General features: G+C 39.4%; 8 protein-coding genes across 17 annotated transcripts in view; 5 read left to right on the top strand and 3 right to left on the bottom strand.

Moving 5' to 3' along the window:
• Nucleotides 1-17,833, top strand: part of zdhhc5a (zDHHC palmitoyltransferase 5a) — a 25,117-nt gene extending 7,284 nt beyond the window's left edge. The window contains exons 2-12 of the mRNA XM_074685766.1: nucleotides 1-1,565; nucleotides 6,228-6,349; nucleotides 8,197-8,354; nucleotides 9,629-9,801; nucleotides 10,014-10,116; nucleotides 10,346-10,437; nucleotides 10,785-10,911; nucleotides 11,668-11,776; nucleotides 11,877-11,986; nucleotides 14,069-15,195; nucleotides 16,441-17,833. The exon at nucleotides 1-1,565 is cut by the window's left edge and continues 236 nt beyond it. Of these exons, the coding sequence (XP_074541867.1) occupies nucleotides 1,402-1,565; nucleotides 6,228-6,349; nucleotides 8,197-8,354; nucleotides 9,629-9,801; nucleotides 10,014-10,116; nucleotides 10,346-10,437; nucleotides 10,785-10,911; nucleotides 11,668-11,776; nucleotides 11,877-11,986; nucleotides 14,069-15,195; nucleotides 16,441-16,669 (2,514 nt within the window). The 5' untranslated portion in view covers nucleotides 1-1,401 and the 3' untranslated portion in view covers nucleotides 16,670-17,833. The remainder of the gene's footprint in view (nucleotides 1,566-6,227; nucleotides 6,350-8,196; nucleotides 8,355-9,628; nucleotides 9,802-10,013; nucleotides 10,117-10,345; nucleotides 10,438-10,784; nucleotides 10,912-11,667; nucleotides 11,777-11,876; nucleotides 11,987-14,068; nucleotides 15,196-16,440) is intronic.
• A 5,421-nt stretch (nucleotides 17,834-23,254) lies between these two features.
• tmx2b (thioredoxin-related transmembrane protein 2b) lies at nucleotides 23,255-28,311 on the bottom strand. Its single transcript, XM_074664081.1, has 8 exons — nucleotides 28,026-28,311; nucleotides 26,675-26,735; nucleotides 25,815-25,928; nucleotides 25,605-25,681; nucleotides 25,410-25,516; nucleotides 25,259-25,324; nucleotides 24,949-25,078; nucleotides 23,255-24,571 (listed from the first exon to the last, which is right to left on the bottom strand). Exons 1-8 carry the CDS (start codon nucleotides 28,212-28,214, stop codon nucleotides 24,392-24,394), a joined length of 924 nt encoding a protein of 307 aa, XP_074520182.1. The 5' UTR covers nucleotides 28,215-28,311; the 3' UTR covers nucleotides 23,255-24,391.
• Nucleotides 28,312-30,380: 2,069 nt separating this feature from the next.
• Nucleotides 30,381-40,823, top strand: LOC141785622 (neuronal acetylcholine receptor subunit beta-2-like). 3 transcript variants are annotated; one of them, XR_012597545.1, is made up of 9 exons: nucleotides 30,381-30,900; nucleotides 30,984-31,129; nucleotides 32,943-32,987; nucleotides 33,069-33,190; nucleotides 33,504-34,030; nucleotides 36,882-37,351; nucleotides 39,830-39,975; nucleotides 40,240-40,356; nucleotides 40,470-40,823. XR_012597545.1 is itself a non-coding variant. In XM_074664069.1 (8 exons), exons 1-8 carry the CDS (start codon nucleotides 30,855-30,857, stop codon nucleotides 40,253-40,255), a joined length of 1,506 nt encoding a protein of 501 aa, XP_074520170.1. In that variant the 5' UTR covers nucleotides 30,381-30,854; the 3' UTR covers nucleotides 40,256-40,823. The 3 variants fall into 3 exon arrangements, 2 of the variants coding, with proteins under 2 accessions (XP_074520170.1, XP_074520158.1); XM_074664069.1 differs by having other exon boundaries at nucleotides 33,081-33,190; nucleotides 40,240-40,823; XM_074664057.1 differs by having other exon boundaries at nucleotides 40,240-40,823.
• A 3,598-nt stretch (nucleotides 40,824-44,421) lies between these two features.
• Nucleotides 44,422-82,128, bottom strand: dnah6 (dynein, axonemal, heavy chain 6). The gene is made up of 82 exons (XM_074664093.1): nucleotides 82,061-82,128; nucleotides 81,599-81,681; nucleotides 80,674-80,750; nucleotides 80,268-80,447; nucleotides 79,606-79,947; nucleotides 79,349-79,483; nucleotides 79,132-79,228; nucleotides 78,976-79,039; nucleotides 78,557-78,743; nucleotides 78,332-78,433; nucleotides 77,564-77,671; nucleotides 77,355-77,441; nucleotides 77,140-77,260; nucleotides 76,044-76,201; nucleotides 75,759-75,911; nucleotides 75,336-75,587; nucleotides 75,053-75,181; nucleotides 74,794-74,907; nucleotides 74,535-74,678; nucleotides 74,175-74,330; nucleotides 73,521-73,571; nucleotides 72,482-72,574; nucleotides 72,269-72,388; nucleotides 71,868-72,048; nucleotides 71,684-71,780; nucleotides 71,220-71,448; nucleotides 70,855-71,019; nucleotides 70,542-70,652; nucleotides 70,265-70,390; nucleotides 69,956-70,111; nucleotides 69,689-69,850; nucleotides 69,411-69,548; nucleotides 68,300-68,467; nucleotides 68,065-68,213; nucleotides 66,986-67,093; nucleotides 66,653-66,779; nucleotides 66,130-66,342; nucleotides 65,826-66,047; nucleotides 65,601-65,723; nucleotides 64,926-65,108; nucleotides 64,609-64,752; nucleotides 62,934-63,155; nucleotides 62,616-62,763; nucleotides 62,296-62,453; nucleotides 61,601-61,732; nucleotides 61,200-61,371; nucleotides 60,848-60,994; nucleotides 60,666-60,739; nucleotides 60,398-60,552; nucleotides 59,990-60,221; nucleotides 59,714-59,866; nucleotides 58,563-58,703; nucleotides 58,106-58,348; nucleotides 57,842-58,009; nucleotides 57,430-57,665; nucleotides 56,218-56,362; nucleotides 55,768-55,884; nucleotides 55,283-55,406; nucleotides 54,945-55,141; nucleotides 54,403-54,606; nucleotides 53,771-53,896; nucleotides 53,490-53,654; nucleotides 53,028-53,095; nucleotides 52,698-52,878; nucleotides 52,314-52,493; nucleotides 51,962-52,195; nucleotides 51,670-51,805; nucleotides 51,273-51,439; nucleotides 50,913-51,103; nucleotides 50,655-50,815; nucleotides 50,253-50,341; nucleotides 49,724-49,870; nucleotides 49,415-49,553; nucleotides 48,791-48,910; nucleotides 48,510-48,631; nucleotides 47,754-47,883; nucleotides 47,477-47,604; nucleotides 47,032-47,217; nucleotides 46,828-46,900; nucleotides 46,476-46,627; nucleotides 45,129-45,351; nucleotides 44,422-44,882 (listed from the first exon to the last, which is right to left on the bottom strand). Exons 2-82 carry the CDS (start codon nucleotides 81,660-81,662, stop codon nucleotides 44,779-44,781), a joined length of 12,126 nt encoding a protein of 4,041 aa, XP_074520194.1. The 5' UTR covers nucleotides 81,663-81,681; nucleotides 82,061-82,128; the 3' UTR covers nucleotides 44,422-44,778.
• A 281-nt stretch (nucleotides 82,129-82,409) lies between these two features.
• sclt1 (sodium channel and clathrin linker 1) lies at nucleotides 82,410-121,750 on the bottom strand. Of its 5 annotated transcripts, none has more exons than XM_074695805.1 (22): nucleotides 121,746-121,750; nucleotides 91,631-91,673; nucleotides 90,945-91,012; nucleotides 90,399-90,454; nucleotides 90,212-90,284; nucleotides 90,080-90,135; nucleotides 89,858-89,993; nucleotides 89,289-89,411; nucleotides 89,051-89,116; nucleotides 88,577-88,647; nucleotides 87,631-87,721; nucleotides 87,229-87,320; nucleotides 86,404-86,581; nucleotides 86,132-86,230; nucleotides 85,154-85,225; nucleotides 84,985-85,059; nucleotides 84,744-84,886; nucleotides 84,123-84,315; nucleotides 83,835-84,031; nucleotides 83,210-83,288; nucleotides 82,900-82,995; nucleotides 82,410-82,772 (listed from the first exon to the last, which is right to left on the bottom strand). In XM_074695805.1, the coding sequence occupies exons 2-22, from the start codon at nucleotides 91,662-91,664 to the stop codon at nucleotides 82,713-82,715; spliced, it is 2,058 nt and encodes a 685-aa protein (XP_074551906.1). In that variant the 5' UTR covers nucleotides 91,665-91,673; nucleotides 121,746-121,750; the 3' UTR covers nucleotides 82,410-82,712. The 5 variants fall into 5 exon arrangements, with proteins under 5 accessions (XP_074551906.1, XP_074551930.1, XP_074551921.1 ...); XM_074695829.1 differs by having other exon boundaries at nucleotides 90,399-90,451; XM_074695820.1 differs by lacking the exon at nucleotides 121,746-121,750 and adding an exon at nucleotides 92,007-92,080 and having other exon boundaries at nucleotides 90,399-90,451; nucleotides 91,631-91,700.
• phf11 (PHD finger protein 11) lies at nucleotides 95,008-105,072 on the top strand. The gene is made up of 18 exons (XM_074664184.1): nucleotides 95,008-95,233; nucleotides 98,505-98,609; nucleotides 98,699-98,832; nucleotides 98,958-98,989; nucleotides 99,075-99,154; nucleotides 99,295-99,365; nucleotides 99,461-99,507; nucleotides 101,847-101,917; nucleotides 102,602-102,624; nucleotides 102,703-102,788; nucleotides 102,871-102,956; nucleotides 103,071-103,078; nucleotides 103,192-103,238; nucleotides 103,314-103,360; nucleotides 103,553-103,682; nucleotides 103,775-104,128; nucleotides 104,379-104,450; nucleotides 104,938-105,072. The coding sequence occupies exons 1-18, from the start codon at nucleotides 95,123-95,125 to the stop codon at nucleotides 105,012-105,014; spliced, it is 1,581 nt and encodes a 526-aa protein (XP_074520285.1). The 5' UTR covers nucleotides 95,008-95,122; the 3' UTR covers nucleotides 105,015-105,072.
• On the top strand, nucleotides 107,349-111,714 carry cunh4orf33 (chromosome unknown C4orf33 homolog). Of its 4 annotated transcripts, none has more exons than XM_074698582.1 (7): nucleotides 107,349-107,521; nucleotides 109,410-109,449; nucleotides 109,601-109,802; nucleotides 109,967-110,027; nucleotides 110,119-110,170; nucleotides 110,253-110,452; nucleotides 111,502-111,714. In XM_074698582.1, exons 3-7 carry the CDS (start codon nucleotides 109,622-109,624, stop codon nucleotides 111,596-111,598), a joined length of 591 nt encoding a protein of 196 aa, XP_074554683.1. In that variant the 5' UTR covers nucleotides 107,349-107,521; nucleotides 109,410-109,449; nucleotides 109,601-109,621; the 3' UTR covers nucleotides 111,599-111,714. The 4 variants fall into 4 exon arrangements, with proteins under 4 accessions (XP_074554683.1, XP_074554675.1, XP_074554669.1 ...); XM_074698574.1 differs by having other exon boundaries at nucleotides 109,598-109,802; XM_074698568.1 differs by having other exon boundaries at nucleotides 109,595-109,802.
• Nucleotides 114,642-123,398, top strand: LOC141808993 (carboxypeptidase Z-like). Its single transcript, XM_074695786.1, has 13 exons — nucleotides 114,642-116,044; nucleotides 116,473-116,505; nucleotides 116,646-116,697; nucleotides 116,847-117,169; nucleotides 117,283-117,498; nucleotides 118,050-118,285; nucleotides 119,038-119,199; nucleotides 119,305-119,463; nucleotides 119,573-119,708; nucleotides 119,817-119,956; nucleotides 120,101-120,200; nucleotides 121,450-121,595; nucleotides 122,658-123,398. Exons 1-13 carry the CDS (start codon nucleotides 115,864-115,866, stop codon nucleotides 122,859-122,861), a joined length of 2,088 nt encoding a protein of 695 aa, XP_074551887.1. The 5' UTR covers nucleotides 114,642-115,863; the 3' UTR covers nucleotides 122,862-123,398.
• The last annotated feature ends 17,509 nt before the right edge of the window (nucleotides 123,399-140,907 follow it).

The raw sequence follows: 140,907 nt of genomic DNA, 5'->3' as shown, positions 1-140,907 counted from the left end.
GGAAGCCAAGGGAAGGCCCTGGAGAAAATAGCTGGAAGGCCAAGAATTACATAACAGTCCACTAATACAGTGAAAAAAGAAGAGCAGTGGAGGAGAAGTAAGACGCTCTGTGTTGAGAATACTATCTGATGTATCAGATATGACCGTTCTCTACTCTCGAGGAGCAACACTGGAATCATAGCTCTTTCTCAAGACACCCACTTACATGGATACTAATGGATGGTCTCCTGGGTTTCCCCTCACATGTTTTGGAAAGAGCCCCTCCATCTCCTCTTGCTTTTTGTCAACCAATCACATCCCAGAAGTGGCAGGCAGGTGAGCTGGTCTGAATCAGCCACCGACGGGGTTTAGGGATGCCCCGACACAGGAAAACCAGGCTGCTCCACTGGCCCGCTTACAGACTCCTGTTTCTAATACGAGTCCTGGACTGAAACCGAAAGCAGATCGCATCCCTCCCTGACGGAAAGCAGGGGAGAGGGCTTATCATTTTTTTTATTTACTGGACTTTTTCTCATGTCAACTGTTGGTCTCTCGTGACTTTAGAAACAGATTTTATTCTCCAAAGCAGCTTGCACAACACCCAGATCTGAAAAATAGGAAGCAAAGTCAGATTGTCTCTTTTTTCTGGGAGCTCCGTTTTGAACAGGTCTATCTCTGCCAACACTTGTACCTCAGTGAACTCCCAATAACATGAAATAAATGAATCACTGCGAGCTCAAATCAGGCAAAGGTTCATTAGTCCATCCGCCTGTCTAGTTAGGACTTCATCAGAACTCCATTACTTGAGATTTAAATTATTGTCTGGTGAAAGTGGTCTTGGAACAGCTTTTCTTTGTTGAGAGGTCAACCTCCTTTTCTTTCACTAGGCCTCATCTAATTCACAGAACTTGTTTTTTTTAATCTCCATGAGCATGATTATTTTCATATTTGCTTTTCTTTTCTATTGATCAGACTAGCTGTCTTGGTCTGTATTTGCTCATAATTCTTTCAAAGATTGTCCGGACACCTCTTCTTCTTTACATCAGCGGCTTAATAGTTTATCCCGCCTTCCCACCTGTTTTTCTGGCCGACATAAAAAACAAGGCCTCTACTGCTGAGCGACCTGTAAGCTTCTCTTAATCTTAAAAGCACACCCACAGAAGATCAGGATTGACCTAAGAACCTAAGAAAACAGGCTTCTCCTCCCATCTCAGTGCTGTGATACACAGGAGTGTGTTCCTGGTTCCCACATAAAGAAGGAACCAATCATCAACCACTTCCTTGAATCTTTATTTTTTGCAGCGCCATCAGTTCTGCCCCAGACTCACTCAAAGCACGTTCAGAAACATCAAACTCTGAATGAGGTGCCCTTTGGAATAGCAGTTGCAGAGCAGACACTCACATTGCCACACACAGGAAGTGATGCCAGGTGGCAGCAGTAAGAGTGGAGGACGGGGTCCATCCTCCTCACCCCTCCCTCACGCTGTCGTCCCACCCAACAGACCCCTGCGGCCTTCTCGCTACGTCCCAGTGTCGGCGGCAACTTTCTTCCTTGTTGGCTCCACTACGCTCTTCTTCTGCTTCACGTAAGTTTCTCACACTCCTGTGGGCCTGATTATAAACCAAAATATGTCTGTCTTCTAAGGGTTAGGGTTAGGGTTTAGGGGTTTATCAAACTGCGAAAACTAGGTTTGCTTTATTTGATTGGTGATAAGATGACTGGAGGTTTCAGCTGTAAAACAACAGACTGTTAAAGCTTGCTCATTAAAAACTGAACCAGAAACTCTTAACCTGGTTAGATCACCATGCATACCAAAAAAAGGGGACAAAGTCTGGACCAGGTTATGTTTGAAGAGAAAAGGGAGGAACTGGACTTGGAGGAAGGAATCTGCTTCCAGTGACATCAGCTGTGATTACCTTTGGCACTCTGCCTGTGACCACGGAGCTGATATTCATAACAACCTCACCCTCTCTTGTTGCTCAGCCTGATCGTCTAATTATTCACCATTTGAGCTCAGTCTTAAAGCCCTCATCAGGGTTGTTTTTTTATCAGCAACAGGCAGCTGTTGAATCAAGTGAAAATCAGATACAAGCTCAGCACACCACCAAACAGACATACAGGTCATCACCACAGGTTTTGTTTAAAATGCAAAACTTAATTTGCATCTGGCGTCTATTTTACCCCTGCATTTAAAGAGACTCTAAAACAGAATTCTGGAAACAACACAAACACAAAATAAGACAAGACAACACAGTAAAATACACTGCCCAGATAAAAAAAAAATGTCACCACCAAAGAAAAAGGGTAACACACTCTAATGTTCTGTTGGACTGCCTTTAGCTTTGATTACGGCACGCATGTGCTGTGACATTGTTTCAATAAGCTTCTGCAATGTCAAAAGATTTATTTCCATCCAGTGTAGCGTTAATTTTTCACCAAGATCTTCATTGATAATGGTAGAGTCTGACCTCTGTCAGTCAGCAATCAATGAGGCTAACCAGAAAAAAGGCTTTAATTTGCGAGGGAGCATAAAGATGATGTGGTCTGATGAGTCCAGATTGACCCTGTTCCAGAGTAATGGGCCATTAGGGTAAGAAGAGAAGCAGATGAAGTGATCACCCATCATGCCTAGTGCCTACTGTCCAAGCCTGTGGCAGAGTCCTGCACTACCCGACGGGTACCCGCAAAAACAGCTGATTTGCGGGTGGTTTTTAAACCCTTTTTTTTTCCCCGGGTTCGGATCTGGGTGGAAAAATAACATGCGGGTCGGGTCACGGGTTTTAGTTTGACACATTAAAATTAATATAAAATAATAATAAATACAATAAAATAAAAATGTAAGTTGTGAGCTGGTTGTAGGGCTGTGATCATTTAGACTGTAAAAAAACATGGACCTCGTCCGTAAAGCTGTAACATGGTGGAAGGCTGAGCCACGCTATCCAGCTCTTATAATACATCCATGGTTGTGACAGGATCACGGCTCGTACCTGCTGAGCGTCGCTTAAGTCTGGACAGAAAGTAAGTCTACCCACATAAAGGTCCTTTAAGAAATTAAAAGTTTAAAAGCATTGAACGTAAAAAACAAGTGATTTTACAGTATGTGAGAAGATCACAGAGGGTTGATGATGGAGCTGAAGTCAGGCTTTTATTGGAAGAGTTGCTTCATTCAGGTGCGTTGTTTACTCGCTGGCATTTGAATTATGGCGATACACCGTTCAATTTTCAGACAATATGACCCAAAATGATTGCTTTAAATAAGGTTAAGGGTCGGGCTGCAGGTCGTGTTTCAACGGGTCGGATCAGGTTGCGGTACTAATGGTACCGCAATGGTAAATTGGTCAGGTCTGGGTTCAGCAACAGTCTGTGCTCAAAGAATGAGGTCAGCTGACTACCTGAATATACTGAATGACCAGGTTAGTCCATCAATGGAGTATTTTTCTTTCCTGATGGCATGGACATATTCCAAGATGACAATACCAGGATTCATCAGGCTCAGATTGTGAAAGAGTGGTTCAGGGAGCATGAGACATCATTTTCACACATGGATTGGCCACCACAGAGTCCAGACCTTGAGCCCAGAAATGGCATGTGCTAGAGAAGGCTTTGCTCAGCGGTCAAACTCTACCATCATCAATGAAGATCTTGCAGAAAGAGAGAAAGATAAGACTACATTAGTCATAGCAGACAGTGGCAGGTCCACAGCAGCAGACCTTACAAAGCATTCAGGCATCAATACTTATGATCCAGAGCAACCTACAGAACAAGGGAGCTCAGAGACTCCTAGAAAGATCTCTGGTCAGTGACTTGAATGGGAGACTAAGATTTGATTTTGTTTGGCCCAAACCAGCTTTTACTGTGAGCTTTACCAGAAAGTAAAGTATTAGCCCGCTCCTAAAGTAGAGAGAGTTTCTGCTCTCCCTGACATCCTATTGCAATGTCTGGGTTGGGTTCACACTTGTTGCACAATACAAAGTACGCATTGTCATCCCTGCTACTTACTGGCGAGGAGTTTTCTTGAACACCACCTGCTGGGTTTTCCTATCAGCTCCCCCTGACTTCTGTGTATTAGTCTGTGTAAAGTTTGCTGGAAATGTTTGCTCACACTAGCAGCTCACCCTGAAAATGTTAGGTTTCAGGGGTTGTGTGTGTGTGTTTGTGTGTGTGTGTGTGTAAATAGAGCTTGATGGCTCCTGTCACATTTCTCACTGAGATGAGTTGATCTCTTTTTATCAGAAAATAAGTTAGAAAACTTCTCTGGTTCCAATACTGATACCTGGGCTTTGGTATGGACCGATACTGATCTGACACCAGTGTTAAATAATAACCTGCATGCCCTACTGTGGGATAAGACTGATAATTGTTTTGGAATTACTGAAGTTAATATTATTTAAACTATAAAATATTTGAATGTTTATCAGCAAAACAAAGCTTCAGAATGTACAGAAATTCAATTTAAATGTAAATGTTTATACCCAAGTGCATCAGAGGCAACATTTCAAATCAAGGAGCAAAGAATACTGGTAAAATAAAAAAAAAAGAAAAAGGCATAGAGCTGTTTGCCTGGATCGGCACCATGTATCTCTTCCCACTGATTCTGATCAAGCCTTGAGAGGGACCGATATACTGATAACAAATACCACTGATCAGTATTGGTGCATCCCTCGTTAGAAATACCAGAAGTTAAAAATGTTCAGCTTTCTTTTGTATGAATTTATATGGTTTATTTGAAAAGAACAGAACAAATTACGAAGTACAACTTCTGCCCATTTCAAACAGCTGAAGTAAGTAGCTACAGCCAGTTTCACTTGTTCCTACTTAGGCTTTTAGTATACAGTCATCTTTCTTAAGTAAATTTTATTACAACTTGATATTGAGATGTTTTATTTCCTAGGCCAAGGATAGAAACAGATATTAGGTCATTTGGATGCATTTTGTCTCATAAATGTCCTCAGCTGGATATAAACCAGGCAGGTTGCAGTGCCAGTACACAAAAAAAAGCCTCCAAAAAGATCAGTTAACCAGGTTACAGCAGATATATATCAGAATTCAACCATGCTGTGTCTGTCCTCCGTAGGGTTTATTCCTGTGTCGCCTGTCAAAATCAGGAAGTAAAGTGGATTTAAGTGGAGTTTGGATGCAGAAAATCACAAAAAAAGAAGAACAGAAACAGAAATATGAACCCAGTTTGTCTTTACTTATAAACAGACTGTCACGGCCTTCAGCCTCTGAGAGTGTCTGACAGAATGCTAAGTCAATGGTGTTATAGCCTGTCATCTCTAATCTTGCTGACACCTCGTCACCTTGTGCTGGATGTGTGTCTCAGTGTGTCTTTGTGTAGAAAGGAAAAATTGTTGGTGAGAGCCGGAGCATGTGAAGTGACGTCTGTGGGAAGGGAAACATGTATGAGGTTTAATGTGAGAAAGTCATATTGACAGGTGTGTGTCTGTGTGTGTCTGTGTGTGCACCAAACGGTGTGTGTTTGTGTAATTGTGGGTGCATATGTGAGAAAATGTAATCCGTATGTGTGTGTGTGTGTGTGTGTGTGTGTGTGTGTGTGTGTGTGTGTGTGTGTGTGTGTGTGTGTGTGTGTGTGTGTGTGTTTGTGGTCAGCGTGGTGGGCAGTCAGCTCTGTGCTTCAGATTAGCGAGGAGAAAATAGGCCAACATCTGTCACCCTGACAAAAGCCCATCATCCAGTCTCTCACTGTTTGTTTTCTCCCTGCGTCGATGCAGCGTCACACACACAGCCACACACACGCACACTCCCTTTACACACAACAAAGAAACCAACGTGGAAGCAGTAATATGGTTAATCTTTATTACTTTTTTATCTGGTAATGATATAACCAAATACAATAAAGCCGTAGTCTGGTATCACACAGTGTCAGCCATTGCAGGGATGATTTATTACTAAGACTATTTTTGCCTCTGTTGACAAAAGAAAGACAAAAAGTCATTAATTAGAGCATTAGAGCACATGGCAGAGACAGAGATAGGGATTTAAGATTAAAGAGTACATAGAGCTATGAGCTCATCATAAAGATCATTTTTATCACCGTTTTGATAAATGAGTCTTACACTGATCAGTAGTGGTCAATAGTGAAATTGTTTGTCTAAAACCCAACATAGAACACAACATGACTAATACTTAATCTGAAACCTCTGTTTTAAAGGCACAAAACAGTGACAGGTCCAGGTTGTATTTTACCTGTGGGTGAATTGTTTTTATCTTCCTGTTTCTCTCTCAGTTGTCCGTGGCTCTCTGAGCGATTCTCAGTAGCTGTGCCGATCTACAATGGAGTCATCTTCCTCTTCGTTTTGGCTAACTTCTGTATGGCCACATTTATGGACCCCGGCATCTTCCCGAGAGGTGAGTTACTGACTTTTTTTAAATCTGCCGCATGTGTGGGATGCTGGTCTAGTGTTAACATTGCTTCGGACAAAATGCAAAGTTTCAAGTTGGTTTTGGTTTGGTTTGTTTTTTTGCCTGCGGTATCATCACACAGGGGTGACAGACACAACACGCATCTCCTGTCACTTCTCACTCTGTCTCAGTCTTTCTGTCTCTTTGAGCGTGGATAACATTTGTAAAGCTTGCACCACCTGTCACCACTTCTCCTTTCAGGGAACATCCATTTTCTTTTTATGTGGTTGTGTGACATTTGGCTCAAGATAGCCAGACACCTCCTACATAAAATGTGATCTCATTGTAAGGATCAACATACTGACAAAACATAGCACGCTACAAAACAAAGTGTTTTTGACCATTTTTAACTATTAAACAATTCATCTATTTTGTTAGGGACCTTTTTACACTTTTCAATTTCTTACTTTTGTTTTCTTGATTGCTGCTGTGACTCCTGAATTTCCCCTTGGGATAAATAAAGTATTTTCTATTGTATTCTAAAACAGCATTCATTGTCTGTGCGTGTTTACATCATTGTAGTAGAGCACTGTAGGGTTAAGGCAGCCAATAGGGATGTCCCGATATTACATTTTCACTTCCGACACGATACCGATACTGCAGCATTGAGTATTGGCCGATACCGACATTAATCTAATATGATATCAGCATTAAACATACATACTTTTATTACTTGTTTTGTAGTATGTCTGTCATGCTAGAAAAGGCTTGATTTAGTGATATTATTCAAACAAAGAACAGTAGTCAGCAACAGTAGGTATGAGGAAAAACTGACCCATTTATTATTAACCAGTGGGTAACAGAAACTGCTTATATCAGAGATTTTAGATGCATTCCGATACAATACTATATGTTAGGTCTCTGAGCTCCCTTGTTCTGTAGGTTGCTCTGGATCATAAGTATTGATGCCTGAATGCTTTGTAAGGTCTGCTGCTGTGGATATTTGTTTTTTTGCTGATATTGGACCGATATCCGATATCAATATCGGACTGGGACACCTCTAGCAGCTAACACTCCAAATAGAATAAAATAGAATAGAAAATACTTTAATTATTCTATTTGTTTATGTAAATGGTCCAAGGGGTACTGTGACAGCTGAGACAAATCATAAAACACAAGTATGTTGAGGACGTTCAGTCTTTTTTCAAAATCTTTTGTCAACTGAAGGCTCGCAGTTTTAATATTTAAAACCATACATTACTGCTTGTATGAAAGACTACAGCACTATAAGTTCTGCTGAAACAGAGGTTTGTCAGTTTGTTGGATTTAAATTAAGTGTCTTTGAGTATTTATACTGCTTTGCGTGGGGCGTGAGTCCTGCTTTTTGTCCCATGCCAACCTTCTCAGTGCAGTGACACACTGCTTTTGTCCTTGGAGTCTGGTGGCTGTAAAGAAAGGATTGCTACAGCTGTTTTTTTTTTTGCAATAAAATGTTTCTTTCCCTAGAAAGAGGTCTCCATGGTGATTGTTCTGTAATGTTGTCAGGCAGTTTAAAACAACCAGAGCCTGTCGATTGAAAAACAAGGACTTGTCATGTACTTATAACGTAGGAGTCTGTACGAGCAAATCCAAAACTTTTTTTTACCTATCATAAATGAAGTTTTCTAAACCAACTCAGGTTTACTGGATCTGCTTTGTTAGTCTTGTTTACCATTTCTTACATTAAAAAAGGAATGAAGAATGGAGCCCTGTTTGCTGATGTCTTTGAGCTCAGGGAGCTATTTGAGTTCTGATGCTGAAGACTTAAATGATGAATTTCATTTGTGCTCTGCCCTCTGTGTCTGTCTCTGCAGCCGAGGAGGACGAGGACAAGGAGGACGATTTCCGTGCTCCGCTCTATAAGACGGTGGAGATCAGAGGGATCCAGGTCAGGATGAAGTGGTGTTCAACCTGTCGCTTCTACAGACCGCCGCGGTGCTCCCACTGCTCTGTCTGTGACAACTGTGTGGAGGTGAGCTCTCACTCTTATATTTACAGACAACGATGAAGGGCATTATTTATCTTCTTTCCTTTAGCCCAAGGTGCTGCTGTAAAAGATACTCTGACATAAATCTAACGTCAGTCTAGTGTGAACATGCCAGGTAAAGCTCTGTCAGCCGTATGACTCATGAAATTCAGCTCTCCTGATGGACTTAGCAGAAAGAAAGCAGTGCTGTTTCTGATCTGGTTTTGTATTAGCGTTTGTGCGGACAATGTACACCCTGTCTTCATCCTTTAAATGAACACTCCGCTAAGATGAAACCAGCAGCAGCACTTTAGAGTCATTATACCTCTGCAGGATATCTCTGTAATATGCACAAAGTGACTCTGGAAGGCTTCTGTTCCCGAGACAGCAGTTGCACTCAGTGAGAGCTGTGGGTTAATGTTAATTGATCAGTGGAAATGAATCCTGCTAAATATAGCTGGTACCAGTCCAATTAAAACTCTCTCCTGCTTGTTTGTTGTAATTCTCGTTAAAGTGAGCATTTCAATTGAAGTTCATGTTGAAAAAGGTGAACAGGACTTCTGCAGCAGTATTTCTGTTGACAATCCTGTCTTCATTTGCCTCTCCTTCTCAGTGGCACACCTTTAACATTAATGAGACAAATGTCGCAGCCTTTTACATTTATTACATCCTGTGTATTAGAGAGCCTGTGATGTGGAACCAAGTTTGTCTAACTCAGCTGTTTTTGGCCAGTGGACACCACTCTTGAACATAAATTCAGCTCCCTCTTTTTTCTGGGTACCTCTACTACCCCATATTTCAGCCTTCAACGGCTAGATTTTTCAAGTCTGTATAATGTTAGGATTCGAGCCACACAGCTTTTAACCAGCTTTAAGCGCCGAAATAAAAATTCTCCATACTAAAGTATAGCCTTCTTTATGCCTTGTGTCTTATGCTGACAGCAGTTAAAATGTGAAACTGAATGATTGGGTTTTTTTCCACTTCTGTATATGGTAGTAGTATCATTTTTCCAATAGAAATGAAATAAATTTCATTTTAACATCAAATTGTTATGTTTATTTTTTTTTCCAAATCTTACTCTCAACAAAAAATTGAAGTTACAGTGATTGGCAATTATATCTCAGACAACTAGAATAGAAAACTGGTAGTGTTATTTATTTTGTTTATGAAAACAGTCTGCTTTGTTTGCTTTGTTTGCTAAACAGCTCTCATTTGACACAGGGACTAAAAGCAAGAATAAACTCACGTAGTTCATTTGTCTTTTGACTTTCATTCTGCAGGACTTTGACCATCACTGTCCGTGGGTGAACAACTGCATCGGCAGGAGGAATTACCGTTACTTCTTCCTCTTCCTCCTTTCTCTGACGGCCCACATCATGGCCGTGTTTGGCTTCGGCCTGCTCTTCATCCTCTACCATCGTCAGAGCATTGACCGCCTGCACGCCATCGTCACGTATCTTTCTGGCACGTGTTGTCAAGTAGGGTTATTTAGGAGTACATGTTTATGATGCACATTTTATCATGTCTTTCTTTCATTCATTGAAAACTTGCTGGAAGCATGTAATGCAGAAACCTCAGTACCCTGAAACCACACTCACGTAGACCCAGAGGCCTTTATGGGTCTTGAATCTGTGTTTGAAGAGTCCTTAACCCCTGTGCTCCCAGGCTGGCTGTAATGTGTGTTGCAGGTCTGTTCTTCATACCCGTTGCTGGTCTGACTGGTTTCCACATTGTACTGGTGGCCAGGGGACGGACAACCAATGAACAGGTAGGAAACTGGAAACTACTTTATTTACAGGATTAAAAATATTCAGTATAAATTTGGTCATGACTTCAGCAGTGAATTATTTGAAGCTGTCTTTTTATGAGATTAATTTGATGGTGTTTTAAACAATAAAGGTCCATTCAGTTTTTAGATATTCTGTATTATGTGAACAAAAGTTTGCAGACCTTACATGTTTCATTTAACAACTCAATGTCTCTCTGTGTGTCTCCAGGTCACAGGAAAGTTCAGAGGAGGCGTCAACCCTTTCACCAATGGATGTTGGAAGAATGTCTCTCACGTCCTCTGCAGCTCACAGGCACCCAGGTGACTTTTTTTTACACATTTAACCGCTCCTCTCTTTGGTTGGTAAGCTTTAATGAACAAGTGAATGATCTTGTTCTGCTTGCACCCTTCACTTAATGACTGCGAGTGGTGTCTGTTTGCTCTTAGGATGAGCAGAGAAAATGTGAACTCTCTAATGCCGTTGTTTTAATCTTTTCGCGCAGCTTTTGCTGCCATAACTTTCTTCTTGCTTTCATTAACTTGTCATCAGAAGCACAGCGTAGCTAGAGTGAAGAAAAGTGTCTCAAAACAAAAACTCTTCAACCTTCTATGTCCTCTGATGGGTGTCTTACTGATGAGCTAACACACTGTCCCTGCGCTCTCTGCAGGTATCTGGGCAGAAAGAAGTGTGTGCAGAGTGTGTGTGTACAGCCTCCTTTTCTGCGGCCACAGCTGACAGAAGCCCAGCTGGCTGCAAAGATCCTGGACAATGGCATCCAGGGAGATCTACACCGGGTAAGAGGACAAACTCACTCCAGTGTCTCACAAACAGCACTGTTATCATCCTCGTCTTTGATTTCCCATGAGTTTTAGAAAAACTCCAACATGTTGGTGGTCAGGTGTTATGTAAGTGTGCTGTGCTTCTCATGCAAATCGGAGCCAGGTGAGTTTGCATATAGGCAGGACCAGATGGTAGCAGGTGGTGAACTGGCTGTTTGAAATTCAAAAGCCAGAAATCCTGTAAGGTCACATCAGTAAATAAAACCCAATCTCCCGGTACAGACTGTCGGTAATGACTCAAAGCAAAAAATACAGCAAAAACAAGACAGAGTGCAGACAACAATGAAATGATTATTTTCCCGTTTCATTTCCAGAGTACTTAAGCAGTTACTGTATGTTATTTTTGTACTTTGTGAATCATTCTTCGTAATGTTGATGATTCACAAATCCTAAAACAGAGGGAAGGAAAGTGTCATAGTTGTATTTTATGCAACTGATGTCATGTTACTGAGTTTAGTTGTGAGTCTCCACAGCTTTGAGGGGAAAACATGAATAAACTTTTATTCTCACTGCAGGTTTTAACTTTCAGACTGACCGGCTGTTGTCAATCTCTTTATGGAAGCTTTAAGATAATTATTGAGTTAAATCAGTCCAAAGTTTTCTGTCATTTTTATCTACTTAAATATATCCAGATCTTTTTTGTGTGGCTAACTAAATGTAATTTTTAGACTCCATAACTCTGACTCTTTCCTGTTTCTGTTTTGTTTCCAGTCCAAGTCCAGTCTGGAGATGATGGAGAGCCAGTCATGTGACGCAGAGCCCCCTCCACCTCCAAAACCAGAGCTCCGCTACCCAGGAATCACCCGAGGGAACACAGAGGGTAAGATCTCTCTCTCTGATTTTCCTCTCCAGCTCTTTGACTTTCACAAATGTGCACACAAAGATTGTTTCAAACTTGTCGTCTTCTCATCCTCCTGCAGAGTGCAGTCTACTGAACAAAGCCCCTCCCACCCCCACCATGTACAAATACAGGCCCACCTACAGCCCCGGCAAGAACCACACAGCGCTCACACATGCTTACGCTAACCAGGTAACACACACAGCACACAGCTTGGTGATGATCGAGGTTAAAAAGGCACAAAAATCAAAACTCATGTGTGTTTGTTTTTTTGTTTTGTTTGTTTTCTTTTGATTTCCTGGCCATCTTGGTTTGGTTTCTCAGTGGTTTTCTGTTGATCAGTATCAGTAAGTGATGACTCTGTCAGCTCATTTTCCCTCTCTTATCAAAACTCTTGTTTCTTTCTGGATGTGGGTTAAATACTGTCAGAATTAGTTTGTGCTGATCTGGGATCTGTCAGATGGTGCAGAGTGAGGAAAAAGGACCAAAATATTCATATGCAAAGAGTGTTTTTTTTTAAATCAGTCCAGCACTCCAAGGGGTTTATTGACTATGTATTCCATCACCGTTTACTTCAAATGGATTATTTTGACCCAATGGGGAGTGAGGCGGCTGCATGGTTCACCTGGCGTTGAAACAAGTATGTTTTGTGTGGCAAAGCAGCAGCTAATGTCTTCAAAAGCCATCTATGTGGTAGAGTATAAATGTAGAATACCTCTCTTTGCATTTTATTACCAAAAGGTAATGAAAGTGCCTCCCATACACCCAGCTCTGATTTTAAAATCTGGTCCCTGACCTTCAGGTTCCTCAGAGATTGGATCAGTTGTATTTGACCCCTGTTGTCCTCTCTAACTTAGTCCAGTGAAGCTGGTTCTACTCAGTGTTAACACCCACTTCCAGTTTGCCTCCTCTCACCCGTCACTCCAAAACTCTGTGCCTTACGTTTGCTTTCTGTTTGATTATCCGTCATTGATTGATTTTCTTTTTTTTTTAATTTTTCGGTTGCTGTTTTTTTTACTTTTCCGTTTGTTTTCTCCTTCCTGGTTAGAAATGTGTCTCCTGTAGATTTCTTTCCAACACATATCTGTCCATGTTTGTTCTCTGAATCTGAACTTGTACCATCATTTGTAAAACCTCCCCCTCAGTTATGTCTTATCAGTACCTGTTGTTCTGCATTTGATGTTTCGTGCGTGTTTTTTACTTGCACAGCTCTTTGGGGGACAAAACTCTCCCTGATGCCTCAGACAGAAGCTGAGATTTAATCTTGATAAGAAGTCGCAAGAAAAATTAAAGGGGCATGGTTCATATCTGCAGCATTTTGCAGAGATGCAGCAGTAAACTAACTCTACAGATCCTAATAGAAGGTGTAGAACTTCAAACTTCTGTATCAGCGGTTGTAAGACACATATTTTACTAACTTGTGTAAGAGTTCTTGACATGCTCCAATTTTTAGCCAACCCTTTCCTGTTTGTGTGTGAAAAGTTTCACCTTACTTCGGAAGCTTCAGACGATTCTGATCATCTGTAGTTTCCATTATTCAGTCATGAGCTGAAGCCTGAGGCCTTACCAAAGAGTGTCAGAGAACAATGATTTTACTTTGAAAGAGAAATAAGAGAAGAATAACCAGCTTTAGGTATTTGTGATAAATACTGAAAGTGCCCAAACCTTGAACTAAGCACAGCACCAAGAACCAATCCAGCAGCAGCTCAACTCACAGCCCCCCTGACGTCTTGTGTCTTCTGAAAGAGTCAGAAAATGACAGATCTATAACATAAGTCGTGGGGGTATAGAAAAACATACAGAGCCAAAGCAGTGAGGGCTTATTCAGAGACTTTATGAAATCCCACCCTGTCAAACTGTTTCTCCTGAATTCCTCCCTGAACAATGACAGAGATACTGCTGCCAAAAGAGGATAGATTCACCCAGAATATGATCATCAACTATTCATTCATTGATTGGCCTACAAATATCATGGGATAAAATTAATCTATTTGAATAAAAAACTCATTTCTGATGTAGGTTCATCAATAAAAATCTTGTTTTTTGATCTGAGACTCTGAATTGAAAAATGTGGATTATGGTTGATGAAGAGGATTCAATTCAGGGTTAAATTGTTGTGTTAGGATGTCACCACTAGAGGGAGCTCTAATGCTGCTGGGTTTAGCTCCCATGTTGCTCTTCCCTCTTATGTGCTTAGCTTCTTGTTTCTTTTCCCTCCCTCTGTCCTCCTCTCTTCACCTCCCCTACTCCCTCCCTCCCTCCCTCCTCCTTCAGTTAAGTCGAGGGGAAAGCATTGGCAGTGCCAGAGATTCCTCCTCTTCCACTTCCTCCCTCCTCCAGGCCAGTCAGCAGCCTGGTTTTCGCTCCCAGCCCAGCCTGGACCGAAGGGACACTTCATCGGACCGAGTGGGAGGGGGTGGAGCTGGGGAGAGGAGAGAGGGAGTGAGGGAGGGAGGTGGAGGGGGCATTCCGGGCTACACCCTCGGTGGACGCTCGTATCCCTCCTTCTCCGACCCCACAGTCCTTTCAGGGGTGGGCTCGCGGTCTTCCAGCTCGACGCACACCTCAGCAGGTGCAGCACACGTCTCCGAGGCAACAACCACCTCCACCAGCTTCAAGAGCTTAGCTAATCAGACGCCCCCACACCATCACCCGTCACGCAACGGGAGCCTGTCCTACGACAGCTTACTGGCAGGTGGGGAGGACTTGGCCAAAGGGGTGGTGGCAAGTTCAGCAGCCCCTGAGGGTTCCTCTGGGAGACCCTGCACACCTGCAGCAGGCGGCTACACCTCCCCCTTCATATCGTCGCAGCAGAGAGGAGCTGAGACGCACTCCCAGTCCTCTCAGTCGCCCCATCACCACCATCGCTCCTCACACCAACACCAACACCCCTTCCTCCCTCGCTCCTCCTCAACCTCCTCCTCCCCGCCTCCTCCTCCAGAGAGGGAGCGGCTGCTGGGCGAGCCCCACCCCGGTTCTCATCCTCCACCAGCCACTCAGACTCCTGCTCCCCCTTCCTCTGCACCGCCTCCCCCACATCATCATCATCACCACCATCATCACCACCACCACTCCCACCATCATCATCACTCCTCCTCCTCCTCTTCCTCTACCTCCCGTCCTCCGCGCTTTGCAGCCCCTCATGCCCCGCCCCACCACGCTTACCCATACCGCACCCGCTCCACAGACACCCCTCTGGGCTCCTCGTCCACCTCCACCACCCATCCTCCTCGCTCCCCTCACCCTCCACCTCTGGGCAAGTCGCTGTCTTACTCCAGTGCTGCTGCCGCAGAAATGCAGTACAGGCTGGTCCGAAAGGCCTCCGCGTCAGCCGGAGCCAATGCAGCAGGGGTAGGAGGAGGTGGAGGGATGGGAGGAGGAGGAGGAATACAAGCGCCGAAGTAAGTATGAGTTTCGCCTTTTGTCAGGACGATTGGTTTGCTGCTAACCCTGAAAACAAAAACCACCTGCCCGCCTGAAAAACCTGACTACCTGACTGACCGCTCCTCCTGCTCCTCTTCCTTTCTCTCCTCCTCCTACTCCTGCCAGATTTCCTGTGAGTTTCTCCTTCTCTTCCCTTTGCTCGTCTTCCATTCGTTCCTCACTGTGGTAGAAATGTGTGATCTGCATGCTCGTTTTGTCCTTCTGCCGGAGACTTCTAGGACTACACAAGTGACACCTGGTCTTCAATTATTTGATCCAGTGGCCAGCAGGGGTCCACCTTTTGACGCCGTCTGTATGGCCGCACCTCGTGGTTTTAGCCGAGGCGTTAAGAAGCAGTCATGACATTTTTTAAAAAGCTGATCAAACTGAATTTTCAACCAATCCAGCAACAGGTGAAGAGGTGTAGAAGAGACTTTAAGTGTCCAGACAAACATCTCCTGTCCCCCTCTCTGTAAAATAGGCCACGCCCTCAGGTCAGCGTTCTGATCTTAAACTGAAGTGATTTTAAATCTAAAGATGGGGAAACTTTACCTCAGACTCTGTCACTGGTCGGTATAATCGGGCTCAAGTGCATGAAATGTATGTGATTCTCCACAACATGTGTCACCAGGTCAGTGCAAACTTCTGCATGATGACGATCAGATTGTTAATCCGTCACGTGAGTTTCTGTCCTGGTCACGATCTCTGTTTCCTTCCATCCAGCTCATTGTGTGTGTTTTTTTACAGATAACTCACAACTGCATGGCCTCATTAACCACATCAACATGTCTCTGTGTCTTCTGATGGAACTTGTGTGTTAAAAACATGAAAGTGTTTGACCTCAGATTTTAGCAGCTAGCAAGATGAAACTCTCTCAGCTCTTTTTGTACAGTCTAATATCAAAGCAGTCTGTAAGCAGAGCTCTAGATGTTTTGCTTTCCTCAGAGGCTGTCATGTTCATCTGTTATTTCCATCCTTTCTGAAGAGTATCACAAAGCAAGTGCTGAGAGAAGGAGCTGATTCTTGTGCAGTTAGTTTAGATTTTGATTTCCTCTCCATCAGACAGTTTCTGGTTGTCTGCCACATTTTGAGATCACAGTATGTGGAAAGAGAAAGTCTAAGCACAAACACTGAGTCATTCTCTGATTGTCTGGTAGGTCTCGTTGACTTTTATCCCTCTTCCTGAACATTATGCTCTTCTCTTTGTCTTTCTCTGAAATCAGGGATGAGCTGATCAAGATGAACCCTCTGAGTCGGCCCAACGGCGGCCAGCCTTTCTCCCCCACCTCCTCCTGCTCTGCCCCTTCCTCTCCCTCCCACCCAGTCGGCGTGTCCAGACGGCCCCCACTAGCCTACCCCAGCTCGGCACTGAGTCCCGCACACAAGCCTCAGGGCGGCGGGGTGAAGAAGGTGACAGGCGTCGGAGGTACAACCTATGAGATTTCTGTCTGAGCGGCAGCCGGCTGCTGGCCCCCGGACCAATGAGAGGAGCATGAGATGCAGCCTTCTCTTCTACTATGCAGGGAGAGATTTTATAAAACGAACACTTGGACATCTGAGGATGCCTCGGCCCATTTTCACATCTCACTCCTCATTGGCTGATTGACTGTGGGGCTTAACTGAACTGAGAGGTCCTGAGTAACTCTGCTGAGAGATGTGGCCAGGACTCGCTGGCTCTGTGCTGTAACATACTTCTTTTTTAGGACCAAACCAGAATGAGGCTTTGGGTTTTCTCTTCTGTAGCTCAGCAGGTAGCACAGGCAGGTCTGGGTCTTACTTTACACAGTAAAGCAGCGCAATGCATAATCACTGCCAGGGTGAGAAGCTCGACCCTTCACTGGGGCCACAGGGAGGTCTGGTTTCTGAAGGTTCATATCAGCACTTTTGGACTGAAGCTGCATTAAGTTAAAACAATGTGGATGTTGATATTTCGTTATTTGACGCTCACGTGTAGAACACAAACCCTGTGACAGTGGGGCCAGATTAAGATCAAAGTGAAACCTGTTTAAAGTCGAGGGCTTCCCACAGATGACGAGTGAACTGTGGTCAGACAGAGCAAAACAAAAATGGGATTCCTGTTTAATTTAAATCTCAAACTTGATAAGAACAAAACTGTTTTGGAGTTGCTCTGGTAGATTGTTCCAGCTGACAGCAGCCATGAGGCTTAATAAATCAGTGAATCAAACATCAGCTCAGGATGATCTTCATTTTGACACTGACGGCCTGGGTTTGTTATCCCAGGGGGTCTGACAGCATCATAGAACGCTCTTAAAGGAAGAACCCAAACGGTTTTTCCTCAGAGTTACCAGACTCCATGATTACCACTAGTTTCTGTCATAACTCAGGAGTTGCTGGTCTACCACTGCCCACATCCATATGTGTGTTTTTCTCTCTGTTTTGTTTTGTTTTGTTTTTGTTTGTGCGTGTGGTGGTCAAACAATCATTCAGGGTTTTTATTTCCATCAAAAAACTAACAGACACAGCTTTAGATGTCAAATGATTGACATGTAACTGTCCAGGGGAGGGGCCGCCTGATACTTATATCAATTATTAATTGTTCATGAGGCTGACAACCAATGTTTGGAACAGATGTGTGTTTACAGCAAAGATGAAAAACTTAGTGTCAAAACTTACCTTTCAAATTCCAACACAAAACTGTTAAAGGATGTGGAGAAAATATTCAACTGAAACAACAACTTTCAATGTTCTGGAAGTTGTATCAGAGTTTATCAGACAAGTAGCCTTTCATGCCACTCATTTGCTGTGAGGTAGCTCTCAGTATCAAAAAGGTTGGTGACCCCTGACCTAGAGACATGAGATAAGAGACCGAGCTGTTGAGTTACAACAGTCCCTGAAGGTCAAATACACCAGCAGCGGAGCTCAAGTAGCACCCTGTGAAAATAAAACACCAACACTTGACTGTCAAGGCTGGGGTAGAGCAGCAACTTCTCTTCCTTTGTCATGATTTCTGAACACATTCCTGCAAAGATAAACCTTTTATTAAGGCTAAATCCCTTTTTAAGCAGAAGCATCTGTTGTTTTGTGTTATAGGTCATCAGGTGGAATTAAAGTCCATATTCTGAAAGATATCTTAAAAAATAATTGGTGAAAGGCCTGAGTGATGAGGAGCTCCTGTTTTCTGAAGTAAAATTACAGATTTGTCAGCGGAGTCTTGAGGAGAAATTTGTGAGAGCTGTTCCTGGTTTAAAAAAAACAAACAAACAGCTTATTTTTGGCCCCAGACATCCTCTGAGGTCGGGATACTTTCTGTTGTCTCAAACATATTTAAAAAATTTTTAGAAACATCTTCTGTCTGGGCATGTTTGTCCCAGTCTTGCAGACATGGCAGCCTGTCTTTCTGCTGTCTGTTGAAGCAATCTACTGAAGCTTATTCAACCTGAGCACCAAAATGTGTAAAAACAAAACCCAGTCTTCAAGAATCAACTTTTTCTAGTTTGTGGTCCCAGCTTTCAGTTAGTCTAATAACATCCTGGAGCAAGCAGAGCAGGTGAGGTTGTGTTGGTAGTTTGTGTTCCTCTGGTGTTGTGTGATGGAGTCGGTAAAGAGGCTGGGCACAGCCTGTGTAACCCGTCGACTCCTTGGCACCCTTCCTTCTCGTGGAAATGCACAACCCAGCCCAGCAGGAGGTCGCCAATCAGGCAGTGAGCAGGATCCACTCTGGACTCGTGACAATCGAACGGGCGGTAGAAGGAAACGTCACCCATGAACTAAAGGATCGATTGATGTTTCCGCGTGATGTGACTTTTTGCCTTTTTGACTGCGGGATGAAAAATGTACCAGTGAAAAAAAAAAGACGACAAAATGCAGATTCCCTGTTTTTCTTTCATTCATTCGTTGATAAACTCCTGGATGTGAATATGATTCCATGTTTGTACAGGATGATGTGGTTTTAAATGTGGATTTCTTTTTTAAGTGGCTGCAGCATGCACTACTATTACTACGAGCCACTGTAGGCCGCTGTGTTCTGCTGTGTGTCTGTTTGAACAAACAGGATGTGAGGAAACTAAAGTGAACAAGGAAATCATGTTTTGGCCTTCTGTCGTTGATGCGCTCCTTCATGAGGCCGATTTTTCTAGAAAAAGAACTCCTTGAGCGAATGCCTTGAGAATTCAAGTGTTTTTTATGTCACCTATTTAATTTGAAATTGTTTTATATGACTTTGTATGGAAATATAGCTATTGATAAATGAAGAGTTTTTAATGTTGACTCGAAGAGATTGTGTCGTCAGAGTCGGGATGAAAGGAGCCCTTCTGATTGGTCGAAGCTCTCAACAGTTGAACTGAACTGTCTTATAAATAAGTCGTCTTCTCTGAGAGTCCAGTCATTTTTATTTACGGCATTTAGGAAAACTCAGATTATTTCAGTCAGACTTTATCTCCACTCATGACTTTAGTAGTCTGTAAAAACTTCACATGGAAATATTCTGTAATCTATGACGAGTGACAGGACCGCTGTGGGCAGATTAATCAAAATGATCTCCTCCTAAACGTTAGACATTGTTTCAACAGCAGCCACATTATAAAGGGCTTAAGGCAAATTAAAAGGGCAGGAAGACGTGATTTTCAGCCCTGTTTCTCAACACTAGTGGAGGAGCTGTGACCTGAGCTACTGAACAGCTGATCAGAAAATCAGGATCCTTCTGTAGCATCCTTGCAAAACACGCAAACCGTAAGATTGAAACGGCGTTGAACTGAAAATCTGTAATAGAAAAAAAATAATCAGGGTCTGCAGACTAAGCTGCCTCTGATGACAGCTCATTTTGCAATTTATGTTCTTTCTCCTGAATTTAAGATGAAGTCACAGTAATGAGATTTGCAACACAAAGAAACAATTTGGCTGTTCAGATCATAAAATGTTCATGTGGCAATGAACTGAAAATAGTTTAAGAAGAAAAGTGACAAATTGAACTTGAATCCATCCCACAGTGGCCCTCTTCCTCTGTCGCAGCACTGAATCTGTAAACTAGATGTGAAATTCTTTCTGGTCTCCATTTAAATGTAAATTTGAATTCATTTGAAGGTGCTCAAGATTAAATTAAAAGGAGCTTTCACAAACTTTGTTTTTTCAGACTCATGATTCTGTTTCATGCACCAATTATAACTCTCACAAATGTCTCAAGTTGAAGCATTGTCTTTGATAAGTTAGAAATGCTAAACTGTGTTTGGATTACCAGTGAGATCATTTGAACTATTTCACACTTGATGCATCAAACTCTGCCCCTTAGGCAGCCAGTCACTACAGCATGTTACTCATTCTTTCAAATTTACATATATATGCAAGTCATTGGCCCGAGGTTGTTGACATTTCTCTGTGAGGTATTTTTTTTCTCCTATGAACCTGTTAATAATTCACATTTCTCATTTTCTCTTAAAAGGAAATTTAACGGCAAGAGAACAATGCACCACGCTGAGGTGGGATTTAAACTGACATAATTTCAGAGCAAATAAAATCACAAGCCACATGATTTTCTCTGTGCTGAAATGACTGTTACAGCAACCAGAAGGAAATACTGAGGACTGCACAAGGTAGAAAACAGCCTTTTGTTATTTTTTCCACTGCAAATGTTCTCGTGGGTGATAAGTATTAAATGATAGCAACATTATCGGGAAAAAGATAAGAGGCATTTATTCAAACACAAAGTTTCTCACAGCAGGTTTAATAAAAAATGTTAGTTTTTTACCTGTTTGTTTTTGGCAGCAGTGTATATAATAAGCAGGTCTTACTCACCTGTTGGGATTCTAGTTTGCATTACCACAAATGAACAGGCTTCCTAACAGCCCAAAGTCCTCCTGCAGTGTTCTGAAACTGTCCTTGAGGTCACTGTACCCAAATAGAAAAGTCCAACTCTTATGCTGCGTTCCATTTTTGTTTTATACAGTCTATGGTTCCATTTGTACTCCAAAGTTCCAACGTACGAGTCGGAATGCACAGCTGGAACGACCCCCGACATCGGAGGTTCCGACTTGTAAGTTGGAGCACCCACACACCCCCGACATCCCAGTAGGAAGTTCCGAGTTCGGGTGTAACCAGTAAATGAGCTCCTGTTAAACTCTTTTATTTTATGATTTTAGAATCTCTGACTAGTGTTTGTCACAATAAATCAGCCATATTCATAGTTTTTTTCAATGTTTATAAACAGAAATACTGCTGTTAGAACAAGTTCTTCCGCTTTGGCAACTGGAACGCTGAACTTGGTGATGACGTCACTCCCACTCTCTACTTCCCAGTCGCGAGTACAAATGAAACGCAGCATAATCCTCAACAGCAACAACTTCACTGACGGTTGAACAGAGTCCAATAAAAAACTGTCCCAAAGCATAATTTCTTTCAATAATTCACGCACAGTTTCAGACAATTTACAGGCTTCATGTGCATATTTTTATTGCATGAAAAACAAGAACAGGCTAAAATCTCTGAGGTGTTGTCAACAGATATTTTTCCAGTCACAGGAAAAAATAAACAAACTAGCCTTGGAATGCAGGTAATAGGAAACACAAAATGACCAGAGTGTACAATACTCAAGATAAAAATACATTTTTAGAAACTAAACAAGGATTAGAAGAACAAACTGCAAAATGAAATGTCTTTTAACACAGATCTAAAATAAGCCAAAAAAGAGCTTCAGAGCAAACAAACTAAACAAAAATAAACCAAAGGAATGGGACTTTTATTTGAACCAGAGTTTGAAAAACTCAGATCATCATGCTAATAAAAGTTTGTTCAGCAGTTTCTCACAATAGGCAGCAAAAAAGTTTAACCCAATCAATTAAATGTTTGTTTCTGAATAAAAAAACGTTTTACAGACTGGACAGAAACAAGAAAAACATAAAGTTTGCATTCTAGTTTTACACTTTGAGCAAATGTCTGGATTAAAAAAATGAAGAAAAAATGAAGAAACAAAAGGAGTGTTTAAATCTGTCAAAGGAATTCTGTTGTAGGAATGTAGAATCTGTTTGGTTTCTTTCATGATCAACCAAAAACACTCTTTTCAATTATTAGTTCAAGGGGAATTCAGTCATTTTAAACATTATTTTGTTATTATTTTAAATAAATGACCAATATGTACAATGTTTTTGTAACAGCTCCTGTTTCAGCCAGTAGCTGTGAAACAAGCTGTGATGACCACAACAAAACCCTTGAGGTGAGTTAAGAGGAAAAGCTGCAGAAAGCTTCACCTCATTGTTTCCAGCCAGTCATAAATTAGACGTGTTCAGACCAAATGCAAAGAGAAAATTTCAGATTTGATCCAGATTATCTACCACGGTAAAAACTGGTATTTTACAGCTCAGGAGAAGAGTTTTACAGACAGAAACCCTGTGACTGCTAATTGTTTCAGAACAGATGCTCTCTTTCACCAGCTTCTGGTGAGTCTCAGCTTCACTGTAAATATAAACTCAAAGGGGAGCAGCACCCCTGTGAACTCCAGCAGGATTAACCCATGAAAAAACGAACTAATTCATTTAATATTGCAGTGAACTAGAGTTCAGTTTGTTGGTTATCCTTGGTAGTGCTGGTTTGTATCTTTCTATTGAGTCTTAGTTTTAAGGTAAATAAAAGCTACTCAGAGGATGCAATCTGGACCACAGCAGCATGAAGCAGTGTAAAACTGACTTCTTTGTTATTTGAAAGGAATTAAGGGTCTTAGATTAATCACATCTCCTGGGGTGCCCATTCATCCGTTTCTGGTGAGTCTTAGTTTTACTGAAAACATTACGTTACACTGAGGCGGATGAGCCTAAGAGCGATACTGTTTGAGAAACTAATGTTGTAAATTTTGCAAAAGTGTTATCACTCACAGGAAATTCACATCTTGTCATTAATTTTTACAGGCTCAGCAAAAATCTCTACGCTGCCTTTGGTCTGAACACTTTTGGCTTGACTGATCTGCTTGCAAAAAAAAAATCTGATTTTTTGATCCTCTGTGCCCCAGGCTCTTCGTTTCTCTGAACCCAGAACAATACTGTTTGGATTTATAGATCTGTGTGTAAGTGTATGTGTAGATGTGTAGATGTGTGGGTGTGTGTGTACCGCTGAGTCATAACTTTGTTTACATAAACTAACAGCTAATCATAGAATAATTATAAAAACTACTTTCATTTAAATTAGTTGCATAAAATAATCTCAATCAAAAACATTAAAGTAACGTCACATTCATTGCTCCCTTACAGTTTCATTAGTAAAACCTTCTCTCACTCAGACTTCACAGTTTTCATCAGCAGAAATGTACAGTGTCGACTCACAGGACTGGACTGGGAAACAAACCAAGGCTTTGTTTGGGGAGGCCAGCTCAATAAAACCTGAGACCACAGAGAAAATCATAAAACTTGTGTTCTGTGAAGCTGGTTATCACCTGGCTGTGCTAACAGTGAGATCAGAGTCATGGCTGTCAGTCTGCTCTGAAAGGAATGGAACAATGTTTTTATAGTCTAAGGACCGAATAATCTGCTCAGGCTTTTTCGTATCGATCCACAGACTGTGTAAAAAGATGGACAACATGACCGCTCAGAAGTGAAGCCAAACTATTCAGAGCTCCACCCACAGAACACCTGCAGTTTGGGCATAAAGCTGGACTCCTGTACAAGAGAGGAGGAGACATGAGTAGAAGTGACAGGATGAATAAAAACATTAAAGGCTCGAGAAGGAGAATGATCTTCAAGATGAGAATGGGAAGCTGTCTGTAGATATCTGTGCCTGCTGTGGAGGGTATTTTGGCTTCACTTCTGGAGAGGTTATGGCATCGTCCATCTTGATATACAGTCAATAATCTGCACTGCACATTTCCAGGCCTGACCACAGTAAAACGTGCTGCTAAATCACTGGTTTGCTCCTCAGCTGAAGGGTTGATTTTATTCTTTGATGAGGAACTAAAGTGTGGTCTCTCAAACTACACCAGGTCCAAGCTGCTCAAATGAAGACACTGGGTACAAACAGGCAAAGAAAACACACCCAGGACTCTGGAGTAAAAAAAAAAGAGATTAATAAAACAGGTGGATTGTTTCTTTCCTCGGTTGTAAAGCTCCCAGGACGAAGAGGAAGAGGAGGAGAAGGAGGGTTGATCGACACCAGTCTCACTCTCACCCAAACAAACCTAACACTTCAGAAAGCCACGTTCTCCATCCAGAAGAAGTCCAAGCTAAGAGACACAAACCGTCCTTATTTGTCCTTCTTGGACTCAGGCTCCTCCTCCTGGGTGTCGCCTCCCTGCTGCTCTGGCTCCTCCTCCTCAGGCACCGGGGGGAACTGTGATTGGCTGATCTTATCTCCTTTGTTTTTGTTGAGCTTCTTGGATTTCTGGTAGAGTTCATTCAGGTTAAACTCTCGGATGATGTTTTCCTGATGGACAGACGAAACTTTGTAAACCAAAATGAAATGCAAAGATATTCACACTGACTCTAGCGTTATTCCATGTCATCATGAATGTGTGCTGAGGAGATGTTCAATACTAACAGATATTACAATTTAACTGTGAACCTCAGCAGTACCAAAGTTGACTCGATCTGCTAAACTGCTGTATATTTCTTCCTTCAGGCAAACATGCACCAACCTACTGGTGTTGATGTATCACACATGCATGGTAGAATTGATTTAAATAGATCTTCCCTTTGAGCTGGCCTTTTGTCCCAGACATCTGATCTTACTTTCTGAATCTATATCTGACTGATACCAAAACCCAGGATCAGTATATTCCCACTTTTACTTTCAGGTCTAACCTCAGTGAAGCTCCATGACACTGCTCTGCCCTTCTTGTCCACCTGAGGGCGTCGCATCACCTCCTTTCCTCCTTGAAACAACACCAGGGAGGGGAGCTGTTTGGACAGTGGGGACGTAGAAACCTTGTACCTGAAAAATTGGAATAATTTTGTCGTTAGTGTTTTTTTTAATTGAAAGCTTTTATTTAACAATCTCAATTCCTGAAAAGTTGTGAAGCTGCCTTAAATGTTGATGGAAAGCAGAGTGTGTATCTGTGTATATTGTGGCTGTATGAAATAAAAAATAATAAAAAAATAAAGCAGAATTTACTTTTTTGAAACTTCTCCATAACGCCCAATGTCCACTTTGCCAAACTTGAGGCCAGCACAGTTATACCTGAAACACAAATAACAAAAAAAATAAATCCTGTTTGATATTAGGAGGACACCATACGGTTTTAACTCAGTGGTGAGAGTCTCACTTTAGAGAGAGATCAGCGTAGACTGAAGCGAAGGACTGACACTCTGGAGACCAGTTGGCGAAGAACTCAACGATCCATGTCACACGACTGTCTCTGTCCAGCTCGTCCTGCACCAGAACACACAAACACACACTCCTGATTTATGATATTTAAAAAACAGTTAAAATGAAGAAACAGATGAAGGCTTTGACTCACATCAATAGTTTTATCGCTGAAGTATTTGATGTACTCTGGTCCCATGTAAAGAGGAGGCTTGCAGGTCATCAAGAAAACTGTTAAACACACACACAAAAAGCAGGTTCAACCTCAGGAATCCCTTTACTAAATGAGTGCAGTGATAATCCAAACAGTTCAGATTTGAATCATCAGTGTGTTTTCTGATTGCACAGTAAAAGACAGACTCACCGATGCAGAGTGTCAGGTAGAGCAGTCCCATCCTGATGTCCAGCCTGAAGAACAGGATGACGTTGGCCACTTTGCTGAACAGGATGATGTTGCCCACGTGTTGCTCCACCGTGACTGACATGTAAAAAGACAGAAAGGCTTCTTATGTTGGCCTCAAACTACATTAAAACACATTAAATCAAGCAAAGTGAAAGAAATGAATCCAGTTTCTTTTAGGTAAGTTTTTTTTTAATGCAGTGCGTTTAGAAATGAATGAATTAGCCTCAGTGCATTTTGTAGCTGTGCAACACTGACAGTTATGTGCATCATGTAGGTGTTGCAAATATCTGATTCAAGGGAGGAAAAGGGAAATAATGTATTTTTTTGTTCAAGGTGAAATCTAAGAATTTTTAATAAAAAAATAAAATAAAATAAAAAAAGATAATGAACAGTTCCAAAGCTTGGTCAGCTTGATTGCTAGAGAAACCAGGTAGAGAACAGGAAGTCATAGGCTGTTTTCAAAACTGCTAGCTATACGAACAGTGTCTACTGATTTAGTAAAACTTGTGTACACAGTATGTGGAAAAGAGAAAAATCTTTAGTACACCAACATTCCTGGATGCTTGACTGATTGAGAAAATTTTTCTCCTAATGCAACTGTTTCTATTCAAGCAAAATTCATTTAAGCATACGTTAACTTATTTTAAATCAAATGTGGATTATGAAAAAAGTGTTTTTTCCATCAGTCGGACTTCTTCCAGATTTTTTTTTCTGGATTTTTTTTCTGTGTCTTTTAACAATCTCTCCCTGAGTTTGTTGTTTTTCAAACTAAATTTTCAATTTAGCACTTGAATTCCATACCAATGCAGCACAATACTCACTGGCTCGTCTGTTCTTCATCATGACGATGGCGCTGAGAAACATGAGGATCTCCACCTCTCTCTGTGAAAACAAACAGTACAGAAAACCTTTCAGTCCCATGTATGGTGTGGCATTACATGTTTTTGTGAATCCTGCAGGATTCACAAAAACATGTAATGCCACACCATAACATCAGACAGCCATTCTAAAAGAATTTAACATCTAACAGAAGTGTATTACTTTTTTTAAAGTCTATTGAGCTTTAGATCTGAAAATTATCTGTGGGAATGTTACTGTGGTCAGCTTAAACTATCGACAGAATCTCACACTCTAATTTAATTTCTACATCACATCCACACAGTTTGCATGGTGACCATTAAGGTTTGCAAAACAAACACACAACTACGAGCTTTTACCGTGAACAAGAACTAACAAAGATTAAAATACCAGAAAATACTGTTTTGCACTGATATGCACATATAAGTTCAAATTTAATTGCAGAGACTGTATCTTATGTTTACAGAACAAACAAAAATAGAGCATGTCTTCAATTTTTATCTATCAGTTTATTTCAGGCACAATGCACCACAAGCACACTCACTGACTCGTATCATTTATAGTTTGTCTTTTATGAATGCTGTGGTTTTTCATTTCTCATACCTTAGTTCATTTTTAAACCGTATGATTTGTTTGAACAGTTATTTTTCTTTCTCTTTTTGGCTTAGCCCCTTAAAGGCAAACACTCACACACAAACACTTAAAAAAAAAGTTCTTTCAGTAATCTTAACAGATATATCTCAAAAACTGTTAAAAGATCCCAATGTTACTGGTGACAATGTCATACCAAACTCCATCATTAACAGGTGCGTTAAAGGAAAAGTTGTTTATCACAGTGGATTCTTACTTGCACTTTAGAGTTACACAACCTAAACGAATTAACTGGGGATCTGTAGTGAAGTTCGGCTCAGTATCTAACCTTCTATGACCCTCTCTGCTGCTTTAATTATCCTGCTAACCGTAGCTAGCCTTACGTTACACCGCAGACGGTTGGCCTAATGCGACAGGGCTTCAAGCTATCTCTGCATTTCACAAAACAAATGTTCACCCAGTTTATATTGGCCGAATATTTTGCAATGGCTTCATGAATACTACTCAGTTTTATCTGGGGGTTTCTGGTGTAAATTTATCTGCCAAAGAGAGATACAACACAAATCTTCAGCTTTTTTGAACGTAGTTTGGCCCATCACTCTACCCACTGCCGCTTAACCCTCGCTTTCAGCCTGTCCAACGAGGAGTTGTTGTCCACCAGTGCTGTTGGAAAACAAGTCAATACTCATCATTAAGACCATCTATAAAAATGAATCTACAGACCCAGTCAAAGTCGCAGGAGTTGCCATCCTCTCGCTGCGTGGACAGATTGTCGCAGATGCCAGGCGTCTTGCGGACAGCTAGAAAGGCTACAGACATGAAGAGAGACGCGATGTAATAAGGCTTCAGCAGCCACTTGTACACCTGCGGCAGGTGATAAAGAAAAGCAAATAACGGCGTAAGAAGAGCCATCTTATAGATAACTATAAATTCGACAGGTGTGGCGCCCCGAAAAGGTCGAGGTAGCCCGTAGAGAAGCAGCCGTTAGCGTACAATGAATGTCTGATGCTAGCCTGCATGAAGCTAACTAGCTTGATGCAGGAATAATACCCATTCCGGTTTGTACTGTCAAAATAAAATAACTTTAATAAAAAGTGCGATCGTAACTCGCATTTTGTCAGCTCAGAAAGCATTCTTTGAGTTTATATTATATTTTAGTAAATATTTTACAAGTTACTTATTTTATGAAATCAGCTAGACTACAATCTACACATACCCCGCTTTTAATACGAAGATAAATATACACACTTCCTGTTAATTGTTGGGCTCATGGTTCAGCGTTGGAGTTTGCACTCAGCAGAAATGTTTAGAAATCCTGAATTACTAGGGGCGGATGTAGTTTTAGAGGTCAACCAGGACGAAAGTGTTAACTGGTGGTTTTGGTAGATAATGGGTCATTACTGAATGCTTTATTTTGTTTTGACAATCTCGTTAAAGAGGTTATAAATTTTGGTCTGTCACACTATTTAGAAAACTTATTTGCTTAGTTATTGTTCCAGGACTTAAAATGAAAGATAGCAACTTGTTTTGTTCCATTTCCTGTTTTTTGTGTCATCAATCTCACTGACAGTAACTCATCATAGCTTAATTCTCAACTGCTAATAGTGGCATTGGATGCATCAAGAAACTCCATCTCAGTATGTAGTATCTCTGAAAGACACTGTCCCTGTACTGTAAAATTGTACCAACAGATACTGGAAAAGTGGATTTACTGTCAGTTACTAGGGTTCCCCAAAACCTCATCCTGCACACAAATATTGCAATCAAGACTTGGGTACAGCATTTACACTACTGAACAATTGTTATAACTAGGAGTAACGTCACAAAAATTTGCATTATGCACAGGTGGATCATAAGCTGACTGTAAGAAGCCTTCAAAGTGCAAAAAGAAAAAAGTTTTAATATGATTATTTTTTACAAATTTGCAACATGATTTCTGTCCTTTCTTCCTGTCTGCTTCACTTATGAGGTATCAACTAAAAATTGCCAGCAGATGGCAGCAGACACTAAGTGAAACTCATGAAATTATCATTTTAAATTCAAGCTTAGACATTTTTATCTTGTGTATGTACATGAAGTGTATATTCTATATACCACCAATTCTGCTAAAGAGTGCTTTCTGACTTTCTTATCATATGTGTTTTTTACTGTTATTCTTCTACTTCTGTTTCTGTGGTAAAACACTGTTAAAAGAACACCATATCCTATTGTATCTTGCATCTAGAAAAAAAAATCATTTTTTTGTTTGAAATTTTAACCTTAAGAGGACAGAACACTACCAGAGTTTATATGGCTTTTATTACACTATTTAAGCAAAATAAAATATTCAAATGTGTTTTCCTCCGTATCGTACTTTAAGATGTGCTAAGATGTTTTTGAAACCTGAAAACCTTCGTCTCTCTGTTACCTTTTTCCCTCCATCCATTGACACACGTAAGTAATCATGTAACCAGAATTTTCCATGACTCAAGTGACAGCAACAACTGCTGATTGGCCCTTTTAAATGGGAGAGTATGTGGGTTGTGGTGCTTCTGCACAGCCTTTACATGACTGGAGGTTGCAGCTGCACCTTTAGCCCCACACAACTTTACTGAAGTCTTCAAATATGAAGCCCTGTGTTAGAGAAGAGGCTCGAGCCTGCCTCAACTCAGCCTCTTTACCTCATCTTTGCTTCATCAAAGTTTGAGTCAGATTTTCCCATTAGGCAACAGCTGATGATAGGTTTCAAAACTTTGCTTAAGAAATAAATGGGTGATGTCCCAGAGACTAAGTCCATGGAGTGAACAGTTTTTGCAGTGATGCAGCCAATCAGCGCACTGTCTCATCTTCATAGCATTCCCATCCACTGAAATCATTATTGGAATAATTCAGAAACAGAGAGGCTGCAGAGGCTTAATTCATTGTAAGTGTGCGATTTGGGCTTATAGTTAGGGTTAGTCCATTTTTATTTGTAAAGAGCCAGTTATAATTCAGGGTTAAGAGGCGGCATCTGGGATGGCCAATCACATTTCAAGGGAGGTGGGGGGCATTTACCCCGAGCACCCCTTTGACCGCAGTTGCCTGCTTGGGTCTGACTCATAGATGGTCTGACTCTGCACCAACTTCTGTATCCTGCGGACCCTGCAGGCTCTTCATCTGAAAGTATTTTTGATACAGACGGACGCTGGACCAGTGTCTCTGGACTTTGAAAATCTCGATTTTTGCAGATGGCGCAAAAACGCACGGCATGATTGGGTCAAAATGCACTAAATGCATCTCAACGGAAGACAAGGGAATTAGGGACTGACATGATGACTTTGTGAGATTAATCTGTTATTTTTACTGGCCAAGCTTCTTCTGAAATGTGATTTTAGCTGAAATTCTTAAGACAGAACACTGAGGCAGGCGTGCGCTGCATTAAGAGAGAAACAGAGGAGGAGGGAAGAGAAAGGAGTTGAAAAAGCCTCCAAAGGGGATTAACGCTCATTGCTCATCACTTCAAATATCACGCACTTCGTCATTTGGAGACGCCGCGGAGACAGGGACAGCTGGAGCACGGAGAGCAGGAGGAAGATGATCACCATCACAGTCCTGCTCATCTCTCTTTTCGCTCTATCAAGTGGGTTACTTTCTTTCTTTAACATCAGAAATACGCTGTATAATACAGTGTATCTTTCCCTGTATTTTGTGATTGCTCCTCAGGCAGCTGGGCAGAGAATGCAGAGGAGCGGCTGGTGAACCACCTTCTGGGTCCAGAGCGCTACAACAAACTGATCAGACCTGCAGTCAACAAGAGCCAGCAGGTCACCATCTCCATACAGGTGTCTCTATCTCAGCTCATCAGTGTAGTAAGTAACATCACCAACATTAAAACACTTCTGTACAGATCAGTTTATCCTCCTGTCACAATTTAAGTGTTTCAAATGCAAACTCCACATTACCAACACTGTAGAAGGGACAGTGTGAGTGTAGCTGAGTTCTTACTATGTATGTTTCTGATCCTGGGTTATGGGGTTATATTTGTGCCATCAGAAACTGAAATTGAATTAAAACATTGAACTTGGAAAGCATGAAGTGTAACTGAAAATTAATGTTTTGAAAATGAATTTATTTTTTAATTGAATTAATTTTTTTAATTGAATTTGAATTTGTATTTTGTCAACAAAAATTCAGCTCTTTTTATACTTTAATTCATTTTTTTTTTTTTAAACATGAAGTCCAAAGTGAATTTGCACACAGGCCCTCTGCCTGTTTGCATATTTCTTATCATTTTTCCCTTTCTTCAGCTGCTTAAATGTCAATGGGCTGATAAGAAACTTCTGGGCAAAGATTTTTTTTTTTTTTTTGATGAAGATTCTGTGCACCATGGAGCCCGAGCTTAAAAAAAATACTGTAGTATTTAAAGTATCACCAAAAACTGTTGGAGCAGTGATGTTATGCACACAGTCCAACAACACCAACATAAGATGTGTCAGAATAAGACAAGATACACTTTATAAACCCCCAAGGAAATTGTTTTGCCAGGGTACAAAATAAAAAGTTGGTCAATGTTGTACAAACACAAAAGCAATTGTCTTAATTGATAGTACAGAGTGTCAGAGTGGGAACACAGAATACGAAGTGTCCAGATGAGTAAATAAGAGTGAATGAACAGACATGTGAAAGAGTCAGATATTAACAATGTTACACATGAATACATTTTGCATTCCATTATTGCATATGTGAAAATATTGTTCAAATTAATTTAATACATAAAGTGTTGCAACTGAGTCATATCATTTCCCATTATGACAGAATTTAACTAGAAAAGCACTCAGAGAGTGCAGACCTCTGCCAAGCATATTGTGATTGTCATGCAACATTTTAGTCCTACTTTAATGTTATACTCCCTTTCAGCAGACTGTCTGATACAATTTGGTGTTAGTTGCAGGTTTGTACGATAATTTGTTACCTGACAGTGTTGAAAATTATGATGACCCAGTACATATTTCATATTCTGGATCTTAGTATCTAGAATATTGCCAGGATCTGGATCGTACTTTTACATCTGTCAGAAATTATGGTGACCTTGTCTTGTTTTGTTTTGCAAAGCAATCTGATCATTTATTGTGGAGTTATATACACATATGGTGAAAACGGCCCTATCTCACAATGATAAAAAACCCTTTAGAAAAGTCCTGGATCCAGACGGTGATCCAGATCACCTCCAAAATTTGATCACTTCTTCCTTATCTCATTTTGAACATTTCCTGAAAATGTCATCAAGATCCGTTAGTTACTTTTTGAGTTATGTTGTTCACAGACAAACTCTCCCAAAAACATAACCTCCTTGGCGGGGGCATTAAATAGAATGAAAGATAAGATATTACACAAAAGATTATGTTTGTTGATATTCCACTTTGTATTTTGAGTTTGTTTAAATTGTTATGTGTTTGGTGTCCGTCCTGCAGAACTTCCTGCAGAGGTGGGGGAATTGTTGTAAAAATAATTTAGGTTTAGTAACAGTGAAGATGTTTTTTTGAAAATGAGTGATCTATCAGATAGATCTCTTTCTTTTTTAAATGAAACTAATGGGATGCTGAGGACTCCCATGTAACAAATAAGTTTACTTCTTTTGAAGAGATCCGCATCAAGTTTTTTTTTACGTCTGTTTTCTTGCAGAATGAGAGAGAACAGATAATGACGACCAACGTGTGGCTGTTTCAGGTAAAGTCAAACGTTCCTGTTGATTACTCTCGGTGTTTCAAGTAAATTTTATGGATGTTGCCAACAAAGACTGTATGAAAGCTCAATCTGCAGGAGTGGAATGACTACAGGTTGAGATGGGAGCCCGACAAGTACAGTGGTATCAAGAAACTTAGGATACCATCCAAACACATCTGGCTGCCTGATATAGTGCTCTACAACAAGTACGTACTCGTATTTCATTAATGATACACGTTAAAGTTCCTTTAAACTCCTCTGATGCGTATCTTTGCATACACTTGTGGTAGTCTTGAATTTTCATAGAATCAGTTTTACAACAGTGTGATACGGCATAATTATTTTAAATTTATGATATTAGTATTAATTGAGTTTATTTTTTGGGTTTTGTTATTATCCCAGGTAACCATATGGAAGAGCTTTGATTAATCATGTTAAATGTCTAAGGTGTTCAAATGTCTTTTAAATGGTTTTTGTAATTGTAGACTTCAAATTGCACTAACACATCTACTTCTGCAGTGCTGATGGTGTTTACGAGGTGTCCTTCTATTGCAATGCTGTGGTCTCTTATACCGGAGACATCTTCTGGCTTCCTCCAGCCATCTACAAGTCCGCCTGTGCTATTGAGGTGGAGAACTTCCCCTTCGACAAACAGAACTGTACTCTTAAGTTCCGCTCTTGGACCTATGACCACACAGAGCTGGACTTAGCTCTCACAAGTGACTTTGCCAGCCGTGATGACTTCACACCAAGCGGAGAGTGGGACATTGTCTCACTCCCAGCACGCAAAAATGAAGACCCCAATGACATCACCTACCTGGATATAACCTATGACTTTGTAATCCAGAGGAAACCACTCTTCTACACGCTCAACATGATCATACCCTGTGTGCTCATCACTTCCCTGGCTATCCTGGGGTTCTACCTGCCATCAGACTGCAGGGAGAAGATGACGCTGTGTGTCTCCGTGCTGCTCGCACTAACTGTGTTCTTGCTGCTTATATCCAAGATAGTGCCACCCACCTCCTTCGCAGTACCGCTTATAGGTATGTGCCTGCATACACCTGTGTTCAGCCAAATGTTTCTTACATACCTCATGCACTAATTAATTAATGCTTGAGGTATGTTTGGGATTCCAAATCAAAATTGAGCTAGCTTTGAACAAGCTAAGCATGTTTTTACATGTTTTTACATGTTTATTCTTTAATTGGGATAACAGTGCTCCATTTAATTTGTCCATGTATGCAATGATCTTAATTCACAGGATGGGAAAGACATACAGAAGGGTGTATAGACAAAAACAGGGCAGATAAGCCTTTACTTTAATGTCAAGTTGTTTCCATTACTTGTTAAACCTTTAAATCTAAGAACTCTTCACTAATTGGACTTACAGCCTCTCTCTGTCTTAGTGGCTGGTATTGATGGCAGTTTTACCTTGGTTAACCATTGACTGTATATAGAGTGGACAGCGTGGCTCTGCCATTTACCATTGTATAGTTTTGAAGCCAAAATACCCCCATTACAGGCACAACCATTGGTAGCAATTGCAGCCAGAGTCTGTGCAGTGGAGACTGGGAGAATCTGAGTGGAGCTGGGTGACAAAAATAATATAATTTTTTTTTCTTTCAAGAGTCTAATCACTTCTTGACTCTACCTCCCTGACATATTTTACGATCCTATCTAAGAGGTGTATTTATTTTTTAAAGTTTGACCACAGCCCATCTGGAATGACTGGGGAGCAGGATTTTTTGACCTATACTGCAGTCAGTCACCAGGGGGAGCAGATTTTGCAGTGGCAACCTCACTTTGAGCCGAGCAAGATGATGTCCATTTTTTTTTTTACAGTCTATGGGTTAAATCCATTTATCACCTCCATGTATTAATCTGAGATACTTGAGTATAAAGGAGCTTTTTAATAACACGCTGACCAGGACAAAAGGGCACTGGTACAGTTGAACCATAACTCAATTGCTGTATTCAAATAATACATGACTAGAAATCGTAATGTCTTCATGTGAAGGATTTATCTGCAAGTTAAACCTGCATCCAGAGATCTACAAGTTACACTGAGATTTCGGGTCAAAGTTACAGGCTTGACCAATGTCAGCAGCATGCCTGGTCCTCATGGAAAACCAGCTTTTCTTAGCCTTTTTGGAAGCTGTAGTTTGTTCTCTGGGCCCAGCACTGATTCTGAAACATCACATCAAAACGGCATAATGCTGTATGTGGAGTAAGATGGATTCACCAAATGCTCATCTATGAAAATATTGGTCATCATTAAGACACGCAGATCTGAGTTGACTTTCTAATTTAATGCCAAGTGGAGGTCTTTGATGATGCCTGTGGGGTGACAGACCGCAATGGTGGTTTCTGTTTTTTTGAAAAGGGAACTTTAGGAATCAGCCTCTTGAGAAAACTTTGTTACAGAAGAGTTTCAGGTTGGTCACTGAATCCTAGATAAAGAAGAAACAGACAAGGTTCTACAAAGGCCATGGGGCAGTAGACCAGCTGTTTACCCACTTGTGTGAATATGAGGTTCCTGTATGACTGAAGTAAGAGTTGTGTCTGTGTTGTCATCACTAACTAAGCCACAGTCCAGGTGCTTATATGTCTCTGGTAGGATTGTCTTGTCTTTGTGATTTCAAGGCTCTGCTAGAGAGAGGAAGGTTGGAGGCATCAAAATCTCTGTTGAGGTCTTATAGTTGGAGTACAGAAGAAACATTCTGGGTTAAAATTGTTGACAAACCTTGTATACACCCATTGCAAGTAGTGCCTTCAATACTTTAGTGAAAAACTGTGGAGGTGTGGCAGCTGCAGGTCAACAGTTTGTCCAATCATGTGATGCACACCGAGTAAAACATCAAGCTAACATACCTGCCATTCAACCTAGTACCCTTGTGTATTCTATTTATGTATGTCCTGTTGGCTGTTTCTACCAAAGGCGCTGGATTTATCCTAAAGTTGGACATCATAGCAGAGAAAGTGTGGGTAGTATTTTCAGAGATGGATGAAGAACGAGGACAAGCTAGATTAAACATTAGGTCTGCCTCTCAGCGAAGGTGACAGCTGGGGGAGGCTGAGGGAGGTGGAAAGTGGTTTCCATGGTTTCTGCATTTTTTATGGAGAGGTACGCTGTTGCCCATTAAGTTGGAATGAAGTCCACCTCTTCTCATGAAATGACCGTGATTTCTTCATTCCTTACGTATGGAGTGTATTTCTTCTTAAATAATGATTCATCAGTATTTTCTAAACACATAAGTGAAAATTAAATTATGATCAAGCTTTGCAAATTGTCATCGTTTTATGAGAAAAGGTAGAATTATTTTATTCCAATTTGATGGGAAGCAGTATTTCAAACTACACTTTGTATTTTTGTTGACATCTTTTTTTTTTTAATATTTTCAACTTTGATGAGCTAACTTGCTAAAAAAATTTGTATAGCCACGCAAGTTTTTGAGATCTAAATAATAACCATAAAGTAACTCAGCCTGTTGTTGCATATTTGAGTATTTAGAAGCTTAGTAAGAGGCCAGAGGAGAGCAACTTTTTTTCAATCCAGCTTATAAAAAAACACCAAAATGAAGAATCGAAATTTGAAAAAAAAATAAAATAAAATAAAAATAAAACAAAAAACGAATTTTAGACAAAGAATTCTCAACCAAAAATGACTATATCGATCTTCAAATGTTCTCCCACCCCTTGTAATAAGTTTCCAGTTAGCAAGGTAGTTCTGGTGGATCGATACCCCTGACAGGGTGAGCAGGACCCAGGGGTTTGCCAATGTGAGTTAACAACTCAGCTTTTTACTGATGGTTTGGAGGATGTGTAAAAGATGTTTAAAATACTTAACCATCTCGGCTCTTTTTCTCTCTCTGCCTGTCTTTTGTATTATTCAAGGTAAATACTTGATGTTCACCATGGTGCTGGTCACCTTCTCCATCGTGACCACAGTCTGTGTCCTCAATGTGTACCATCGCTCCCCATCCACCCACCACATGCCAACCTGGGTCAAGCAGCTTTTCTTAGCCAGCCTGCCCACATGCCTCCTCATGAGGCGTCCAGGCTCTGTCAGAGTCCGCTGTAAACCCCAGCAGAGGCCCGCCAAGAAAAATGTTTCCCGCACTGGCAGAGAAAAGAAGCAGTACTCCAACAGCAGGCGCAGTGACATCCCCACAGACGCCAACTCTTTCTATGTGGATGAAGACTTAGCACCCAAGTGTTGCTGGAAGGTTGGTGACACCCAAGGTGGTGGGAATGCCGACTCCCAGAGGCATAAGGCAGCTCAGTGGGATGCAGATCTGGAGGAGGCTGTGGATGGAGTTAGATACATTGCAGGACACATGAAGACAGAGGATGATAATGAAAAGGTGAGGAGCGAAAGCCATGGCTGAGTGAAAGTTTAAAGTGGAGGAAGGAGGATCAATGGATGAAAGAAGCCTTGAACAAACAGATTGTGTAGGTTGATATTGAGAAAAGGAAACAGGAACAATGAGAATTACACAAGAAATTAGGTGGTCATTATATAATGTGTGATAAAGCTGAGTATTTGCTTATGACCTAGTTTTTAAATGTCAAATTTCCTAGTTAAACTCTCAAAATGTCAGATATTCTGAAAAAGAAAAATCAGCAAAGTGTCCTCCTGCACAAAACAAACCTCTGTTGACACGATAAGCTACTGCTGTAGCCTTAGATTTGTGGCCCTGGGCGTCTTAACTTAAACTAAAGAGGTATATTCTTAAAGGTGATTTGAGGATAAGGCAGGGATATTGATATTTAGAAATTTGGACATCGGGGCAGTGCCTCTGGATTGGCAGACTGGGGTGGTGGTCCCTCTTTTTAAGAAGGAGGACCAGAGGGTGTGTTCCAACTACAGGGGGATCACACTCCTCAGCCTCCCTGGATAGGTCTATTCGGGGGTACTGGAGAGGAGGGTCCATAAGATACTCAGCAGATTCAGGAGGAGCAATGTGGTTTTCATCCTGGCCGTGGAAATGTGGACCAGCTCTATACCCTCAGCAGGGTTCTTGAGGGTGCATGGGAGTTTGCCCAACCTGTCCACATGTGTTTTGTGGACTTATAGAAAGCATTCGACCGTGTCCCTCTGGGAGTCCTGTGGGGGATTCTCCGGGAGTATGGGGTGTCGGGCTGCTTGTTACGAGTCGTCCGTTCCCTGTACGACCAGTGCCAGAGCTTGGTCAGCATTGCTGGCAGTAAGTCGGACTTGTTTCCAGTGAGGTTTGGACTCTGCCAGGGCTGCCCTTTGTCACTGATTCTGTTCATAACTTTTATGGACAGAATTTCTAGGCGCAGCCAGGGTGTCGAGGGGGTCTGGTTTGGTGACCTCAGGATTGGATCACTGCTTTTTGCAGATGAGTTGGTCCTGTTGGCTTCAACAAGCCGTGACCCTCAACTCTCTCTGGATCAGTTCACAGCCCAGTGTGAAGTGGCTGGGTTGAGAATCAGCACCTCCAAATCCGAGTCCATGGTCCTCAGCCGGAAAAGGGTGGAGTGCCCTCTACGGGTCGAGGAGGAGATCATGCCCCAAGTGGAGGAGTTTGAGTATCTCGGGGAAGGATGGAGTGAGAGATAGACAGGCGGATCGGTTCGGCGTCCGCAGTATTGCGGACTCTGCACAGGTCTGTCGTGGTGAAGAGGGAGCTGAGCCGGGAGGCGAAGCTCTCTGTTTATCGGTCGATCTTCGTTCCCACCCTCACCTATGGTCATGAGCTTTGGGTAGTGACCGAAAGAACAAGATTGCGGGTACAAGCGGCCGAAATGAGCTTCCTCCATAGGGTGGCTGGGCTCTCCCTCTAAGGGAGGGTGAGAAGCTCGGCTATCCGGGAGGAGCTCGGAGTAGAGCCACTGCTCCTACGCATTGGGAGGAGCCAGATGAGGTGGCTTGGGCATCTGATGAGGATGCCTCCCTGGTGAGGTGTTCAGGGCAAGTCCCCCCCGGGAGGGGACCCAGGGCAGACCCAGGACACGCTGGGGAGACTACGTCTCTGGGCTGGCCTTGGAACGTCTCGGAGTCCCGGAAGAGCTGGACGGAGTAGTTAGGGAGCAGGGAGTTTGGGCTTCCCTGCTTAGGCTACTGCCCCCATGACCTGACTCCCAATAAGTGGCAGAAGAAGAAGAAGATGATGAAGATGATGATGATGATGATGTTCTGGTCAAGTTTACGACCCTCATTCTTTCATCGCCTCTGATCAAACAAAGTCTCAAGCATGTTTTCAATGCCTCCATGTTGTTGTGCTGTTAGATGTTGTCATGGTTTTAACAGTCCTTACAACCGGCAGCAGTTCACACTTGTTGAGGACAAAAACACAATCAACAAATTGATTAAAAAAATAGGCAGGTTCAGTGCTTAGATGTACCCTAGACTCAACTAAGCTCACCTATGACAAGAGGATTGGGGCTTAATTGAAAAATGCACAGTTCCTTGAAGACCATCCTCATGGTAGTATTTTCAACAGGCTGAGAAGTTTATGTAGTGATTGTCTGGTGATGTCTAGGTGCACCACTGAACGACGCAGAAGGTCCTTTTTTCTGGCATCAGTTTGTTATCTAAATGAACATTTATGACTTTAGCGCTTCTGTCTGTTCTCCTGGTGCTGCTCATCCTGTGTTTTTTCATGTGTAGGTGTTGAGGGCAGCTAGTGAACCACTGACTTTGTATTCATCCTTCATGGTCATGGCATTTGTTCTTTGTTCTTTGTATTTATTTATGGTTAATGTCATGAACTGTATTGTGTACATGAGTGGACGGTGCGAACAGTGGCATATGAGTTTCCCCATCTGGGATTAATAAAGCTATCTTGTCGTATCTTATCTTGGTTTATTTTCAGATTATAGAGGACTGGAAGTATGTTGCGATGGTGATTGACCGCCTGTTCCTGTGGATCTTCATCCTGGTCTCTGTGGTGGGAACTCTGGGGCTCTTCTCGCAGCCGCTTTTCCAGAGCTACAACACACCCAACGCTGACGACACAGAGTGAGTCACAGAGTGATAGCACAGACCTTTTACTTCTGAAGGAATTCTGATTCATGTCCTGCATATCTGTGCTTTATCAGCTAAGAATTAATACACAACAACACATGAGCCTGAAACATGTAATCTGCTTAAATCTAAACCAGTTCTGAATACATTATAGCCTCTGGTTAAGTTAAAGAGAAATTAGAGTTATTTTGAAAATACTGAAAGTGTAAATTGAGTAATCTTTAACTTTCATCAAAATTTGTGTTTTTCTTGACACAGGTATGGAGACTTTTAGGACCTCTGATTAAGAAGACAACAGTCAAATGTTTTTCAGTCACACCAACTTTGGATTCATCTGTAAAAAACAATTTCAGCTACATTAATGTTTTATTACTGGTGGGTATTATACACAAACAAAATAACACTGAAATGATGCATCTTACTGCATGCTTTGTATGTTTTTTTTTTATCGGATGAGGCTTCAAATGTAATCTTTTCTGTCATTCCAGGCATGGGAAACTTGATTTAACTGACGATTCTTGACCATTTGACAGTTTTTTACTCTGTAATAATTCAAAAGTGTCATCTCTTTTACACTGCTTTTTTTTCTTTGCTTCAGAGATTTCCAAATCATCTCCATCACACACCTTCACAGAAGTATTCAAGCCTGTTTCTTTTTCTGTACCTCTTTCATTTGCTTTTTTAATTTTCTACGTGCCATGCCATATTTCACTCACAGTAGGAACAGGTTACACACAGAATCAAACATGATATTTATTGTGTTATTTCACAGGCGAAATATATTGTGAAATGCATTTTTTTGGAGCTTACTCAGAGTCAGAAAACACTGCCTTTGGTTTCTATAGCTGTAAATCTGTTTTCTTGAACTTCAAATAAATTTGCAGTTGAAATTGCCTTTGTATTTTTATGACACACTGATGCTCAGATCACTGTCCTACGGACTACATCTTCATCTGGTGTAATTCAGAGTTGAACATCTGTTGAATGTCAGTAAGTGAGCTCTTTGGTTAAAGTTATTATGGAGTGACAAACCATCATGGAAGAGGAAAATGTGCCCCGACAGAAGATTGCTACTACTACTACTACTAGTGAAACAGAACTCCTCTCTGTGGCTCTAAGGAGAGCTAGAATTGTCTTTGTCTCTTGTTTTACAGGTTTGTTAACGTCAGGGATCCCAAACTTTTTAGCCAGCAACCCCCAGAATATACTGGAGATAAGAGGCCCCCTGCCAAAGAATTACTGTAATAGGTCAATCCTAAAACTGACAAAAACAGAAATATTTGATTTGAAAAGCATTTCGCCTAACCCTTTGAGAATGACTTGTTTAAGTAATTAGAATGGTAAACCAGACTGTGTTTACATATATATAGTCCTGTCATCAGACGACTAAAGTGATTGTATACTTCCAGTCTCATTCACCCATTCAGTGGCACGGCACTGGGAGCAGTTGGGGTTCACCTTGACTAAAAACACTTTGGCATGCAGACAGCAGGGTACCCTGACTGAACCCCTGACGTCTCAGCTGAGGGATGAACAACTCGACTAACAAGCTGAGATCACAGTGGTTAGACTCTAGTGACCCCTTCTTTTTAAAATAATCACCAAATACTGACCTCTCCAGAAATATTTTTGGTGTTTCCTGCTTATTCTTTGATCTTTTGTTCAACCACAGCATGTTTTTTATTCTTGTGACTCCATGGCATTTTTGTTATCTGTATTTCTTTTCTCCTCTTAAAACGAAGACAAGGTATTCACCTCCCTGCCTTCCTTCTTCAGCCTCTACATGGCAAAGCCAGGGATTGTAAAAAGCCATGAAGATTTTATCACTCAAGGTTAAAAATAAGTGCACTTTTCTAAGGTTCAGAAGACACAGTGCAGATAAATAAGTTGTGTGAATAATTCACTATGATATGAAAGTCCAAGCCAGAGAAATGCATGTGTGTGCATAGAATGGTTGAAGCACAAATAGTCTGTGTGTGTCTCTCTGTGCATGTGTGTGTGAATGTGTGTGTGACTGGGGGGTGTTGAATATGTCAGTGAAAAAGAGAAGCCTGACAGAAATCAAGATGTGAAAAAGCAAACGGGCTGACACTCCTGAGATGGTTAAAGAATGAGGAGAGGGTTTATTGATAAAAATAGGAGGTGTTTTGGGAAAGATGGCTGAAAAGGAAAATGGAACGATGGCACAGGAGAGAAACTAGGATGGCTTTCCACTGAGTGCATCCAGCTTTTACAAAAACATGAATTAAACATTGCCCAGCGCAGAGCTTGAGGACAAGCTCTGGTTCATCACCCTGAACAATTCTGACAAAAACACTTATTATCACAGAGTACCTCTCCTAAAACACTTCTGTAATAAGGATAGGCTGGATGAGGGTGTCACCATGCCTCATCGTTATTACAGCACCTATCAGATGGTGACACCAGCAACAGCAAAACCCCATTATCTCAGCAGCTCTGCAGGTCTTTGTCATTTCAGTGTCTGTAAGTCTGCTTGAGTAGGGCTTGGTGGGAATTAGTTTCATAATTTAATGTGTTTTTCCCATTTACTTAAAAGGGAATCCAAAACATATTTAATTAAAGTCAACACATGCTTTTTTATTTAGTCTAGACGAGTCGTGTTCAATTTTGAATTTGTGATTATTAATAATTGCTGAATACTGTTGAGAAAGAAGAAGCCAGCTGAGAAGAATTTGGGTATTTCGTGGTTAAATCATATGATGTCTCAACCCATCTCTTCCTTTCCACTTCCTCATCTATCCCTCTTTCCAAGGCCAACACAAGGCTGCAACAGATGGATGTTTTTTCTTGACACTGTTACTTGATGAATGCTGCAAAGTTTTCTTGTGTGGATAAAGATAAGACTGACTCTTATTGAGCCTTGATGTTGGGTTGGAGTAAATAACACGCATGAAAACAAAGAGCACAGATACAGTGAGGGGAAATAACTATTGAGCACGTCATTTTTTCCTCATTACATTTATTTCCAAAGCTGAAATTCAAACAAAATTTCTACCAGACATTTGTATAACTCAAATAATCCACACATGAAAAGAAATCACAACGTTCAGGTCCATAAATAATGATTATGTGGAATTAACGATAACACAGGATAAAAGTATCGAACACACCATGGAAAGGCTGTATACTTTGGCAAGGAAATGCACCATACCACCTGAAATCTGTCAGTAATTATTACTTGGACTTCCAATTAGTGCAAACCAACATCAGCTGGGCTAGAGCAAATTGATGGTCCTATAAAAAAGGTCGTTTTTTCACCAAGCAGTTAAATACGACACACCTCATGATGGGTAAAGGCAAAGAGCTCTCTGGAGACATTCACAACCTGATTGTTGCTCAGCATCAGAATGGAACTGGTTACAGACTTATATCAAAGCACCTGAATATTCCAGTCAGCACCATCTTACCATCAACAGGCCACGTACAGGAGCTCCTTGCAAGATTTCTGACCAGGGAGTCAGAAGATAGTCAGAAGAGTACTCAACAAGTAAAGGACCACCCTGAAAGTGCTCCAGAAAGACTTGGAGGCAGCAGGCAATGCACTCCACCGCCATGGCCTCAATGAACGCTCAGCCCGCAAGACTCCATTCCTCAAGAAAAGGCATGTTGAAGCTTGTTTAAAGTTTGCTTAACAGCATCTTGACAAGCCTGTAGAATACTGGGAAGATGTTGTCTGGTCAGATGAGACCAAAATTGAACTTTTCGCCTGTCATACCACAGACCATGTTTGGAGGAGAAATGTGCACTGCACATCACCCAAAAACACTAAACCAACAGTGAAGTTTGGAGGTGGAAGCATCATGGCATGGGGTTGTTTCTCATCTCATGGTATTGGCAAACTTCATATAATTGACGGAGCAATGAATGGAGCCATGTATGGGGAAATTCTTGATATGAATCTGCTGCCATCCACCAGGATGACGAAGATGAGACGTGGCTGGACCTTCCAGCAGGACAACGATCCAAAGCACACTGCAAAGTTGACTCTCAAATGGTTTCAAAAAAAGAAAATCAATCTGTTAGAATGGCCTAGTCAATCACCTGAAAATTGAACAATTGTGGAAAGAACTAAAGAAAAGGGTTCACCAGAGGGCACCAAAGAATATTCTAGATTTAAAGACAATCTGTGCAGAGGAATGGGCCAAAATCACACCTGAGCAGTGTGGGCCATTAGTTTAAACATACAAGAAGCTTCTGGAAGCTGTCATTGCAAACAAAGGCTTCTCCACTAAGTATTAGATGAGTCTCAGCGTGTTTTTCCTGTGTTATCGTACTTAATTCCACAAAATCATTATTTATGGACTTGAACGTTGTGATTTCTTTTTATGTGTGGATTATTTGAATTAATACCAATGTCTGGTAGAAATTTTGTTTGAATTTCATCTTTGGAAATAAATGTAATGAGCACAAAACAAAACAGGATTATTGTCTAATATTTTTCAAGAGGCATTTTGTGACACAACTACAGACCTAATTAGCCTGTAATACCCTTTTCCAAGAAGGTTTTTCATATTTTTATATTTCACATAATAAATTACTCCTTCTGTGTGCGTAATCTTTAAAAATTAAGACACTATGCAGCTTTATTAGGTGTCATTTTGAGCACACTGAACACACTTGTGCAAAACTCAGAAGGGTCCTTTACTTAATTCAAAGTTGGTGCACTGATAGCTGACTATATATCGTGTTGGTGTAAAGCTCTAAACAGTCAAATGAAGCTTGAACTTTACTGGAGATTTTGCTCAAAGACATGTTTTAGTTACTTTGAATCCATATTTAATCATCCAGCTGGCACAGGAGAGCAGAGGCTTTCGAGATCCAATAGTCACTGTGTCGCTTGGAGGGAAGCGTGACTGTCACAACAAAATTAGTGGAGTGACCTTGAAGAAAACAGAGATACATGGTTAGCGAGAAGTAAGGAGATAATCAAAGAGGTTATCCTAGAAAACCAAACACTCCATGAATGAGGAAGGAGTGAGGGGATAACTTTCAATGTTCAATCTCAAGCCGAAATATCTCTGAGCTTAACATTTAGTCATGTTAACTCATTTAAAATGTGACAGTTCAGTACCTTGAAGTGTAAAATTCAAACCAGTGTGTGAATGAGGGCTCCTGTGTGGACGTACCTGTGGTGGATAGAGTTCCTGCCCTGGCTGAGGTTTTGTACAGAGGGCAGTGGTAGAGGTCAGGCTCAGGCACATAGTTCTGCTGGGGCTCAAAATGCACCACTGGCAGCATAGTGTTCATCACTCTTGGTAACGCATCCTCTATCACCATGTTGTCGTCATCCCAGCGGCAAGAGTTCATGAACATGCCATGAACAAGCACGCCATTCTCTGGCTTAGGTAACTATACACAATGAGATGAAGGAATGATAAATAAAAGATACTTGGAGTTAAACTTATTCATATTTTACAAATATCAATCCCTTTGAGTTAGAAACAACCATCTACAGACATACAGCCAATGTCTGCTCCGCCCCTCTAGGTCACCTCTGACTTATCATTGATTAACCAGCTCTGTGTCACAGCTCAGCATGCTCTCCTTTGTCGGGTTAAACAAATCAGGATCAGGAAAATAAACTTAAATGTAATGTTTTATGTATTTATGTTTTGAATCATAGGTTACTCATGACCTTGATATTATAAGAATGTACACCCACTTGGACATAAATTAGGGTATATGCTGAAACTCAGAGGTTAATTCTAATACCTTTTTAAGACTTTTTAAAAAACCTTTCAAAAAGTTTTAAGACCTCATCGCAATTTTAAGCTGTTGGTAGCAACCCATCTTTAGTACTTGTGATTTAAATTTAAATAGAAATGAGGTAAACTGTGAAGGAATAAAGCTTGAAAGAATAAATTAAACTACTGGCAGGTTTATTGACACTCCCATTCTTGTTCCCATACAACAAGTAACAGCAATTATTCAAGGCTGAAAAAACAAGAACTTGTTTCATCATTATCAAAATTTAGGAAATGTGCCTGAGACTGTGTGATTTGCTTTCCATCAGCTTCTTGTGACCACCATCAGCACATTATTGATGACATGTAAGCGGGGAGCTCCGAGGCGATCTAGATGGACTTGCATGGTTTATTGTGTAAAATCTTGCATGTCCATTTTGCTAAGCGCCAATACCTGACAACCTCACAGGCTGAATGTTTAGCCGGCACAATCAGCGGACAGTTGCAAGGAGGAAAAGAAATATTCATGGATACTTTTGGAGTCAAAGCTTAAGCACCAATGAAATTTAATACCTCAAAAAACGTAATTAAGACTTTTTAATACTTTTTAAGGGCCTTTATTTTCCCACAATTGATTTATCAACTTTTAATACTTTTTAAGACCCCGCGGACACCCTGGATATAAATCACTATGCGTTGTGTACATGGTTATTTCTTGCTTTGCTGTGGTTCCTAAATGGACTAGAAAGCTGAAACACTGCATAATATCAACAATACACATTTAAATACCTTGTCATCCATGTCCAGTTTAGCGTTAAGTGGCAGATCCTGTAAAGCCTCACAAACTGCTACCTGGTCTCTGTACTCTGCTATTACATTGAAGCAGAAGTTCAACTCATCAATGGGCAGGTTGTGGTGTCTGGCGTGATTCTGAAGTATCCCTGCAGGTACAGGTGGACATTTAAAACATACCTCACCATATTTTTCACAAAAAAATCATGAAGTGTAATTTAAAGATGTTTTTCTGGAGTTCAAAGTTCATCCAATCATTTTAAGTTTACTTTAAGTGCTCACCACTTTTCACAGCCTTACTGTCTCTTGGCTTAAATAAGAATGTTAATTCTGTGCTGTGTTAATTTACCTGTTAGAAACCCCTGAGGGAAGAAGAATCCTGAGATCCAGAAAGATGTTGGTGGACCACGTGTGATCCAAGCCTAACAGAAGAAAAGAAAATTTAAAAAAAAAAGGAAAATTATACAACTTACATTGGTGCTCTCCTGTTTCTCCCCTTTGTGTGTTTGTGTGAGCATTTGGATGTAGCGTTTTCTTCTTTCATTGTTCAGACCTGAATAAATGCAGTCCTGAGGGTCAGGTCTTTGACCCAGGAAGCCAGGGGCTTGAGGGAAGGGTATGCAGAGTTTGCCCAGTGCGTGGGAACCTGGTTGTTTAGGAAGCTTGAGTATATTCTGTCCATCTCCTCTGACATCACCACCAGACCTGCTATTGCCTTTTGCAAAGTCACGAGAGACTTCTGGAAAGCACAAACAGGTCATGCATCAGAAAAAGGGTGGTGAAAAAGTGTTATTAAAGATCTCTGAAATGTAAGCTTTATCATACTCAAACAACATGTTGAAAATATTTTTACTCAACACAAATCATCACTTAATTTTGTTGTTGTATATTTCTCAATGCCATTGTTTGATGGATTTAATCTGTAACTAAACTTCACTAGCTGTGAAAAAATATCTGTAAGAAAGTGACTGTTAGTGGATCCTTATTGAGTATGTCACCCTGAGCACATTCAGCAGGTTGTTGAATCGGTCTGCCTCTTGACTTAGTACAGTTGTCAGTGAGTTCACACGGCCTTTGTCATCCGGGGTATACAGGGTTTCCAACGCCCCATCCATGCTCAGACCCTCTGCACACAGAACAGCATGCATGTTTGGAAGCATGGAGACAAATCATGACAGCTAGGAACTTCTCAAAGAAGCTGCACCACATTTTATAAGTTAACTTGAGTACACAGTGTGTGATGCATTTAGGAGTTTTTATATAACGATCATTTACCTGGTAGCTTCAGGAGGATGGATTCAGCAAGCTCGCAGATGATCTCATCGTTGCTTTTAGCTCCATGACAGGCTGATGTACGAGGGTTAACATCCAGTATGGTGTTTATTAAAGTCACAGTTTCTTGGCGCTATAGAAAACAAAAACACAAACGCGCAACAAGTAAGAACAGACGACTACTCTCTTTTTTTCATCTGAAATGTGATTGTCTTTATTAGTGTCCAAAAAAAATGTTGATTGCCTTTTACTGTAGTGAACCCCCAGCCAGCCATGCTTTCTAAAGACTGAGTTAGGTAGGTTAGGCTTCTTGGCTGCTAGAAGAATGATTCTGACAAACTGGAATATACACAAACTAAAATGTTTCTCTAGAGAAACGTGGAGTTTTTTAATCTTCAAGGTATGGAGCAAATAACAGATACATTAACACTAGGTTTAGGTCTGAAACCATTTGGAAGAAGGTGCAGGGGTGCATTTCATCATCCCCTATATTGACCTGTTTGTAAACCAGATTTACACCTGCCCAGAGACCTGCATTTTTAAGTATGCACTGATCACCCTTATATGTTCTGTTGTTAATATGTGAATGAATGTTTTTTGTTTGTATCTGTCAAAGTTCTGAACTGTGCATATCGTTTTTATGAATACATATTTAACATGGATTAAAAAAAGTAGAGGAATAAGAATGGTGATTAAAATCAGGCTGAAGAAAGTTAAATGATTTCTTTCCCTTAATCAAATTCTACTTTTGGTTCTTACCTGAAAGGCCAAGTTTGCATTCTCATGCATGCCAAAAACCTCAGGATCATCAATGATAGGAAGACTTTCAATGTATTCCTTAAACTCCTGCAGTTTATCTGTCTCTGGGGCATAGTAGGTTCCTTAAACACACATGAGAAACAATTAATCCTCAAAAATCACACAAAGTGTGAGGAGGCAGTGAGACAAGTGGACATTTCAAAACAACAACAAAAAAGGATTATTTTTATTTACCCTTTAAAATTATATGACAGAATAAGAGTGCTTATATTGAAAAATACCTGAAGGGGAGTATTTATAGTCGGGGGCCAGTGTCTGAGGTGAGAAGAAGCCTTTGAGGACTGTCCTGAGGCAGCGTTGGTCCCAAGCATCAGTCACTCTGCCTCCGTACGTGATCTCACCTGAGGAGGGGACAAAAAGTTCACACAATGGGTGATAAAATAATGAGTGTTACATTTTGACAGTGGCAGATAAATGCCTGTCTTAGCCACACTGTTTATGTCTTGATTGTCAGACTCAATAATTCAAAATACCAGCAAAATCAGCATGAAAAAAAACATGTTTATTGTGAGTGCTTCCTCCATTAAGGCTTTGTGCTGAGAGGAAAAAAAATAAATTAGTAGCCTGATGGCCCCTGTATGTGAAGTTTTTCCAGTTTTAGGATCCAATTCTCTTTGTGATCTTCACCAAGCTCTTTTATTTATTTTAGAGTGATAAGCAGGACGGCATATTGAGTTTAGATGAGGAAAGTTAAGTTGGTCGGTTAATATTTGTTTGTTCAGATTTTCTTTAAGCTTCAAGCGTCATGCACTCCTTACCCTGGTGTCACTCTCTGAATTGGCATGTTGTGTGTAAGAGCTTACATGTAAATATAAACATGTTTCTCTGTGAGTAGACTGCCATACCAGTAATGTAGATGAGAGCATCCCATGGGATGGAGCCAACTTTGCAGTAGAGGTTGAGGTTGAGCAGAGCACACTCCCTGTCACTGTCATTAAACTCATAGCGGATGTTCCAGCCCAAGGGACCAAACTTCTTCCGCTCCTGGGACACACAAAAATCAAAAACTATAAAAGACATGCATAGGACTGTCACATACTGTTGACAGCGAACCAAAACAGCCACAGAATTTAGAGAGCAGGTGAGGCAACATGTACAGCCGTTAAAGCACAGAAAAGCAGTAATGAGCAGTCTCATGTGACTGAAAGACGAACCTGGACGATTGCATGGAAAAAACAGATCCCAAAGACAATCTTCCGCCACTGGTGTCCCAGAACGTGATCTTCAAAAAAACTGTTTGAGATTTCTGTGAAGGCACGTCGCATGTTGGCTCGCAGGCCTTTAGGAGGCTCATTTGTCACCTGGTAACAACAAAAAAGAGACTCTCATAGTGTGGTGAATGCTGGTGAGACATTACTCTTGGTTGGTACGACAGGGTCACAGATCATTTTCTTGAAAAGGAACGGAGGGAAGAATTTACGTTTAAATAAATAAACAAATTTATGATGTAGGCCGGAAAAAAATGAGCTTCCCCTCCTTGACTGACCAGCAGCCGTTACTGATCAACACCCATTATGTAATGATGAAGAGAAATAGCATCATAACATATTTCTCTGCAGGTGATGGTAGAACTGTTCCCAAAAGTCAAAAACTAAAACTACCCATCCAGACTTGACCTTGAGTTAGCTGTCCTTGTGTCTGACAGTCACTTCTTACCTTTGTGTTGTGTGTGCATGAGTTTACCTTGACAGAGTTTTGGAGCACTGATACTGGAAAAACCTTGGTAGGCATGGAACTAAGAAACAAACGGAAATTCTCGTGGATTGTCGTATCTAAAGCGAAATAAAGCACAAAATTACTTGCATTTATAAACAAAAGATGACGTTAACAAATAAAGGGTTAAAAGTCAACATCACTGACACTTCTGTCTTATTTCTATGAATAGCACGGTTCATAAAAATGTCAAGTAGCAGCTAGCTAAAATCACCTCACGGGGCTTCAAAGTCCTTTACAGATATTATTTTCTATTTTATCTAATCAATAAATTTCAAACAAATAAAAGTGTTTGATGACACTGTTAAAAGTCTTTGTGCTTGTTGATAACTGGGCAGTTCTATATCTTAGTGCTATGTGGTGCAATAATACCAGGCTCAGTGAAAGTCTTGATGAGCTCCTCCATGGCCAACAGCCAGGACACAGCCAGATGACAGTTCTGTAGAAAGACCCAGTTGCCGCTCTTGAGAGCTGCATGGATCATGTTCTCTGCTATCGGGCCCTGGCCTTGACCCAGTGAGATAGAATCCACTCTGTTAGACAAGGGGCGGTGAAGTTACTTCTGTGATCATCTGTTAACAATCGTTACAAAGCTGATCTGTCATATCAATCGATTTTTTTTTCGTATACCTTTCCAGATAACCTCTTTCCTTAGCAAAGCGCTGGAAGGCACCCATAGGGTCTGAGCCTGTGCTGAGTATAAAGACCAATGGTGTAGAGGGGGAGATGTCTTTGAAAAGGTTTGCTAGGTCAACTGGAGGGTTTTCCACAAACTGTTTCCCCAGGCTGACAATCACAAACTCTGTTGCTGCAAACACAACCTGGGAAAAAAAAAAGAGAGGTGAATGATGCTTTCACACTACCATGGACACTTTCATGTTGAGGTAAATTAAGGATTTTTTTTTTAAGTATCTAAAGATAAGTAATAAAAAGAGTGCCGTAATTAACAGTAGCGAGGAACACAGAACAACAGACAATACTTAGGCTTGCCTTCTCTTCCATGAAGCTTTTGATGAGGACAAGCTTCTGAAAGGCTCCTAATGTCTCATTCCAGCGGCCTTGTATCTCCTGGTTCCCTTTTTCTGAATCCACAAGAGGCAGCAGCTGTGACACAAAGCCTTCCCAGTTCTTTGGATTAATAGATGCTTGGAAGCGTCCTTTAAGAAAGTCGATAAAACATCAGATAAATTAACTTTTAACACCTCTGCTAAGTAGTGTATGTATGATATGTGCTTCAGAAGGGAGAAGAATGACTGGCAGAGAAAAAAAATGTTCTGAAAATGTTTTTTTTTTTTACATCCAAGTACTTATTAAAAAATGAATGAGAAACCAGATAAGATGCATTTTCCTGCTTAATCAGTGAGAATAATGATGGGGTTGGAAAAACCTAGTTCAATAGGAATATAAATTCTTGTGATGTCCTTTGAAATATTCCTGAAGCAGGGTAGAGCATCTTCCAGGTCACAACAGGTCTTCCACTGAACATTACTTAACCATGGCACATCTGGCTTCTCTGGATATTCCTGGAAGAGGGATCCATTGAAAAGGACAGGATTACAACACAAAAGGAAGATGGTGTATTTCAACAAAAAGCAAATGCTGAAATACAAAATAAAGAGCACAAGAAGTTTTGATAATAGAGCAGAAAAGTGTTATTTTAAGTGTTACTGTCATTTTACCTTTTCCAAAGGAGCAGCTCCTCTAAGAAAGTACTGCCACTCAGCATCTGAGATTTTACCACATTCCCTCATGACCTCAACACACAACAAAAAGCTGTAGATGAGCTTGTGCTGTTCAAAGAGGCCACGGGACACGTTGGTGTATGAGTTAAACAGGATCTGGTCCAGCAAGATCCGTAGGCGCTCCTCAAAAATATCGCTCTTCTCAGACACCTCAATGGTGGAGTTAAAGAGCTAGAGGAGTCAGACATGAGAACAAAAGCAAAGTGACAAATCTTCCCATTTTTACACAAGTTAAACAGGCCCAGTGGGGAGTGTGTAGCAGATAATGTTTACGATTTTACTCCCTTACCTGTTTGAAGTATTTCAGTGAAAATTGATACATGGGATCAATCTCAGAGAGACCGGCTATGACAAAATATAAGACTGATCCTCGGGTGGCCACAGGCCTGTAGCGTTCCCGAGCAGCATTGATCATCACCTCGGTGGCCTCTGCTTTCTCCAGACGATGCTTAATGGCCTCAGATGTCAACTGCGATGGTGGAAACAAAGAGCAGAGGAATGGCTTAACAAGCAAATATGATGGACAAACGTACGCAGCTAAGAAATCACACCAACACAGAAGGCGGTCAATGACTATACTGAAAACTTGAAACATACAACCACACATAGAAGAAAATGACGCTAACAGAACAAAGAAACAGAAACATATGATTCCTGTTAAAACTGGATTTACCTTTGACTCTTGTAGAGTCTGAACCAGCTCTTCTTTGTCAAGTATATTCCCTTCAGAACTAAAGAGAAGCTTTAGGATGCGGTCTTCCAGGTCTCTGAGCTGGTTTCGGTCAGCACTGATGTGCTCAACAAGCTCATTCCTCTGTTCCTCCAGATCTGGACTCTCAAGACGCACCACGTCACTGAAAAGATGACGAGGTGTAGCTTAGAGATCGTGTTTGGATAAAAAAAGTTGGGGAAAGAAAATAACCAACAACAAATATCACTTCTCCCTAAAAAAGGTGAGATTTCTGTCAAGGTAATAGTATTTTTAAAGTTTCACTGTATGTACCTCAGAAGTTGGTCCTCCAGGCCAGATTTTGTCACAGTGAAATTCACAATAGTCACTTTGATACACACCTGATATGGACAGACAGAAAGTCAGACAGTCTTACCAATGTGCACATACCCACAGATAAAATGAAACTGCATTCATGCCGACTACTACCTTTCTGAATATGTGCCTAACAGTTACTTTTATGAAATAAACAATGTTGCCATCATTTTCATTTGAAGGGTTATACCCAACACATGAGCTTTATAAGAAAATCTCCAGGGTGCAATCCTTAAGATCTCTGAGCTGGTTTCAACCACTCACTTTGCTGCCATAGCAGACAAGCACAACAGTTCTTAGTTAAGCTGCCTTTTTCTTGCACTATGAAAAAAGACTGGTTCTTTTAGTTTTGATGTAATGTTTTTTTTATCCAGATGAAATCAGTCTCAGAAGAATATGGAGTGTTTGTTTTCTGTCTACCTCTGGTAAGTAGTGCGGGTTTGCCATCTTGGTGGTCATATAAAACCTGAAGTTTTTGTCATAGTCAACATCTGCATCTCCAAGTCTGATCAGCGTCCGTCCTCCAGCAACAAATGTTTGTTTCAGCAGAATGGGCTCCAGAGCAGGATCCAGGGTCTCTTTTAACTGCACATACACATACAACACAAGAAAGCAGTCATGGGTGGAGTATTCACTCTCATACTGTCAGTTACAGCAATTCTTTGCTTTAGCTTTCTTTTTGGTCTTAAGCGTGTTCATACCTCTTCTAGCAGCACAGGTATACCCATGCGTATGGCATTCTCTAGTACTCTGAGAAAGTTTGGGTCGGTCAGCTTGATCACCTTTAGACCATGCTTGGCCTCCTTGGAGCGGATCCATCTGTTGGCCTGGAGGTGGAAAAAGTAACAAGGAGCATGATTCTTCCGTATACTTGAATAAGTGAAAGAAAATGATTGAAAACCTTTGTTGCTGAAATAAAGTGGTACTGTAATAGTAGAGTGCAGGAAAAGACTTAATAAAACTGTATAACATAACTCAGTGTTAAGGGTTTGTTTATTACAGCATTTATGTAAATTGTTGGTCATTAAAGTGAGGGATAATATCCATGAGGTGGAACTGCCCTCTCCTACATTCAAACAGTCCATTAAAACCTTCAACATGTACAATGTGAGAAACAAGAAAGGGAGTCATACTGCAAGGACTTGGTGATGGGCGTGGTGAAGGAATTACAGGATAAAATCTTGACTTTTATAGACAAGGGTCCTTTTTCATTGTCTCTCATTGTATTCTCCTGTTTCTAATCATGTCATAGCTGTCAAGAATTACAATAAAAACATGACAAAACTTAAAAAGCCCTGAATGAACAGTGCATCAACCATAGTTCCCACTCTACCTGATCTTGGGGGTCGATCATGAGAGGCCAGCGTCTTGCTTCAGTCACCAAGATCCCATTTTCTATGGACACATTGTCGTGTGGCAGACCCTCAGAGTTCCACCCTTGGATGACAAACGCGTCACCTAGAATGTTGATGAGGCTGAAGTTGGGACTGATGGGGATGTTAAGTTCTTTGCACTGGTTTATCCACTGGTCAATAAGCTGGGTAAATGAGGCAAACACACATTTATGAGTGTGGTCAAGCTTTCTGATATTGCTTTTTATTCTGTTTTAAAGTTCATTGTTTTGGTTCTGCGGCACTTTTTAATAATGCATTTTTTACCTTGTTTAGTCCCTTAATTATAACAATATTTTTACTTTTCAACCACTTTCTATCTCTGATTTTACCAGTTTTTGGTTTGGAAAATTAAAATATAAGGTAGTAGTGTGCACTGCAATGTAATGCAATACAGTGAAAATCAAGGGCAGGTTTTTCCTGAATTTATCATAGTCTCATGTAACCACAATATTTCTAAAACGTTTCATTTCACTGTACCTACCAGCTGTCGGTAGTGGGAAGTGAATGCACCGTAGTAGGCCACACAAGCAGCTGCAATGAAGGCATTCCCGACAACATTTATAATCTCTTGATCAAACAAAGCAACACTTTGTTCCCAGCGAACTTGTTCATCACTTAGAGCAGAGGTTAGCTTTCCTGCTCTAGTCAAACGAGCTTCTGTCAGAGCCATGGTGTTAACTGAAGAAAGAAAAAAGTACGACAAAGACAGAGAACAAATTAAACAGGGTAATAAAGTCAACTTCAGATCTGAATCAGATGCTGATAAACCTTTCTAGAAGCAGTTTTTGTAGAGTTTAAGATTGAAAAAAAGTATTTTACCCAAATCCTCCTTCTCGGCTATGCTGCTGTCAAACTGGGCCTGAAGAACTTTGATCTGGTTCTCCACATCCTGAAGCTTCTCTTGCTTCTCTCGCAAAGTTGCCATAGTTATGTCCAGTTCCTCCTGTATGTGTTGTTTAAAGGAAAAGAGGCAGAGGGGAGACCAACGGTGGTTTTCATATAAAGTATGTGAAGCCTTTATTCTCTGTACTGTTCTCAGTGTATGCAGTTAAACTGTCATTAAATGAAGAATGGATCAGTGTTTGGATAAATGCTGATTTTAGTGTATTTGATCTGTTACTCGTACATGTTACTATCCACTCATACCCTGTTTCCTGCTTTATCCACTCCGAATAAAGGCAAAAAACCTCAAAATTTAATCCAAACAAAAGTACAGTAAACACATGAGAAAAATTCACATTGCATTTACATTTTGTTTTACATCAATCAAACCTGCATGTTGTATTGTACTGCCTGATACTGACCTGTGCCATGGCCAGTTTCTCTCTCTTTGGGCCCACTTCTTTGAGGACTCTAGAGTAAAGATCCATGGCTCTAACCCACATACACATAGACCTGCAGGCTTTGGATACCTTCTCCACCTAACAGTAGCAACACAATTAGGAGTTACATCTTAACAGACATCAGCAAACTTGTTGTTTGACTTCACATGAAGAAAATAGTTTATGCCATGAATTTAATGGCACAGCGCTGAATGCAGATCAAGTGTCTTGCTCAAGGACACTTCAGCATGGGGACAGTGGGGAAGAACCCCCGACTCTCCATTTAAGAGATGATCAACTGAGCCAAAGTCAACGTTGTGTTTTTGTACTCTTTTACTTTGGATCCCAAATAGTATTACGGGCAACATAGAGTTAAATGATCAGGATCCTCTTCAATAGATTCATCAAATACACATATTAATCCCAACAAACCTTCTCAGGTATGAAATCTGGGTTACTGATGTATCTTTGCAGCTTCAACAGGATTTGTGGCTTGATATTATCCTTGTCATAGTCTGTTAGACGTTTGAGGAAATTGCTGTCTCCCAGTAGTTGTTTGGCACCTGGCCAATCTGGTCTGTAAGGAAAAGAGATTTTAGGATTCGTGAGAAAAGAAGATTTTATAAAACACAAAAACTCAACTTCTTTTTAAGGTATTGACTGGGCATGGGTAACAAGTTAATGTTCCTCTCTCATGTGCTAGCAATATAGAATGTTGTAGTATTAGATGCACTGGCTCAAGTCTTACTACTTGACTACACACATGAGCTCAGGAGCTGATCCAGATAAACGTTCCCAGGGAAGCAAGAAGGCACTGAGCTTTACAGTCAGAGTTTTCAAGTATGTGTCCTAAAGGCAAGATCTGGCCTGCCAAATGGGTCAAATGTAGCCCATGAAATGACTTTAATATGTGTGAAAACTGCCAATTCCTGAGTTATAGTGAACACCCTGCAAACTGTGCAAAATGTTGATTTCAGAATCTGATGGTTTGCAAATAGTTTAATCCCTGTCTTTAACTGAAAACAGTGCAAAGGTGCAACATAGGATGCTGAAACTGTGAGATCTCATAGGTTTATAGAGCTGAATGAATACGAGCTCACTGGTGGGTGTGGCAATGCCTTGCTTTACATGACTGTTATCAACCAAGTCCAATTTTGAAGAAAGAAGTCAAACTTCAATTTTGAGAAATAAGCAGAAATTAATTTCAAGGCATAAGTATAAACAGTTGTGAGAAAAAAAAATTAACGGTTGCTTAGAGGTGACCTGACACTCCACTCAAAACTATTTCAGGCCCAAAGGTGCTGTAGTTCTATTTTTACTGCTGTTCTTAAAACATCAGAGTCCAAACCCATCTTTTTAATATTTTTCCAATATCCCAGTGATAGGAAAGGGGAGAAAAGATGACCGATGTTACCCATTTCAGTTACATTTCTTAACAGCCAAAAACAAAACTTCTACAGTAACGCATTAAATTAGCACATGGATATATACAATACTATTAAATTGCTTTACAATTAAAACAAAAGGGATGAGAGCAAAGAAAATCATCATCAGTAATTAAGAGGAGACACTGGATTCTTGTATTTCATAAATCCCTGTGGGGAAAAAAAAAAAGATGATTTTAAGGTAAGTTACAGCACTGACTTGCAGCCGAGCAGGATGCAGACAGCCTCCATGACGGTCATGACCAGGTCTGGAGGTTTGGTGAACACCTTTATCTCAGAGATGTCTGCCTTGTCAAGGGAATTCAAAGCCTGATTGGCGGCATCGAGGGCAGGTAGAGCTTCATCAAGGTCCCTCTGGGCATCATCAGCTATGGCCTGGGTGTCTTCAGCCTTGACCTTGGCCAGAGCTTCATCTTCTTGAACTACCTTACGCACCTATGAAAAGGTATTTTTCATATGACATGTGATTAGCAAAACCGTGTTATGACCTGGCCTCATAGGGAATTTCCACTAGAAGTTCTCTATGTTCTAGTGCATTTTTTGAAATATAGATCAAGTACCTCCTTATTTCTCTCTCATGCAGTTGCTCACACAAGCACACACACGCCTACCTCATCAGCATTCTCCTGGTCTATAGCCAACTTCTCCATGAGGGCGTCAACATCAATGGATTTTTGTTTTAGTACTGGCTCCAAAGCTGATAGTTCCACTTTCATTTTGTCCACAAGAATGTTTGTTTCCAGGAGTTTAGTCAGACCGTTCTTGACACGATCCCTGGCCTTCATAAAAACAAATTCACAGTCAGAACAGTTCATCAAACTACACGTCCACAGAACCACAAAAACTACAACATACACATGATTTTTATGACTCACAATCATCAACTGTTGTCTTTTTCTCTCTAGCATAGACAGGTAGAGGTTGATGAGCTCCAGGTAAGAGGTTGGAGTGGTATAGTACCGGCGTCTCAGTTCTGAGTAAAAGCGCTCTGCCATGTCAGTGACACTAACATGTACTTCCACACACATGGAGAATAAGCTCTGCTTCAGTTCTTCACTCCCAATGTCTACACCCTGAAAGAAGGCCTGGGAGACCGACAGCAGTGCCTCACGAGGCCACTGGGCATCATGGGAAAAGAGTCACAAGGTTGTCAGTACAAACAGAGTAATGTGGTTTTAGACTTTAAATATTTTCCCAAACCTACTGTAAAGAAAGAGGAAAACAACAACAGCAACAACAACAAAAACAAAAACAACAACAACAACAACAACAACAACAACAACAAAACATTCTGTATTGTATTTAACTACTGGCAGAAAGATGTGAGCATACCTGAACAAACCAGTCAATGGTGCAGCAGTTAACAAGTGAAGGAAACATACGACAGCGGGACCTGAAGGCATCACCCACAGGACTCATACAGAGCACGATGTGCAGCTTCTCTCTTACGCGTGAGATGAAATACTGGAACACCTGCAGGCCCCACAGAGAGTCACAAAGTTACCACAACTCCCATGACTTCTTTGGGCCTTGATCAAAGCAGGAAGAAAGCATCTGGGCTTAACACAAGTTACTTATGATTACAGAAAAGATGAGCTCTCAGTGAGGAGCTCTTCATGTCCCCGAGACCTTGAGATAGATAGGAAGGACAGGCAGCAAGAGTCGGCACACACCCACTGACACCAGTGTAACGCTGTGATTTGTTGGATGTCTCTTCTGAATTGTTAAACCTCAACAGCTTTAACTTGAAACTTAATATTATCGTACTCGAGGGCTGTGAGGTAGAAAAGCATGTCACGGCAAAAAACTGAAATCTTAACCAGCGTTTTTGGCTCATTTTCAGTCAAAAATGTCTTATTAGACTAAATATGAGCCACATTTAGTCCAGAAAAATGTTTCGTTCAAGTTATTTAAAGACAAAATGAGGCCTAAATTGCTTGTAACAAGTAAAAAAAATGCCAATGAAACAAGAGAAAAGTTACTTGTATTGAGAAATCATTCCAGTTTCAAGCAAATTTTTCTTGTTCCATTGGCAGATTTTTTTCACTGGTAACTAGCAATTCAGACCTCATTTTTGTCTTTAAATAACTTAAAACAAGACATTTTTCTGGATTGATAAGCTGAATGTGGCTCATATCAAGTGTAATAAGACAATTTTTATTTTTACTTAAAATGAGACAACAACGACAAGATTTCATTTTTTTGCAGTGTACCACTTCTGCTGTGCATTTTTATGCCTTTAATGACGGTCTTTTCAAGTAGGACAACAGCAAATCAAACTAACCGGACACCTTTACCTCAGCCCAAAGTCAGACATAAAATTAGAATCAAAAACTATTTGGTGACACTGAAAACAAATTAGACAAAAATAAATCTCATTTTGCGTTATCATATGGGTAGACAATCCATAATATTCACTTCACCTGTCAGCGGCTATACTGTTATGTTTATTTCCTACAGAAACTTATTGTGCTTGTGTGTACCTCATCTCTGTTTTCCTCACTGATTCCAGCCTCTTTAGCTTTAGGACGGGTGGCAGCTAGTACTTGCTCCAGCTCGTCTTTCTCAAAAAGGCTTGGTACCTCACCAGAGTTCAGCATGTTGTTTATATCCTCCAAAAACTCTTCCACAACAATCTATAACAGAAAAAGAGAGTGGAGACTTCTTCCTGCACTTTTTAATTATTAAGCTCAATTTGAAAAAATGATTTACACACCAATGTTACATTTCTTGAAATCAAGAAAGTCTCTCTTCCATACCTGATTATCGGTAAAGAGAAACACCGTATCCTTGCCCTCTACACCAGCCATCGTGTACAGCTTCCTCAAGTCTTCATGAAAGCTGTCGTAGTTGTATCCACGGCTCAGTTCAATCTCAAAGCAGCAGTAGCCACACATATGAGCTGACAACCTTGTAAGTGACTGCTTTCCTGTACCTCCAACCCCAACAAGCAGGGCATTGCCTCTCTCCTGGCGAATTATACGAGCAATCCTTCAAAAAAACAACAACCACACAATAACAATGAGAGGGCATTATATGTAAAACCACAGCAGGAAATGCGGCTTGGTGCACACCAACAAATGATTTGTGAGAAGCAAATCAATACTTGAAGTAGTGTAACTCCTTTGGTAAAACGTTTATCAGAGTATCTGTCACGTCACACACACCTGGAGACATGCTCGATGGCATCCTGAAAGAAAACCAGCTTGGTCTCCTTTGAAAATGTCATGTTGTAATCATCGAGGTAGTCCTGCAGCACGGCCTTAATCTTATCCATGTCAGTCAAATCCTCATAAAGTCGATCTTCTTTCTCAGCACCAAGCTACAGATGTTTTTAGTAAAAGGTGATTGGAATAATCACATAAGTTTAGACATTAAAATCAGATGTTTTCTAAACCTCACTGGCATTTTCTTAAAGGAAAAAAAGAATCTGACCTTTATAAAATCCCCAAATATGATAGGCTGAGTCACAAAGCATTTGGGATCTAGGTCGATGTTGAAATGTTTGCCTGGCAGAAAGAGAAGGACAGTGAGGACACCCAGATTTCAACATGCACCAAGTTCAAACTGTGGGTTGAATCTGAAAAATTAGACAATCTTTATATCCGCGGTCTTACTGGACATGTCACAGATGATGGCGTGGAAATAGGTTTTATCCTGGTTGTTAATGAGCCGGTCATGGAAAACCCGCTGACACTCATGGCAGAAGAGACGGAAGATCTGGTTCTTCTCTCTGATTTGGCTAGGCTCACACTGCAGTATACCTTTACATAATGAGAAAAAGATGTATGTAAAGATAAAAAAAATAAAATTAGTGTTTTAAGAGCTATTGACATCAAATTACAGGTTACAAATAGCCAATCTTGGCTACAAAAATGGATCTTTAAACTTTTGAGCATCCACACATAAACGAGAGGTCAGGAGCTGTTCTGAATGTGTGTGATTCATATTGTATTGTTCATATCTCACCTTGGAAACACTTTGACAGGTCGCGGAGGTTGAAGACATAATGAGACTTAGCTGGAGTGGGCAGCAGATCTATACTCAAACGTTGGTATATCTCCACAGCAGCATCCACAATCTGCCCAGCACAGTCCTTCACTGCCTGGGAGAACTCGCCAAGAAATCCATTCAAGATGGCCTTATGGAGGTTGGAAAACACCAAAACAAGCATTAAAAAGGTATACTTACAGTTAAAGCAGCAATATCATAGAAACTATAACATCTCAGACAATCATATAACTTTCCACTGAGTCAAACATCTTCAGTACAAAGGAGGTTAAATCGGTAAATGCAGTAGAAAAGTCAAAAGGGTTTATAATCTTTGGTGTGCTGCTGTTTGTATGTCTGTGAATGTCTTGTCTCCTCACTTTGAAGATCTGTTTGAGGCTGTTTTCTGAGGGTGTGGGCAGACACAGCATACTGAAGTGGCGCATAAATCGTGCAGTGACAGGATTTCGTCCCCCTCCCGGAGGAGCACATGCTGCAGAAATTATCATTTCCTAGTGGACAGGGAAGAGAAAAAATAGAGGGAGGAAAGGTTATTTGCCTGAGCGAAGGGTACCAACAGATGAGCACCACATGGACTGTGAAACATGATCACCATTAAAACTAAATGGAGTCGAGTCACGACAAATACTACAGCTACAAGCAGCTGTACACATTGCAAACGTTTTTTAGAGGTTTTGTCGATCAATCTATGTAATATCAAAAACTAGTTAAGAAGATATTGGAAAAAATCAAACCTCAAAATTCTGAAATTATTAAAATCTCTATCTCAAACAGCCCCAGAAATAAAAAAACAACTATTAAATCACTCAGAGAGCGCCACGCTCCGCCAAGCATATTGTGCTATTCAAACAACACTTTGATCCTACTTTAATGTTATGCCCAGCATCTAGCACCCTTGTTTGGTTTATTTATTCAGAAAGGGTAGAAACTGTTTTCTTCTTGAGCTTCTGTTGAGCTGCAAAGGAAAAAAATTAAAGCTCTAAAAAATGAATCCCTGGGTAGAAAAGATGAACCCCACTCATCCCTAAGTGTAAGCTGCTGTGCAGGTGTATACCTGAATTTTCTTCCAAATGAACTTTTTCCTGTCATAGAATCCAGAAAAGTCTTGAAACTGACGTAGGAGCTCTATGGGGGGCTGAGAGCCATACGTGTCCTGCTTGGGCATGTTTAGGTCATCCACAAAGACCACCAACTTCTTGTTTCCAGGCGCACCTACACAGGAGGGTAAAGAAACAAAGAGAAACAATTCTCAGATATTAGAAGAGGAGAAGAGGCCAGCCACAGTGATTTTGTGCACACGTCGGTCATTTTTCAAGTTTTTTCCACATTGCAACATTGTATTGATTTTAAAGTAGAGGAACAGTGAAACACTACCTAGAATATTTTTTCTCTTTTTCTCCAGCTTTGACTCGATGATCTCTTGTGTCCGAGCAGACGAGGTCTGGGCAGAGAAGTTAATGTATACTGGGATGTACCCTGCCTTTTCCTGGATGCTGTTCAGAAGACCCCGGGCAACCACTGACTTTAAGGGCAGAGACATAAAGACAGTGTGAGGTTTGATCAAATTTAGGGTGAGAAATGTTTGTCAACATCCTTTCATTTCATGGTACACAAGATGACACCCATGTATTTTTTTCAAGGTAGTGTGATTTGTATGCGTTGCAGCAAGAGCTGTCTTTAATGATTCCTTACCTTTCCCACTCCAGTTTCACCAGTGAAGAGTACAGAGCGTTGCACAGATAACAGCTTCTCCATCAGATAGCCATAACGGACAGTGTCTGTGGTAGGGACCAGCATCTCAAAAAAGGGCTGATCTGAATTGTATTTAAATGGAGGGATGACCTTGTCCCATGGCTCAAGGCGATTGCGTTTAAAGTTCATGTATACACTCCACAGGGTGCCACTCTCTGGCAGCTACGAAGCACATATGACAGAAATTAATTAATCAATAAAATAAATACAAAACTTGAACATAGCATACGAAAATGTGCTAATTTATTCATACTTTCAAGGAAACTCATTTGCTGTCTGTTGTACTGTCTGTTTACCATATTTAAAAGTGTCCTTTCCTAGCATGTCTGTTATTGATAACTACTCCATTTCCCTTAATCCTGATGTCAATAAACATAGCCATTAATAAACAAATATTTCAATACATAAACAAAAAATAAATAAAAATTTGTAGCAATAATATGGACTGATTGTGTCACTTTGATGATGTTTAAACTCTATAGGCTCTAATTTCGTAGACCAGGCGCAAGATCACGTTAGAAATAAAGACTAAAACAGAGAAATATGGGAAATCACAGGTAAATCCTGAGTGACATACATTTATTTTGTCTCTTTTTACTTCGTCTTTTCTCTCCCTCTTTTCTTTGAATTAAATGAACTGAGAGAAGCCAGATATTTACTCAGTATCAGATGTTAGGGCTGTTTATTGTTTAATTGTAAGACGTGCATCAAACTTCCAGCTGCCGTCAGGTTAACTTTCCATTATGACAAACAGCTTTGATTTGACATCAGATGTGACGGGACAGTTAATATAGATACAAATGTATATGCTGGTTATACATTATACATATAATACATTAAATAGCGATTACTGTGATTGTTTACTGCATTAAAATGTGCCTGACACTCTGGTGACACTCTGGAAACCTGCCTCTGAGGCTTTGTTGACGTGAGCGCACATGTGCACCTGTCACCAAATTACAGCTGCGGATGGTGTGCTGTGCTTTGTGCCGGGAATAGACCGGGTTGGAGCTGGTGAGCTTTCAGCGCACTTTTTTGGCACGAAATTGTCACTGCGCCAACATGAATCTGCTGACACCTCCCCCTGGTGCGCTGTCAACTCCCCCTGGTGTGAAGTCACACCCATCTCTGCGCAGACGGTCTACCAAATTGTCATATTGGCAGCTCATGGTGGTGCGCAGCACGAAATTAACACTGCGCAGGGTGCGCCAGGCTTGTGCCCCCTGCGCTGCGCCACGAAATTAGAGCCCTATAAGTTTATGGCTTGGGGTATTAGGCATATGATTTAATTTAAATGGTTTATTTTTGTCTATTTCTTATAGTTTTGTCACCCTAAAAACGCTTACAAGTTTGCATGTACACTAAGAGAGTGACAAAGGAAAATCAATAAAATGAGAAAATTAAAGAAAAACTGGAGTGGATCCCAGATAATTATTAGTTATTTTTTGGAGTTATTTAAACAAGGCAAAAAGGCCTAAAGGCAGGGCAGAATTTTAACAACAACACCCAAAAAGTGAAAGAGTTACAAAAGCAAAAAAAAAAAAAAAAAAAAAAAAAAAAACAGTTCCTTCAATTGTTCCTATTTATTAGTGAGTGTGTGGGCACGTTTCCATACCTTAGCATTGCTGTCGGTTTCAAACTGCTTCCTGACAAAGGCATCAAAACTATCCCAGTGAGAACAGGCCAAGTTGCCGCCCACTGCCCACAGGTAGCAGAATATGAAAGTCTGGCACAGCATACTGTTGAGAAGTTTGGAATCCTAACACCAACACACAAACACCAAGAAAACTGAAGGAGCTGCTTCGTCTCTGAGCATGTCCAAAAAACTTGAAAAGTGAGATTAACACAAAACTATCCTTAACTGGTCTCTTTGTGGCACAAAAACAGCAATAAAATAACAGATTACAGAGACAACTACTATGTTCAATGTACCCTTTTGAGGTCTGGCCCTTCTTCTCCCAGCAGTAGTGCCTCAAGCAAGGAGCACAAAGTGGTGACCTTACTGATGTCCACCTGGTAAATCACCTGGCTACAGTGGGTTAGCACAAACTGGAGACCCTTCTCCACATACTGCTCAAACAGCTCCAAGAGATAGGCTTTTACTGAATCTGGGATCTTGGGGGAGAAGGGTGAGAAGAAATAAAGAAAGAAGAAAAACTCAATCAGTACCCATTTCAAAATGTCTTGGGAACAATCTGTATCTCACAAAAGTTGAAAATACTTCTTAGATTTCATTGTTTACATAATACCCTGTTAATACAGACCTACAAAACAGTTATTTTTAAATTAATCTTTACTGCTGCTTGTTATCACTCATTATTCCAAGTAGGGAGGCTTCTTAGCCTTTAATCCCCCAGTGTTTAAGATACTGTTAAGTTTTATTCTTTTATTTATGATGTGCAAATAAACTATGCCACAACTGGCTCAGGCAGGCAACACTGACTGATGGGACAGCTTGCCAGAAAGAAAAGTACTAAAGCAAAACTGTACTGCTTAAGGTAAAGAGGGTGAAGGCCCAACCTATGCCACAAACCCTTTGGGATAATTGAGGTTAATTTGACAGCATTGTTAAAATTGGAGAAATAACAAAGCTACATAAAGTACAACCTTTGCTCCAAGACCAGTGATCCATGTTCGGACGTAAGGCAACCACTTGAGCTCATCTGGGTCGATGTATACCATCCCACAGCGACTGACAGTTGCAGGAGATGCAACAGCCAGGTCCTGGACCTGAAGATACAGTTTAATTTTTTTTCCCATTTGAATATGTATTTGGGAACTTCTCACTGGAGAGACAAATAAGAAACACATTTTTTTCTTATACTCCTTTACCTCAAACACCATGTGTATGGATGGAGTAAGTTTGATCCGCTCGCTATTTGCCAGACAAAGCATCTTGTTGTCGTCCAGTACAGTGTTCATATTCTCGATCCACAGGGCATCAACTGGTCCATCGCAGATCACCCACTTGTGGATATCACTGTTGTCATTGGTTGCATCACGGACACTCAGTGCCATCAGACCATCACGCCACTCCAGTGTTAATGTGTTCACCTGATGTGTTGAGGTAAGAAATTTATTCATAAAGAGGAAAAAGTGAAGGTGCTGTCGTAGAGTGATTTTTAGTCTGCCGTACCTCTCCATAGAGCTCTCCCATTGAAACAGATTTTGGATTCAGAACATAAGTCTTGACAGGCTGGTAGAATGGGTTTTCAGCCTTGTGCTTTGTATGATGGAGGGTTCCCAGTGTGTCAGCCAAGATGGTGTAGACAGTGGTCTTACCTCCACCAGTGGGTCCAACCAGCATGACACCATGACGCACTATCATGGTCTCGTACAATTGGATGACCTAAATGTTCAAAGTTCAGAGACAAGCAAGTCATTATAATGTTGTTTGTTTCTTTGAGCTATTACAGCCTTAAAAACCCTGTGTAGCAGAAACTCAAATTGTGTTTTCAATTTGAAATTTATTAAGAGACCTGTTCCAAAGTTTAAATCATTAGCAGAAAAAAATTGGCTGTTGGGTGAGTAACACAAGCTACTAAAGGTGGCCAGGCCCATTATAAAAAAAAATCAGTATTCACTTTTAAAACACATCATACTCAAATCAGTTTACCTGGGTGAAAAGGTTTCTTTAGAAAACATTTTCTTCCTTTTACCTTCTTGATCATACTATCAAGTGGCTGCAGGTTTTTCTTGACCAGAGACTCCTGGATGGTTGAATGTAGGACACCATAGTCGTGCTCAGGGATACACACACCAGGGAAGAGATCTGATAATATACCACTAGGGTTCACACACACATACAGACACCTGATTAGAAATTCATCACTGAAACCTTTACAAACTTAGAAATACCAAGCCATTTTCCTTTATCAAAACTCAGTGATTTATTTTAACTAAATTGTTTTATATTTTAAAGTCTTGTTATTCTCACTGTAAACACTTGGAGTGCTAAAAGTAAGATATATTGAAATGTAGGCCAGGCTTACCCAAACAGCACAGTATCATCAACAAGGAACTTGGGTAGGTTTGAATCCCTCAGAGCTCTGAGGAGGACCACCATCTCACTCAGGTTAGGGTTATTTCTCTTTAGAGACCTACAGTAACAAAAAAAACCGGAAACAAAACATTTAATACCAAATTAATACACAGAGTACTTTGTTAATATAAGGACATCTTCCAGACTGATACTCTGCAGTGACTTGTTGAGTATCAGAATTTCTGTTTGGATTTGACTGCATTAAAAACCAGAAGATAGAAAGCACCACTCATATAGGTATAAATATTCTTATTGTGATTTTCAAATGAGAAACTATTTTATATCTTTTATGTTATTTGTTGAGTGCACGTTTTGCCCGTATAAGCATTCATGTTTGTTCCTGTTCCTCTGCAGTCCTTGCTTCTGTTGTCGTTTCTTAAGTTTTACTCATTTCTCCTCTCAGTTCTTTCATCAGTAATTCAGGACTTACTCCTTCTCCTTCAAGTTCTCCCAATTCACCAGATCATTTGCCAGATGATGCCATTTTTAAGTATTTCTGCTTTGCCAAGTTTTTTTGTAGTTTTGTTAGAAGTTTATAAATTGGACAGAAGGGGATCAACTTTTACACTGTTGTCTGAAACATGGCATCACCATCATCAAGTCATATATGAACTCATTTTCAACCAGATTTCTATAAAGTTTGCTGAATTTTTTGTGATGAGCCAAAAAAGAAAGGATGTTAGAGTGGGAATAATTTACATTTGGTAAATGTGAAACAGAATCAAGGAATTACTCAAAAAGAGTCACCAGCTAAGAGTAACTGTTAGGTCAGCTAATAACAAACAGATACATGACTTAAACTATATATAGTTAAGAAAATTCATTCTGAAAATTCAAATGTACTGTGGGGTTTTTTCAGTGTTTTGTGTGTGTGTTTTGTGTGTGTGTGTGTGTGTGTGTGTGTGTGTGTGTGTGTGTGTGTGTGTGTGTGTGTGTGCATGCGTGTGAGAGAGAGTGTACAAACAATAGCTTGTGTGGCCATCTCAAAGTGCACTTGTGTCAGTGTTGGTCATAGGATGATGCTCTCACCCTGCCATGACCAGGACAGACTTGACGGCTCTCATGCCAAAGTCGTAGTGGTCTTGCCCTGACAGCTGCTCGGAGCACAGCTTGTACATCTGGGTCATTTTCCTTGCTAAGATTTTACTGGACTCAAACCCTTCAGAGTACAAAATTACCTGTAAGGAAGAAAACCAAGGATGATGCACTGTTACACCAAATAACACCAACAAATACAACCATGCTTGAGCGGGGAGTCTGTTACCTCAGCAATGAGTGCGTAGTTTGGTACCATCATGGCTATAGGTCTAAATAGAGCTTTAAGATTGTCAGGTAGCTCTGTTCTTCCAGCATAGCCAGGGTTCATGGTGATGAATGCAGCACAGGTCATCACCAGTTTGATCTCCTGGCCCTCAAATCGAAACCTTGTCATCTAAAAAGCACAGATATATTTTGAATTGAGATATTTTATGATTCTTTATATGCACTGTAAATGAAAACAGAGTTTAATTCGTGTTTATCCTATCACCAGTCCTCTTGATATGTTTCCATGACCTGCTCTAGCTCCTAAACTGGCTGAACCTCTTCAGGTCAGTGAATCACAGACACAGTGAAAGTCAAAAGTTCTTTAAAGCTTGAGATTTCACCAAAGGGCGTGTATGTGTTGAGTCCCAAAAGTTTCACCATATAAATAAAGCAGAGATTATCTCATCAGTACATGATCTAATCTCACATGGTCTTTACATGTCAAGAGACCAGGCATGATCACATTCGTATGACATCATTTACACAATAAACACACAAACACAGCTGGAGACCACTTTAAATCAAATGATTGCAATCACGAATGAAAGGTTCAAAGTGCCTCAAACTTTACAAAAAAGATTATAATCTCCTCCTGAAAATATCTTTAACTTGTTAGCTGCATTTTTGCCAAAGCGCCACCAGCATGCAACAGGCCCACACACCACAGCATTTGTGTTTTTCACTCCCTGCCACCAGAGATACATACCTGGATTTAAGGAAATAAAAATGCCACTTTAATTTATGATGTAAGTGTGCACTCAGCATCATTAGATACAATGACAACTTTACAGTGATATATTTCAACACAAATATGCACTGTAATGCTAATAAAAAAAATACATGGCCAAGGATCTCTTCTTCAAAACATCACCATACTTTTACATGGAAGAGACTAAGCTGTTCAATAAACTTGCAATGACGAAGTCAGAATAAACTGGATTGAAACTGGTGTATAGGAAATGTGTACTTAATTTGACAGTTCACATTTTGATCGTTTAAACATACGCAAAATGAAAAAAAAAAATTATGAACATTGCCATGTGTGAACAGCAATGCCTTTTCGTGCTTACCCTGGCAGCTTTTGCGTTTCTTATGGTTATGAGCTGCTGAGCAATGACAGACAACACTTCAATATCAATTCTGTTGAATTCGTCAAAGCAACACCAAGCACCTGACTGAGCAAGCCCACTGAAAAAGCGTCCCATCATCTGGAAAAAAGAGAACATTCATAAACATTTAGGCCACAGTCAAATGATACAAACCTTTTATATAGATAAAAGGTCTCAGCTTTGTTTTATGAAACAGGAAAAAAGCTGGACGGAGACTTTCACTGTCAACAACAGCTAACCTTGTAGTCAAGTCCATCAGAGCAGTTAAAGACCACACACTGTATTGCAAGAGCCTTAGCCAAGTCCTTAGTGGTCTCAGTTTTTCCAGTTCCAGCTGGCCCAGCTGGAGCTCCTCCTAGGTCTAACTGAAGAGCCCCCATCAGACATAAATAGCAACGATCCTGTATATCATTGAAGGCAGGAGATATGGAGTTAAAGAAGCAACAAGAAACAATTCACAAAATTACAACTAGTCACATCTTTAAGCACTGTTCTTTATGTTTTACCGTGAGGGGTGTGATGACAAGTCTAGGACAGGCCCCAAGATATTCATATCCATAAATGTAAGATGCAAGAGCCATTCTGGCTATACAGTTGTCCAAGTCCAGGTCCCAGTAGTAGCGTAGCTGTCTCTGCCATTCAAAGTTTGACCTGGAGTCCACCTTAAAGAGTAGACTTAAGTTATCCTGACAATTTCAGTCACAGAACACATTTGACAGCTCAAAATCCTCTGTCACCACATCTATCATATCAAGCCAAGGACAGACAGGGATATTCAGTAGTATTTTCAGGTGTAAGACAGTGCACCACTGTACCTTTTGCCGTACAAGATCTGTGACAATGTCTCTGGCATGGACATCAATAGTGATGAGGGCAGTGATTATGTTACGATGTAGAGTAGAAAGCTCTCCTCGAACAAGTGCTGCAAGGGCATTAAGCCTCTGGATAACAAAAAGATATGGAAATGTATGCTCAAAGGTAGGCATTAAAACACACTTTCATTGTTATCTTTGGGTGGTAAAGCCAAACAGTGTTATTTAGGTTTTTTTTCTCAAGACATTTGGGGGTAATAGATAAAAAAAGTTGTTTTACATCAAAGTTAGCAAGTTCAAATTCCTGCATGGAAGCAAAGTGGTCATGTTCTCCCTCCAGGCAAGCATCCATGTCCTTGCACCACATCATCTGAGAGATGGTGAGTACCACCTGATTTAAAAAAAAAAAAAGAAACTCTAGACACAGGTATAATTTCTATAAAATAACATCTGTTAAGGTTCTGAACACCAGGTGAGATGGTTTAGAATATTGGTGAAACAAAGTTATACTAAAAATAGTATTTAAACAGTAAGTGATTCAAGAAGAACTGGTCTATATATTTAAATTATGTGTTGTGTCTTTATGAGTTTACCTGCGATGGGTGCCCAGCAACCACCCAGTCTTCCCTGGATTTCACCTGGTAGTCTGCAATGGCAGCCTTGCTGAGGCGGCGCAATGAGGAGAACATCGCCTCCTCCACCTTGCAAAGCCAGTCTTCTACATTGCCTGTGGCCTTCAGACCTTTAGTCAAACCAACCTACAATTCCACACGGCAATAACAAGAACATTTGAAATGGTTAAATGTTTGTTTTCTATATCATCATATATCTATTTTTTTTTCTTCTGTCATAAAAAATGCAAGGCTAAAAGCCTTTTTTGGTCATAAATTGTAAGATCATAACTCAGGAAGCCTGTAAAAGCTAAAAACTAGAAGAAGAAGGTTTTTTCAGGTCTGACCTTCTCCCCCTCAGGAGAAACCATGTTGAGAATGTCTTTGCTAAAGACTTTCTCCTGTTCTCCAGCTTCCAGGACAGTCCCTGTGGCACCAGAAGAATGTTCTGGCAGCAGAGCAAACTCCAGCTGTTTAATGGCATCAAAACACTTCCTGAGGTGGGGCTGCACTGCCTGAGGATTTTTTGTCTGGGCCAAGATCATAAGCAGCTCATCATTGGATAAGAAGTAGAACCTACAAGCACAAGCAGAGTAACATCAGAGTACGTAATAGCCAGGGGCCAAACAGAGAGAAGAACACATTTTGTCTTATAATCTCAAATTTTGAATCTTAAAAATGCTTACTATCATAAAGTTACAAAGTAATTGAGGAAAAAGATGAAAATAAGGATAAGAAAAAGATTTTAAAAAAAAAGAGGGTATAAATTTTGGTCTGTTTCATAGTCTAACAAAAATAAAGCTGTGCAGACCTTGGAAAGATGACCCTCTTGGACTCAAGGTATGCTTCCAGACATTTCTGTATCTCATCTAAAAGAACATTGTTTTGCTGGAAGGTTTTCAGCAGATCTGCAAGAGATAAACAACATGTTTGATTTTTATTTAGAACATCTTGATTTATCTCTATTTACCCATCAAATCTGTAAGGCTACCTACCAGGCTGAGTGGCTGCTTTTAGCGCATAGGGAAACCTTTTGACCTTTGACATGATCTCCTTCCAAGACTTGTCCACCTTCAGAAACATCTTGGACTCAGCAGGAAGTTGCCTTTTAATGTCTGGGGCTAAGAAGATACTTTCCAGGTACAGCCAGTTCCTTTGACATGAAAGCCACTCGTCCTGTACACATGTAGATGCAATGAACGGAAAATTAGAAAAAAAGAAGAAAATGATTAGACTACTATGACGGAGCCATCTGTTTTCAGCTCATTTCCTTAAACACAAAAGCCGTTAACAAAATGTTTATACTCTCATTTGCAGCCACTACATAGAGCTAGTGTGCATAATAGTGCTCGTAAAATTGGATCAAAACCAAAGACCTCTCTTTTGTGTTCCTTACCAGTGTTTCGTTGAAAAGACACAACTGTCCCAGCAATTTGTCGACCTTGAGCTTTATTGGAGCAACGTAGCGTGAAGATGCTGCTGTGCTCACATTGATGATGCTGTCATCCAAAAGTACCTTCACATCAAGCAAATGACAAAATACACAAACATGGATAGTGAGACAAGATGTTACAACATTTGGAGCAACAACACCGGTGTGTGTGTCTACCTGAATATCTTCCGTGCCTCCTAATATGAAGACCTCTTTGGAGTCATTGTGAGGCAGCAAAGTGAACACAGTGGTTTTCCACAAGTCTTCCACCTGTAGTGAAAAGGAAACTGTTAAACAAACAGTACAACACAATACTGATCTAATTAAATGTTGTGTTTTCTTCATCAAATGCCAACTGCCCCAGCACAGAAAAGAATATCAACAAAAGTAAACCCAATAACATCTTCTGCAGTTTATATCAAAACTACTGATGACGGTCTAGACTGACATGTGAGTGACCTTGATAAGTATCAAAACAGTAAAAATCTCTGTATGCAAAACTGAGGGTTGCTGATCAAAACCCCTCTCAGGCCTGTGCTCTAATATTCTTTCTTTTCTTTTTTTTTTGTTGCCTCATCCGGGAAAGGATAGTTGAGCTACTGAACAGTGTCTGAACATTTCCTACAAGAATGCAAGAAAGAAAGAAAGAAAGAAAGAAAGAATGCAATAAAGAATGCAAAAATGCAAGAAAGAAAGCAAGAAAGAAAAAAGAAAAAGAAAGAAAAAAGAATTAAAGAGAGAAAGAATGCAAGAAAGAAAGAAAGAAACAAAGAAAGAAAAAAGAAAAAGAAAAATAATGAGATAATGCAAGAGAGAAAGAATGCAAGAAAGAAAGACAGACAGAAAGAATGCAAAAATGCAAGAAAGAAAGATAAAAGAAAGAATGCAAGAGAGAACGAATGCAAGAAAGAAAGAAAAAAGAAAGAATGCAAGAGAGAAAGAATGCAAGAAAGAAAGAAAGAAAGAAAGAATGCAAAAATGCAAGAAAGAAAGAAAAAAAGAAAGAAAGACAACACTGCATTTATAGCCCTTAGCTTCAACTTAATCAACATACAATAGTACTTGTGTATCAAAAGAAACCAAGCTGAATGGAATTATCAAAAATTTCCAGGAAGAAAAAAAGGCATAGACAGTTAAATGAGCAGTTCTCCAGAAGATAAGGTACAGCTAAACAAAGCATCTCCATAAATTCTCAAAGTTAGCTTGATTGACGCACCTTTGTGATGATGTTTTCCACTGATGCCTCTCCTGATGCCTGTCCTGACACCTAAAAGTCAAGGGTTGTGTTAGCCATGCTAATCCAATTCAAACTTCATCTGAAATATCAACGCCCTGTGTTTTTCTGTTTTCACTCTCAAATCATAAAACAACAAAGATAAGATTTGGTCTAATGCTGGGTAACATGTCAGATTGGGAGAAAGCAAGTGGTATTGACACTAAGCGTTATACAAACTAAAAGGAGGTCTAAGGTCTAATGCGTAAGATTTATTTGTATCTGAGGTCTTCAAAAAACAAAGTGCAGCCCTATTTCACAAAAAAAAGCTTTGTCACCCACATTACCAAGATCAACCATCTTAGAAGCCAGTGCTGAAGTAGCTATATCAACTGACACTAACTGACCTCAGGAAAGCTGAGTGCATAAAGAATGTATCAAGAGATCTATCTAATGATCAAATGTTAAAACATTTTGTGGTGAAACGTGGTATCAGTACTGCCTTTTATTCTAATTCATTGTGTTTTGTGCATGTTAGCTCAGTATACAATTCAAATCCAGCACTAGACCAACTCTACAACACTGGGTGTAAAAGGATCTTATAAACAGTTTTTCTTCAAAAGACAGAAGTAACCATGTGGCTGATATGTGTGGTACCTCCTGTATCTTGGTACTATAAGAAAAGATGTTGATCCCCTCCATTTCAGCCACTGTGAGCTCCTCCATATTCAGGGAGGTCCCCACAACAGACTCCAAACTTTTCCAGTGCTCAGGTTTCATACAGGGGTTACGCAGATCAGTGATCACAGGCAGCTAAAGAAAATCCCATGGATAAGGTTAGAGAATTACAATCTGCAGAAAGGAACCACCTTGAAGTTTTTTTTGCATTTTGGAAAGTTTATCATCAGAGGATATATGTAACAACAGTATTTTTGGCATAAATATTACAAAGATAGATGAATGTAGAAACAGAACACTCGTTCAATAAAAGAACACAGAAAGTACGGTTCAACCCACCCACTGCTTTGTGACTTCCACCTTGTCCTTAAGATTGGCCACAACCTTGTTACAAGGCAAGCCCTTCTCCAGCTGGTTGACATATTTGCTGTATTTGTTGACCTGGACACTTAAGTGTTCTAAGTCAAGGTGCTGAAGCGTGCTCTGGGTATGGTCCGACATGGATGGGCACAACCAAAACAAAAGAAAGGAGGAGGTGTTTTTCATTTTTTGATGTGAGTGTGTTGAAGATTTCAGAAAGATTTTAAATGCACCTCACCTGTTTCCATCCCTCCTGTAAAGAGTCCCATTCCTCTCCAGACTCCCAAAGCAGCTGCTTCAGTCTAAAGTCTGTGGTTAACTCCTCCAGGGTGACAAACTTGGTCAACTCCATCTTCATTTATTGGAGGGATGAGTAGGACAGTGAGTTTTTATAGGCTGATTGGCTAATGTTTTAAAGAAAGTATACCCTTTTCAAGTTTTTCAAACAAAAGAATATATATATATATATATATATAAAAAAATGTTAAGAAGTCTACCTTAAATGTCTTCTGGTAGGAGGTTAAGGTGGAGGCCTGCTCTTGTAGCTCATCAACCAAAATTTGGATTTCCCCTAGCAGTAGACGGACTTGGGAGGAATCTGCAAGAATGTCTAAGAACTGTGGATCCTGCACATGAAAATCACCAGTTAAATAAGTTAAGACAACTCCAGTGACATGTATGAAACCCCTCCTTCTAAATCCCCTTCAATTTTAAAACCCAATTTGGTTACAAGTAACAAACCTATATTTTTCAAACACAATTGTCTATTTTCTTACATACCTGGGACATCATTTGGGCTTTCATGGCCTTTTGGTTCAGCTGCTCTATATCTTCATGCAAACAACTGCAAAACCTGTCCATTTGGGAGTCTCTCTGGCTCACTGCCTCACTTATAATACTCTGCAATGAGTTCATCAAAGGTTCCAAGGTGCCAAAAGCAAGAAGCTCTTCAGGTGGCATGGGAACAGAGTACATGTTTATAAGATTGTACATCTGAGATACTGTCTCCTGCTCTTGTTCAATTATCTTAATCTTTAAAAAAGAAAGATGGGGTAAAAAAAGAAAAAGGCGGAAACAGAGTAAGAAAGGGGGACACAAATAAAGAAGTGACTGTCAATGGAAAGAAAATCAAAACAAACAGTTGGTTTCATTAAAGAAACTTAATTTCTTAAGAAGCTGCTACTCTAGTGAAATGTTCGTTACCCTCTCCTGTATCTCATCGAAGAATGTTAGGGAATCTGCCAACTCAGCCGTAGTAGAGGGCGTGGACTCTAGTTTTGACTGAGCAGTACAAGCCTCAGCGATGACAGCATCAAGTTTTTCCTTAGCCAGACTGGTAAGCATTTCATTGATGACCTGGGACAGAGAAAAGCAGCAAAACAGTGGTTCTAAAATTCCTGCATTCTTTCAAAGTTCATTTCCTCAAAACCCTCTGTATTATTAAAGTATCTGTGTGCATACTTAATCATAATAGTGTACAGTTCTCACCTCCAGACAGCGAAGGGGAGAAGACACAAGCTTCTCCTTGAACTTTGTATGGCTTACAAGCAGTAAGCCAAGATGTTTCTCCTGCTGGATGGCGACAGCCTCCTTGTGTTCACTGTGGTACAACTTCAGTGAGTGTTCAAAGAAGGACACACTGTTTCCTTTAGGGAACAAGGCAGCAAACCTCCATCAGAACAAAAGAACTATTATTCTATATCCTGAACCTGTCAAAAATGCAACTGTGTTTTTTTTAATATCTTTTAATATTGTTTCATTTTTGGTGCCATGTTTTGAAATGTGTTTTGGCACAGCAGCAGGAATGTAATCACTTTTCATGTTCCATATATCTATGAAAACAAGCCCCTTGTAAAAGTGTTCATGTGTATGTACAAAGGGTGCTAACAATTTTAAAGATGCAGCCTATGTATAACGGTTACGTTAAAAAGCAAATGTGCAACTTTTGTTCCTTTCAAAATGAACAAAGCACTATGAAAACGATTACAATAAAATCTGATGGCTTATATTGCTTTCCCCTTTTTCTTTTTTGGCTTCATCCCGAACCAGTCTACCATCTATCAAGTTTTAAAGATCCCAGGTGAACTTGAAACACCTACAGGGTAATTAGGATCAGGGTCTCCTTAAGAAACGCACATTTTATACATACAGTATATTTTAATGTAAAAGATGAATGATTGACATTCCTGCTGGTGACTCGAAGCTTTTTTGCTGATAGCAAAATGATATAAGCAGCAAATGATGGAAACATTGCAGGAATTTAGATATTCAGCACTTAAATCCTTAAAAACATATCATGCAATAGAAATGTTTTGAAAAAATTATGTAGGTTTTAAAGTATAAGCCTTTTTGTTTTGCTGAGAAATACTGAGTGAGCAGAGCTTTTGTTCATGATCAGAAAATGGATATTTCCAAGAGGACCACAAAAGGTGTTTTTTTTCTTAACAGAACTCTTTTGTTTTTGCTGTTTTGAAGCTAAGGAGCTGAGAATGAGTTCACATAATAACAGACTTCAACTGGCCATTTTGTGTCCATCAGCTGAACTGCTCTTTGTGTACAGGGTGGTAAATGGGTAGTACATCACCATGATTCTGCTGCTGCATCACATCCAGATCCAGACTTTCATTGTCTTTGTAAAACAGCCGGAAATGTTCCAGTGTGTGGGAGTATTCTTTCGCTGTTTTAAAGGCAAACTGCAGTAATTCCTAGGGGGGTAAAAATCAAGCAGTAACACATCCAACACTGTTCATGTATACTACAACCTCCAGACCTGGACGGATGCATAAAATATAAACCAACCTTGATATTTCGAGTCAAACTTTGAAGGTGGCCATCTCTGTCAATACAAGTTTTCAAAGGACTCCCTTCGTATCCACTGGTGGATTTCTAAAGTTATAAAACATATACGAAAATACACATTACTTTAATACTTTCATCGCACAACTTTAACATGTAAGACAACAATGTGCTCCTTGATATACACTTTAGGGCATAACAAATTGTAATACCTTGCCTGACGGGGGTTGAGCCGCTTCTATACAATCTGGATCTGCAGAAAGGGTATTCACTGACATCACTGTTTCCTCAAGCTGACCAATGATCTCTGTAACCGTGTCCTGTGGGAATTCACCAGAGTTATTACTCAGCCTTCTTCTCATCATCCTGCTGTGTTGGATTCTTGATTCTGACTGTCAAAACTGCAGAGCAATGGTCATTAACTCCAAATAGCAAAAAGAAGCAAGAGATGTGATCCCACACAGAAAAACACACCGTGTAAAGGGTTTATTGGTCATGCACTGCGCCTAATTTATGTGTTTTGGGGAATTGTATAAGTTTACAGGGGAGGGGATAACTTAACCGTCTTCCTTAAAAGTTCCCACTTTAGTTTGTATGATGTGGTGTCAGTGAATGTTAATTTGTAATAGTTTCTTGATCTTGGCAAGTTTTTCGATCATACAGTAAAATACTGTACTAGTGTTTAGTTCCAGATACCTGTGATAAATGTTTTGTACCTTGTAGACACACTGTGATATGAAAGTTGTAATTCACATGTGTAAATGTCTAATGGCTCAATTTGTTGAAAGAGCACTTATTTTGCTTGTAGATTTTAGGTTATTTATAATGTTTTTATGAAAAAAAGTCATTGAATGTGAACATTTTCAGAGTGTATTTTTACTTTTTGAACTAAATCAAAGGAGGACAAATTGAGTTGTTGTTATTTAAAAATTATTATATTGCGCTTGTACTGGTTGAAGAAACTGGGATAGCTTACTGACCAGGAAGTGTTCTTCAGAGGGTTTGTAGGTCAAGGCGTTGGTCTCCAGCACGAGTTCTATGATGAACATAGGTTGGAGGCCAGAAGTCTCTGGCCTGGAGTTCTTAGCCACACGAACCAAACATCAGGTTTAGACATGGTTTTGTGCATGCATGCTTCAACGTCAGTTTTTTGGGTTAAGTCATTACTATTGTTTCATAGCTGTGAATACAAAGAAGTGTCTTACCCGTCTCCCTTTCTCTTCATCAGCAGTTTCAACTCCAGGCTCAGCGAGCCGTCCCCAGCTCTGAATCACGGAATGGCTGGGTGTTTGACGTACCCGCTCACGGATTTCAGACAGTAGCTTCGTCACTGCATTGACCAATAAATTCCGCAGGGTGTCGATGACCAGATAGTCAACAAGACGAATAAAGCTGGGTTGGTGAAAAACAACAAAAAATGGATTAATGTGGCCTTTTTTTTCCTGTTGAGTTGCATGGAATTCAAAAACATTTCATTAGCTAGATTGTATCTTTATATTAAAACTGTTTTTAAGTGTTTTGAGATGCCTTTTCTGATTAAAATAAAAACAGCAAGTCTGGTGCACAAAATGAGGGACACACTGGGAAGAATCTTTAAGAAAACAAAGACAAAAACACTACCAACCATATAAGGCGGCCTGAGTTGAAACCCTTTTTGAGTAGCGAAGCTTTCTCATTGTCTTGATCATCTGTGACAGAGAAAGAGAACCATTAAGCTCCTAACTTGACATGGATAATGAAGTCCAGTGTCTCAGTGTGATATTGTACAGTCTTTACGCACTTGGGTCATCATTCTGAAAATAGAACCAGTAGTTTTTGGAGGCATGAATTACCACCTCTTTTACAAGGACTTGAAACTTCTCGAAGTCGGTCAAAAACTGACAATAAAGACAAATAAGAATGAATTTCTGGGAAGGCACACAGAGACATACAGTGTATCTGAAAATGCACCATAGGTAATTTGACTTTTTATTTTCATTATAAAAATATAATCTCACCTCTTGCAGCTGTTTGAGCTGGATTTCACGGAACTTTTGCAGTGAGTAGGTCTTTTTTTTTTCCATGTGAAACAGGCCCGTGTCACTGATTTGGCAACACATTTTCCTGATCTCTATCAGTGCTGCACCAAGAGACTGTAATGGATATAATGGATATGGATAGTAGATATACAGACATGTTACCAACAGTGTAACTAAGAGATACTTAAAAAAAGCTGAAAAATGATTAAAATCTAATTATTCAAACAGACACATACCTGAGTAGCAGTACACAAGTTCTGACGAAGAAACTCCCTGGCCAAATGAATCTTTTTTTTCCGAATTTTACTACGCCAGAGGTAGAATGGTTTCCATTTTGGGAAAATGGCAAAGAAGGGGATGCCCATGAGTTTGCAGAGGTCGCTCTGCTCTTTTTCTAAGTCTTTACGGGTTTCAAGGTAGAACCCATTTTCACACCTTGTTAAGATATCTCCATCACAGGTCATAAAACAGCTGTCTTTGCTGAACCGATCCATTTCACTGTTGGACCGGTTGTCCAGCTGCCCACGCCTTTCAGTCGGAAGAGGTCGTCTGGAGAGATTGAGGACTGATAGGATGTTCTGGGGGAAGTGAGGAATGGTGGGATTAAAAGGGACACAAGATTATTTTCTTCATTTAATTAAGGTAATAACATTTTTAGGATTAAAACTGGCTTTAACCCTTTGTGACCATTTTGACATTATACTCTGTGACACCAATTTTTTATGCTTGGGAGGGAGGGGGTGAGCTTCGTAGCATAATGCAACTGCCACAACTCTACTTGTGGCATCGGATTTGACCTTTGCTGTTTTTAGACTTTTAGACCGATTTCATTTTAAGGACTATGTAAGGGATTCATCCTTCATGCACCATGCATGTTTTTAAGTCACTCTCCACTGACCTTGTTTGTGGATGGCAGAGGTGGTAGGCGTGTCGGCAGTTGGCCATAAGGCCTCTGTGGCTGCTCTGTTTTCCCAGATGGGGGTGACTCAGTGTGCCAGCCTGGAAAATATAGTTGCTCACGAACTTTCAAGTGGTGGAGACTTGGTTCTTTCCTCTTTACACGTCTTTTGAGCACGGCCTACAGTAAGAGGAAGAAACTGAGAGCTACAAAATACTGAAATACTGATTTCTACTGAAATCAACATACATACCTTGAATCAACATTTTCATTTGTGACTAAGCAGAGATAGGTAAACATTATAAAGTGGGAATTGATAACACAAAGAGTGACCAAAGTGGTTGTACATTAGTTATAGAGGAGGAGCAGTTTCTTTTCAATACAGTTTGCTGATTTTAAGTCTCACCTGTGGGTCGTGAACGTAGACTGGAGGCCTTAGTGAGGTCTTTGAACCTTGTAATTCAGGCAGCTTGTGCAGTCGCTCTGAAACGGCACAGCAAGTGATACTTTGCACTGGAAACATTTTTTACAATAAAGGTACAGTTTTTTTTTATCATCAATTTTGTAGTAATAGGCATGACTTGATTATTTTATGTGAATAAATACATAATGTGGACTAATTATTGTTGCTCACCATTAACTCATAAAGTCAGTCTGAATTCATGCAGTGAGTTTGCCTATAATATATCATCAGTTAAGGAATCTTACTTCTGTTACATTGACTATATGGGTGTATACCTGGGTGCACATTTGCTTAATCTGCATACATAATTAACAAATGTTATTCTCTGATTATAATATTTACTATTTTATGTTGAATTATGCTGTCTCAAGAAAACCATCATTGAAATTTTCTTCCTCGCTTATTTAATTTTAAAGCACAGTGGGGATGAAAACAATGCAATCATTTCCCTCCTGTCATTAAGATTTACACAAGAAAACTAGTCTTTTGCAGTGTTGTTAAATACAAAAGTATAAGTTTGGATTAATATACATCTTTTCTGCATATGCTTTGTCTAATTTTATATAACTTAAAGGCAAAAGTTCATACAGTGAAATAAAACTGGAGTCCACAGTGAATACATTTGAGCAACTGTGACTTAAGGTTTCGTAACTGTAACAAAGGCAAACCCATCAAATACAGCGATTAAGACTTCATCAATAACTAACAGTGAGTCCCAGAAATTAATAATACATCCCCAAATTAAGCCATGTATAATCTTGTCTGACTTATTCTCTGTTTACACATGAAGTATAAAAACTGAAGGTGTGTTGATGTGCAAGTCTTTCATATTACCGTAAAGGCCTACACAAACGGGCCCCAACTTTACCTGTGGACTCAGCATCCCTGCTCCGGCCTTGGCAGCTCAGCACAGGAGCCCTTGGGGAGGCCATAGTGTGTTTCCGCAATCGACTGTTGACGTACAAAGGTATGAGCAAATAGGTAACGTGAGTTGAAATGCACATTATGTGACAACCGGTAACATCAGCTTAACGGCAAAAAGGGTCAACTGTCGAGGCGCAAATATCTAATATTAGTCCTTCTAACGTCAACAAATACTATTTGACATGCGGTAGCAGTAGAAGTAAGATTTTTAAACTACAAAGATAAACCCAAATTCACTGTACACGTTTTTCAAGCCGAAACCTTAGTTTAACAAAATCATAGTTTCTGTTAAAGGCAAACGGGGTGAGCGTGAACGTCGAGTTTGAAGCATGACTCAGATATACGTCTGTATCAAACGAAACTGCACTGGGAAAAGTCTCTTAGCTTTCATTAAAACTTTACAAACCTGGAAAAGTGATTGGGCTTCGGCAGAGTTACCAAACATCTAGCCAAGGTTTGTCTGTGTCAGGTTTGACTGTCTCCTAGCAACGACATTGTCTCCCGGCATGCAACGCAGCCCGACAAGTTTGTTACTAGTAAAACCTGAGTAAAACAGAAGTGTTACAATGAAGTCCATATTACTGGGTGTGATTTCTGAGTTTTATAACTATTTATTAATTTTCTTCATCCATTGAAAGATGGATTATTCAACAAAAGAAAGAAATTGAATGCTTCATATAAATTCTGCTCTATAATTACATTACAGTTTTAGAAATATGCATATTCATAATTCAAAACAAATGTACTCTGAATCCCATATCTTTAAGGACATTGTAGGCGTATTCTCAAAGGGTGTTTATTCACAACTATAAAATGTGACGGGATTTACATTTATAGATACCAGACATCATTCCATTCATATAAATATTTACCAGTACACCTCCTATTCATTAGTGTTTAAAACAGACTTCTAACATTTCATAACTGCAAAAAAAAACAAACAAAAAAAAAATAAACAAATGTCTAATGCATTTGGCTTTATTTAGGGAAATATTTTGTGAGCACATTTGAAGGCATGTTGTCCCATTACTCCTGCCAAAGCCCAGCGACTGTCAGTGTCAGACATCATCAGGATTACCCATGGCTGTTTTCCTCTTTTGGGAGGTCAACATGGTCAGCTGTTTAGGACAACAAAAGTAGATTAGTAAGGTCAAGACTCAATCAGAAAACAAAAGCAAGGGGAAAACATATCCCACCATGTAGGATGCACAACAAGCCATCTCAGCAAATGTTCAAATACTGTACCTGCTGAGTAGCTGTAATTGCCTTTTGTTCAGTCTGTGTCAGGCGTTTCTGCAGACGACTCATCTTTTCCTGATATTCTGCTAGCTGTCTTTCATACTGCACAAACATATACACACACATCAAGTAGTTATAATAACTGCACACAATCCATACAAGTTGCTATTATCACCTACAATCTTAATCGGTCTCTCTCTGTATTTTATACAGCATATCAACTCTTAAGGAAATTAAGTTTTAATTCTTCATCCAGAAAATGTTTAAGTATGCAGCAAAGCACAGTTGTGTGGGTGCTCATTTGTGTTGCACAAACCTCTGCAACAGTGTTTTGACCAGTTTCAAGTTCCATCTCCAGACCATGTGAATGTTGCTTCTGATGGTTTAACTCTGCCCTGAAAGAAAACTAAAATCTTAGCCCTTGAACAAGCAGATATATAAACACATCTTAATGTAGTATTCTGCTTTAGGCTTGGCATACTCTGCACAATGTGGTGTCAACTCAAACCACAGAGGCGAAAGTCCATGATGCAAAACCAAAGCTCACTAAAGTAGGTTCACACTGTACAATCAAACACAACCTTAAAACTCTAGTTATAAATGATTTAACTTTTTTTTTACTAAAAAGCTACTTCATTTTCAATTTTGGTGAGAAAACTATGAATATAGCATCTAATAGGCAGGTGGTAGTTAGTTAGGACATCTGACTGATCTGAAAATATTGACTCTCTTGCCAAAACACGATTATGAAACATGCAGATGGTCGTGCTAAACTCAACAAATACTAATGCAACAATGACTTTTTAGGTTTTAATTCATTTTATGGGTATTTTAATGGCCAATTTAAATAAACAACCGAAACCTTTTAAATATGCAGAGGGTTCTGATAATTTTGGCCATCACTGTAGGAACAAGTTGTATCTGCTTTTAAAAGTTCTTACTTCAGGTTACTGATTTTTGTTTCAAAAGCTTGGACCAGGTTTTTGGCCTCTTCCTTCCAGTGCTGAGTACTTTTCCGCTGGGCTGCAAGGAGGCGTTTCATGTCAGCACTGGAGCTTCGGCTGGACTCCTCGAGCTCCTGCATCCTTGCTTCAAGTCCCTGTTCCTTCAGGCTGTACTTATGCTCCATCTGTGACAACTACAATGAAGACGGAGAAGTTAAGCTGCAAAGCACATAAGAAGACACACAAACATGAATAATGAGATTATTCAATGTATTATTAAGTTACCTGCTGTTTGGACTTTTTTTGGACCATCTGAAAGGCTTTGCGCAGTTCATCTATCTCCTTGCGAAGTTGAAAGTTTTCCTGTTGTAGTTTCAGTCTGTCATCACTAATGGACACACAGTTTTCTCTGGCTGTAGCAAGAGAGCACTGCAGACGCTGCACTTCATCCTGGCACCGTGACAGCTCCTCACTGTGGCTACATACACAAAAGCACACACAAGCACACACACTCATTATTTTCAATTTTTATAAAATTCAAAAATCTGGAAAGATATAATTGAGTAAAAATGTATAGAATGTTAATTTTATATTAAAAAAGTGGTATTTTTGAGTTTCCTTTCTATGCAAACTCTTGACTTGCTTTGAATACAGCAGGTCATTTTGCAAAGCTGATTCATTTATTTGTCTATTGTGTTTCCTAAGCTTGAAATTTCACCACACAAACTCACACTGATTTAAAATTGAGAAAATGTAGCAATTGATTAATCGAGCCATACATTTATTCATGTACAAAACCAGCTTTTAAAAGACGTGAGCATTTTTGGATCATATATTTATATTGAGCTGCCTGAGTGGAAAATGTGGGGTCCCATCATGAAAAATCTCAGGCTCAATCACACTTACTCCATCTCGACTTTTTTCAGTTTGTTTTGAGTGCTTTGCAGCGTGAGGCTCATGTCTTCTGCCTTCCTTTCTGCATCTAGACACCTTTGATGAAGGGCATCGATTTTTTGGAGCTCTGGCTCTGCTCTGCCTTCTTTGTACACCTGAAGCAAAAACACCACAGCATATAAACCACCATTAGTCATAACTTAAGCAACCTTAATTTTGGATTTATGGTTAGCTGTCATATTTGTTTCAATACCTTTTCCAGCTCCTCCTCCAGAGCGTTCCTCTCCCGCAGAGACCTCTGAATCTGAGACTCTTTGTCAGCAGACTCCTAGAGAGATGTGGGAAGAGAAGGAAAAGGACATCAGAGTAATGATTACCAAAATAACCTGAAAACAGACAAGAAGAGACCGAGAGCTCCTTACCAGCTGCAGTGCAGACAGTTCTTCAGATAAACGATGGATTTGAAAGTTATACTGCTTGCGAACATTATCCACCTGTCAGAGATTAGGTCATACAGTTCATAAATTATAAGTAACTTATACATGGAAAGTTTGCAAACAAAAAACACTGATCAAAAGAATGAGAGGAACAATAACTAAACTTCAACTTCAGTTAAAAGTAAAAAATAGAGAAAAAGGTAGTGCTATTCGTCCTGCCTTTATTAATGGAAATAATCATTTAACAAAAATGAAATGAAACTTTCAGACAGCTTCACAGCCCCACACATCTGGGAATACTTGAAATTGATTTTTACGAGGGAGGGCTAAAAAAGTTGTAGCCTGACTAGGCAGGAGTTATGCCATAGTGATGAAACTTGGCATCCATTAAATTCTACATTTTCTGAAATGTACGGCATGGTTTATTTTCAGATTAACTAATGCTAATGTAGTAATGATGACTTTGAAAAGTAGAACCAGAGACATTTTGTGAGTATGGGTAAAATTAGGCACTGTGGTCTTATCAAATGTCGGCAGAAAAAGGGGTTAACCCCCAAGGACATTCACGCAAACATCAGGTGAAGATGCTCCAGCTTTATCAACAGTGAAAAGGTGTGCAGCTGAATTCAAGAAAGGTAGGGAGAGCCATGAAGATAACCCAAGGTCCAGACATCCTGCCACAGCAACAACCCAAGAAAACATCAACGGTGTTGAAAAATGAACCATGCCACAAGTTTCAGAAAATGCTGGATTTAATGGATGCCAAGTTTCATCACTATGGCATAACTCCTTACTAGTCAGGCTATGAACTTTTTAGCCCAGCCTCTTATTAATAGGGGTCTCTTTCCTCTCTTTCTGTCACTTTTTCCCCCAGAGAAGCAGGCAACTGATGCTGTTTACCTCAGTTGATGATTATTTTAACATTGCTAGTTAAATAACCTCAATTAAAAATGTATCTTTTACCTCTGTTTTGGTGCGGACTGCAGCTTCCTTGATTAACAGTTTTATGCCCTTGTTTGTGTCCTCCAGCTCCTCTGCCTTCTGTTTCTCTCTCAACAGGGCCTGAATGAACACGGTTAAGACACACTCATCAACGAATTTCAGAATGTTCTTTTTTGCGGTGTTTCATGAGTCGAGCAGCTCACTGAGACAGAGTGATGCTCTGCCAGTGAAAAAGACTTTGAAAAAAGTAGAAAGAGAGCAGGAAGATTTTTTTAAAAAGAGTCTGTAGTCACCTGGGCCTTCTGTAATGCAGCCTCCTCAGCAATCTGAGCGTTCTCTCTGACTTTGGTCATGGCCTCATACTTCTCCTCTTCCAGGGTAGTGCACCGCGCCTGGAGTTCTCCTAACTTTCTCTCCCACACAGAGCGCTCCCTGCTGACTGTCACTGCCTCCTGGGATGCAGCTTTGAGCCTTGCAGTGCAGAAAGTGAAGCAAACAAGGATGAATCTCTGGGTTTGTAAAACTGGTACTTCTTTGCCTACACCAAACATTTCATCCTGCATCTCCTTGAAAGGTGTTTTGGTGAGTGTATTCCTCTGCTTTAATATAACAAAACTTTCTTTTGATAGTACTTTTGCTAAATGTCTTTTTAGACTATCTAAGTAACGATGGTGAACTTGTGGAGAAGACGACTTTACAGACATGATGGGTGACAAAGCAAGATAAAAAAATAAACACAAAATATAAATGCAATATACTAACGGAAACACACAAGCAGTCTGATAGAATAAAGTAAATGTCCTTTTAAATTCCATGAGTGTGACCATAGACTTTTCCTCTGATACCACTTGCAGTTAAATATTCTGAGAGCATTTTAGGTTGTCTCCTCAGTATACGATAAACCAGACCCCCCCACAGTTAGCTTCTCAAGCTGATGAAGGAATACTTTACTTTGTACAACATTTTACTGTATTTTGTTTAAATTAGTTTTATTTTTTGGCAGGCAGATTATTCCTTTGCCTTGAATAATTTTAGGACAGGATTCAGAACCTATTTTAAAGCTGTAGAGAAATCAAAAATCCAGAACAATAAAATAAAACCTGTTAGGAGGAGCTTACCTGGCCTCCAGCTGGATGAAAGCAGTTTGAAGCTGTTGGAGTCTTTTCTCTGCTGTAACCTCTTGGCTCTGAGCCTCTGCCAAAGCCTCCTCCTGGAGAAAAAATTCACTTTGATTTTGCAAAACAGCAAGATGATCAGTGGCTTCAAAACTACAAAGTGGTACCCAAAACCCAAAACTTCTTGGAAGTTAAAGAGGAAAAAAGGGATTACATGACAGTAAGGGTGCAGATTATCAAACTGCTTTTACCACAGCTTTAACCAATTTAGTCCTACATCAAGCTGTGCTTTGACCAGAGCGAATGATATGAGTTTAGCGCTTTCTCTTTGTTTACTTCAGAAAAAAATAATCAATTTCTTCTGCAACAAAGTCTTCTTTTATTGATATTTGATGTTCTCCTCACCTGTCTCTTTATCTGTCCCTGGACATTCTGCAGCAATTTGGTCATCTCGTCTTCTTTCTTTGTGGCTGTCTTCAACTCAGCCTTGGCTTGCCTAAACCAGTAAAACAGGTTAAATAAATCACAGCATTTTTGAAGATATTTTTTGTTAATTTTATTCAGACTTATTTTTATAGATCCGTAACCATATGATGCAGAAAATGGGCAGCACTAGGCTGAAAATCATTGAACAGGATGTTTTTTTTTCACTTTCGCTCAGACAAAGAAAATACAGAGATACCACGATCATAAAAACGGTACAAGAGCAGGGAGAGTTTTATCTCTCAATATGGTCCAGTTTTTTTCAAGTTTTTCATCAAATAACGGCAAAAATACCCTAGAACAGGAAAAAAAAACTGTTTCCTTGTGTTACTGCAAAAAATTAAAAATAAACTTAGCAGTTGTTGGCTGCAGCTCTATTTTTCAAGTGTAGGTGTAAATGAAGTTCTTTCCCCAATTCCCCAAATGTAAAGCGGAACTAAGGAAGGAACTACAAGATTCTGAAGCCAAATCACAATAAAGACAGAAAAGATTTCATTGGGTTTAGCCTAGTGGATATAGATGTTGAAGTGGAAGGCTCATTGCAGCTTTGCAAATCATTTCCCACATTTTCTCCTAGTTTCCTGTTCTGTCAACTCTCCTATCCTCTCTATAAAAAGGCACAAAAGCTTCAAAAATTTACTTAAACACACAGATACCTGCGGCTACAATAACTGTGAACTAAACGCTGAAGAACTCTCAGTGACTTAAAGTCATTTTTGTATCATTACTTCCTTTACTTTAGTTTTTAGCTGATGTTAAATCTAAAAATAATGAGTTATAATAAAGAAAGTGCAGTTAAAATAGGCAAAAGAATTATATGCCAGACCACTTGCAGCAAACATTTTATACATCCTTGGTTTTTTGTTACCTCAGCTGGCTTTGTAGTTCCTCCATCTCCTTGTTCTGCTCCCTCACAGTCTTAAGAAAGTGCTGGTTGGTCTGTGTGTGGCATGAGACACAAGACTGCCATGACTGAAGCATAACTACAGTATAGTTCTATAAGACTCCTGGCTAGTTGTTGCCGGTTGTGAAGTTAAACCTTTGTAAATAGTAATTGATGTCAGTGACAGGTGTGCACAAGGCTCAGCCCTTCATTAAAAATGCATTGAGTGATATAGTATTACTCCCTGAAAACACAGAGTATTTAACCTGCAGTAGAGTAAGAAAAAAAATGACATGAAAACTTTTTTGTAACTGTTAAAACTGTAGGAATAAGAGAAGAGAAAAGCACTATGGTAGAGGAAAAATCAAACATTTCATCGACAACTCTTGCCAAACACAAAAGTTTAATTTACAGACCAGGCACAACCATTAAAACTCTCAACTATGAGGCAGTACATACCGTTTCCATTCTATGATTGGCCACCTGAAGTTTGTGTGTGTGCTGCTTGAACTCAGCAAGCTGATCCTGAGTAAAAAAAAAGTAGCAATTCAAGAAAAGTAAACTCTTATAAAGCTCTATAAACTCTGACTGAAGCCAGACTACTGCAGTTGACCCAAATTATTTGATAATGGCACCATCCAGTGCTGAAATGCTGACAATGTTTGGTCTCTGAATTAAAATAAAACGGTTTGGGAACCTTGAGCTGTTGCTTCTGAGCAGTGTGACTCTGCCCATCAGAGATGGTCTTCTGGTAGGCCTGCTGAAGGCAATCCAGCTGCTGCGCTGCTGTCTGCCATAGCTCCATAGCCTGCAGCCGTTCCTGAAAATATGATTTTACTCATGAGTTTCCCACAAAGTTATAAAGACGAAAAGTGCGAACCCTTTAGCCATGGGATACAGCTTCTCTTTATGCTGTTTCTTATTCTTGTTTATTATGAGCATTGAACTACTAACTGACAAGCAGCACTCGATGCCAAAGGTGCTGTCTGACAACTTAGGGCTAAATAAATGAACAAATTGATTGCCTTGTCTTTGGTTTTTTGTACAAAGCCCAATCATAGCATGGCGATGTCCCTTTTGAAGGAAAGAACACATTTCTTAAGTTTGATGACATCAAACATTAAAAATTAATTCTTTGGTTTTGCCATGACATTTGCCTGTTTTTGTGATCTAATGGTAACAAGCCACTGCAATGTGATTCACATTATTTTCTAATGTTTAAATAAGTCTACAGAGGATAAACACTTTATATGAACACATGCCGACCTGTTCAGACAACTGGATCTGTTCCTGGAGATTTTTGACGATTAAATCCTCCTCCAGTGTGCCCCCGTCCACACTCGATGCTGCTGGCAGGGCATTCAGCTGTCTTTCCACCAACTCTCTTTGCTCTGTATGCAGCCTGGGAAAGAAGGAAGGTTTTTTAAAAGGACTTTTTTCTTATGTCTAAATTCTCATGAATCATTGACACCAGTGGGATTTTACCACCTTTCATTCTCTTTGACAACCCTCTCCAGCTTAACTTTCACATCTGACATCAGTGCCTGTTGATTAAAAAGTGAAAAATGAGTGTGTTTCCACATTTCATCATTTTTCTTTTCTTGTGTTATTGACTTTCACCTGGTATGTCTTCAGCTGTTCAGTCATTTCATTCATGTGCCGATCATATTCTGCGATCAGAGGAGCCATAACACTACAACACAGATCAGCTCAAGATGTTAAACATGTAATCATTTGTCCGCATTCCAATCTACTAGCATTAAGACAACTCAAAAGAGTCAATGTTGCGAAGGAAAGAATTTTCAACCTTCTATCTGAGAGCCAGGGTGCAGTGGACTCTGATTGTCTGGTCTCTTCAACCTGCTGACCAACGAAAGATGCAGGGGCTGAGGGTTAGCATTAAGGTTTATCTATTTATAGAAAATTTTGCGACTCCTATTTTTATTGACATAAAAAACACTTTTTTTTTAATCATACGCATATTCTGCCTAAGATGGCAGTGCCTCTAACAATGAGGAATGTAGGGTCCCTGGAATATTTGATGGGCACATAAATTGTATCAATGGCATTTGTACTCACCAGATATCAACTATTTGAAATAAATATTGGATATGGGCACCATAGTGTCAGACTGATGAGGGAACACAATTTTGGTAGGATGTCATTTAATCCATTAATGCTTAGGCCCACTGAAAGTGTAATAGCAGCCAAACATTTAAATTTGATGTGTTATTTTGCTTAGCTTTTTCTGAATGATGCATACTATAATTTCATTAAAAGGCCAAATTGAAAATCACAAAAAGTTAATAAAAAAAGAGTCAGTGATGAGATTTTCTGTGTGACTGAAGTTTACCTGGGATGGTGTGAAATGAGGATGGTTTTCAGACTGATACTGGCTGAGAGCAGAATTCAACCTGTGAACTAAAAACAAACAAACAATACTATAAAACACATCTTTGCTTCACTTGGAAATTTATCAGGTTTGTGCACAGACTATGTCTAAAAGTTAAATATGAATATATATTAATATAAATATGAAAATTATATACCAGTTCATAGTTTCTAAAGGGGAATGAAAATGTAATTCACCATTTTATTTATTGTCCATCCATATGTTGGGTGTCAGTACCATTTGTGATTTGTCTCCGTGCATATTACTGCACTGACATTATGATGCGACAGAAGCTGTTTTGTGTCTTGTATTTATCTTTTATCTGTATGTTACAATATAGAAAGCTAGAAACGCATCGTATAGCACATAAAGAGCACATGAGTTGTACTTTGATCTCTATTATTTTCTATGGAATCTGTTTCAATGTGATAACTGAGTGTCAGAGAGGATTATTTCAGTCAGTTTATGCGTCTACCACAACTCCTACTACTAATCCCCCTTTCTATGTTTCTATTTGTATAATCAGCCAGTCAAACCATTAACATTTTCCTTTTGTGATGCAGTTTTTGTACCATATTTATGAGTGAAAATGATGAATAACTACATGTTAAACAAAAAATGGTAACCCGAATCGGCCCTGTTTTTACCTTGGTCTCGTAAAAACTCCACCTCTGCTTCCATGGTGATTTTCTGAATAGGTTAAAAAGAGAAGCAAACCTACAGAATGAGAGGTGAATCGGGACGTTTGCAACCAAGGCTATTGGACTTTTTAAAACAGTTTCTCAAAAAACCTCAAAACACTTTCATTCTTAGTAAAATTCAAAACAAAAATGCTGTGTTATCCTGTGCTATCTGCAGAGTTAGATGTGGTTTAAACAAACATTGACTAACAATTAAGCTTCTAATGTTCCTGAAATGGAAATACTCAGGTGAAGTACAAGCAACTTAGTGGTTAATGGCATTAAAACGTATATCCACACATTCAGCAAGTAAAATCAAAGAAATACATGAACCCTGGCTTACTTTGTCTGTCTTCTTCTGCTGTTGCTTATTCCTCTTCTTCGGGGGTTATCGCGGTTAACATTCTCCATGGTGCATTGCTGCCACCCTCTGGTTTTCTCCGGTTTCACACTTTAACTGACACACACACACACACACACACACACACACACACACACACACACACACACACACACACACACATATATATATATATATATATATATATATATATATATATATATATATATATATATATATATATATATATATATATATATATGGTTACAACCTGGGTCCAGGCTTGTGTTTGTTGTTTATTTTTTTTTATTTTTATTTTTTATTTCTCCATGTTTCCTATTACTCTGTCACATTACCACTGTCATTTCTTATAAAACATTTTCCTATTGCTTGTAGCCTTCCTTAGGACTTCCTGCCTTTGTCCTCCAGCTATTTTCTCCATGCTAAAGATCCTGCCTAACTGTCTAACCCTCTCTGCACTTAACACACTCTTGTTGGGTGTTTTCCTATAACATGTAATGTGTTGTTTAATTGATTTTTTCTATCTTTAACTTGCTCCTCAACAGTGCAAAATTACATTTCACAAAACACAAAAAATATATCTCAGAACAAAAATATATTTCAAAAACACAAATAAGTTTTGTAGACACAAATATCTTTCAAAAAAGACAAATATATTTCACAGAACACCAATAAATCTCAGAAAACAAAAATAAATTTGTCATAAAAAAATGAATATGTCAGAACACACACACATACACTCTCTCTCTCACACACACACACACACACACACACACACACACACACACACACACACACACACACACACACACACACACACACACACACACAAATGTATATATACATACACACTTAGAAATGTCCTTGCTTTTGAAAGATTTTTTTTCAATGAAGATAACTTTAAACTAATCAGAATGTACTCTATACATTGTTAATGTGGTAGATGACTATTTTAGCTGCAAATGTCTGGGTTTTGGTGCAATATCAACAAAGGCGTATTCAGGCCCATTTCCTGCAACTATCACTCCAGAGCTCTATTGGTAATGTGTTGGCTCATTGCGTCAGAAGGCTAATGGATGATTAGAAAACCCTTGTGCAATTGTGTTGGCACAGCTGAATACACTTTAGCTGGTTAGAGAAGCTATAAAATTGACCTTCCTTTGAGCAGGTTGAGTATCTGGAGAATCACATTTGTGGGGTTGATTAAACGTTCAAAATGGCCAGAAAAAGAGAACTTTCACGTGAAACTCGACAGTCTATTCTTGTTCTGAGAAAAGAAGGCTAGTCCATGCGAGAAATTGCCAAGAAACTGAAATGGTGTGTACTACTCTCTTCTGAGAACAGCAAAAACAGGCTCTAACTAGAGTCAAAAGAGAAGTGGAAGGCCCCTCTGCACAACTGAGCATGAAGATAAGTACATAAGAGTCTCTAGTTTGAGAAATAGGCACCTCACAGGTCCTCATCTGGCACCTTCAATTAACAATACCTGAAAAATGCCAGTGTCAACGTCTGCAGTGAAGAGGCGACTCCAGGATGCTGGCCTTCAGGGCAGAGTGGCGAAGAAAAAGCCATATATCTGAGACTGGCAGATAAAAGAAAAAGATTAAAATGGGCAAAAGAACACAGACATTGGACAAAGGAAGAAAAAAATGATATGGACAGACAAATCAAAGTCTGAGGTATTTGGATTACACAGAAGAACATTTGTGAGACGCAGAACAATGGTAAAGATGCCGGAAGAGTGCCTGAAGCTATCTATCAAGCAAGGTGGAGGTAACATGATGGTCTGGAGTTGCTTTGGTGCTGGTAAGGTGGGAGATTTGTTCAAGGGCAAAGGGATTTTGAATAGGGGAGGCTATCACTCCATTTTGCAACGCCATGCCATACCCTGTGGATAGATTTGATTGGAGCCAATTCATCCTGCAACAAGACAATGACCCAAAGCACACCTCCAAATTGTGCGAGAACTATTTAGAGAAGAAACAGGAAGCTGGTATTCTATCTGTAATGGAGTGGCCAGTGCAGTCACCTGATCTCAACCCCACTGAGCTATTGTGGGAGCAGCTTGACCTTATGGTACACAAGAAGTGTCAATCTAGCCAATCCAACTTGTGGGAGGAGCTTCTAGAAGTGTGGGGTGAAATTTCTCCAGATTACCTCAGCAAATTAACAGCCAGAATGCCAAGGGTCTGTAAAGCTGTATTTCCTGGGAGTGGATTTGTTGACGAAAGCTAAGTTTGAAGGGAAACAAAAATCTTTTGAAATAAAAATCATTATTTTTTACCTTGTCAATGTGTTGACTATATTTTCTATACATTTTACAACTCAAGTGATAATTAAATTGTGCATTTTCATGGAAAACACAAAATTGTCAGGGTGACCCCAAACTTTTGAACGGTTGTGTATATTAACACATATTTGCGGAACAATAAAAAAATACATTTCACTGAACGCAAAGAAATATCACAAATCACAAAATACATTTCACTGATAACAAGATACATTTTACAAAACCGGGAAGGATAGGACCATGTTGCTTGTCTATGATTGGCTTAATTGAAGCGTGACAAACATCAGTCATCTATCGTTTCTTGTTTACAGTGGATACCAGTTGCAGCAGAGCCAGCGCGAAAGTTTAAGCATTTGCCATAATGCCAACATATATAAAATAAAAAAATTAAAAATAAACATTTACATTATATCCTTTTTTGTTGAGATGCAGCTCGAGGGTCATGTTTGTATTCCTACCTATAATTAAAAATATATATATTTTTGTGTATAAGGAGTTAAATGATTAATTTGTTCATGTCCTTTAGTTTTTCTACCCTGTTGGTCTTTGTAGTATGTGTTCCAGGTTCCAGTGCTGACGGAGAAAGCCAGAAACGAAACTGAAAATAGAAAATCGGGTTGCCAGGTTTGAGAGACTTTTACCATAGTACAAGACAAGTGAGCAGACGTACTAAGAAAGCTCAAAGGAGGATATTTTCAGTCAAACTTGGCAACAACAGAGTCCATATCGCGCGTAAACGGAAAAGAGTCTGCATGTTGCAAATATTCAGTTTGATTTAGACAGCGAGGGAGTTTGTTTTCGGTTAAGGATGAAAAGGCATCACGAAGTGTTCTGTGTACTTTGTCAACGGTCTGAAGAGACGAAAGTAACCGGAGCTCTGTCGAGCAAGGAGAATGTGACGGCGCACCAGAACTGTTTGGTAAGCTCTGACCCTACTACTTAAAAACCACAGATTTACTCCCTCATACACAGGCCCTACTGTGCCTGCAAAACATGGCACAGTCATTGGATCATTTCTGTCACAGACCTTTAAAAATACGAAATCTTCTCGTCCTTCACTGAACTTTCTTCTTTCTAAATCCAGAATGCATGGGACACTCACATCCCAAAACACATTATCCAAATTTTCAATATCTTTGTCACAAAAAGTATAGTTATTCATCTCTATATTAAATATCGTATTTAAAAAATGTTTTGTGGGAAAATTTTTATTTAAGATGCTAGAATTTAATTCCTTCACTCTTGGAGGTAATGGACATGAAATACATCCTCCTTATTCCATATTCCTTATAATTTTGAAGTATACATTTTCTTTTAATTAGATTAGGGTAAAGCTGCTGTAGAAAAAGTTGTCTAAAGAAATTTGTTTGTGCATTTATCCTCACGCAAATCATAACCTTGAATGCAAAGCTGTCTCAGTCCAGGCAATACCTGAGAGTGGATAATGTATTCTTTAACATTTGCTCTCACTTAGGTTAGGATGGCTTTTATAATCTTGTTTAAAAAATAACAATAATAAAGTTCATGTTAGTTGAAAATGTTCACAAAATTGCATAAAACTTAATAAGTTCCCTCAATCATACATACAATGAGCATCCGCCCAAAAATCTAACCTCTAAACCATCTAAACCTCTTCTAAATATACAGATTGGTTCTTTAGGAGCTCATATCTATTATTCGATATAGGTGTGTTAAGTGGAGCAAGACCTGTTGATGGAGAGCAGAAGGTTAAACAAGAAGTCACAGTTGAAATCACAACATAGTTAAGGTATTTTCCACCCACTTTCTGGAATAATCATTTGGGAATGATAGACCATATAGAGTGCTTGTTTTGAATGTAGGATTTCAACCATTTGAGTTTAAAACACCATTCATGGTATCAAATTCAATCACATTTCCACCACCATCCCCATAATTTTTGACCATGTCGTCTTTTCTTTATGTACTAGTATTTGTTTCTCCAAATGAACTTGAAATTGATCCTGTTAATATGTTCTATCATTTTCTCTTTGAGAGGTAGTGAACATGCTGGGTAAATGAGTCTTGAAAGACTCTCCATCTTGGTTAGTGGGTTTTTTTTACCCAAAATTTGTCATATATCTCTGTAACCATCTATCTGAAACAGATTTATAATTATCAATTTTATCCCACACATTTCTTTTGTCTGATATGGTGTCATCCTTGGAGATAACAGTCCTCAGATATTTAACTTCCTTTTTCACTTTTATGTTGTATAATGGTTGCAAAGGGTGATCATGTAAGGTCAGAATTTCACATATATCTAAATTCAGTTGTACTCCAGAAGCCTCTGTGGAATGATTGTGTTTGTAAAACTGATGAGATTTGATTATTATTCTTTAAAAGTAAAGTGGTGGCACCTATCAACAGACTTATTATTATTCGCCTCCCCATCACATCCAACCTTCAATATCACTACTTTTGATCAAAAGCAATAACATTTTTGCAACCATTGTTAACAGCAAAGGTGAACAACCACATCCTTGTCTTATGCCCCTCTTTTATCAAATTTTGAGAGAGTTCCATGACCTTTGTGATACAGAGCTGTTGATTCCATTGTAGAGCATTCCAATAATACTTAAAAAATTCTCTCTAAGGCCAAATTTGTGTAAGGATTTTATAATGAAAGGATGTTCAACCATGTCAAAGGCGATTGAGTTTTTATTTTGTCCGCTTTTGTCAGATTTTTATTATTATAAATATTTTTATTTTTATTTTTATTTTTATTTTTATTTTTATTTTTATATGAGGTAAGATGGCTCATCCTCTATCACATACTCACTGGATTAAAGTAAAAGCTCATCCCCAGATCCAGATAAAGACTAAATTGCTCTTCTGACTCATCTACCTCCTCATGCAAGCTGCTTTCCCCTGTACTCTCAGTTTTACCTTTCTTTTTATCTATTCCTACCGCCCTTTTAGGTCCTGTGTATGTATAAGTCCATGTCAGTTCATGGATGAACAGCCAGTACATACATACTTATATGTGTTTATCTCTTCACGTTTCACGTTCATAATTAATTGAACTAAATGAACTGTTGAAAATAAACAAGCATATGTTTTATATACTGCTATGCTGTTTTCAATTGGTTATTGAATGTCACTAATTCCTTGACTCCTCTGTTTTTTGTCTCTCGAGGATTGTCCGTCACCTGTTGTACATGCATATGTGTGTGCAGGATGCTGATTGATTGTTAATATGTTTTATGTCCCTGGTTTGTTTAGACCTGAGATGGGTGGGTAGGTAGGAAGAGGGAGGGGGGAACAAGTTTATTGACATGCTGCCCCAGAGTTATACAACTGTCCTTTACAAATGTTTGTCAATTGCAAAAAAACATGGATAAAAAGAGTTAGGAAAGAAAAGAACTGTTTAGTAAGTGAGGGAAAGGTTGTTTACAAAGAAGTCTCTCTTCTAAACTACTACCTAACACGTGCATACATTTACTTTAATGAGATTATTGCATGCATGTTAAATTAATGCAGATTATGTGACATTACGCACAGGAGTAACCAGGTTTCCCACGCAGTAAATACTGAGCAAGTGTCATTCAGTGTTAAATCACTCCAGACCTATAATATGAGCTACTTTTAATTATTCTGATAACAAAACTTTTGTGAACTAAGCATTCACAAAAACGGAGCCCAGCTCTTTCCTCGGTTGGTCTGTCTTTAAAAAATGGCAAATGTCGAAAAAAGTCATATGTAATTTTTTCTAAGCAGGCTTTCTGTAGATAGCATTTTGCTTGTCATCTGAACAAATGCTGCAACTTAAAAAGGGGATATTTTAAAGGGGCTTTTGTAGTCTTTGGTCTCTCTGGTGCCCCCATAATATCCTTACATGGTTTACAGCTAATAAAAACTTTTTGAAAACCCTTATTTCAATTTCAGCATCTGTCTGACACTCCTCTTTTTAGCTGCTGTCTCTTGTAGGCTCCCTTTCCACAAACCCCCTTTCCTCTGATTGGTCAGCCCTCTGTAGGCCAGTAAGGGCAGACCTTGGTGTTAGAGGCCTCTCCCTCATGTGATGACCTCATCTTGTGTAGATCTTATGCTAATTTTTAGAACAGAGTTTTTTTTTTTTTTACTTTGAATGTATTAAACATTTTTGTATTTTAGGAACGAACACACAATTACAGATTTCCTTTCTCCTCATGTTGTTTTTATCCCTACAGCTTTTTTCCTCTGGAATTTATTGCGAGGATTCTCCACAGGAAGATGACCTGTTTGGTTTCTCTGTGGATGCCGTGCGTGACGAAGTGAAACGTGGACAAAAGCTGGTGAAGTACTTTGATTCTTTTAAAAAGGGTTTTGCCTCCAAGCTGATTTAAGTTTTTCTTTATGTAAATTTATCTATTTTGTATCCCAGAAATGTTCCAAATGCAATGGGAAAGGTGCAACTTCTGGTTGTGAATTCGGACTGTGTAAGAAATCCTATCACTATCCGTGTGCTGTTGAGGACAAAGCCCATTCTTTTGAGCACACACGTGAAGGGAGATACGGGTTAGTCCAACACAAGTGCTTATTAGCATTGAAAATAGTCTTCTGTTTAGCATGACAAAGAGCCAGCTTTTTAAAGTTATGTTATTTGAGCTGTAACTGATCTGACTTTGTTCTCCATGTGTCAGGATTTACTGCTCAAAACACCAGGGTTTGCAGAGTAAGTTGGAGATTAGTGAACTTCTTTCTCTTAACACTGTTTCATGAACGTCCATACTTTGAGTTCTGATCTTTTTCCCTTCCAGACAACCCTGTTAGGCGACGCACATTTACTACAAAAAAGAGTGCAGCTCCCAGAAATCCCAGTGAAGCTGGAGCACTGAAGGTCTGAATGATAAACCTATCTGGCCACAGAATTTAATTTCATCGACAAAGAGCAGTGGTGTCTGGAAAATGTCACTCAAGCAGACACAACAGGATGGTTCAAATAAGTCACTTTTAACCATTTCTCTGTTTGACCTTCAGAGTAACTGCCTCACTTGTGAGAATAAAGAGGGGGATGTCCCCTTGGATAGTTTGTCTAACAGAGGAAACATGTAAGTGTTTTTGTTTCTCTGATATCTTTAGTTATTTCTTTGTTTTTACTTGAAGAACTGACAGCTCATCAGGATTGATATGTGTGTGTTTTCAGGTCGTACTGTGACAAACACGCTCCTTCATCACACAAGGACACAACCAGTGAGTCCTGCTCAGAGCAGACTGTGTCGCAAATCTGTTAACGAAATAAACCCTTGATGCCTGTTGTTGCTGAATCGCAACATACCCAGTCAGGTCTCGATGCAGCTGAGATGAGCTTTGCATCCCGTTAACGTCTATTGATTCATATACACACACACAACTCACAGGGCTTGAAGCTTCTGCCTGATTTTGAAATCCTGCAGGTCGGTCTGGCCTAGAGCGCCTGGAGAGAGAGAGAGTGGTGACAACGGAGGTTCAAAAAGCCGGCCAATCACGTGGTCCATGTAGCCTCAAAAAGTTTCCGGCAGTTGGTTGGCGGGCAACACAAAAATATTTGGAAAACAACGATAATCGGTAAAGAATGTCAAAAAAATACTTTGTGTTGTATTTACGTTTACAAAACCTATATCTTCGTTAACTGCAATAAAATTGTAATTTTTCCATAGATTTTTTTTAAGACGAGTTCGGCAGACTGACAAATCATTAATTTCCTAATTGACTACTATACAATAAACCTGACAACAGCACAATAGCTGCTCTAATATATAATTATTGTAAATTAAATTGAATATTGAATAGACTATCGACTCTGAGATATGCATAGTAACTCACACAACTGTTTTTTTTTTCCCAAAAAACTGAAGACCACAATGAATTCCTTAAAAAATTTATTGACAAAAGTCAAACAGATTAGCATGACAAGCTGTTTTGTGTCATTTCCACTATGATGTCCTTGATACAGTCTTCACCATGGTGTACTGTGCTGCATGGGGTTGCTCCAACCGCTCAGAGAAAGGTGTCTACATGTATGGCTTTCCCAAAGACAGGGACAGAAGACAGACATGGGTGACTAAAGTTGGAAGGAGCAATTAAGCTGTGACAGACAAAGATTTTAACAAAAAAAATATGAGAGGCAATCACATTCAAACAATGCATGTGCACATTGACACATTTTCAAATACCAGACCACTAGGAAATTTGAAATGTATAGTATACAACGTACTATCTAAATCCCACTAAGGGAATAATGTCAAGAATAGAACTTGTTACATGACACACATGTTACATATGTATGAAAAATATAACTATGCAGATAAACTTGGTTTGTGTTGTGTCAATTAGGTTCTGCTCTCTTCCAATCCACAAAAACAGCTATTACAGCTGCAATCACAACTCTTTCACATTAACCTTGCTACTATAAATCAACAGGGCAGGATTAAGTTATAGTTACAGAGCAGAATTTGCAGTTATCCGCCTGTTACACTGGTTGTTATCGTTATCCAGTGTAGTAGCCTAAACTTTTATCTCTTAATATTCTCTAAATCCTTTAATCTAGACGGGAAAAATACGCCAACGTAATTAATTGTTCGTTTCAATGTAATTCCAATGTCCTTCTGGTATGAAAATGTCAATACTTAAACATTTTACCTGGAACAAGTGTGCTCCGTACATTGAAATGCATTGAGTGGCAGTTAGCTTGCGCTAACTTCCGGGAACTTTTGAGGGGCCCCATGTTCCGCCATTGCTGTGTAAAAACTGAACCGTTGCTGTAAACGGAGTCATCGCAACCCTCTCTCTCCAGGCACTCTAAAGGTAACCACAGAGATATAGCCAATCAGAGGCAGAGTGGGACGTTTTTTTTTTTTTCCATGCACGTTGGTGACTAAACCATCGGCGGCAAATTAAAACAGGCAACATGGATTTCATTCAGCCAGGCGAAGATACGTTAAGATGGGAAGAGAAGATAAAAAATAAGTGGCGCTGGGGTTGGATTGAGGAGCTCGGGCCAGATGGACAGCCTCACAGCACCTGGTGTAAGAAGCTAAGGCAGGCAGGAGCTTGTTTTTGTGTTCCGTGCTTAAGAAAGCTCCTGTATGGCAGCAGCGGGAAAAAAGTTTTAACTCGCCATGCTTCTGACCCGGGTCATCGAGCATCCGTCCGTGCTCTCTCCCACACATCGACCCCACCGGCAGCGACGGCCACAGGTACTGCCGCTGTTTCGCTCCCGACCGTGTGAGTGCAACAGAAAATTCGTGTTACTACGATTATTATTATATTTATTATTATTATTATTATTATTATTATTATTATTTTATTATTATAACTAACAACAATTATAATAAATGTTATCCCCCTCCTTAAGGCACATGTTTTTTCCTGCTTCAAGCCCTGTGTGTGTGTGTGTATATATATATATATATATATCTCACATATGTGCCGTATATACATTCACAGACAGTCTCCACTTAATTTAACATCTGTAAGACTACAAAACAATTGTTGTATATAACTATAAACTAATTTAGGCAGCAAGGGGTTAAAGCTGTCTACCTCAACAGGAGAGTGTTCAGGAGCAGGGCCGTCTGTGCGCAGCAGTGACGCCAACTCATCCAACAGTACAGTGTCCAAGGTAAGTCTTTGGTACTCAGGAACTAAGAGGGAGTTGCAGCTTTATTACAGTGATTTAGTGCTTTACCTCAGTGATTTGGAGCTTTATTTCAGTGACTTTGTGCTTCATTAGTGTAATATAGAGCTTACTTGGAGAGAGTTGGAGTTTTATTAAAGTGACTTTGTGCTTTACTAGTGTGAGTCAGCTTTAGAGCATTTAAGAGTTAGCTAGTGTTTAAGTATTGGTACAAACTGTATTACTGTGATCAAGAGCTTCAAAAGGGTGAGTGCTTATTTGAGTGGGTGACAGCTTAATGGAGTTTGTTAGTGCCTTGTGGAGTGATTTTAAAGTTTAATAAGGGGGATTTAGAGCTCTATCAGAGTAAGTTAGGGTTTATAGACTGTGTTGGAGCTTTATTAGACTGTGTTTATGTTTTATGTGACTGACCATAATTAACTTGTGTGAGTTAGAGCTCTAATAGAGGGACTTTGTGCTTTATTTTTAGTGACTTCTCCGCTGTAATAGAGTAAGTTGGAACTATATTAGATTGACTCTGTGCTTTATTAGGGTGAGGTGGAGCTTGGTTAAAGTGGGTTTTTGCTTTATGAGAGTGACTTACAGCTTAAATAGAGTGATTTGTGCTCTAGTAGACTGAGTTAAAGCCTGTGAGTCTGTGCCTTTAATTGTGTTTTTTCTTTTATACAGAGGCGAAAAAGTTCAGATGATGAGTAAGTGTAAATTACCATAAAGTTTTAAGAAGCTGCACACTTTGCCTAGAACTGTCATTAATTTTTCATTTTAAAAAGCTGTGTGTTTCTCCTGTGTCACAGTGAAGAAGTTTGCCCTGTTAGGAAGAAATCCATAAGACGATCAAACAATCCATTCCAATCAGGTTAAATATACTTCCAAAATTTTCCTCTTTGTGTGTTTTTTGAGGCGCTCCTAACTCTCAATTATCACCTCCATATCCTCAGCAGATGAGGTTATAACTAATACAGGATCGGTGCTCTTTGCCCCAATAGAAGACGATGATATTTTTGAAGTTCCTCCAGACTTCTCAGTAAGTCCAGTTTTTGATTTATTCATTAGTAAAATCATTACAGAGTTACTGAAGACGCTTAAAACACTGATCAACATCTATTCTCTTCTTCTGTACATCCCAACGCTCCCTCAGCCGGTCAGGTAAGATCAACTCAGCAGTATGGAGGAATGTCTGAGGGGAAGGTGAACTTCAGTTACCAATGAGTAGCTTAACAGAGGAGTTCAGTAATGTGTTGTTGTTCTTTTTTTCTCAGAAACAACACTGACAGTCCTGCAGGGTCCGGATTAAACCACGGCTCAGGTAGGCTCAGACTCTTAGTGTCTTACATGATGGACTCGAACAGATTTGGTTTCATACTCTCACTGCGTTTCACAGGAAATCAACCAGAGTGCAAAGATGGAGACGGAGATGAAGATAGTGATGTAAGTGTACACTCAGAGAGTCCTGTCAGTTTGTTTTCACATCATAAGGAGACAGATTTTCTCTCTGACATTTTTGATGATTTCTTGAAGCTAACTTGAATTTTCCAGCTTTTCTATGACTTTTTGACTTTTTATTATGCTCTGCATCTGTGGTTATACTTGTCTAACTTTAACCCTGTTGTGCCCTCTCAGGATGATGAGTCACAGAGTCTGCTAGCTCCTGTGCACTGCATAACTTCATTCACACCAACAGACTCGATTACTGAACTCCACTCTCAGACCGAGTCAACCCCAGAAGAATCAGATGAGAGCAAAGAAAAAGGTGAAGAGTTTAAAAGAGTTTCAAATCAAGTGAGACATTGAATGTAGTCACTGTTTTAAACACCAAGAGCTTTTCTTCCTGTTATTTGTTAGAGTCCAACCCTGAGCAGAGTCCTACCAACAGTCCTGATCCACAAACTGCTGAACCCTCCGCCCTGCTCCATAGCTCCACTGCTCCATCACCTCAAGCCTCCAAACCTGACAGTGTTTCTGGTTCTCACCCTTGCCCCAGCTCAGCCCAGGCACCACCTGAGCCCTGCTCCACATCCCTCCTTTCCCCAACTGTCTTTCCTGAAGCTTCTGCAAACACAGAGTCCGCCATTGATTCTGCCAGCTTCTGGAAAAACTGCAACGTTGCAGGATGCACTCAAGCCATATTCAGTGATTTCATGAAGGAGATGAATGAACTCTCTGAGAAGATTCAGTCCAAGCAGGCCAGCCAAACTGGTGAGCAGGAATAACCAACACCAAACGTCTCTTCCCCTTTGTCTTTTGGTTTCAACCTCTAAAAAATAGTCTTTATCCCAATCAGTGAAGTTCATCTATGTTTGTAAACTATGCTCCTGTTTCCTGACATTTTTAGTGACGAGGCTCTTACCTGAGGAACAGAGGGCTGGTTCTTCGACAGTTCTCAAGTTGAACCAACTCTAAGCAGCTCTCTGTGAGCAAATCTAAGTCTCTGTCTCTGTCTCCGCAGATTATGACCAAGCTCTGAAAGTGATGTCTTCGTCTGGGCAGCTTGAAAAGCTGGTGGCAAAGCAGCAAAAAGGTGATCACAACATGTAATAACCTCATAATGCTCACAGTTTGATGAAAGCTGAGCCAGTTACATTGGAGTCTTGGATGTAAGACGTCCTAAACGGGTCTTTCTAGAGGAAAAACCCTCTGCTTCAAAGTCTGTTTACACAACAAAAATGTAAGGATGGAATGCAAAAGTATTGTTGTGTTTCTACCTCTTGTTTACACCGAAACAGGGTTTTGGCCAACCTAAAATTGAAAATTTTCAGAATGGAACTTTTCTGGCACGCTGCCACCACCATTTCCATACACTCTACAGTTATTTATTGACAACTCCAGGTCTAGCATTCATACTACAGCGCTTTTAGTCCCTTAGCATTTCTGTGTACACAGGTTTGTTTCACTGCGTTTTTGTGTTGTCAGGTGAAACGTCATTGAAATGGGGCCTCAGGTGCCACCATCTAGCCAAATCATGTATTAGTTTTAGAAATTGCTAATGAGAAAAAATTGTCTTACAGAGCTGCAAAGAAAACAGAGGGAGCTGGAGAAGGCAGCAGCAGCCATGGCAGAGGCCGCCCGAGCGCTGCTGAGATGAGTCCATCAGGGGTTCCTCACTTGACACTGTTAACAAGATGGGCACTGGTGCTGGTTGTTCTGTGGTTTATATATATATATATATATATATATATATATATATATATATATATATATATATATATATATATATATATATATATATATAATGTTACTACTATTTAAATTATATTAAGTTTCTGAGATTGAAATGGTACAGTTCTGTTAGATTATTTTAATGTTTATCAGTGAATGACTAGATAAACCATTTTTTTGTTTTTTTTATTACCATTTTTTATTTAGTGTTTTATATTCACATTTTTAATAAAGCAGATTTCATGTACAGTACAGTTGGAATGTAGACAAAAAACATTCAAAATTGTACAACTGTACAGCTTTACCTTATAAACAACCTTCCCACCCCACAAACAGACCTTCAAGTTTAAAACCAAACATCAAGTGTGAGAGTGAAAAGCTCACAATGGTAAAATACAATAACTGAAAAACCAATCAAAAGGGATGGAAAAGTTAAAGTGCATGTGCAGTGGTATGAAAATGTTGAGGCACCCCTCTGAGGCTGCATAATGATTTACTCTGTCTTAACAGAAAATGACTACATTGGCACACCATTCATTTTCTGATAAACTGAGAATTGATTAGTTGGAACACAAAATTGGTTTGGTGAGATCATTAAGCTTTGAACTTTATGGCCAGCTGCATCCAGCCATGAGAAAAGGTAAATAAAGTGTCCAATTGAAACTTATACTTCTCTTTGACTCTCCTCTGAAGAGCGGCAACATGGGGGCCTCAAAACAAATTTCAAGTGACTTGAAAACTAAGATTGTTCAACATTTTGGTTTAGGGGAAGGCTACAAAAGCTACCTCAGAGATTTCAGCTGTCAGTTTCCACTGTGAGGATCCTAGTGAAAAAATGTAGGGCCACAGGCACGGTTCTTGTTGAGACCAGAAGTGGCAGGCCGGAGAGGTAAAGGCGAAGGATGTGAGAATGGTCAAAGACAACCCACGGGCCACCTCCAAAGACCCACAACATCATCCTGGTGCAGATGGTGTTACTGTGCATCATTCAACAATTCAGCGCGATTTGCACAGGGGGGAGCTGTATGAGAGAATGATGCAGAAGAGGCCTTTTCTGCGCACACGCAACATACAGAGTAGTTTTGAGGTATGCAAAAGTACATTTGGACAAGCCAGCTTCATTTTGGAATAGGGTCTTGTGAACTGATGAAACAAAGATTGACTTATTTGGTCAGAGAAGGAGGCATTATGCATGGTGGCGAAAACACAGCATTCCAAGAAACACTTGCAGTAAAATTTTGTGAAGGGTCCATCATGCTGTGGGGACTAAAACCACAGCTCAGAATCTACTCAGGCACTCATGCGGGGGAACAAGTACAACGTTCTGAAATGGCCATCGCAGTCCCCAGACCCATTATCAGTGGAATATCTGTGGGATGACTTGAAGTGCGCTATCAGTGCTCAGCAACCATAAAACCTAACTGGTGATGAATGGTAAGGAGGAATGGTCCAAAATACCTTCATCCAGGCTCCAGACAGTCATTGAAAGGCTTCAGGGGGCGTCTGGAGGCTGTTATTTTTACAAAAGGAGGCTTGACTAATAGTTGATAGGAGTTTTCTGTTGGGGTGTCCAAGTTAATGCACCTTTGTGATGCATTTTGCACATTTTATGTTTATTCAATAAACCTCATGTCACTACTGAAATAATGCTTTGTCCATCGGTTATTCAATTCGATCAAAATGAAATTGCTGATCCAAACACCCAATTGAACTGTCAAAATATGCTCCCCCTAAATTTTGATTAAAAACTGAAGAAAACTCAAGAGGGTTCTTGTTTTAACATGGTAATGTTGGCACGATTACATACACAACTATAGAATAAAAAAAAAACAGCTGTAGCAAAATTTAATAAAATTGCAAAATTTGAGACGTATCCATCAGAAAAAGCATGGGTAGCAAAATCTGACATCCTTCCATGAGTGAATGCTTTAAGGCTCTTCCAAAAAAATTTTAAAATTATTATTTATTTGTTTGTTTGTTTATTTATTTTGAAGAAAATAGGTATAAATAGATTTTTTGTTGTTGTTGTTGTTTTTCATTGATTTTGAAACTTGTTTTTTTTCTCGTTTGGTTATGTAATTTTCTTTTAATGTTTTGTCAATTATTTTTTTCCTGGTTTCATCAGATAAGATCACTGTTGAGCACGTAACCATGACGCTACTGAACCCTGTTGTTTTACACACACCGGTACTGTGGGTGGCGGTATGCACCTTCAAACTTTGATGATCTGCTCGTCTGCTTTTCAAATAAAGACCGAAGAAGAAGAAGTCCGACCTGTTCCTAGTTCCGGGGAGACACACAAGGAAGTTCCGCTCTGTTTGGATAATTTCCAGACGAAAATATTTTTAATGTGTCATCTGTCCTTGGACATCCTGGGTTAAAGCTTTTATGTTTTTATAATATCTTTACACAACGTAGTCTTTTGAGAACATGGTATGTTTCTTACTGTCTCTTATTACCTTGGCTGGCTTGTTTCCACAGAAGGGACACAAGTTTTGTATGAATTAACTTTACGTCACTGAACTTGCTGGTGCTGTGGTTTATGTCGGGACCACATTAACAGGTGATTTTCAGGTGAATGCTTCAGTGGTTATTTTCAGTTATAATAAAAGGTATAACATTACTGTTGCAGTAGACAGGCATACGTCGCACTGACAGTGTTTTGCACATACTTTTTTTGCCCACGGACAGGCTGTGCTCGGGGTTGTGCCGTTGCTGCGACACGTCAGCGTGTCCGCCATATTACTGGTGGCAGGCCCGCCGCGTAAATAGAAGTAGACGTGGGAACTGGGTCTTCCGACTAAAAATCCCTAACGCTCAAATTTAATTGAATTCTGTTGAATTCAGTTGTCCATTTCTAATAACATCGTGTGAGGGAGGACTAAGTGTTAGAGACAGTCATACTGATTCACAAGTGAAGGCCTCTTTGAAATATGGGATGAAACGGAACGTCATAATTAATACTTTACACATTAAAATCATTAAGATACCAAGATAGCTTTGTTTATATGAGCCACTCTTAACAGATAGCTACTGCAAGCCAAAAAAAATTATTTAATGTCTATTTAATTATAGTCAATCTTAATGCTTCCAACCCCCTTGGTTTTATCAATAAATAAGACATGATAAGAGATATAAATATATGATATAAGATATGATAAATATTTATCATATCTTATTGGTGGACTGTTTTAAAGTAATAATATATGAATATGTGTCGACAAGACACTAAAGAATTGAATCTTAAACAATTAAAGGAAGAAACAATTTTCAGGACAAGTTACAGTACTTTTAAAAAGTCCTTGTATTAACATTGTTTTTGCATAGCAGAGGATGAGTTTTTAAAAGGGGAACGGCAACACTGTAGTGATTTAGGAAAAAAAAAAATTGTGTTGGAAGTGAATGAAGAGTGAATGTCCTTTTCCTGTCGTTGCCAACATGGGATAGACGTTAAATAAATTTATCTCTGAATTCCCCTTAAGCTAAGCATACAGCATAAGAAATGACTGTTTAGGTCTTTTATTTAAAACAAATTAATATAAATTTCTTCATTAAGATGATGTGACACTCCGAAACATGGGCAATCCCCTGGCCACCAAAGAGAAGCTGTGAAAGCATTTAATTATGGCCACTGCCCCATTTTCTAATAGCAAAAAACACATGTGAGTGACCACATGCTGCCAACCATCAGGATGTAGCCAGATTGATTTGTGATTTTATGCTTTCACGACAGAATGTTTCCATGTTTTAAGACTTACTTTAAAATTCAATTACAAGAGCCTGGACTTTCACTTATCACATAAGAGTCATATGTTGAAAAGGTAATGTGTGAATATTGAACTTTTGAGATCACTGAAAAAACCCAACTAATCAACTTTTCTGACAGAAACCGCTTTGGTTTAAGGTTATCCCCATCCCACAGCTTATATAAGTAACCTACAGAATGAAGACAAACGAATCTACAATACTTCAATACTGTCTCTTTCATGAAGGTGTATTGGTCACCAAGTAAACTTAAGGCTCCAAAGACAAGTAAGTTTTGTATATTTTGACACTATGATGAAAAAAGCTTGACAATAAGGTATTTCTCTAGACAGCTGCGTATCCTCCCTCTGCTTTTAACTGAAATGTAGCGTGAAGCTACAGGAACTACAGATACATTCAGCTGAAAGTCTACTGTTATCATGGTCCTGATTTAGACTACAATACAACACCAGCAGGCCTTGCCCACACTTTACAAATATAATTTGTTTTTGAGCTTGCTGATGTAATTACATTAATTTTGAGAAATTAAACCTTTTTGAAATTTCTATTCCTCAAGATTTGAAATCAACTACATCAACACACAACCTGGGAACCAAGTAAGTCTTTTATTTATTGTTGTACCAACTTAATATCAGAAAGCAGATTTGTGATCTAGGCTTAGTAAGTTTACAGGTCAACACTGCTCTGTTTTACTGTAGTAAACAGGTTCTCATCCTCACATGTTTTGGTTTTTTTTTGTTGTTGTTGTTTTTGAGTCTTCTTTCCCAAATGGAATTTTTGATCAAGAACACCTGGGATAGCAACCCTGTGGATCATGACCCTGCCCGAATCATTTTCTCTCCTGGACAAGAAGGATTGAAAATGGAGGTGTTATCGCCATTCTTCAATGACCCAGCGGGCCCTGCAGGCCCTGTAGGTCAACCCTTTCCTGGACTTTGGGATTATGAAGGTGGGTTGAAAGTTTGGATTCGATGGACTGTTGTTAATGTATGTCCAATTATATGTGATATGAAGAACTGCTTCCTTTGGAAGCCCCTGTTTATTGAGAATGCATAAAATGCTAGTTCATTGACATCCCAGACCTCATCTATCTTCTCTCTTTAATATTCTTAGTTGTGGAGTCATTCTTTCTTGATAGTACTACAGAAAACTATCTTGAGGTGGAGCTTTGTCCGTAAGTTTAGAGCTCAGCTGGAACATCCCTTTTGTGGCCATATGTTCATACTTTAATACTATACAAACAAACCCTTTTGTTTTCGTTTTAGACATGGACAGCACCTGATATTATTGCTGTCGGGGGTCCGCCAAGCATTCATGGTAGGCAGAAATTAATTAATCAAAGGGGGCATTAGTACGCTGAGTTTTGTGTTAAATCTTTGTCTGGAAATCCTCTCTCCAGCAAGAGTTACCCATGGTGTATACAGCCACAACAACAGGCAGCAGGTGGACGGGTGAGGCTCTTATACCCTGGTCATACTTCCCTCCAAATGTCAACAAGATGAACTCGTACGCCATCCATGGCTCAGGAGAGAAGCGTGTTTATGAGGCTCTCTACCCCATTCCAAAGGAGGAGATAGTGGAAGGCCAAGAGCCTAACTTGTAAGTATACAAATTTCTCTGATACAGTTCATAAAAGTGATGCAAGTTGAAAATATTATAGATATGATCGTTAAAATAACATCTGTTTTTTATAGGGTCTCATTTGCCAACAGAGGGTAGAAAATGTTCTGGATACTATCTTGCAAATGCAATGTGGGCTGTGCGAGAGGATATCTGAAAAACAAAACAAAAACAAAAACAAAAAACAACACATTTCAAAAACACACAGGTGCCGGTCGTACCTACATCAGCATGCAAGCAGAGCTGATATATCATATATCATACATGTTAGTAACCAGTATGCTTATGCATGTTCAAGGTCATTTTGATCAAAAACTCCTTCAGTGAATCACAAATTGTACCAACACATTCTTGAAATACTTATGAGAGTAATTTTTACTTGCCTGATAAATGCAAACAAGAGCTAAGTTCATTCAGCCCAATTGGAACTAACAAAAGGAAAAATGCTCAAAGGAAGAATGAAAAATGCTGTGAATTTTTGGCAGGGGGCTTAGAAGATAGATTACTTTTGGAGATAAATCATGAAGATGTTTGATGTTAAGCCTGGTACAAAAATGCGTCACCGATAAGAATTTTCTGCAGCTGGAGTGGGATAGAGCCCCACTCAACTCTTACCTTTAGATACCCAAAGTGCACGCCTTGTTTGTGAAACAGCTCTCTTTTTTTATTAATAACCTGGGAGACTGAGACAGTGTTCAAACAGAAAAATTGGGCCACTGAACACTGAAAGTAGACTCTACTTCCATGTGTAAGTTTTATATGCTGTGAAATATTGTATTCAGGAAAAACTGTAGGTGTAACATTAATGTAAAATTGTCTCTTTCCACCTGTAAATATGGACTCTCTATCATGGATGATTGGTCCAGTTAAGTAGATTTCCATCCAATGCAGTTAACATTTTTTTTTTTTCAGAAAAGGCAAGTATGTATGTATGTGTCCATGTGTTTTTTCTTTCCCTTACTTTTTATTTGGCTCTATATACAGTATAAAGAACATATATTTGATTTTTGTCTCTGCTTTATCTCTAGCCACCGTTTGGAGTACTTCCAAAGTTTTAGCCTGCAAAGCATCATGGGAGAAGGTTGGGTCCAGCCACAGTCTGACCTTTGGAAGAAAAAGCCTTAGGTTTGCCAAACACATCTCACAGACATACTTTTGTTCAGGAGAACAAGGGTAAATAGTTCTTCACCTGAGATACTCAAGAGTACCAACACATTGCCAATAAATTCATTATAAATACAATTAAAACATTTTTCTTCTCAAGTAAGAAAATGTGATGAGGTTTTATTTTTCTCAATTTTCTCCGTACTCTCTTTCACATCTGCCCTGAAGAGCAGAAATGAGGACTTCAGTTCAGTTTGAGACATGGACATTACTGTGGCTTAAGACTTCACTTGTGAATCATAGACCTGAAACTCCACTTGGACTTGTGCTTTGACACCTGTGGGCAAGCTTTTATTTGATAATTTGGCTCATTAACAATACAAGCTCAAGAATATTTACCAACTGATTTCAGTGTGAGCTCTGGAGTTGGAGAGAGTTGGCGACTTGGCAGCTGAATTTTGAACATGTTGTAAATTTTGGAGGTCAGCAGAGGAAAGGCTGTAAAGGATGCTGATGAAGTAGTCCTGTATGGAGGTTGTGAAGGCTTAGATTAGGTGGTGGGAGAAGGATGTTTTGTTTTTGATGTGTGGTTTGAAGGAAAAAGTGGAAGATGCTAAAGTTACTAACTACTGAGAAGGGTGTGTGTGGTTATCAATGCTCAGTGAGGAAATGTAACAACTGTTATAAAAGTGATTATATTTTTGGTGCAGCATCTTGTTAAAATTGGAGTCAGTTATTACATTTCAAGTTGTTGTTACATATCAGAATCTTAAAAGGGTAGAAATAAGAATAAGTTCATTCAATTAAAATGATTTCAGATTTTTTGCACTTGAGTTTGATAAAGCAGCTGTTCATCCAGTGTTTGATGTCAGTGAGGCAGCTTGTAAGAGTGGAAAAAATGCAGGAGTGATGGTTTTGGTGGAAATGTAGAGCTGGATATTATTGACATTACAGCAGAAGCGAGGTCCATGACGTCATATGGCATGGCGTAGGGAAAAGCATGTAGAAGCATCGATCCTTGGGGGACACCATGTGGAACAGAGATGGGATTTGCACTTATTGATTTAGATGTATTGACATCTGTAGATATAGGATCTGAACCATTTATTTTAACAAACGCATGATTGCAGTTGTGAAAAGCTGCTGTAAGTTAAGTAATTTGAAATGTCGTCCATGGGTTTGAAGCACTTGTTTATGGTGGTAAACAGAGTGCAAGGTTTGGAGGAGCCATGCTGGTGATAAGGTGTTCTATATACAAACACAGAGGTAGATTGAGCAATGTCTTAATGATAGCCAGATGGTGGGTGAGAACAAGATCAGTGTGTGGGAGATTTATAATACTGAAGCCAATGGAACATACCAGATCAAGAATGTTTCAAAAATATTTCTTTCCACACATGTTGAGCTCTGAAAAACATCTTTGTCCACATGACACAAAAATGGTTGAAAATCCTCACATCAGTAGCATAACATAACATCATTAATCTTAAAATTACTGCTCTTGGTGTATGTGACATACACATAAGCAACTGAGCCGTGTATAGTTGCTTTAGTGTTTCCCAGTTTTTCTTTTTTTAATTTCTACACCAATACATTGAAATTTTACAAAAAAAATATCCATTGATGTAGCTATTTTTCAAAAACGTGCTTTCAGAGATGCAAAGTTCTGTTTGCAAGAAGATGGTCGGCCAAAATCCAGAGAAAAAGCTACGTTTTAAAAAGCACCAATGTGAGAGTTGAATCAAGCTTTAAATCAAAGTCTTCACAAAAAACCAACAACACAATCCTGTTTGAAAAATATTCGGGTATTTCCGTAACCTGACTCATATGCATTTTTCTTTTAGTTGAGATAGTAGGTTACAGGTTTGTATTACAAAATCAAGTTCAATTTATTGGGTTGAGGTGTTCTTGGATTAATCCTTTGACTTCAGCAGCCAACTTGATATTTCATGTGTGTTAACACACTGGAAATTGATTAATTTTCCTTCTTGCTGTGGCAGCACATAATACCAGACTGAGCCCCATTAACTTTAGCTGTCATTCTTAGGCCAGGAGAGCCCACTGCTCAGTCTGTCCTCATCATGGTCTGCAGTGCCTAAAGCACAGTCTTTACAACCAGCATGTGTGCTAAATTGTTGACCTTAGTGGACATTCCTGAAAACATTTAGACTAATTTTATTTGACTGCAAGGAGCAGCCTGTGAGCATGCAGACCCCCTGAGGCTCTAATTAGTTGTCAGAGATGAGAGAGGGGATCAGAAAAGGTTGCTGCCTTTCTTCTCTTAGCTGAACCAATGCAGAAAAGAAAACACAAGAGCCATCTCATTCTCCTCAGAGAGAAAATCAAAGTAGAGAAAAGTGTCCTGGGATCAAAAACAAAAAAACGTAAGCAAACTTTCTACCAGTTACACAAGTGACTTTTTCTTTACTGTACCAGGATGCAGTATTGCATTTGCTTAGCCCACATTTTCATGGAAACCATGTGATGTATTGCTCAGGAAGGGACTTTCACGATGTGAAAAGTTGTGATTTCTTCATGCTCTACGATTGGTAAGCAGACTCAAACTTAAGCTGAAGACACTGGAGACACTGAAGACACTGGATACTAAAAATCTGGGACATATCAGCCACATAAGTGTTTCTGTGGATTCTTAAAATGTTTTAAGCAGGTTTTTAACACTCTAAGGGACTGTGAGGACTTTCATGAAAAACTCTATCTTCTAGATGGGTCAGGCCAGGCAGGACAGGTCCATGTTGTCACTTCTTAGCTCACACCTGAGAACCAGCACGTCGTCCTCACCTCCTTCTCCTCACCTTGTGGGAAGACATCAGGCCTTACACCAGTTAGCATTGACATGCTACAGGCTGCTAACAGCTGAGTCCACATGTAAAGAATGCAGCCATGGTTACATGTAGGATCTCCAGAAAAACACAGGAGGAAAAAGTAGTAAAAAAAAATATCACTGAAGCCACAAAAGGTTTGGTGTCCATGACCAACAAATGAGCCATACAAAGTAACGATCCACTCCAAATACATAGATTACAAAAAAAAAGACAAAGAAACTACAAGATCAAAGATCAATTACATCAAAGTCTATGACAACACCATGGTAGCTGATGAAGTTTAGTAATAAGAAGAGAGACCTGTGTTTTTCTCTCCTGAAAATGATTTCTGTGATTAATTTTGTAGTGATGGTGGACACAGGAGCCTATCTGTCAGAAAGAAAAAGGCCAGAAGAGCAGAAGAAAGCCTAATAGGAGAGTGATAGAGCACAGGTTAAACAACAAGTTAAGTTGTTTGTGCTAATGTTCATTCCAACTCACAGTCAGCAGTTATTCTGCAGTGGTCTGTTCAAACTTGAGAGTCTATCAATAAAATGAAGAGTGATGTTATGTTAGCTCTGATTGGTAGAGATGACTGACAGGAGCACCGGTCTGATTTATATTACCCAGCGACAAAACTATGGTACAAACCGACAAAGTTTGCCAGCTGTCAGGTGAGCCTATGGATACATCGGAGCACCAGGCTGCCAGCAGTGCTTCATATAGCTGGCTACTAAACCATGGGACAACTTACAAAGTTTGCCTGCTGTCATGTTTCAAACAACAGTGCTACATAACTTTTAATGACACTAGTGAAATCTAAATAATAAAAAAAAGAAAAGAAAAAGGACACAGGTCACTCTCCTTTCAAATGGTCTACCAGTCAGGATCTCAACTTTTTCCATGGGAAATATGGCATCATTTCAAACAGAAACAAACAGGCTTCTGAAATTGTAAGATTTATCAACAGGAAGCTTTTTATTTTTACAACAAAGAAATTATCTTCCAAACACAATTATTTCCTTACATTTTGTGCTAAGTTTAGCTAGCCGAGGATTGTACTTATTTTTGGCTGTACTTTTTTGGATGTAAATTCACAGTAAATGTTTTGCTACTAGTTGCATCATTCCCACAGTCATTTACTTTATTACAGCGAAACTACAGCTTTGTACTGTAACTTTACAGTTGCTATGCCCATAGAATTGTTGACTCGTCATATTAAGTTGTGAATTGACTTGTGAATTTCTTTTTCTGTCGCTACACCTCTCATACGGACACGCTGGGCAGTGAGATATGATGTGAAATGTAGCAGAGGCTCGGTATTCAGAAGCTGCTGTGATTTTGACGCGCTCCCTTCAGGGTACAGTCTGTGGAAAAACAGGGCAGGGTCTCCAGAAGCTCGGGTTCAGTGATGCCCCACGAGGACAAAGGAAGGAGGTTCCACTCCTGTGGGTGGTAATTATCATGCTGCCGCGAGAGCAGAAAAGTTGCAGATTCCACCTCAAACTGCCACATCACACGATCCCGCTGTCCGACAGCGTGCAGCTCCTCAACATGCAGTTTGGATTTTTGGTGCTCGTACTGTTCTTCAAGTGTTGTTGGTGCGCCCCGCAGCAGACTTGTCATCCCGGAGACGCATTTTTAGGTGAGACCACACTATCAAAAATGGATTCTTCACTTAACAAAAACTAACGGGGTCTGTGACGAGTCACGAGTTGGAAATGTTCAAGACCAGAAGTTATTACGTATGATTGAGAGACGTTATGGTAGATTTAGCATACGTCCTGTACTTCCCAGAAAAAGATAGCCATATGTGCTTAAAAAGTCATTCTGGGTGACTGGTGAACTGTAAGATCTTAGCTCGTGAACACATCCAGCAGCTTTGTTTTTATATTTGCAGACTTGTTATGCAACTGGAAAATTGAGCAAGACATAATCTGCTAAAGTCATTGTACTTTCTTTTTTCGGGGAAATGTTACAGCCTTGTTCTGACAGTATAAACATCTGGGCTGCGCTCCCTGGTGTTGCTCCTCAGCATAGTTTTTTTCATTGTTTGTCTGTGTCCTCTCACAGGAAGATGCAGCAGCAATGTGGTAGAAGAAAAAGGTAAGTGGCTTAATTTAAGTTTCTTCAAAACAACTAATTTTATATTGGCTTTTCAATTAAAAAAAAACGTTCTTTTTAAATTAAAAGATTATCTCTGTGTATGAGTTATCATGGTGTGTTCTGTTCTCTACCTTATACAGCTACCTGTGTAGATCTGAACCTGGGCTACTGTAATGATATGGAGTACTCTAGGTGGGTTTCAGAGTGTGGTCTTGTTGTGGGCATGTCATTCAGTGCCAGCTGAAGTCTTCAATCCATTCTGAAAACATTCATCTTTTCTTCATTTTCTTTGACATCATGCAGTATTTTTAACCTCTTGTTTGAAAACGCTGCCCCTGCAGAACCATGTTTCCCAACATCCTGGGCCACAGGAGTCGTTCTGAGGCAGAGTCAGGGGCAGAGTACCTCCTCCTTAGTGTCATCCACGGCCTGCTCAACGGGGAGTGCTCCCCTGAGATTCGTCTGGTTGGCTGCTCAGTCCTTGCCTCACCCTGCCAGAATGACAAGATGATCAAACCCTGCCGCAGCACCTGTGAAGCACTGAAGAAGGACTGTTACCATGCCTTTGAAGCCATCGACATGGCTTGGCCTTATTTCTTGGACTGTGACCGCTTCTTTGCCAGTGACCAGGAGGGCTGCTTCGACCCACTTGCTGGCTTGAAAGGTAGAGGTGACACTGTTGTGTTGAATTTTTCCAACCAGATGCATACCTGTGCTCTTCGAAAAAATTACCTCACCTTTCTTTGCCTTCTCTTCCTTTGTAAATCACTTTTCCAGCCAGACAGGAGCTGGCAATGTCCAGCCTGTCTCCTGAAGAACCCAGTACAATCATCCAGTTCACCTACACCTCCAACTCTCAGATGTACAGTTTGTTAAAGAGAACAGCTGCTAAGTGCTCCCATATCTCAAACGTCTACAGTATTGGACGCTCCACAGAGGGCCGGGATCTGCTGGTTATTGAGTTCACAAACAACCCAGGACAGCATGAACTATGTGAGTAAGCATGGGCAGGGTTAATTCATTGAGCCTATAAATCTAATTGCCGTAGTATGGGTAGTTTGCGGTTCAATTGTCACGTTTTATTACTCTTTATCCAAAGATTAAAGATGAAGAGGCAATGGAAACAAGGTGTAACGACAAAGATAACAGACTGTTACCTTAAAATGTTGACGTGATGAAAAGTTTTGGTTTGCAATCTCCTCAACTCCCAGATAATACTAAGCAACGTTGGCATTCATTTGAAGTCTCGATAAACGTACCCACTTTAGGTCAATTTTCACTTCTTTTATAGCCCAGCTGTTCCTCCTTTCAAAGACCATGGCTGTTATGTTTTGGTTAACTACTCAAACAGTTGGGTTGTAGCTGCAGCACGCTACTGTGAACACAACCACAAAGAATGAATGCTAATGTTCCCATGGCTGGAGATGCTTTTTTATAGCATGCAATTTTCAAAAAGCGAAATGTCTGTATTGTGTTAACAGCACATTCCTCTAAAAGCTCATTCATACTGCCATAACCATGTTTGTCTCTGTCTGAAAACCTAGTGGAGCCAGAGGTGAAGCTGGTGGGGAATATACATGGCAATGAGGTGCTGGGCCGCCAGCTTCTCATCTACCTAGCCCAGTACCTGTGTTCAGAATACATTCTGGGAAACCCACGAATTCAGACCCTCATCAACACCACACGCATCCATCTTCTGGCCGCTATGAACCCAGATGGTTATGAGCTGGCCGCGTCAGAGGTAGAGGATAACAGTGACCCGGAGCTCAGCCACCAGGAAGTAAATACCGTTAACATAAAGAAAGACAAACTGCCATTATCCGTTTACATCCAACTTTCTATTTTATCTGCAACACTTCCTGCTTCTTTCATGTTGATAACATATTTACTAACTGCTCCTCCTAACATCATCTAACTGTATGTCTGTGTGCATGTGTTGCATGTTTTGATTGTACAACTCTGAATGTACATTGTATCACAAGACCTTCACGGGTATTTATCATATACAACACAACTTACAAAGAATTTTTTTTACCTATGAGTTATAGTCCGACAGACTGATTGCAGAGGTACAGGTGATTTACGAAGCTCTTATTGCAAACAGCCCCCCATTTTTTTTTCCATATGATACATTTCAAATGTATCAGCAAAGACACTATTAATTATAAACTCTGATTCTTCATTTTTTAAGCATTAATAAATATGCAACAGTAAACATTGGCATGGCATGGATACACAACTGATTTTTTCAGCTTTCCTCTGTTATAAACACATTATGACTTTGTCTTGGCATTCTGTTTGCTTCTTATACTCGGATATATGGTCCTGTCATTTATATGTTAACATTATAACCAAAGATAGTCCAACATTTTCATTCTTTAAATGTTTTAATATTCATACACTTTGATTAATACTCTCTCACTAATGTCAACACATCTTCTCTGATCACCAGTGTTGTTAGTCATCCATTCCTGCCTTGCTAAGTGGTAATTTTAACTCTCCGAGGTGTTTAAACCTGATTAAATCTTCCAGGGTCACTTGCTAAATGGTTGGACCAATGGACGGACCAATGCCCAGAATCTGGACCTCAACCGCAATTTTCCGGATCTAACCTCTGTATTTTACCGTAACCGCCGCAGCAGGCATTACCGCATTGACCACATCCCAATCCCTGACTCTTACTGGTTTAGCAAGGTAGGAGAATAACTTTCATTCATCTGATTTTGGAAAACATTTTACATTAAATACTCAAATTCAGCCTGAATCCAAATATAGTCCAATTCTGTCTTTGGACGGTAGGTGGCACCAGAGACCTATGCAGTGATGAAATGGACCAGGTCACTGCCTTTTGTTCAGTCAGCCAGTCTTCACGGAGGGGAACTGGTTGTGTCTTATCCCTTTGACTTTTCCAGACACCCACACGAAGAGAGGATGTTCTCACCCACTCCAGATGAGCAGGTAGGGAAGGAGAGTGGAGGATAGAGTTCATGGTTGAAGAATAAGAAGAGTTTTACAGTTTTTAACATCACTCAAAATAAAGTAAGCAAAATAATCTCCCCTTGGTAAGGTCTTTAAGCAGCTGGCACGCACCTACGCAGACGCCCATGCCACCATGTCAAACAATGACACTGAAAGGTGTGGAGCCTCTTTTTACCGGACCCGGGGTATCATCAACGGGGCGCTATGGTACAGTTTTGCTGGTGGTAAGATATTAAACACTTGAAGCTACAGAAAGAACCTTGAAATGGGTGATAATATCTATCTGTTATTTCTGTTTCTGAGTATCAGTTTATTTTGTCTCTTCCTTGCAGGTATGTCAGACTTCAACTACTTGCATACAAACTGCCTGGAGATCACAGTGGAGCTTGGCTGTGATAAATTCCCCTCAGAGGCAGAGCTTTACCCAGAATGGAAGAGGAATAAGGAAGCTCTGCTAAGTTTTCTCGAGTCTGTGCGTTTCTTTTCATTTGAGAAAAAAAACAATATCTATTAAGCATGCACATTAGAGTGCAGCATCTATGTAAATGAATAAAATCAAACGAAGTAATAAGCAATAGAAACGTTGAGGCTATCGTTCTTTTTTGTCCACGAACAGGTTCATCGGGGGATAAAGGGAGTAGTGAAGGATGTTGATGGAAATGGAATTAAAGGTGCAACTGTGTCTGTCAGAGGGATCAGGAAAGATGTCACCACAGGTAAACTCACACACACTCAAACAGTTTCAGAGACATTTAGCTCATACATCATTTTAAATGTAAATGCTATGTGTTTTCATCATTTACAACCTGGTTAGGTCCAGGCTAAATTCAGCCATTAAACCATCAGGGTTTAAATTTAGTGTTGAGTCTTTCAGTTGATAATGTCCAGTCAATCTCAGTGGGCAGGTGAGATCCCCTGCTGAGATAATTTGATTAGAACCATTTTGAACTTAATTGTTATTCAACAATAAAGCCACGGACTGAAGCTGTGATGGCCAGTATCTATATCTGGAGCTTCAGGCTCTGTTGAATCAGCTTTTTCAAAGACAGCCATTGAAATGGTGTCTTACATCAGAGTCATCTAGAGCTGTTAAATCCTGCTCTCTGCCTTCTTATGAGCTGAGGCAGCAGAATCAAACTGAGATAGCCAGTTTTTTTATGATTATATATTTTTGTTTTGGCAACCATAACAATTCATACAATACATCCATGCTAAAATCTCCATAATGCCCGTCAATGTATATAAATGTCTTATTCATTGACTACATTCAGTTCTCAAAACCACAAATAGAGACAAAAAAAGAAGAGGGAAGAGTTCTGTAAACATGAGTACGGCAAGGTAGAGAGCTAAGTGCGCGTTAGTGGAACAAACACTATATATATATGTGTGTGTGTGTGTGTGTGTGTGTGTGTGTGTGTATGTCTATATACACATATATACGCCAGTTTTCTTTTTAACTGATCCTGGGGTTATGTCTAGCTGGGAAGTTCATTCACACCTTACCTTCGTTTTAATTTAGAATCTGATTAATATTTCTTTTCTTTATAAAAGTTACAAGTTGGATGTTTTATTCTTCTCACTAAGAAAATGCATTATTAATTCAGTCCATTTTAGTCTTAAATAAAACTTAGTCGTATGCCATGAATACATTTTGATCAGGGTATGTTGTAACCATTGGTTTCACAAATATACAAACAGGCAGATACCAGATGAGAATTGAATGTTTGGTTTTCAGGGTTCTGATGATGTTTTACAATGTTACACAGATTTATGATTGTTAAATGTTGTTAATAGAGACTGGTTAAACATATTAGTTTGAAGAACTGAGCATTTTTTGTGCTTTAATTTTAAGGCTAAGAAAACTATTATACTATTAGTCACTAATAGCTAGAAGCAGTGTTTGGGGTTTTTTAACTTGTGTGTGGTCATCATTTATCCTCCTTACTTACTAAATTTCTACCAAAGCTGAAAGTGGGGACTACTGGAGGCTCCTGAACCCTGGTACTCACATCCTGACAGCCACAGCTAAAGGTTATTCCCGGGTCAGTAAGAGGGTCCACCTTCCACACCACATGACCAAAGCCGGACGCGTTGACTTCATCCTGGAGAAGGTTTGCTGTTTTTCTATATTGTCTCTTTCACAAATACTCTCATATCTTATGATAAATTCCTACCCACGAAGCTACCAGTTTGGCGCTCAGGTCCCTCCATATTCCACGTCCACTGACCAAAAAAAATAAATCCACAGGAGATCTCGTCAGTTTTGTCTGTCGGCTTACTGAATACAAATATTACAAAAAATACAGATTCCTTAAATAATTTCACATTAAGTGGTAAATGAGACAAAACATAAGAAAAGCAACCAAGGGGTGAAAAAACTGTGTCGTTCCACTCTGGAAAGTTCTGATCATTGGCTTCAAAACTGTACAATGGTAAATGGGGGAGTCACACGGTTTACTCATACAGTCTATGGTCTGGACGAGCTTATTTTGTTGTTATTCATTTTTTAAAATTTGTCTCTGCCTCTTTACTGCATCTTCCTCTACCCCCCTTCCAACCCTATGACAGTCAAGGCAGGTAGTGGTCTAACATGAGCAATGTTTGCAACAACAATTTTCTAAACCTCTTGTGAATCGTCTTGGATTTAGCCTTACAGATTTCACTGAAGGAAAATAAGCTTTTCAGAGAAAATTTGTTATTAAAACATAAAGCTGTGTTAACTTTTTTTAGTGACTAATCAAATTTATGTTGTGATGCACCAGCCCTAATTTTGACTTTTTGCTGAGTTGAATCAACACAGTATTGTAATATGATTTCTTAAAGCAATAAGGTTTGGTCAACATAGCCAGGGATTTGTCCAATCAAACTCTGACACTCTGTTTGTTTTTACCTGTTTTTTTTGTTAGTGCACAGAATCTATGGAGAAATAGGGGCATCAACATGTGTTTGGGTTACTGTCCCTAAAAGTAATAACATGGGGTCTGTCTTAAGCTGGGATTCGATGCCAGGGGAAGGGGCAACGTTGCACAATCATTTTGTGAATCACGCACTAATGTAGAATTAATCCACACAACATTAGGCTATGAGTATTTTTTAAAGGGTCTGTTGAAGAGTTTCAGGTTTGTCATTTTTTTGTCCTCTCATTCAGAAATCATTTTATTCACTCTGCTTAGGTTCCCGTGGAGCCTGATATTGATGACCACCTCTTCCCAACTGTAGACTCGTGGGATCGTTTCGACCCCTACAACCAGTTTGCAAGCTACAGTGACCAACACGCAGATAGTGGAGGGGTAGAGCAACAGGAGAAACCCTGGTGGTGGAACTACTTCTCCCAGTCAGCCATGTCACCTCCACAGTGGTTGCTTCGAAACGTCTAGCTGCAGTACAGATCAGAGAATTCCCAGCATACAGATTGGTGAAAGACAGCCCCACAAAAGTCCCACTTCTTCTTTCATTGACTACTATTCAGCAGCAGCTACGGCACTGAATTCACCCATACAAAATGAGTTTTAGTGCTTTCTGGACAGAAATGAATAGGTATCTGTCCAGCCATGCAAAGGGAAATTATTCTTTACTGTGTGTGCAAAGATTTTGACTGAAACTGCTTCACGCTGCATGCCATTTGTCACTTGATAAATATGTAACCACTTGAAAACAAATAAGAGATGCCTCAAAATAGTATATTTTGAAGAAATTTAAAGTGAAAAAATAGCATGCACTTATTTGAACACTGAAACAACAACACATCAAATTTACTTTGGCTGTATACAAAATCTGTGAACACATAAAAGAGTTTCATCAACTCTTATTTAAAAAAAAACATTACTGTATAAGAAGCAACATTTTATTACCATAAAAGGCCTGTAACAGCATCTTACAGTTCACACTACACTTATGAGTGAATTAGCAGCTAGCTTGGGTCAATTTTCAAGTGTACAACTGTTTGCTTTGTTGGTCACAAGCATAAAAATAAAAACTTTTACTTTTGCATTTTTTTTAAATCACTTTCAGAAATCATTACTGTTGGAACAAGTGTTAATGATCGGGAGTCCATTCGTTAACGACCGGAAGTTATTTTACCTTCATTGTTTCAACCATCACAATGACAGGCAATGGATTGTACTTGAGGTAGTTTTTTTTTAATTCAGTTATTCCACAAGTAAAATACGCTTATTGATATTTCAGCAGGAGGCTTCAGTGTAATTGGGCTAAGTTGAAAGCCAAGAGAGTCTAACGTTCAAGGGGTATTACATTTTTTTGAACAGTGGTGGATGAAATGTGTGTCACCAGCCACAATTGCTGATTAGCTTAGTCCTCTGAATGAGAAACTGCTGTGAAGTACAGCACACAAGCTGAGTGAGTCTGCCACAAAATTTAGCTCATTTATAGAGACTCTGACCCAAGTGTCTTAGTTTAAGTGAACACTTAACTGAGAAATGTCTCAGCCTCTCACTTTACCATCAATAAGCCCATTTGTTTTTTGCACTAGATGCAGACCCATCATGTTTCTGCTTTTCCTCATGCATCTCACTGATGTAAGATGTATCATTTTCATCTCTGATTTATGCCTGGACACAATAATGTTCATTGAGTTTTTTATTCCAGCTCAGACCTTCCCTCCAGCAGCCAACTGGAAAGGGGAAAGGGATGGATGGAGAATGCAATGCAAGTCTTAGGCACAAGCTGATAGCCAGCCTCACTGTGAGGAAAATAATATACAAAGAAACAATACAACAAACAACAGTCAACAGTTGATTTAATAAAATAATGAAGGGAACAAAAAGCTGAACAACAGAGTCCAGTCAGAGTACCAAACCAGCATAGTAATCCAAATGTAAATCATAAACTGAAGCAGGAGAGGACAACCTCAGGAGCACAAGAACTCATCAAAACAGAGTAAACCAACAGGACCAAACAGTTAAAGTGAGCTAAAAAAAATATATATATATAGAAACATTAAGAAAAAATGGAAACAATAATAATATAGGTAAAAATAGACCAAATGGAACAATTAGATAAGACAGACACATGGAACAAGATGACTAACACCTGGTAAAGATTGTCCTCTTGTTGTATATCTCGTTTTTAATTTCTTAATCAAACCACAAATCCAAGACCTCTGGTGAACTGGAGGCTGTGGCTCATTAGAAATGAGCTAAGTTTCAGGAATGCTGCGGAAGCTGTTTTTTGACGATGTGTTGGCAGCAGGTCATAAAAAAGAGGTACTCTGCTAAGTACTTAAGACACTTGTAAAGGAGTGCTGATTAATTTCAAGACTTTAGATGTTATTAGAAGTTAATTTTTGGGGTCAAATTTGAGAAACAGTTGCAAATGTTAGTTGTGCTGAGCTGTTGAGATTGCTCTCAATTGATTTATCAGAAACAACTGAACATTTTTAAATGCAGCTTAAAAATTTTCGGTATTGTGTGGGTTGAATAATGCTGCATGCAACTGTTGGCATTAGTCTAATTATCTAGAGAGCTAAATGTAATTTTTTTTTCCTCTTTTTTTTGTGAAGGCAGCTAGATATGAAAACAGAAATTCACCGATCATAAATTTAAAGTATTGTGTTTGATGTATATGACTTTTTATTACATAACTGTTGAAAATATAGCAAAATAAAAAGGGCAGCTCAGGTTTTTCACGAAACACAACATTGGTAGCCTATTGACTTAGATGTATCATAATGTAAAAGTTTGGACTAAAGTGGTAAAAAAAAAATCAAGAAGCATGCCCACACACGTGTGTATCAGAACTTACAGGCCTGTGTGCGTGTCCAGCTCTGTGCTGATTGCAAAAGACTTCAGATGAGGATCAACACTTTGAAACTTAAACCATGACCTAAGGGCTGAGAAGGGTGAAAGTAAAAAGATTCAGTGAAAAATGGGGAAGGAAAAGAGGGGGAGACATGGATTGCATGAGACTGAAACAGAAACTAATCAGAAAAGACGTAAAAAGGACAAAATAAAATCCAGAGAAGTTTAAAGGAGATTTAAATCTGATAATATTTAATAAATAGACTCAACATACTTGAAACCATGTCTTTTTGAGTATATCTAAGAAAAGTGAATTCACAACCTTAAATGATTCGCTCTCAAAACAATCTGTGACTAATTTAGCTGTCTGCTGCCAAGGAGCCAGGCAGGCGTAAGGGGATACCCCATCCAACACTCTGCCCTCGCTGGCTGAGACAGTGGACCATCTGGATAGCCCCACAGGGCTGGATTTGGGTCAGGGGGGAGTGATCACTATAGTTTAAACTGACATATCTGTTTTACTCACACATGCACCCTCACTCCAGGTAAGTGTGTGTAAACAGAGCAACACTGCATCAGTAAGGATATGTCCTTTGGCCTTAGGTGTAGGATATCAACACTCTTGGGCCTCTTGAGGTGTGTTTATGTGTGTGCGTTTGTGAATGAGTGTTAAATAATACATCACAGTTTCTGGCATGTTGGCCCGAGTGCTACAAAGACAAAAAAAAGCTGCAATAAATATGACTGGACTGGAAAGTAACACTTTGGAAAGTCTTGCTGACATTTATCCTGATAAATTTGATTTCCCTCACATGAAATGTCTGGACATTAATCATCATCATGATCCCCTCTACCTTTCAAATGTTCTTCTTTCCAATGATCATTTTACAAATGTAACACCAAATTAATTCCATAGAAGGAAAGGGGGGTTGAAAAAAGACAGTGGAGCATGTGTTGGGTCATCAGTACATCTAAATAAAGAAGAATTAGTGAATTTAGAGAATGTGGAGGAATTTCTGGTCCTGAACATGTTTTTTTTTTTTTTTTTAAGCTAGGACTGAAATGTTACATGATAGTTTAGATTTGAAATGTTTAATAATGATGTTACAACAAAGTCAATATTACTGTCTGTAATAAAACCCTAGCACATAAAAAACCCGCTGGACTTGGACATGACTGCACATAAAGTAAACAAAACTTAGCTGATTTAATATTTGTGGTTGGGGGTAATGGTTTTTAATGTAGCAAACATATTCCAATGCAGAAAGTGTGTTTCTTTTAGAAATGCATGCTGCCTCAAGAAATCCTTGCTATATTATTAGGAAAAGGAGAAGCTGAGCAAAACTAAAAACAGCCACCCAAATAAACAAAAACAAAATCACATAACTCTAGAGTGTTTTGGAATGCATTGAACATTATTTTAATAAAATTAACAAGAGCTTCATAAAACAGAAACATATTATTAGCAGAACTATCTTTGATTCCCTTTTTATTTATTTTTTGTAGAAAGCTCTTTCCTGTTGAGGATTGCTCTTACATGTATACACAAACTGGAAAATAAATTTCTGGGCCAGGTTGCTTAGAAGCAACTTTGTGAAACTTGGTTTTTAAGTATTGAGAGGTTTCAGACACCTTTTCTTTGCTGGTTTATTTACCTAACATTTCCCTGTCAACTTGTTCAGTTTCCTCCATTAGGTGATTTACCAATTCCTCTTCTCTTCAAAGGTGGAGACCTAATATTGCAAGAAATCTTTGAGTTTACATATCGCTTACTTAATTGTAAGAGTAAATTATTTAAGACAATAATTTATTCCCATCCCTTCAAGGCCAACTCACAAGTGCAAGTTTTTTTTTCTCTTCTGAAACCTCAAGATGCCAAGAAAGGACCACTTCTATTTTCTATTTTTGTTAATTATTTGCATCAATAATACTAGGATGTTTTTTTTTCTCATCTCCATGCCAATGAAACTGTGCCAATAATATGTATCTATTACAGAGCCAAAATCGTTTACAGTCTGGTTCAAACTCCCAAAACTAGCTCCACATAACAAACTAACCAGCAAGGTGATGGTTGCTTTGCATTAATTATTCATATTTCCCAAATTACATCTTTATTTTGAAGTAATGTTCACTCTGACTTTCTGGGACTTTAGATTGGCCTTTACCAAAGGAAATAAGTGGGTAAGGACCATTATTCTTGCACCAACATTTGGTAACGAACATGTCGGGCAGACATTGTGACATCACAGGTGAAACGCTTATATTAAGTTATTCTCATGGTTTGTTCGTTACTTGCTCGTATGGGCTCTACTTGTTACAAACTCTGAGTTGCTTGGAAGCTTCTAGACCATGAAGTATTTCCTTTCTGCTATTTCACACCATTAACACCATCCCCTGCCTACCACAACCTCACACCATCACCAGAGCATAAATATTTCAACCTCCCAATCTATATTCATTATAAAACATTTGCCCAGTGTGGTGTGTAGTTGTGAGGACACAGGGTTTTTATTTATTCATCTCACTTATTTATAATTCTTTTCCTTGGGGGTGAAATGTTGGTTTCTATCCATCTGTGCTGATTGCTGGCAATTACAGAGCACTTAGAGCCTCCACTAAACTGGCTCGGGGATGAGGTGGGGGCTTTGTACTTAAAAGATCCATTTGCTTCACGACTAAGATGTTTGTTTGCTCTTTTTGTAATAAAGTAAAATAGTTGTCTCCACAATTACAGCAAACACAATATTTTACAGTGAAAGTCAAATATATCATCATTACTGAAATAATGAAGATTTTCTTTTCAGTATTTGCAGGACTTTTATTTAACTGTCATAGCAATGTCTTTTGTCTTCATAAGTGAGGAGCCTGACCAGTGGTTCCTGAAGTGAGGGTAAGGTCCCCTCTTGGGGGTCGCAAAATCCTGATAGGGGTCTCACAAATGTATCCAACTGAAATACTTTTTAAAATCACCTATTTCATTCATGATAGTAAAAATGTTTACAAAAACAGGGGTTACATTTCAGATAGAATTATGCAATTAGAAAATGATCAGTGTTTCAATTTTTTTTTGTTACCACAAGACCCAAAGCTGACTACGCCAGGATACCAAACTTTACATTTGCAGCACATAAATTTAGGAAATTTAATTTTAACCCATTAGCTTAATTAAGTATCTTGGGCCTTCATATGTTGATTTTTGTCTGTTTTTGGATCGGCCTGATTGTGTATTTCCACGGCAAGGAGTTGCTAGTCTTTGGCTTAGTTATTTAGGGGGTTATGAGCTGAAAAGTTTAACTTCTTCCTACTCCTTTTTGAGCATCTAGATCTGTAACACATGTAGGTTGTTGCTGCAGTCTTCGTTTTCTTTTAATTTTAGTATGCATGTGTTTGTTTATGGTGACGACCTATTTTCCGTTTCCTTTGCCTGTTTGAAATAAAAAAAAATTCATTCATTCATTCAAAAGTTTGGGAAGCCCTGAGCTTAACTACACACACACACACACACACACACACACACACACACACACACACACACACACACACACACACACACACACACACACACACACACACACACACACAAATGGGAAGGAAATACAGGAGAACAGGCTAAAACAAGAGACAAGGTGAGTACAGAGTACCAAAATCAAACAAGAAACTCGAGGAACTGAAATGAAAACAACTTAACTCATCTAAAATGTAAAATTGAGTTAAAAAAGTGCTTCATCTCGGCCCACTCTCTCCTTCAAAATAAACTGATACAACAGTGGAGAGCATCAACATGAATGTGGACATGAATGTGGATTTAATTGACTAATCTAACTGATCTAATTCAGGTTTTAAATATATATGGGAAACAGCCTTTACAAACTCAAACACAAGGGAACCTGTCTATTCATAATGACAATAAATGCCTGTTACTTCAGTTTATGATTACTGCATCCTATCTGCACAAAGTTAAACTTAACCAGACATGCTGGGTCAAGGTATGTTCAGATAACTTGCTGTAATGAAACAGGATACATGGGCATTAAATGACAATACTTACAAGTAGGGATGTCCCGATATTACATTTTCACTTTCGATATGATACCAATACTGCAGCATTGAGAATTGGCCGATACCGATATTAATCGGAAACGATATCAGCATTGAACATGCATACTTTTATTACTTATTCTGTCATGTTAGAAAAGACTTGATTAAGTGATTTTATTCAAACAAAGAACAGTAGTCAGCAACAGTAGGTATGAGGAAAAACTGACCCATTTATCATTAACCAGTGGGTAACAGAAATTTTAACATTAAACATAAACAATACTAATTATTGAATAAAATAAAGAATAAATTAGAAGACCCAGAAAATAACCTAAATAAATCAAATAAAAACAGCAGGAGCAGAGTCTGGAATGGACTGCTTATATCAGATTTTAGATGCATTCCGATACGATACCGATATTTGTTTTTTTGCCGATATCGGACCGATATCCGATATTAATAACGGTCTGGGACACCTCTACTCACAAGTAATACAAAACAAGAGCACTCACTCAAAAACAACACAGTGATCACTGAATAATTGTGACAACCATTACAAGACTGTAACTAATGACTGTAAAAGACAGAAAGAATATAGAAAAGATATGAAACACAAGGTAAGGACTAAAGCTGCAGGCAGCATTTAACAGGCTGATGCAGCTTTGCGCACATCAGGGTGGGGTGCACGTCAGGCTGCTAAGGACAAAGAACAAACTTTCTCTGCAACCTTTAGCTTTTGAATAATATCACCTCATTCTTCACGTCACAGAGCATCCTAATAGTCTAAATGCTGCTCAGAGGCTGACAAGCACTCCTATTCTGTCATGTGCATTAATACATTTATGTAATGTATAAACATCAAAACACATTTCAACATGCCCTTTACTTTAAGAAAGTTGTACATTAGCAAAGGGCAGAGAAATTAACGGCTGGTTTTAATGACACCACTGGGGTTGGGAGTGGAAAGAAAAGTTAGGAGACCCTGTGAGCTGTCTGTGTTGTTAATGGATGTTCATTGACTGTCAGTATGAAACCACTTCAGTACTCCATGTCTGCAAAATGTGGAGCATGTTGTCTCATGTTATGGACAAGTGTTAGTCCCTCCTGTGTTGTGCTCAAGTGCACCCACCCCACCAACGGAGATAAACCCCAGCTTCCTGTCCGTCTCTTCCTTTGTCTTCCTTCATACTTCGATCTTACCTATTGATTGGCCTTTAATGTGTTTTCAGCGGTAGATTAATGGCACATTACCCTGATAAGGGTGTCTGAGGGGACAGGATGTGAGGGAGTGTGAGGGAGACAATGCTTTTTAATTGATATATAATTAGTGTGCTTGTGGGCCTTAGAGTAGGCTGTAATAAAACAAGTTAATATTTGGATAATGTGACACAAAGGAAAGAGACTGATTCAGATTCAAATTATGTGACCGCTTGTGTATCAACTCTAAGTAAAAATAAGACCTTTTTTTATTATTTGTGTAAACAATTATTCAGTAATTTTAAAAAAACTAAAAAATTTTAAATGAAATTTTCTTTTCCACAAACATACACTCTCATATCATTTTTTACACCTCATATTTACTTTATCACACAGGTCACTTCAACCGTTTGAGACTTGGTACCTTTCATTTTGTTTTCAGTGTTACTAATGTCAAATGGGACGGGATACCCCAATGACTGTTTCATATAATGACTTTTATCTCATTCTTGGATCTGCTGCACAAAAGCAGAATTCATCCTATGGCAAAAATCTGTTGCATGTTTGTCAATGCAGGATATAGAAATCCATGAAAGCCAAATCCAAGTTTTTTAGGTTAGTGTGTGTCCAAGGTTTCCTTAAAGAAGTAAACCAAAAGGTCAGTCACAGATTTACTGATGCAATAAAGAAAAGAAAGAAAGATGAAATTCACTTTTCACAGACAATAAACAAATTAACACCACTCACAAAAAAGAAGTGTTACACTTTTGGGTGAAATTTATGATTTATTTAATTAAAAATCAGAAAGTTCATACTACAGTGACATTATATCATAAAAGAAGGAGGTAACACTTTACTTTAGAGGTCCGCAAATTTCCTTGCACTTAGATAATAATTATACAAAGTTTTTTCTTATTTTTTTTTTAATACCCCCAAAATTTCATGAGAATTTGGTGAAAATTAGCACATAACTTCTGGACAGATTCTGTTTTGCAGTTCGCCTGTACTCACAGTGTCTATCTCAATCAAATAAATAATGAGAAATGTTTCTTGTTGTTTTGAAGAGCTGAGAGAGAACCAGGAGGGGATCACATAGGATACAAATTTAAGCCCCTGGAGTCGAGGGCCCCTGCACATGTGGGGGCCCCTAGGCTGCAGCCTATGTGAGCCTGTGCATTAATCCACTCCTGGTCACGACTGTCTCAGTACTAACTATGGATGTTTTATAGAGTTCCCCATAAAAAGTGGCTGTGAGCACTATTCAGTAAAACCAGTGTTTTTCCGGGATAGACTTCATTTCCCATGAGCTGTTGCACCCACTGTCATGAGGACATGAGTCTTGTTAGTTCTGAAGCACATGAATGGAGAGCAGATCTCCTTTTTGACACTACTTTTTTTGATCAAGACAACTTTTACAACATTCAAGCAACAAGGTTATGTATTTATTAACAATCCCATGATGGTATTATTTGAAATGTGACAACAAGCAAACTCTGTAAACTCAGTTTGTAGCATAGTTTAGAAGCCATCTATATTTAGCGCTACTCAAAGCCTCATACTCTAAGGCACATCTGCAAAGTGAAACATTGTGAATCCTGGTTTTACCAGTGCTTATCTACCAACTCCAACCTCACCAAGCAGAGCTAACGTAACCTCACTCTTCATTTTATTCATTGACTCTTAGTTTTGAACAGACCACTGCAGAATAACTGACTGTGGGTTGGAAAGAACATTATTCCAAACAGTTTAACCCGTGTTTTAACCCGTGCTCTATCACTCTCCTGTTTGCTCTTCTGTCTTGAAAAACACAGATCTCTCTTCTCAGTGCTAAACTCTGCTGGCCAGCGAGATGTTACCAGAGAGACTTTGGTGTGGTGTAACTCAATCTTGTCCTGCATGACCCAATCAGGAAGTTGAGAAATAGCATTTAGAAATAATTGATTTTGTTGCTGATAATATCATTTTAAATCCTGGATCACGATCAGGCGTGGATATCTAAAGATGTTTTTAAAGATCATTTATAAAGCCCTCACAGGGACTTAAAGTACAGAAGAAGAAAAAAAGCAGGATGTGAACCTGGATGTAGAATTAAAAAAAAAACACAGAGGAAACTTGACCAGAAAATCCTAAAATTAGAGAAAAAGACATTAGTTCTCTGCACAGTGACTGTAACACAATGTATCTTTATAGTTTGTTTGCTTGTTTTGAAGACACAGCTAGAATTTTCAAGGTCTTAAGCTCAATGTGTTTCTTTGTAAAGTGTTGCCCTCAAAGTTGGAAGAAAATGTTATCTACCTTGCAAAATTAAAGGACCTGCAAAGCTTAACTGTGACTTAATTTCTCCTGTGATATGTTTGGAAGAGACTGATCTCTAGAGTTTTGAGAAAATAAACAAATTCACATCGTCACAATCATTTCATCAGAGGAGACAGAAAATATTGTATTCTAGCCTTTGTGGTCCACAGTGATTTGCAGCACACCACATAGTTATTCAGTAACGTGAGACTAATTTAGGAAGATGATACAATTTTGAAACCTTAGCATAAGCGTTGTGTCATCAATGCCAAATAACACAGAAAAACACATGTCTTTGGGAGTTTTCTTTATATAAAAAAGAAATGAACAGAATTAAGTAACAATGAACTGGTTTTCTGTTGTTACCAGCAATAAAGGATTCCTCGTCTGCTGCAGCCAGGGAAGGTGGTGAAGATGGGTACTAGTGCAAGTACACATTTTTGACTATGAGGCAAATAGGGATTTTACAAACCATCTGTGAGACGGTTGAGGGTGTGGTTCTCCACTGGCTATCAGCTGTGTGTGTCAATGTCAATGTCAGCTTTATTTATATAGTACATTTAAAACAGCCAGTGGCCTACCAAAGTGCTTTAACAGTAAAAAGGCAGAAACAATAAAAATTATAAAACAATAAAACTCAAAAATTTAAAGCATAAAACATATAAAGAATAAAACAACAATATAGATATATAAAAAAGACTCAATAAAAGTGTCTATCCTACACCAAAAGCCAAAGTGAACAAGTGAGTCTTTAGAAGAGTTTTAAGAGAGGAACGGCTGTTTGCAGTCCATACAGCTGAAAGGTTTCAGTATTGAGTTTTAAGGTCCAGCAGATGCAGACAATCCATAACTCTGGCATTGGTAAAGTCACCCAGGAAAACCAAAGGGCAAGTCATCGTGAAGGAATAAAGAAACTTGAATGAGACGGTCTATATATCCATCAACACAAACTTCAGTCAAGAGTTAACTGAATGATAGTGTGTGGTTTTTAAAAGCAGGCCAAACGAATAAGGCAAATGTAAAGAACAGCATGAAATAACTGAAAAACACATTTATATCTGATTTGGGGACAATTAACAATGAACAAGGCACTGATGTTAGTCAAGCCTGTTCAACGGACCAGGCTCACTGAGCTGATAATACACCACTCAGCCAAAACATTATGACCCTGGACAGGTAAAGGTGTATACCATTGATTATCAATTATACTGTCAAAAGTCAGTGCATGGGTTATATTGGGCAGCAGGTGGGCTTTTTTTTTTTATTTTGTAGTCTTGCTGAGGTGAACTTGACAGTTAGATGACTGGGTCTGAGTTTAGGAACAACTGCCGCTCTTGTGAGGTGTTCCTGGTCTTCAGAGGTCAGTATAGGCTACCTACCAAAAGTAATCCAAGAAGGAGAAACCAGTTAGGCTCTGACAGGATCATGAGTGGTCGAGGCTTACTGTGCGGAGTAAAGCCTGGCCTGTAAGGACCGCTCCAACAGCTCCAACAGCTCCAACAGCTCCAACAGCTCCAACAGCTCCAACAGCTCCAACAGCTCCAACAACTACTTGAGCTCATGTTGTTATTGTAGTGGGATGCATGAGTCAATGACTCTGTAAGGAGTAGTGTTCACTTTCAGTCTGAGATTATATCTACAGGATTTTTTTTTTAAAGTGATTATGTTCACATCCATAGATGGACAACCATTCGATCCCACTCGTGTCTACAGGCAATGTAAAAGGACTAATCAACCTAGTGAGCATGTTTTTGGATTGTTAATACTCTTCCAATGCTTTACCAATACCAGTGACTAATAATGGTATTCTAAAATTCTCCCAGAGGAACAGAAACTATATTTTTTCTGATTTTATCTGATCAAAAAAAACAAAAAAACAAAAACAGAATGCAGCCAATGTATTTTAAGAAAAGTGATAATTTAATCCAGGTAACACAGTTATGGTTTATAAGGAGTAAACGAAAATCGTAAGGGCACTGCAATTTTCCCAGTGAACATTTGTATTCCTACTTACATCAATTATTTTTCTTTTGCAAAGTTAAAACTTAAAAAAATTAATTTAATTAAAAATTATACTTTTTAAAAGTGCTTTTTCTGCAATAAGTCTGTTATTATAGCAAAATGTCCATGATGCCCAGAGCAATATTTATTAAAAAAAAAAAAAAGAAGAAAGAAAGAAAACTTAAATATTGATTTTACTCTGTAACAAATACTTCACAGGGAGATTTTAGAATGGCAAATGGGATAAATTATAAAGAATTATTTAAAAAAAACAAAACGAAAAACACATGCTTAATCATGGGGTAAAAAATCTGTTACATTTATTAAAACACATATGATTCCACGAGTTAAAAATGGTGTCAAACAAATGCATGCTAACTCTTAAAGGACATGTAATTCCTAGGTGGCTTAATGTGCTGGAAGTTGAAAAGTCTGTAGTAATAATAATAATAATAATAATAATAATAATAATAATAATAATAATAATAATAATAATAATAATAATAAACAATTAATAATAAATTGTTAATACCATGTCACGGATACATGGAAACAATTAAATGATGACATCTGCCTCGCTGCTTTTTCTTTTAAAAAGCTTTATGTAACAAGGTAATTGTCAAACCTGTGTAAAACACAACAACTTACTAGAAATCAGTTAGGCCAAAAATGCTATTGCAATTTTTAAATAATAGACTTTTTTGACTGGAGAACTTAAGGCCGCTGTCTGGTCCACGTTGTCTCAAATCAAATGATTGGAGTTCTCAAATCCTTGAAATAAAAACAAAAATAACTAAACGTAATTAATCCCAGTCTTTACAGGCTGAAGTTGCCTAAGTGCTGGCGTTTGAAAAGCAGAGATAAGGCGTGCTACTCCCGGGGTAAACGACGGGCAGAGGCACTGGCAGCAGGCACCTCCCGAGCAGGTTGCCCTCTTTGAACAAAGCCTGGAGCTGACCCACGATGGGCTCTCCCATCTCGGGAAAAACAGGAATATGTGCGTCAATTTCGGTTGATATCTGTCGTTTTAGTTTGTTCCTGCGGTTCTGAAACCAAATTTTCACCTGGGTCTCTGTCAGCTGAAGGGAACTGGCGAGACAGGCGCGCTCTGCGCTGTTCAGATAGCGTTTCATGTCGAAAGTAGACTCCAACTGGAAAATCTGTCTCTTGGAAAAAATGGTGCGCGTTTTCTTTCTTCTGATCAGTTTACTGTTTTTATCAAGGCTGCAGATGTTGTTCGGATCCTGGGCCTGGGTGGTGGTGGAGCAGCTTCTGTCACAGCTGCTGTCCCTGCTCCTGGAGCGCTCCTCCGTCCCCTCTCGGTGGCTTGTGATGACTGTTTCTGCTTTGCTGTGTTTCTTGTTGAACTCTACAAATAAAATAAAATTGAAATTATTCTGCTTCAGTAACGTCTCAGTTGCCATGATACTTATGTCTTTGCTCGGGAATGAATCTTCTTACCCGGCTCTTCAAGCTTGCTGCCCCGGTCCTGGCTCGGCGTGACTTTGTGCTCCCTGTGGTTGAAATCGTGTTTTCTCGCCTCAGTGACCGTGTCATCCTGCTGTCCAGCTAACAGACAACCATCACACTTTCTCCCGCTGGACTTGAGATTCAGGATGTTATCAATTGTGAATTTCAGAGAGGCGGCGGGTCGACACAGGTGATCCACTTTATTCATATTCTCCAAAGCTGAATCCTCTTTCCACCACCTTCCTGACTCCCCACGCCGTGCAGTGCCGGGACGTTAGTGACTATAACATCTCATAGCTTGATGCTGCACACACCAGTGCTCTGCTACACATTGTTGAGCTGGCGATGCTCTGCACACACCGCCACAGCAGCACAGACCAGGTGATGACTTTGTCCATTGGTGGCTGGTACAGAGAAGCGTCTGAAACGGGCCAATAAAAGCGAGGGGAGGACGGATGAAAGCGATAAAGTGACCCGCCCTCTCCTTATCCCTCACTCTACAGGCCTCTGCTGTAAAATGTATTAAATCCACATACTTTACTGCTGTTTTTTTTGTTTGTTTGTTTGTTTGAAAATGAAAAATTATATAAATTTGATTGCTGTCCACAATCTAGGCAGGTTCTTTTTATGACCACTTGGGCGTCCTTTTTTTCTATGGAAAAAGTAAACTTGGTTAGCTTGTGTGCCTGTATGGTGTTTGAGCAATTTAAAACCACCATTTCTTTAAACAGAGAATAGCCTAATATTCCAGATTTTTCTATTTTGAGCGCAGGAAGCACAATTCTGATGTAGCCTATATGTTCCGGTACCCTAAATTATGTTACAGAAGTTACAGTTTTTCCATGATCCGGTACCTACCACATTTTTTTAATTTTATTGATTCTTTTTTTTTTTTTTTTTTTTTTTTTTTTTTTTTTACATAGTTTAAAGTGCACACGGGATTTGATATTTTTAATCATTTAGGTAGGCTACAGTAGCAAAATGTGAAAAACAGCAGCAGGATTTCCACTACATTTTAGTTTATTCCAAAGATCCTTTTTTCAAAAATGTTTTACCACCTGAAACGTCAAAATTTTGCACTTATGATGCAAAATTCATATGGCGGAAGTTATTAAGCAACTCCCAGAGTTTTTGTTAGCCACAAAGATTCTATATTTCAAATACAAGGTGCAAGACAAGAACTTAAAAATAAACATATGGTGCAATAACGTACAGTGGCTAAAAGGCAGATTTAGAAAACCGAAAATAGTTTGAATAAAAAAAACTCTTCCTGGCACTAAATCCTGAGGCCCAACCAAATTTGCACAGCTAGAACTAAGGGAACACTTATAGCGAAATAGATATAATAATAATAATAATAATAATAATAATAATAATAATAATAATAATAATAATAATAATAATAATAATACAAGTTTTTTAAACAGTAGATTTTTTAGGCTTAAATCCCCAGAAAGAATGATCAAGTATTGAGTTAAGAACATATTGACTGGTTTTTTAAAACAAAAAGTCTTAGAAAATGCGATTTTTTTTTTACGATATCCGTAAGACCAACCCACCCACCCACCCAGACACACACACACACACACACACACACACACACACACACACACACACACACACACACACACACACACACACACACACACACACACACACACGTACATTTTGTAGTTTAGGGCCCCTTTTCATCTGTGAATAAAGGGATAGTTTAATAAACCACAATGTTCCAGTGTTTTCAGCGGTTTTCAGGCAGTTTGGTGTCAGGCATCTTCACTGCCTGAGAAGCTTCTGATTTTCAGTTTTGTTCTACATATATTCTTCTCTTCCTTTGAGTTTTGGATGGCGCCCCCTGGCGGTCTCAGGAGGGTTTGGACCCTGATTTTTAAGAACACAAGTCTATAGGAAACAAAAACAGACCCTGAGTGCTGGAAACAGTTCATGAAAAAGTAGAAAAGTCAGCACACTGGAAGTTGCTCCAATATGAAAGTTATGGTACTGTCTCCACAAGTGGTGTGTGAGGACTTTTTTTTTTTTCATGTAACCTGCTGCCCTGATAGGAAACAGCATGCAGTGCTGAAAAAAGAAATATCAATGTGCTCCATGTTGGGCAGAGAGAGGTAAGCCTACTATTACTAACAGATCAGCTAAAACATCTAAATAAATGCTGATGGGCGTCTTTACCCTTTTCACTTAAATGGCAAGACATTTGAGCTTTTTACTTCTCTCAGTGAAGTCAGTGGTGTTGACCTTTAACTCCTCTCTCTTTCTTTTTCCTTCCTCAGGCCAGACGTAACCTTTGACAGAGAATCACTAGTAATGTTGCTCTTCATCCTCACACTTAGCCCAGACAACAGTAACAGGAACCATGCACTGAAGAGCCCAGTTCTACACCTGTCTTGTAATGTTTTTCCCCTGAGTAAAAACACAGAGTATCACACTGACTGATTTGTCTTTATGTCCTCCCCACTGGTGCATTCATCCACACATTAAAAAAACAAAGATTCAAGCCCATTTTATGTAAGTTTAAAAGTTGTTCATTTCTTACTTTCACTGACAACACAAAAACTTTACATCCTACAGGCCCACAGCCCCACCCAGAGGCCATCTGATTCTTATTCAGCCTGGCATACCCTCTAATTTGCATCTCCTAATGGCTGGCTCCACAGGCTTATGTAAATCTATATAAGCTCTAGACGGAAATTTCACAACCCAAATTCCCATTATGTGAATTCAGCAGCTCCAGGAAACAGCTGCTGAAAATTCAATATCGTCTCTCAGTGTCTTTCAGCCTTTGGAGCAGTGAGGTCTGGAAACAGTTACTCTGTTATATTTTATGTTGTTAAAAGGTGAAAAAAGTGCTAAGCACAGTGGATCAAAATACAATATATCATTTCATCAGATAATCCTTCAGTTCCCCTGAACTTCTCGATCAGTCTGAGAGTTTGTGTTAATACCATGTGGAGGGAAACAGAAACCCTCTTTCCCAAGAAAAATTGATGTGAAACACATGACATACTTTCAAAATGCCACAGGACAACACAAAGGCTTTAGGTACTTAAGCTGGCAGCTATGAAGCGGTTTAGCATAGCACAGATACTTCTTAAATGTTGCAAAATTAGACAAAAGTTGACAGAATTACAGTAATAGCTTACACCAGTGCTTCTACATTTATACATTTTCATAAGTGTTCAGTGGAATCCTACACACACTGTATTTTCTAATGTTAATAGTGAAGAAAATACAAGTTAGTAATTAATAAGACTGTTAGAATTCAAGCAATTGTGCTTATAACTAGTAGCACAAACAGCCTAAACCTCTCAGAGACCTGACATTTTGGGCCCATAGAGGAGCCAACACAATAAGAAGTAATCACTTCTGCCAAGCTTTACTTGTAATCTTCCTGCACTGATTTTATGGGAAGTCACTGCTCACAGGTGCACAGAATGATTCACCTTTTTAGTGAAAGGAAAGTTGAGCATTTATCTCAGTGAAAAGTTGCAGTTCTGCTGTTTTTTTACTTTACATAGTGGAATGAAAAATTATTCATTTCCTCTAAAAGTTTGAAATCTTTAGAAATCTTGAAGTTTCCACAGTTTTGCTCCCTATAAAAACCTTGCTCAAACTTTCCCTCATCTTAGTTGCATCATGCTGGTGTTTGAATTAATAATTTACAGTTCATAACAAGTTGATGCTGCAGAATTTATAATTACTGATACTATTAGCCGAGGTGAGCATTCTTGGCTGGACTTTGTGACGCCAGCACAAAGTGGACTTTAATTGCCGGTAAACTCCACTGTAAGCTCCACGGTACCCTAACCTCAACACAAGCAATGCTTGGAAAACATTTGCAATGTAAAACTCCAAAGGTTAGAAAGGGTTTTGTACTTTCACAAAAGAGGTTTAAATAAACACATTTAGATCCGTCAAATAAAGAATTCACCTGCCAATCAAACTTTTTCCATCTCGGAGCAGGAACCGTAGAGGAAATAGAAAACTGGATTGTTGTTGCAGCACCTGTCTGATGACACCACTTTGATTCCTCACCAAACTGTTTTATCCATAAAATGGAAGAGGAAAACTTTTATGAATCTTTAGATAAATGTTAAAATTAGAAAACTGGTTTTATGTCACATCAATCCAGAAAAAAACGCCACATAAAATAAGTCATTGAGAGAGTCTAAGAGAAATTCAATTTTTGTTGCGTGCAGGGCTGATGGGAACTTGAACTATTCTGCACCAGGGATGTTTTTACAGTCAGGACCACTCTTATCAATAAATTATTATTTTCATGCAATAAGTGATATGTGGTTATATTGCTCTGCTTTGGGACCTTGCTGCCATTTCACTTGCCTGGGGTGGGGAGAGTAAACCCCTCTCTTTCATGTGCATACATCAAAAGCCAAAGCAGGGAGAGCTGCAGCAAAGACCATCAAACAGAACAGATCGAGCATCAGTGACAGTATGTATGACAATGGTAAAATCAAACAGCACTAAAGAAGCGGCTTGGGCAGAGGCTGTTGCAAAGCAGTTTGCAGAAAAAGCAGGAAGAGCAGTCAGGCTAAAGCAGTTCAAATAGAAAGCACATTTTGCTATTTGCCAACTGATGCATAGATGTGCTCATCTGAGCTGTCAGCTTATGTACAACGGGCCTGAACTAACACCA

The sequence above is a fragment of the Halichoeres trimaculatus genome, unplaced genomic scaffold (assembly GCF_033239565.1).
Source record: "Halichoeres trimaculatus isolate MK-OKI-2021-1 unplaced genomic scaffold, fHalTri1.1 fHalTri1_scaffold_2, whole genome shotgun sequence".
Classification (NCBI taxonomy): Eukaryota; Metazoa; Chordata; class Actinopteri; order Labriformes; family Labridae; genus Halichoeres; species Halichoeres trimaculatus.
The sequence above is the reverse complement of the archived record's forward strand: the minus strand, read 5'-3'. Positions and strand labels throughout refer to the sequence as shown.

Coding starts and splice junctions, on each gene's coding strand:
- LOC141808993 (XM_074695786.1), top strand. CDS start 115,864: ATGCTGCCGCGAGAGCAGAAAAGTTGCAGATTCCACCTCAAACTGCCA. Junction 116,045..116,472: donor TCCCGGAGACGCATTTTTAG/GTGAGACCACAC, acceptor GTCCTCTCACAG/GAAGATGCAGCAGCAATGTG. Junction 118,286..119,037: donor CGGAGCTCAGCCACCAGGAA/GTAAATACCGTT, acceptor TAAATCTTCCAG/GGTCACTTGCTAAATGGTTG.
- tmx2b (XM_074664081.1), bottom strand. CDS start 28,214: ATGGCTCTTCTTACGCCGTTATTTGCTTTTCTTTATCACCTGCCGCAG. Junction 25,682..25,814: donor CTACCTGACACTCTGCATCG/GTGAGTCTGTCT, acceptor TGTGTTTAACAG/TTTTCTTGATGACCTGCAAG. Junction 25,325..25,409: donor TACGCTGATCTCTCTCTAAA/GTGAGACTCTCA, acceptor TTTGTGTTTCAG/GTATAACTGTGCTGGCCTCA.
- sclt1 (XM_074695805.1), bottom strand. CDS start 91,664: ATGGAAGCAGAGGTGGAGTTTTTACGAGACCAAG. Junction 89,117..89,288: donor CTCAGAAGCAACAGCTCAAG/GTTCCCAAACCG, acceptor TTTTTTACTCAG/GATCAGCTTGCTGAGTTCAA. Junction 84,032..84,122: donor AAAAAAAGTCCAAACAGCAG/GTAACTTAATAA, acceptor TCTTCATTGTAG/TTGTCACAGATGGAGCATAA.
- LOC141785622 (XM_074664057.1), top strand. CDS start 30,855: ATGATCACCATCACAGTCCTGCTCATCTCTCTTTTCGCTCTATCAA. Junction 30,901..30,983: donor CTCTCTTTTCGCTCTATCAA/GTGGGTTACTTT, acceptor ATTGCTCCTCAG/GCAGCTGGGCAGAGAATGCA. Junction 32,988..33,068: donor CCAACGTGTGGCTGTTTCAG/GTAAAGTCAAAC, acceptor ACTGTATGAAAG/CTCAATCTGCAGGAGTGGAA.
- dnah6 (XM_074664093.1), bottom strand. CDS start 81,662: ATGGCCTCCCCAAGGGCTCCTGTGCTGAGCTGCCAAGGCCGGAGCAGG. Junction 76,202..77,139: donor GATGCAGCAGCAGAATCATG/GTGATGTACTAC, acceptor TGTTCCCTAAAG/GAAACAGTGTGTCCTTCTTT. Junction 46,628..46,827: donor CCCTCAGGGGTTTCTAACAG/GTAAATTAACAC, acceptor CTGTACCTGCAG/GGATACTTCAGAATCACGCC.
- phf11 (XM_074664184.1), top strand. CDS start 95,123: ATGAAAAGGCATCACGAAGTGTTCTGTGTACTTTGTCAACGGTCTGAA. Junction 102,789..102,870: donor AAACAATCCATTCCAATCAG/GTTAAATATACT, acceptor CCATATCCTCAG/CAGATGAGGTTATAACTAAT. Junction 103,361..103,552: donor ACGGAGATGAAGATAGTGAT/GTAAGTGTACAC, acceptor GTGCCCTCTCAG/GATGATGAGTCACAGAGTCT.
- cunh4orf33 (XM_074698582.1), top strand. CDS start 109,622: ATGGAATTTTTGATCAAGAACACCTGGGATAGCAACCCTGTGGATCAT. Junction 110,028..110,118: donor CTTGAGGTGGAGCTTTGTCC/GTAAGTTTAGAG, acceptor TTTTCGTTTTAG/ACATGGACAGCACCTGATAT. Junction 110,453..111,501: donor GAAGGCCAAGAGCCTAACTT/GTAAGTATACAA, acceptor CTTTATCTCTAG/CCACCGTTTGGAGTACTTCC.